The 116510-nt window shown below is 43.6% G+C and overlaps 6 protein-coding genes across 20 annotated transcripts; 3 read left to right on the forward strand and 3 right to left on the reverse strand.

Moving 5' to 3' along the window:
• The first annotated feature begins 30542 nt into the window (after positions 1-30542).
• Positions 30543-33511, forward strand: LOC103711382 (transcription factor bHLH130-like). The gene is made up of 6 exons (XM_008797503.4): positions 30543-31756; positions 32184-32527; positions 32602-32772; positions 32874-32939; positions 33040-33108; positions 33194-33511. Exons 1-6 carry the CDS (start codon positions 31120-31122, stop codon positions 33266-33268), a joined length of 1362 nt encoding a protein of 453 aa, XP_008795725.1. The 5' UTR covers positions 30543-31119; the 3' UTR covers positions 33269-33511.
• A 235-nt stretch (positions 33512-33746) lies between these two features.
• Positions 33747-44414, reverse strand: LOC120105222 (glucosamine 6-phosphate N-acetyltransferase 1-like). Of its 5 annotated transcripts, none has more exons than XR_005507608.1 (4): positions 41036-43844; positions 35420-38981; positions 35200-35261; positions 33747-34374 (listed from the first exon to the last, which is right to left on the reverse strand). XR_005507608.1 is itself a non-coding variant. In XM_039117485.1 (2 exons), the coding sequence occupies exon 1, from the start codon at positions 44341-44343 to the stop codon at positions 43846-43848; it is 498 nt and encodes a 165-aa protein (XP_038973413.1). In that variant the 5' UTR covers positions 44344-44414; the 3' UTR covers positions 37441-38981; positions 43804-43845. The 5 variants fall into 5 exon arrangements, 1 of the variants encoding a protein (XP_038973413.1); XR_005507609.1 differs by having other exon boundaries at positions 35200-35323; XR_005507607.1 differs by lacking the exon at positions 35200-35261.
• A 2552-nt stretch (positions 44415-46966) lies between these two features.
• On the forward strand, positions 46967-53177 carry LOC120105223 (extensin-like). Of its 2 annotated transcripts, none has more exons than XM_039117487.1 (3): positions 46967-47183; positions 47278-47529; positions 51973-53177. In XM_039117487.1, exons 2-3 carry the CDS (start codon positions 47284-47286, stop codon positions 52741-52743), a joined length of 1017 nt encoding a protein of 338 aa, XP_038973415.1. In that variant the 5' UTR covers positions 46967-47183; positions 47278-47283; the 3' UTR covers positions 52744-53177. The 2 variants fall into 2 exon arrangements, with proteins under 2 accessions (XP_038973415.1, XP_038973416.1); XM_039117488.1 differs by having other exon boundaries at positions 47282-47529.
• Positions 53178-56657: 3480 nt separating this feature from the next.
• LOC120105224 lies at positions 56658-60473 on the forward strand. Its single transcript, XM_039117489.1, has 4 exons — positions 56658-57483; positions 58610-58893; positions 59067-59294; positions 59487-60473. Exons 1-4 carry the CDS (start codon positions 57090-57092, stop codon positions 59961-59963), a joined length of 1383 nt encoding a protein of 460 aa, XP_038973417.1. The 5' UTR covers positions 56658-57089; the 3' UTR covers positions 59964-60473.
• A 6188-nt stretch (positions 60474-66661) lies between these two features.
• Positions 66662-90202, reverse strand: LOC103711385. 10 transcript variants are annotated; one of them, XM_039117493.1, is made up of 19 exons: positions 90009-90195; positions 89797-89893; positions 89043-89096; positions 88872-88924; positions 85865-85898; positions 84781-84871; positions 82634-82746; positions 79446-79520; positions 78979-79073; positions 75996-76125; positions 75102-75191; positions 73573-73638; positions 70956-71047; positions 70528-70590; positions 70352-70415; positions 67972-68060; positions 67570-67693; positions 67013-67137; positions 66662-66927 (listed from the first exon to the last, which is right to left on the reverse strand). In XM_039117493.1, the coding sequence occupies exons 1-18, from the start codon at positions 90062-90064 to the stop codon at positions 67087-67089; spliced, it is 1437 nt and encodes a 478-aa protein (XP_038973421.1). In that variant the 5' UTR covers positions 90065-90195; the 3' UTR covers positions 66662-66927; positions 67013-67086. The 10 variants fall into 10 exon arrangements, with proteins under 10 accessions (XP_038973421.1, XP_038973419.1, XP_038973422.1 ...); XM_039117491.1 differs by having other exon boundaries at positions 66662-66875; positions 90009-90194; XM_039117494.1 differs by having other exon boundaries at positions 66662-66875; positions 82634-82725; positions 90009-90192.
• A 3572-nt stretch (positions 90203-93774) lies between these two features.
• LOC103711387 lies at positions 93775-101349 on the reverse strand. The gene is made up of 7 exons (XM_008797510.4): positions 100913-101349; positions 99025-99198; positions 98814-98906; positions 98636-98704; positions 94842-95048; positions 94246-94371; positions 93775-94107 (listed from the first exon to the last, which is right to left on the reverse strand). The coding sequence occupies exons 1-7, from the start codon at positions 101177-101179 to the stop codon at positions 93952-93954; spliced, it is 1092 nt and encodes a 363-aa protein (XP_008795732.2). The 5' UTR covers positions 101180-101349; the 3' UTR covers positions 93775-93951.
• Positions 101350-116510: the final 15161 nt, after the last annotated feature.

The raw sequence follows: 116510 nt of genomic DNA on the forward strand, positions 1-116510 counted from the left end.
TGATAGGTGGCCATTGATTAAAAATAGAACAAGAGGCGCCAGTCACACAGCTTAGGACCCATCGGATTTAGGGCTGTCAACGAGCCGAGCCGAGCCCGAGCCACAGCAGGCTCGGCTCGGCTCGTTCCATAAAAATCTAGGCTCGGGCTCGGGCTCGGGCTCGGTACCGAGCCCTGTACTGGGCTCGGGCTCGGGCTCGCCTAGCACAGCCCCGGCTCGGGCTCGAGCTCGTGAGGCTCGTTTGCCCGAGCCCGAGCCTGCCCCGGCGGCCGGCGCCCCATCTCTCATTCATCGGAGGACGGGAGGAGAGAAGAACGAAGGAAATAAAGAAAAAAGAAAAAAGAGAAGAAAGAAGGGGGCAAATTAAATCACGGAAAACGGTGAGAAAAGCCAAGATAATCGAAATCCAACTCAAAAATTTCATAAGAAAGCAAAAGAAATCTCGAATTGGCCCTTTCGATTCAGGCCAGAAAAGGGGGGAGGAGATGGGTCACCTTGAGTACGGAAACGAAGTTCTCGGCCTGGTCGGTCTCCGAGAAATGGCTGCTCCACCGGTTCCAGTCCCAGTCTGAGCAACCGCCCCCGCCACCGCCGGGGGTGACGGCAGGGGTGCTACAGCGGCAGGGGAGGGTTGCGCCGCCCCGCTCGCCACGGAGGATGGGGCGGCTGAGGGCCCCGCCGGTGAAGCTGAGGTGGACCTCCCGCGAGCACCACCGGCACGGGCGTCATCGTCGTCGGAGGGGAGGGGGCATCGGCTTCGAGCTTGGGGGCGAGCCGGCGAGGAGAACGAAGAAGAAAGGAGGGCTAGGGCTAGGGAATGTTCTGGAGAAACCGAGAAGAAAGAAATTAAAGAAATTAAAAATGGGTTAACGGGTTGGGTTCGGTTAATGGGTTGAATCCGAATCCGAATCAATTCAATTCGATTTAAGGATTTGGGTTAGCTCGGGTTGGGTCTGATCTAAATCCAACTGGGTTCAATTAGATTGGGATTGAAATTGATTGAGCCAAATAAAATTTAATTGGGTTGAGTCCAAATTTAATTGGGACCCAATTAAATTGTTAATTGGACTGAGCCCTCATTTGGGCTTGTTTGGGCTCGTGAGCTGCTCGGGCTCGAGCTCGGGCTCGGGCTCGGATTTAAACGGGCCTCATTTTAGGCTCGGGCTCGGGCTCGTTTGACTAACGAGCCGAGCCCGAGCCGGGCTTTTACCGAGCCGGGCCCGAGCCGAGCCCGAGTAGCTCGGCCCGTTGACAGCCCTAATCGGATTCAAAGATCAGGGAATCTAAACTGCTGTAGGACAAGCTTTAGAAAATGTCATGATGCCCTGTCATCCACTTGCCGCATGCCGAGCTTTATCAGCATCATTCCTTTTTAAGCCTTTTTCTTTTCAGGAGCAAGAGTTTGAAATGTAGTGGAGGTGATGGTTGTGCTATGAAAATGTTATTCGGGCCAGAAATAGCCTACCCAAGAGAAATTATCCTGGGTACTAATGGCTGCATAAAAATGGCTTGCAAACAATGATTTTATATATATATATATATATATATATATATATATATATATATATATATATATATATATATATATATATATATATATGTTACGGGGGAACTTAGCCACCATGCCCCACGTGACCGGCACGCGCGCCCAGGAAGACTACGGCAGCCCCTTGATCCAGCAATCCGACCCCGAGTCGGACATCTTCGGCTCCGCAGCCCGACCCCGAGTCGGCAGCCCCTTGATCCAGCAATCCGACCCCGAGTCGGACATCTTCGGCTCCGCAGCCCGACCCCGAGTCGGCAGCCCCTTGATCCAGCAATCCGACCCCGAGTCGGATATCTTCGGCTCCGCAGCCCGACCCCGAGTCGGCTGCCCCTTGATCCAGCAATCCGACCCCGAGTCGGACATCTTCGTCTCCGCAGCCCGACCCCGAGCCGGACATCTCTCGACAACGACAGGCTATTCCCCAGAGGCACGCCGCAGCCTCCTGCTCCACTACTCCCTGCAACGGTTGTATCTGGCGCTGCTCCACGATCCCCTGTAACAGCCGTACAAGGCGGAGCTCCACTACGCCCTGTCATGCCGTACCCAGCGCTGCCCCACGACGCCCTGTAACGGCCGTGTCAGTGGCAGCTCCATCGTGCCCCACGATGACGAACCCCCCTGAAAGACCCCCCAGCCTGGTATATATGCGGCTGGGAGGAGGAGGGGGGGTAAGCAAGAACTTCCAGAGCATTCTCTTACTTGCTACTATTATCTCTCCTTCTCCCCCAATCTCCTCTGACTTGATCGTCGGAGGGCCCCCACCACCCCAGTGGTGGTGCGAGGCTTGCTTGCAGGTTCCCCGGTGGAAGGTGGAGCGCAATCAACACCAACCAAGGCAACTCAAACGGAACCCCGTTCACACCGCTGTGCCAATCGTTCCCGGTTTGGACCACCAGCAACAGTTGGCGCTAGAAGGAGGGCCCGAATCTCAGAGCGATCGTAATGGCACGGCGAGGTGGTCGTGGAGCTTCCAATGCCTCCGGTCGCGGGGCCTCTCGCGCCTCCGGCCGGGAGGCCGCTGCGTCTCCAACACATTCTCAGCAACACTCCACCGCTCCACCTCCCATTCAGATGGTCGAAGCCGCTCAGTTCGACCAGTTAGCCCAGCAGGTTCGCACCCTCGCGGAGGCAGTGCAGAACCTGCAGGGTGTGATGTCTCGGGCGTCGCAGCGGGCCCAGGAGCCGCTGCTCCCTGAGCGCTCACCTGTCCTCCTCAACCCGCGCTCCTTCCTCTCCCATGGGGAGGAGCGCCGGCGCGAGGAAGATTCTCGAGCACGGTCCATTCTGCCGGGACCTTCCCATCGGAGCTGCGCGGGGTACGAGAGGCGGGCCCGGGCGCGTTCCCAGATCCCCCAGTCCTCAAGGAACCCGCGCTCCAGTCGGTCCCCCTCTCGGTGCTCCTTGTCTCCCACCCATCGGTCGCGCTCCCTGGACCGGCGGGTGGACGATCTCCACCGACAACTCCAGGTCCTGAAGGGCCACTCCAAAGATCCCTTCGCCGACTTGGAGATCTCCTCCCAGCCGGCGCTTGCCTCAAGGATCCTGCGGACCCCGAATCCGCCGGGGTTTAAAATGCCGGCGATCGAGCCCTATGACGGGGCGGCGGACCCGCGGGATCACGTCGAGAGTTTCAGGACCCTTATGCTCCTCCACGGAGCATCAGATCCTCTCCTCTGCAAGGCCTTCCCGGCGACCCTCCGTGGCCCGGCAAGGGCGTGGTTCGCCGGCTTGGAGGCTAACTCAATCCAGTCCTTCGACCAGTTTACTCGCCTCTTCATCACCCATTTCGCCGTCAGTAGCCGGCGGCGACTGGTTTCCGACTCCCTCTTTGATGTCCGGCAAAACGAGGGAGAAAGCTTGCGGGATTATCTTACCCGCTTCAACAAGGCTACGCTGGAAGTCCGGAACCTGAGCCAGGAGGTGGCTCTTTCAGCCCTGAAGCGTGGCTTCCGAAAAGGCAGACTCACCTTCTCCCTGGACAAACGCCTGCCGCGGAGCTTCCCGGAGCTGTTGTCCCGGGCGAACCAGTATGCGGACGCCGAGGAGGCGGCCGCCCACCGGAGCAAGGAGGCCGCCGAGATCCCTCCAAAGCTCGAGAAGAAAAGGCGAAAAGAGGCACGCCAGAGGAGGAGCCCGACGCCTCAACGTCGGCGCAGAAGCCTGTCGCCGGCGAGGAACAACGGCGCCCTACGCCCTCGTTCTCCGCCCCGACGTTTCAACCGGTACACTCCTCTCCTGACTCCCCGGGCCCAGATCCTCATGGAAATCAAGGGGCGGGAGGACCTCCCGGTCCCGAGACAGATGAAGAAGATTCCTGGGAGGAGGCCCTCTCGGGCGTACTGTGAGTACCACCGGGACCACGGCCACGACACCGAAGACTGCTTCCAGCTTCGGGACGAGATCGAGGCTCTCATCCGCCGAGGGCGTCTCGGTCGATATGTGAACGACCGACGTCCCCCCGCAGACCCGCGTCCAGCCGACCCGGCCCCTCAGGAGCTTCGGGAGCAGAATCGACCCATCGCGGGCGTGATCCACACTATCACTGGGGGCTGCCCCCGGCCCGAGAGGAACGCAGGGGGCTCGACTGAAGCGTCAGGGGCAGCCGTCGCAAAGAGGCAGAGGGTCGGTAATGTAATCACTTTTTGTGATGAAGATGTAAAGGGGGTTCAGACCCCCCACGATGACGCCATGGTGATCTCCCTCACTATGGCAAACTATGATGTAAGGCGTGTTCTTGTGGATAGTGGAAGCTCAGCTGATATTTTGTTTTACGAGGCCTTCCAAAAGATGAGCTTGTCCAGACAATTGTTGCACAAAACATCCACCCCCCTCATAGGATTCACTGGTGACGCTATCTCGGCCGAAGGTGTCGTTGAGCTGCCTGTGACTGCGGGCGTTGCACCCGCAGAAGCCACGGTGCGGCTCGGGTTCTTGGTCGTCTGTGTTCCCTCGGCCTACAACGCTATCCTCGGACGACCCGGACTGAACGCCCTTCGCGCGGTGGTCTCTACGTACCACTTGCTCATGCGGTTCCCCACGGCGGCCGGGATTGGAGAGGTCCGAGGTGACCAACCGACCGCAAGACAATGTTTCCTAGCAACTCTCAAAGGGAAGAAGCCCGTAGAAGCCTTAAGCGTCGAGTCCCTCGACGCCAGAGACGAGGTGGCCTTGCGGCACGGGGAGCCGGCCGAGGGTGTGATCGAAGTTCCCCTCGAGGAAGGTCGCCCGGACAGGACGATCCGGGTCGGCGCCAATCTCGACCTGGGAGCTCGGGCCCGGTTGTTGGAATTCCTCCGAGCCAATGTCGATGTGTTTGCCTGGTCGGCGGCCGATGTACCTGGGATCGACCCGGAGGTCATTTCTCACGCCCTCAACGTCGACCCGACCCACCGACCGGTAAAACAGAAGAAGAGACACTGTGCCCCGGATCGGATCCGAGTGGTCGACCAGAAGGTAGACAAGCTCTTGGAGGCAGGATTCATAAGGGAGGTCAGCTACCCCGAATGGCTGGCAAATATCGTACTTGTCCGGAAGGCGAGCGGAAAGTGGAGGATGTGCGTCGACTACACCGACCTGAACAAGGCATGCCCCAAGGATAGCTTTCCGCTTCCGCGGATAGACCAACTGGTCGACGCGACTTCCGGATATCAGCTGCTGTCTTTCATGGACGCCTTCTCCGGCTACAACCAGATAATGATGGCTCCACAGGACGAGGAGAAAACTGCCTTTATAACAGACCGGGGGCTGTACTGTTACAAGGTAATGCCCTTCGGTCTGAAGAATGCTGGCGCCACTTACCAGCGCCTCGTCAACAAAATCTTCAAAGAGCAAATCGGCCGGAACATGGAGGTGTACGTGGACGATATGCTGGTGAAGAGCCGCCATGCAGACCAGCACATCGCGGATCTGGAGGAGACTTTCGCCACCTTGCGGAAGTTTCGCATGAAGCTGAACCCAGCGAAGTGCGCCTTTAGCGCTTCGGCCGGGAGGTTCCTCGGTTTCATTGTCAACCAGCGGGGGATCGAAGCCAACCCGGACAAAATCAAGGCCATCCAAGATATGTCCCCTCCGACCAAAGTGAAGGAGGTTCAGGAGCTCGCTGGGAGGGTCGTCGCGCTCGGACGATTTGTGGCAAAATCGGCCGAACGCTGCCACCCTTTCTTCAAGGTGTTGAAACGCCCGAAAGACTTCCTCTGGACGGCCGAATGTCAAGCAGCATTCGACCAGCTCAAGGAATACTTGGCGTCTCCTCCCCTGCTGTCCAAGCCGCAAGAAGGGGAGATGCTCCACCTCTATCTGGCGGTCTCCCCAACCGCAGTCAGTGCGGTACTGGTTCGGGAAGAGGCAAAGCTCCAGAAGCCTGTGTACTACATCAGCCGGGTCCTACGGGATGCCGAGACGCGGTATACGAAGGCTGAAAAGATCGCCTTCGCGCTGCTGACCGCGACCAGGAGGCTTCGCCCCTATTTCCAGGCCCATTCTGTCACCCTCTTGACCGATCAACCGCTGCGGCAGATCCTCAGCAATCCTGAGAATGCGGGACGGCTGGTGAAGTGGGCAGTAGAACTTGGTGAGTTCGACATCCGCTACCAGCCCCGACCCGCCATCAAGGCCCAGGCGCTCGCGGATTTCCTCGCTGAGTGCACGGTGCAGGAGGCGGAACCTAGGTCGCCGGAAACACCCAGCCTCGACCTCCCGATTTGGACGCTTCACATCGATGGGTCGTCGAACCCCGAAGGTGGAGGGGCCGGGCTGGTCCTTACCAGTCCTGATGGAGTGATAGCCGAGTACGCCTTGAGGTTCGGATTTCCAGTGACCAACAACGAGGCGGAGTACGAGGCCCTAGTCACGGGACTCAAACTCACCAAGGAGCTCGGCATCCGGCGCCTGAAGGTCTTCACCGACTCCCAGCTGGTGGTCGGGCAGGTCCGTGGGGAGTTCGAGGCCCGGAACCCGACCATGCAGAATTACGTCCGGAAGGTGCAAGCACTCATTCCCGACCTCGGCAGTGTCGACATCCAGCAGGTCCCAAGAAGTGAAAATGCCAGGGCCGACAGGTTGTCCCGCTTAGTGGGCGCAGACGCGCACAACTTGTCGAGGGCGATCTACCTGGAGACCCTGGATGCCCCGAGCATCGGCGAGGTTGGAGCGGTGATGGCGATTGATCCGGAGCCGTCTTGGATGGACCCGCTTGTCGCCTACCTCGCCGAAGGGATCCTCCCAGAAGACGAAGATCAAGCTCGGCGACTTGTTATGAAGTCCGCCCACTACGTACTCTATGAAGGGAGGCTGTATCGGACCTCGTTCACCGCCCCCCTCTTAAAGTGCCTCCGCCCCTCGGAAGCGGCCTACGTCCTCGGCGAAGTCCACGAAGGCGTTTGCGGATCACACTTGGGGGCTAGGTCCTTGGCGCACAAGATCATGAGGCAAGGCTATTATTGGCCTACCTTGTTGGAGGACTCAAAGGATCATGTACGGAAATGCGACGCCTGCCAGCGCCACGCCAACGTCCAGAGAGTCCTTTCTGTCCCTTTGGCACCAATCACTGCACCCTGGCCCTTCGCCCAGTGGGGAATGGATATCCTCGGACCATTCCCCGTCGCTTCAGCTCAGCGGAAATTTTTGATTGTTGCAATCGACTACTTCACCAAGTGGGTGGAGGCAGAGCCGCTGGCCACTATCACGGAGGCGCAAGTTCGGAAGTTCGTGAAGAAGAACATCATTGTCCGATTTGGGGTACCTCGGGTCCTCATCTCGGATAATGGTCGACAGTTCGACAACAAGCATTTCCGTGACTTCTGCGAGGAGTTCGGGATCGAGCATCGGTTCACATCTGTGTCGCATCCCCAAACCAACGGCGAGGCCGAGGTCACAAATCGGACAATCCTCCAAGGAATCAAAGCGCGAATCGGTCGGACGGGGCAAGCTTGGGTCGAAGAACTCGAGAATGTCCTTTGGGCGTATCGGACCACGCATCGGACCCCTACCGGGGAAACGCCTTTCAGCCTAACCTATGGCACGGAAGCCGTTGTCCCCGTGGAGCTCGGACTCCCCTCACCTCGGGTGGCCGCGCACCGACCCGAGGCCAATTCGGAGCAACTCCGAGGGAACCTGGATCTCTTGGAAGAAGCGAGGGAAATGGCGCAGGTTCGGATGGCGATGTATCAGCGGAGGGTGGTCCAATATTACAACTCTAAGGTCCGACCGAAGCTTTTCAGAATCGGAGATTTGGTGCTAAGGCGAGCTAAAGCATCTCAACCTGCGGAAGGTGGGAAGCTAGCGCCAAATTGGGAAGGCCCGTATAGGGTTCGCTGGGTAAACCGACCTGGCTCCTACCAGTTGGAGGCCCTAGATGGTCGAGAAATTCCAAGGAGCTGGAATTCCGCTAACCTGCGGATGTATTACCAGTAGAACAACAATGCCAGAAAGACAGTTCAAAAATGTATAACACTTTTCATTTCAATAATTTCTGGTTACAATGGCGTGCTCGTGTGATTACAAGGAATTCCCAGAGGGGAATTAGGGTGTAAAGAAAGTAAAGAAGAGGTGGAGACTCCGAGGAGCTGAAGATCTGGGATCCCGAAACCTCCATCCGAAGCGGCTGCAATCCCACCGGAAGTGGGTGCTTCCAACCGGAGGCGCCATCGACGTCTCACGAAAAAGACGAAGAGCCGGCGCGGATGAAGAAGAAGTGGACGAAGGAGAAGTCCACACTGCTCCTACCCAGAGGCGCCATCCACGCCTCACGAAAAAGACGAGGAGCCGCCGCAGAAGAAGCTCCCGCTGCCTCCAGGGGAACGCCACCTCCAAGGGATATTCCGGTCCTCCCCAGTGTTAGGGGAGAGAAGGGATACAAGGGAGAAGAGCATATGGAGGCGCGGTCCCGGATCAAGCGTCTGGCGCGGAGCTCAATCGGGAGGCTGAACTTCAAGGAGGGGAGATGTGATCCCGGATGAAACGCCTAGAGCGGAGTTCCGCCGGGGAGAACCTCCTTGTTGATCCCAGATGAAACGGCTAGTTGGCGGAAGTCGCGAAGGGCGCGCCTCCCGTTCCTTCGGTAGGGGTCTCTCAACCATGCGCCGGAGAGGAGGCCCACGATCCATGGCAACCTGAACAGCTCCGGCTTGGCAGGCTCCATCGCACCTGCACCTATATTTATAGCCAAACTGCGACCCCCCGGTCGTTCCGATGCGGGTGGCTCCAATAAATGCGGGCGCATTGAATCCGGAGCCGATCCGGCTCTCGAGGCGTATCTTCCCGCGATTTCCTAAGCGTTATTCTCCTTAATCGCATTCTTTGTGCAGGACACTCCGGGTGGCCTGTACCCCTAGGTCCACATATCTCCGCTCGCGCCCAGGCCGCATCCGCCTCGAAGAACGCGCGTATCGCGGCCGCTTAACTGACACTCCTCGCAAGCAGCAACTGGCGATCCGATTTTCCAGGTAACCCCTCAATTAGCATTTAATGCCCATCTGGTGTTCCCCAGGCGACGCTTGGAGAGGAGGAGAAACACGATCGCAGCTGGCCACGGAGAAATCCCGTCGGGCGGCAAGCGACAGGCGCACGACCAGCGAGCGGAATTTCCCGAGGCTCGGCCCTCGGATGCCAGGCTAACCCGATGATCATCCCGGGAGCAGACTAGCCTGAAGCCCCGACCGGTCGCCTCGGCTTGCGCCAGCCTTGGCCGACCAACGAGCGGAATTTCCCGAGGCTCGGCCCTCGGATGCCAGGCTAACCCGATGATCATCCCGGGAGCAGACTAGCCTGAAGCCCCGACCGGTCGCCTCGGCTTGCGCCAGCCTTGGCCGACCAACGAGCGGAATTTTCCGAGGCTCGGCCCTCGGATGCCAGGCTAACCCGATGATCATCCCGGGAGCAGACTAGCCTGAAGCCCCGACCGGTCGCCTCGGCTTGCGCCAGCCTTGGCCGACCAACGAGCGGAATTTCCCGAGGCTCGGCCCTCGGATGCCAGGCTAACCCGATGATCATCCCGGGAATAGACTAGCCTGAAGCCCCGACCGGTCGCCTCGGCTTGCGCCAGCCTTGGCCGACCAACGAGCGGAATTTCCCGAGGCTCGGCCCTCGGATGCCAGGCTAACCCGATGATCATCCCGGGAGCAGACTAGCCTGAAGCCCCGACCGGTCGCCTCGGCTTGCGCCAGCCTTGGCCGACCAACGAGCGGAATTTCCTGAGGCCTGACAACCCTCAGATGCCAGGCTAACCCGATGATCATCCCGGGAGCAGACTAGCCTGAAGCCCCGACCGGTCGCCTCGGCTTGCGCCAGCCTTGGCCGACCAACGAGCGGAATTTCCTGAGGCCTGACAACCCTCAGATGCCAGGCTAACCCGATGATCATCCCGGGAGCAGACTAGCCTGAAGCCCCGACCGGTCGCCTCGGCTTGCGCCAGCCTTGGCCGACCAACGAGCGGAATCTCCCGAGGCTCGGCCCTCGGATGCCAGGCTAACCCGATGATCATCCCGGGAGCAGACTAGCCTGAAGCCCCAACCGATCGCCTCGGCTTGCGCCAGCCTTGGCCGACCAACGAGCGGAATCTTCCGAGGCTTGGCCCTCGGATGCCAGGCTAACCCGATGATCATCCCGGGAGCAAACTAGCCTGAAGCCCCGACCGGTCGCCTCGGCTTGCGCCAGCCTTGGCCGACCAACGAGCGGAATTTCCTGAGGCCTAACCCTCGGATGCCTGGCCTAGCGTCGGAAGAATTTCCTGAGGCCTAACCCTCGGATGCCTGGCTTAGCGCCGGAAGAATTTCCTGAGGCCTAACCCTCGGATGCCTGGCTTAGTGCCGGAAGAATTTCCTGAGGCCTAACCCTCGGATGCCTGGCCTAGTGCCAGAAGAATTTTCTGAGGCCTAACCCTCGGATGCCTGGCTTAGCGCCGGAAGAATTTCCTGAGGCCTAACCCTCGGATGCCTGGCTTAGTGCCGGAGGAATTTCCTGAGGCCTAACCCTCGGATGCCTGGCCTAGCGCCGGAAGAATTTCCTGAGGCCTAACCCTCGGATGCCTGGCTTAGCGCCGGAAGAATTTCCTGAGGCCTAACCCTCGGATGCCTGGCTTAGTGCCGGAAGAATTTCCTGAGGCCTAACCCTCGGATGCCTGGCCTAGTGCCGGAAGAATTTCCTGAGGCCTAACCCTCGGATGCCTGGCCTAGTGCCGGAAGAATTTCCTGAGGCCCAACCCTCGGATGCCTGGCTTAGCGCCGGAAGAATTTCCCGAGGCCTAACCCTCGGATGCCTGGCTTAGTGCCGGAAGAATTTCCTGAGGCCTAACCCTCGGATGCCCGGCTTAGCGCCGGAAGAAGTTCCTGAGGCCTAACCCTCGGATGCCTGGCTTAGCGCCGGAAGAATTTCCTGAGGCCTAACCCTCAGATACCTGGCCTAGCGCCAGAAGAATTTCAAGAGTCGGGAGTCAGCGAGACGCTACCAAGAGTTAAAAAGAAGAAGGACGAAAGTGAAATGAAGAAACTCTATTTGCATTAACTTTCATTGTTTCAGGGCCGAGACCCATACAACTTGGCAAAACGCCAATACACAAAGAAAAGAACAAAAATACAGAAGGTCAGCTTGGAGGAACCCCCGGGTCGGGAACGCCGGGCACGTCCGCAGGGGGTAGGGAGGCGGTTGGAGAATCAGCAGGCAATGGCGCCGGAGAGGAGTCTAGAAGAGAGATCCCACTCAGGTCAATTTCGGGGTACTTAGCCGACACCCTTGTCAGGCCTTCCTCGAAGCCTAAGATAAAGGAGTCGGACCCCACGTCCGACATATCACGGACGAACTCGTCAGACTGACGATAGGCCTGTACTGCCTCCGACATATCACGGGTGAACTCGGCGGACTGACGATAAGCCTGTACCGCCTGACGCCCGATTTCCGCACTCTTCTCGGCCAGCGCCGCCTCTGCCCGCTCCATAATCTGAGCTTTCGCCTCCAAGACCTTCGCCACAATTCGGTCGTCCGCCTCGGAGGAGACCCTCAGCAGATCAGCCTGAGCCTCCTTGTGCTTCGCCTCGGCAGCAATGCGAGCAGCCTCAGCCTCCTCCAGGCGCGAATGAAGCTCCTGGTCGCTCGCGCGGGACTTCTCCAAGGCCGACTCCAATTCGCCCAGCTTGGCTTCAAGAGACCGGGTTCGGTTGCGGGCGTTGTCGGCTGACCGCTGGGCCTTCTCCCACCTCTCCCGGTAGTCGGCAGCCTTCCGGGACTGCTTCTCGGCCCGCTCCTCCGCCTTCTTGATCTCGCCCTCGAGACCCGAGGCAACCTTGAGTTGCTCCTGAGCCTCCAACAGTTGCTTCTCGAGGGTCACGAAGCCGAGTGCCCGCTCTTCGGCCACCTGGAGCCTCATCTCGAGGTCCCTGGTCGTCCTCCCCGCCGCAGCCTGACCTCCCTCCTCTACTGCCTTCAGTCGGCTCTCGGCCCTCGCCAGAAGCCTCGCCTGTTCCTCGTAGCACTCCTCCAGGCGGATCATGTACTGGGCGAGCTAAGAGATAGGAAAAATGAGAGCGTCAGGCGGGGATCAACAGAGCCTATAAATGATGAAAGCGACCAAAAGAACACTCACCGACATGAGACAGACGCAGCTGGCAGCCCCAATGTCAGTGACCCTCATCTCCCGGACCTGCCTGCGGTCCTTCTCCAGCAGCACCGTCTCGATGAGGTTTCGGGCGCCGGCGAAAGTGAAGGCCGACCCCGACTTCTCCCCGGAGTCGGACGGTGGTTCTGCAGCCTTACCCTTACCCATCGCTTGGGGAAGAGTCATGCTGACCATGCTCGGGGCGGGGACCGCCCCTGGAATTGACAGGGTCCCGCTCGGCCGGGGCCTCGGCGCGTCCCTCCTCGTATCATCCGGAGCCGACCGAGTCGAAGGCTGGGCTGGGGACCGATCACGTTCGACCCGTCCATCTCGGGCGCGCCCGGGTGATGCCTCCGGAAAAACGGTAGTCTCGGCATCGGAGGGCTGATACAGCATCAACTGTCGGTCCGCACCCGCGGCGTCCCCCTGATCGGTGGGTCCGGACCCGTCTGTCGGCGTCGGAGTCGCCTGCCGGCGGGACTTCTTCGCCGGTGGGGCCCCGCTCGGAGGAGCTCGTTTCTTCCTCCGGATTGCTTCCAGTAGGGACGCCCTACCAACAGCCGTTGCCTTGTCCGACCGCATGACGTCGTCGATCTCTGCAAAAAGGACGAGGTGGTCGGAGGTTGAGAAACTGAAGGAAAGAACGAGACGAAAGAGGAGAAAAGAGCTAGAAAAGGAACGGTGGCGGGCTCACGGTCAGCGGGGACCGAGCTCAGACCGACGTTCACCAAGGTATCCTCGGAAATAAGGCGAGCCACCGGGGGGAGCCGGCCCTCGGCAACCAACCCCTTCAAGACGGCGACGCCATCTGATTCCTCCCTCGACAACCTCGATAGGCCAATCGGGGACTTCATCGGCGTCTCCCAGGTTGCCCTGATTCCCCAAGAGGGATCTGCGTCAACGAAAAAAAAAAGCCCCTTCCAGCCGTGAATGGAGGTAGGAGCCTCCTTGACGAGGCCGCACCCTCGCCGCGCCGCAAAGCACCACCACCCTTTGTCCTGGGGGTGGCCGCTCAGGCCGTAGCATTCCCAAAAGACATTCAGGGTGGCGGGAACCTCGTGCATGCGGCAGAGAACCTGAAAGGCCGTCAGGGCGCGCCATGAGTTCGGCACCAGTTGCGTCGGCGCAACTCTTAAACCCCGAAGCACCTGAACGACTAAGTCCGAGGGGGGAAAGCGAAACCCGGCCTGAAGAATGCCCTCATTGATGGCAACCTTCCCTGGAGGAGGATGGGACATCCTCTCCTCAGGCCCCGGGAGCGTAACATTGCAGGCCTCGGGAAGGTGGTATCGAGCCACGAACCTATCTAGGTCTTCGGCGACCAGCTCCGACTTAATGCGGTCTGCTCTCACTTCGTCCATCCCTAATGGCCAGTGAATCTACGGTCAGGACGGGGTCAAGAAGGGGGAAAGGACCGGAACGACTGGAGTACACTAATACAAAAGGAGAAAGTATGGAGAGCCTTAAATTGAAGAATGGGGCAACTCACCGGAAGGGAAGGAAGAACGGCTCCGAGAGCGTCAAAGGAGGAGCAAGCGAACAGTCCGACGGCAATGACGGCAGCGCAATGGAGAAACTCGAAGATGTCTGTAAAGAGAGAGGCGGACGGAGGAGGGCCCCCGGTTAAATAGGCGGAAAGGTGGGTAACGCCTCGGTGACGCCAGAGGACGCCTGGCTGCCGAAGGGTCGCTCGCGCCCCAAAGGCGAATCGACGCCATTAAGGAAGGATGTCCGCCGAAATCCTCAGACTGCCAGGTCAGCAACAACCGCCATACGCCATAAAGAAGGCGGGGAGCTCGAAGCGCGCGCGCCTCTCCGAGGGATGGCGGCAATCTCGAAGCATCACTCCCTTCACCCGTTCCCCTTCTGGTTCCAGGCTTGGAAGTGGGAGGCTACTGTTACGGGGGAACTTAGCCACCATGCCCCACGTGACCGGCACGCGCGCCCAGGAAGACTACGGCAGCCCCTTGATCCAGCAATCCGACCCCGAGTCGGACATCTTCGGCTCCGCAGCCCGACCCCGAGTCGGCAGCCCCTTGATCCAGCAATCCGACCCCGAGTCGGACATCTTCGGCTCCGCAGCCCGACCCCGAGTCGGCAGCCCCTTGATCCAGCAATCCGACCCCGAGTCAGATATCTTCGGCTCCGCAGCCCGACCCCGAGTCGGCTGCCCCTTGATCCAGCAATCCAACCCCGAGTCGGACATCTTCGTCTCCGCAGCCCGACCCCGAGCCGGACATCTCTCGACAACGACAGGCTATTCCCCAGAGGCACGCCGCAGCCTCCTGCTCCACTACTCCCTGCAACGGTTGTATCTGGCGCTGCTCCACGATCCCCTGTAACAGCCGTACAAGGCGGAGCTCCACTACGCCCTGTCATGGCCGTACCCAGCGCTGCCCCACGACGCCCTGTAACGGCCGTGTCAGTGGCAGCTCCATCGTGCCCCACGATGACGAACCCCCCTGAAAGACCCCCAGCCTGGTATATATGCGGCTGGGAGGAGGAGGGGGGAATAAGCAAGAACTTCCAGAGCATTCTCTTACTTGCTACTATTATCTCTCCTTCTCCCCCAATCTCCTCTGACTTGATCGTCGGAGGGCCCCCGCCACCCCAGTGGTGGTGCGAGGCTTGCTTGCAGGTTCCCCGGTGGAAGGTGGAGCGCAATCAACACCAACCAAGGCAACTCAAACGGAACCCCGTTCACACCGCTGTGCCAATCGTTCTCGGTTTGGACCACCAGCAACAATATATATATATATATATATATAAATAAGGGAGGCCGGAAGTGTTGCCCTCATCAAGTTAAGTGTTCAAATTTATTTAAATTTAATCACAAGCGCCACGATCGGCTCACGGTTAGACTCTATGAACTCGTATTACAGTGTCTTCCTAGTACACATAAGCTATGGGCCGAGTTCGCTCTCATATTATATTTTATAATCCAAGACTTCATCCAAAAAGGCTAGTGAGAATGTATTTTTTTGATTTTTTAATTCTATATAAGTATATAAGATCTTTTCGATGAATAACCGATGTAAGACTAAATACATATCATATCCACATGAGTCCTCACATAAAAAAAAAAAAAAGGCCCAAGTAGGGGGTATGTGATCCAATCAATACCAAACACAAGTCAGCTTGTCGGCAGTTGAAGCTCCACCATCTATTCAAAGATAACGGCCAAAAGCCTCGACGACAAATGCCAGTGGAGGCGATGGTTGAAAAAAGGAGAAGGTAGAACAGAGCAAAACAAGAAATCCTTTTCCTCCGAGCGATTTCTAGCTACTTTTTTGGCCGGCAGTCGTGATTCCAAAATGTAGGAAAAAGAACAAAGAAAGGAGAAGAAGATCACAGTGCTACCTCGGCTTTGGAGGCGTCGGCAACCCCAATTTCTGGCAAGCACAATGACAGGCAACTGTGAACTCAACGAAAAAGAAAGAAGAAGAAAGAAAGGAAAAGAAAAGATAGAGCTTGAGGTGGAGGGCTAAAGGGGGTCGGGAGGTGGTTATATAGAGGAGGCAAGCCTCCCTTGACTCTCAAAAGTCGGGAGTCGGATGGAGAAGACGACTCCCACTCTGTTTTACCCTCTCTTTTTTTATGTGAGCTTGGGCTGGGCCAAGCTAGAGTCACTGGTCAAGCGGACCGGGCCTTGACTGGGCGATTACAGGAAAAGCAACCACCCGGCTTTTAAAGAGAATTTACAAAAGTTTAGGCGGATAGTTGCAAGAAAGAAGGGGGGGGGGGGGGGGGGGGGGGGGGGGGGGGGGGGGGGGTGCGGCGCCGAGATACAAAGAGCATGACAACGGGGAAAAGCAAGAAATGCTGGGAGGAAAAACACCTAGATACTCCTTAAGCAAAAGCGGTGCTAAGTCTGAAAAAGTAAGAAATCCTCTTTTCAAGTGAAGCAGATTGAAATCCCTCAGCGAGGTACGAGTAGGCTAGTATCTCAGTTGGATCTTTGAACACAAGGCGTGGACTGTGTTCCATCCACCATCAATGCACAGTTCAGCACCATACAAACAAACGCATTCATTATAAGTTGCGATTTACACTTTCCATCTTGTTATGTTGTTGGATGAGTACTTGAATACTTCTCCTAGGGAAAATGGATGGTCGGGCTGCAAGGGGGCTGGCCTCTCTTATGGAGAAGGAATTCTGGCTCCAAGCATAGTACCTTGATACCATTTCTCCGGTTGCACTTTCGATACTATTTGTGCCCCCCCACGCCTACGAAGGATAGTTGTGCGATGAATTGCAATCACCTTCTTGCAACCACCTGACCCGCGATTTCTGGCATCACAGCAGTTCTTGCCTCATTAACAAGAGACCGTAATATGCCAAGTTGTGTCTCAGTTCTTGCACCAAATTTGCTTCAAGTCCACCCTCCTCGGCCTCTTTGTATTGAGATCCATAATCTTGAGTTCCAATGCTCCAGGTTGATCAAAAAATGCCAATAATGGATCTCAACATCTGTGGGCGGCCGAGAATTTGGATTTAATACCAGAACAAATATATATGTTTAATGAAATCATTTAGTATCCTAACTTCTAATTTCCATAAAGGATCGATCCTTCAAAGTTCTCATTTCGTAGTGCAATAGCTAGATGTCGTCTCAAGCCGAATCATTCCGAATACTTTTGTCGAGCTTAGCCTGACCAGAGTTGGCCCATACACTCCTTCACCACGACCCCAATATCATCACGAACAACTTGTTCAACGAAGGTGAATGGGCTACTGTGACGGGGTCTTCGAGAGCAGGAGAGCTCCTCTAAGGGTTATGGTGGATAGAGCTATACGGTTAGCCGACAAAGTCTCCAAGGCTATTGTGACGGTTTCATCTGGGTTGGCTAAGGACATCTGAGTCTCCCCCATCGCTGTTACAGCATTTAGATATGCACTCACTTCCGGGTAGCCTACATCCTCCGGCCACCTTAAGGTGAACTTTGATGGCAACTTGTCCGCTAGTGGAGGAGGCACGGATGTTGTCTTTGTGCTTAGGGATCATGAGGCCAGGCTGATCGCGGCGGGAGGGCGGCGCATCTTCGAGTCATTTATTTTGGAGGCGGAGCTCAGGGCCGCTTGGGAGGGCATCTCCTATGCGAGGCGAGTTCTGGAGGTTCATTGCACTGTCCTGGAGGGGGATTCAGTGCAGGTGGTTGAGTGAATTCTATAGGAGGGGTCAGGGGCTCTCGATCGTCCGTTTGTCGAGGAAATCCGGCGATTACTGCAGGAGTGCGATGTATTCAGTATTGTGAATGTATTTCTGAAGACGAACAGAGCTGCAGACTGGGTCACCTCTTTTGCTGCTCATTATTCTAAAGGGATCTTTTGGACTCGGTGCGCTCCAGTACCTCCACCGTTGTGGGGTATTTTGTCTTTTAACTCAGTTGGCTATGTCATGCGAGACTAATGTGAGCTGCCGGTATATCAAAAAAAAAAAAAAAAAACTTGAGATAAGTCTTGTACATACAGTAAACAGAGAAAGTTATGAACTATATTCTATACAATATTGGATCGGATGCATGCATCTATCAATCTAAAACCGAGCCCAATCTGTTGCGGTCCAAACCAAGCCTTACTTGAAACTTAAGCCGAGTCCATTGCTTAGCGCCTTAAGCTGGGTGCATGAGTGCATTCTAGGACCGTACAAACGTCATGGTTTAAATTATATCGTACGGCATCACAGAGTGAACATTGAGTGGATGTCCATCAAAATCACTAGTGCAATTTAACACGAAATTGTAGAAAAAATTGAAACCCTGCCATCCATTTTGCTTGCATTGGATTCGGCTGCTGCTGACAATGTAGAACGCAAGCAGGCAGTCATCCATCCATCCACTTGATGATCCTGTAGAAATTAGATGTCCCTATTTTGTTTCCGTTAATTTTTCATTCTTATGAAGCCAATTTGGATGGTCTGGCCCGTTATTCTTCTTTATGGGCCTCATAGCCCATGCAAGAGGCGACCCATCCCAGTCATGTACATTTCAAAAATCCGTATGGAAACAAATGGTGGTTATGTTGTGAGAGGACTAACTCCTGTCCTACCTTCCTCTCTGCAGTTTCTCGCTTCTGCCGTTTTGGCAAAAAAAAAAACAAAGAGAAGAAAGCATCCCAGCCTCAGCATCCAATTAAGGGAACCAACCATATCAACATGGGGATCTCAGAATCCAAGCTGAAAAAGACGTCACGAGACCATATCCAATTCCTTTGGAACCAACCCATTTCCAAAGGACAAGAAGGAATAATACCCAAAAAAAAAAAAAAAAGGACAAGAAGGAATCTTACTAACATGGAAGGATGCTTTCTTTATAAGCCCACTTCTCGTCAGTTTATAGTCAGTCCTCGTTTTGATAAATACTAGAAACTAGGGTCATTCAAAAAAATATAACGACAAGAACAAAGTGACAACACGAGGGGTAAAGCAGAAATATTATACCACTCTAGTGTAAATACATCAATAAGATTCAGAGCGCAAGAGATCTCGAAGCTGTCGGAGAGCTGATGAGAGGGAGATGAAGCTTCCTATATGGTTGGCAACATGAGGAGCTATCTAGTCCATTGCACTATTAGTGAATGAGCGCCCTTTAATCTTGTCTCCTAGTTAGTAATCCATTAAACTACCATTTTAGAGTCACCCTCTAAGATAATGTGAGGTGTTCGAAGAACCAAAGTAGTATAAGTGTGTCCTTCCCAAGACCCATTGCATACTTTAAAGTTGTAAAACCTAATCTCTAATTTATATATCTTACACCACACCTTCAATTTCGCAGCTTTCCAAACTTAAATTATCGAATGCACATCGTAAGACTCAAACCTTACACCTTAAAAGAGGGTATCAAACTGCTGAGCTATGCACTGATCAATTCACATTAATAGGCCTATAGCAATTAATATTAGGAGGACCAAGATGAAATAATATGCTGACTGGATGAAGTCACGGGGCGGTCTATTGTTATAGAATCCTCGACAAATTTAAGGAAATTTTACTGCATGTTAGGTGTTTTTTGGCTTTGTAAAATGCGGGAAAGCCAAAAAACAAAAAAAAAGGTTTCCCTGCTGCTTCTAATCGCTTTTTCGAATTTTTTTTGTTCCTGCAAAAGCACTTTTCAGATCAGACTTTTATTTTTCAGAAAGTGTTCTTGTTTCCACTTTAAAGTAACAAATTACTTCCTCTAAGCAATACCAAATACTGGTTTGAACTTAAATATAGCCATTACCTTCTACAAGAAATTGAGCATTTAATAACTGAGCATAAGATATGATACTTGTTATGGTTTCAACAAATAACTCTTGGACCTATTTGTCAAGATCAATGAGTGCTATGTCATGGATTGAAGGTATTGCATGCGTCAAAACAAATGGCTAAAGAGATGCCGGAGTATGAATACTGGATGCTAGCTGGTGCTTGGAATTTAATTTCTTGCACTTTTTGGTAGAACAGCAACCATGCGTTAAGGAGTTACATTTTCTAACATTTCAACTATATATGGATGCTCAAGAAACCAAATAATTGAAAGAAGGCACGTTTCATGTAGAAGAATTCTAAAGATCGCCCATGTCGGACCCCCAAAGAATACCACTAGAATTAAAGTTGCTATCAAGACCGGCTTTGTGATTGGAATATAGGGAGCAGGATATTAATAAGACCAGGCTCTTGCGCCATTAAAGCATGGCCAGTATTCTTAATTCGATGCCATGAAATGGACATGCTATCCTCCATGGCCTTGTAAGGAATGTTTACAACCATGGGACAGGGAAAGCTATGATTTAGATATTCCACTAGATAAAATCTTTGTGGTGATAATTATGCTCTCTTATGCATAACCTCTTTGGGGATAAATGGAACATATTCTTAAGAACGCAGAAGCCTAGTATATGGGAATATGATACCAAAATCTTTTCGACAGGAGCACGAATCTTGCGGTTGCTGCCTGGGACTGATATGCATCATATTCTAATCCAAGTAGCTGTGAGATTCGTGATCCTTGTTAGCATCGGAGATGTTCCCTTACGCGATCCAAATTCTAAGGTCAACCTCTTGATGAGGACAGTTTAGGAATCAAAATGGTGATCCAAATTAAAGGTCCTAATGGCTGCTCTTTCTTGGACCTTGGAGGGGGAAGCAATGCTTAATCAACAAAAATTGGCAATAAAATACAAGGTTGGCATCTTATAATCACAAATAAGGTACTGCACTACGTGGAACCAAACAGTTCGCAGCTTCAAGTTTGACCTCCTCGTCATCAACAAAAAAAAAAACACAAAATCCCGGTTTGACCGATGAAGTGGATTGTAAGAGGAGCTATCATTAAAAACTAAGTTCATGGTTATTAAGCATTCTTTCTAGAGATCCTATGCAACCCTAACCTCGCCATTAAAATAAAGTGCTAGGGTTTAAATTAGACTGCAGCCTCAGTGGGTAGGACGGTCACAAGTTCATGGTTAGCGAGTTCCATATGCCCTAATTCTTCTCTATATTAAATTAACAAGTGAGAGTACTTCAAGGCCTTTGACAGCATCTGGTTTACAAAAGAGATTTTGATGTAGAGATATGTTAACATTGATCAAGAAACATTGGATCATCAAGAATAGAACGTATGGGAATTTAAAGCTGTCAGTTCTTGGTTTACACCTCTCGGCTGATTAAAACTGCTCATATTTTATAATTTTTTTATTTAGAATTTTTAAAAAAATCGTCGTCCTCCTCCTCTTTCCTCTTTCCTCTTTCCAAAAATACATGATCTTGAAACAAAAATACATGGAACCATTTTTTTAAAAAAAGAAACAAAACATATTGTTGAGTTCAACCAAATCCACTCTATTTAAGATTTCTTAAATATTTGAAGATTTGACGGTTCTTAATATTCATTCACCCCCATCTCTCTAGATGGATCTATTTATGATGTATGAAAAATTAGAAATCTTGTAATCTGTTTAATTACACATCGATAATTCGCTTGTTATAAGTGAATGCAACAAAAAGACTCAGAAATAACGAATAATGAGATAATTCATTTATAGACCTTTCAATTATTTTAAAAATAGGAGAGGATTAAATCTCATATTAAAGGCACCATTTCTTAATTTTTTTATAATAAATTAAAGGAATGGCTTAAAATGACAGAAATGATACATTTTAAAAGGTCCCTTTTTGCTTAAATAATGTATGGAATATTTCTATTTATACATGCAATATCAGCGAGCAAACACTTTTTTTTTTGTTCGTTTCTTGTGCCTAGAATGCTGCATTTTCATGATTAAATTGATAACAGTGACTTACATGGAAATACCATACAAACAAATATTATGTTTGCACACATCGATCGACATAATAAGTTATTTTTGTATACATCAATGGGTACTCAAACAACAATGGTTAATTATTGTAGTGCTATCTCATCAAGGAAACTACCATGCATTTCTCGATATTCTCACTGTTCAATCTTTTTGATATTGATAATTTTAAAATCAAATTGCCATGAAAGTCTCAAAATAACATCTTTGCCTATGCACAATGACACAATCATATATTTTCATGAAGATATATTCATAACTCTTTATTTTTTTTTCTTTTTCTTTAAAGACTTAAAAAATAATAATTGTTATTTTAATTGCAGAAGCAATCAACCTAATTAGAGGAGATTTATTTATTACCCAGGGAAATCAACATTGCTGAAATTTATAAGATTACCTTGTACCAGCTGCTTTGTCTTCTAGACCATGTATCCAATCTCAATCATCTCGAAGTCTGCGTATATTAAATCCAATAATTAATTATTAAATCATTATTCTCGTTTATCGAACGGTAACAGCTGGCCATCACGTTGCGGCATCGCTTCTCCCACGGGTTCGGGCCACGGGAACCCGTGAACACGCGCCAAATACGGAAGGGCGTTGGATCCGATACCTTATTAAAAAGCCCTACATATCTTAAATCTTTTAAAAAGTCCTCGAACAGAGAGAAAACTTGACAAATAATGTATAAATAAATTATTCAAATTCAAATATTTGAAGATGCACCATTAAATATTTTATATCAATTTTTTTTTGCAGGAAAGAGCATTATATTGATCACGCGAGAAATGCTTTATAATACTAAAGTCTCAAACACACAAGAGTTGCACGAATAGCTTCTTATTATTCTTCTCATTGAGCATCGCATTGTGTCAGATACAAATATTAATAAGGGAAAGAAAGCGTAGAGTTACTGTTCAGCAATGTGGCTCTCTGTTTCCAACTGGTAAGGGACCTTATTGTTTTTGTCAAACATGAATGACAAAATCGAATTCCGTCATGTAGCAAAATGAAAACTCCATCTCAACTACACATTAGAGTAAAATATTTTTTCAACTTGATATTGCCATGTAATCCACGGGAGAGAGAAAGAGAGGAGCAGTTATGTCTGAATTCTGATCATAATCATCTTGTCAATTAAAGCATGCGCTGACTCTAATTAATAGCTTGTGTTCATAAAAATTTGGCAGATGGAAGTAGTTGCGCGACAAGGTAACTTATGAGAAACGGAAGTATCTTATTCTAAACCGAGCTCAAAAGTACAATAAGTTGTTTGCAGAAGTTGGCGCATAAAGGCCGCCTCTCGGGCCGGTGTGTTTATTTTGGTGGAAGTTTGCTTAGGACGAGCTTTTGAGAGAAGAGGTCTATTGGATCAAATATTGATCGGCTGTGATATTTGTGGTGAGATTGAAGATATTGAACATATACTGTGGAAATGTCCAATTGCAAAACAATCATGGGATCTTTTGAATTGTAGAAATGGCAGGTTGTTTCGGCAGTGTAGTTCCAATCCTCGAGCTGTGGCTGCCCAATTCATTGGACAAGCATTATCCTTCCTTGAGGCTCCTTACATCCTTCTTTTTTTGCAGGTTACATATATAGGTGCCCCCTCCCTTTAGTATGGTGAAAATCAATTTCGATGGCTCTTTGAAGGATTCCCAATTAAGGTGGTTGCTGGCTTCCTTGTTGGAGCAAGGTGTCTTAAAGCCAATTTGGTACCACTTGCTGAACTTCATACAGCTTGAAAAGGAATATATGCTGCCACCAAGGAATTGGGATGCAAGAAAGGGAGACTCTCAAATAGTAATAGCAGGAATTCAAAAGATCTCTATATTGCTCATATCATCTCCACATACGATTATTTTCCAGCATAACATTTGTCTAGAAAGGCCAGTTAGGCAGCAAATTAGTCGACGTCTGGATATATGTTTTTGCAAAAAAAATTTTGGTGTCCCTAATATCTGTCCCGCTAATTTAAAGTCTATTTTCTAGCTTCACGTATTTTCATCATTTAAGATTGTTCCACTACATATTTATGATATTATATTGAGATGTCCCATATATTTATGAAGAAGATTCTTCGTAAATATGCGGTAGTTGATACGATCTTCGATTCGTGAACTCGAGTCAGAGATATGATACGTCATCTTTGAGTTGTTATGTACATCCGTTTTCCTCTTTTTTTTTTTTGGCCTTTTGTTCCCTCCAATTGAGTCTAAGAATGGAGTTAGAACAAAGATTAAATAAAAAATTTCCAGAGGGTTTTTTATTTTTCATACTAACCCTTGTGAATTGAGCCAAAAAAAAAAAAGCTTGCTCTGCCGAAACCGGCTTTGTCTTCCACATGCTGTCGGATTCTTGTGCACGTAGTAATATTCTTTGCATGGCCCGGTTCTTGTATCAAAAAATGTACACGTTTTTCCTTGGAATGCGCTGCTCCCATCGGTCGCTTTTGTCTTCTCGATGGCCACCGCGTTCGGCTGGCCGGGTACAGCAGCTCGTGGAGACCACGTGCCATCCACGTGAATATACGCAAAGAAATTTAGCCAAGTTCTCACCGTTAGGATACTATTCCTTATTATTTTATTACCGGTTTCCTAACGAAGTATGCTTTTCTTACCATCAAAAAAACCGTCAAGCTGGATCGCCAATCAACAAAAACAGGACCTTGACGCCCGTTGGAAACTTTATTTGGGACTAGAGGCTGCGGTATAATTTCAATTCATGCAGAGCACGTTATGCTGGCAAAATGTTGAACATAAAGAGTGGCAGCAGGATCCATGAATTTTTAAAAATCTCCCTTAATTTGTGCTTGTGCTAGTAAGGCAAAGCAAGTTAACTGACGAAGAGTAAACTGGTCGTGATCTTTTTGTCGCTTATTGCTACTGAAGTGACCGATAAAGCTGGTCGAAAAAACTGACTGAACCAAATCGGAGGCTTGAGCGCCAGAGCTAAGTAGCTTTTCTGATGATGGCTGGAAAAATTCGGCATATCACAACATCAATTGCTTCTTGTGATAATATGACAGCTCTTAAACTGTTAAGATGGTCTATGAAATTAGAGGTACTGTCATAATGTTCAAACTGAGGCATCTTAAATTTCTTTGATAATGGTTCTTCTGTTATTTCTTTATGGTGAAGGGAGGCACCACGCTTTTCTCCTGATACCTCGATTTTATTATTCATTTTCTTGATCTTGCAATCAAGATCGATTTCACTCCTAGAGACCCTCTCTGAGTAGCACAAGAAGTGATTGATAGAGCTAGAGACTATCTTAGAGAAAGAGTTGAGATGATCGCATCCTTAGCCTCGCTCGGAAAAAGGGTGGCCACTGTCTTATGCTAGACAGTCTTGATGGTTGGGCTTGCTTGTTGGAGGATTAGATGTTTGCTACTGTAGGTTCTGCAATGCTGCAGTGAGAGGCTACACTTGTTGGACAAGTAGGTTAAACTGTTCAATATTGATAGCTCTCAAAGTTGATTAAGGAGGACTACATAGGGATTCTTAATGATCGTTTCTCCTAAGTTTTATAGTTTCTTGTGTCTCATTTTCTACAAACGATGCCAATTTTTTGTAGCATGACCCTCAAAATATTCTAGGTTCCAAGCCTATATATCCCACCATACAAGGTGTGACAAAAGAGATTCGAAAAAGCTATTATTCTATTAAATCTTTAAACCTTAATCTCACACACTTCAAAAATAATTCTCTCTAACTTAAGCATCAGATGATCTGATCGGAGCTAACTCCGACGAGTTCTTTAATTTGTTGCCATTTTGTAGACCAATAAAGACGATCCACATTAGCAATTTAGAGATTGGTATACAACGAGCCTAAACCATGAGCATTGTTTCATGTTATAGCTCTACATACTTTTGACTGAATCTATTCAACGCGAAGAAACAACTACTTAATTTTTTTAATATTTTCTATTGCACGGTCGAGTTATTTGTACAATTTTAATTGTCTTCATGAGGCAAATCTTATTTTTGACGTGAAGAGCACAATTTGCAATGAGGAATCAAAACTTCGCATGACAGTCATGCAGGCATTTTGGCAATCAACAATGATGCAATTTTGAAATTAGGCATGACCATGAATGTTAGAGCCATGCGCATATTGCGTGCTTAAAAATTTTGCTTCACTTAAGCATGATTGATTAATAGATAACTTAGTATGTTGACAATCTACATTCAATATCTTCAAACACAGTGCAAAGTGTATATAGATCAGTGGTAGCGCACTTGTAAGGCAAACATTTCAGGGTTGAGTTCCAAGTGGCCCATATGGGGGTTAATTTGGCCTAGATAATTAAATCTTGAATTGGTTTCCCTCACTCCTCAAAAAAGAAATCTCCAAACACTTCAAGCTTATACTGGAGTAAAAGATCAAGCTCAATAGAATCACATAATGCATAATGGTTGATGATCCAATTCAATCGCCCATCTATATAATGCATAATGGTTGATGATTGTTATGAATCACATGAATAATCAGTGATGATAAACTTAAACTAGAGAGGATTCAATCCAAACTCGATATGTCGCTATTATCACAACATCAATTCCTTTTCAAGTTGTAATATATCACATATGTTGATTTTTTTTTTCCATGGTTTTTTCTTTTCATTCATATTGCATCTTCTATTATGTGATATGATTCAATTTAAGTTTGTTTTGTCGCTTGTCAACAATTTGAATGAGGTCTAACATGTTTAAAGCATCCATGCATGCACTCTTAACCTTACATCAAAATACAAAAAACATGAAATGTTATTATTATTCATATATTTTAACATGACTTTGGTCACTTTCATATTTATCCCTATGATGAATACATAGTAGAAGCAATGTATAAAAAAATAATAATAAGCTCGACATCCTTGTTCACTGAATTTATGATTAATGTACAATACCATATGTTAGAATGAAAGTATACTGGAGTTGTTTAGTATTGTTGCTCATTGATCAACCCTTGAATAAATGCAAGGACAAACTGTTCGACCCAGGCATCACTTTTATATTTAAAATTTTTATAACAAGGACTAATATCTGATTGCAGAAAATTTCTCTTTCACGGGAACGAAAGATTTTTTCCTATATCCAACTTTTTGACGGGCTTTTCTTTTCTATCTATTAAAGCATTCCGGATTGTTAGGGAATCATGAAAAGGATAGCTGAGAATATTTTTCCACCTATCTATTTTGTCTTTAAATGCCAATTGAGTTGAAAAAGTTTCTTACTGAAAATAATAAAACGCAATCACCGAGATGGTAGTACGGTTGGAACGAAGCTAAGCTTTTACTGGAGTGGTTCAGATTCGAAATGCGTGGACGTCGATTAAATACGGGGACCGGATGCTCCCCACCTGATTTGTCCGATGGAGTCGCCATCTGGTCTACCGGTACCTAGATGGTGTTGGTGTGATGTACTCATACATGGGGCAACTCACGGATGGTAAGGGTATGAGTAAAACTTGTCTATCTGCATCGACATTCTTCAGTAGAAAGAGGGCTCAGTGGGGGTTGCTATGTGGCTGAGGTCTTTTTTTTTTTTTTTTTTTTCCTAAGTAAAAAAAAAGAAGGAAGAAAGAAAAAAAAGAAAGAAGAAGAAGAAAGAATAAAACGCAAGCTCCCATCTTCTAGGATTCGGAGAGGTAGTTGTATTTTTCTTTCATATTCGACAAGGAAGGCATATTCTCGCTGGTAAAAGTTCAGAAAATCCATTATATTATAAAGGCTAAAATGTTTTAAAAAAATGACAAAAGAAAAAGGCGGAGTATTCTTATCATGAGGAAGTCTGGCTGCTGCTTTCCAGCCACGAAAAGAGGGGAACCTGCAGGGAAGTTAGTGCCTCTACATAATTACCTAAACACCCTTATCATTAGTTAACAATCACTGACTTACCCTTTCTAAAAGAACATCGCGGTATACTTAAATGAGTACCGTCTGATGTGTCTCCGGAATGACGGGACCCGCAAGTGCAACATCTAAACCTTGTCTGATTTGCTAAGCTCGCCAGAAGTCTCGGTGAAAGAAACAACGGTAAGAGGGCCCACTGTTTGGACGGCTATGATTGGGATAGATCCATATTTTGTAAGTCAATGGCATTTTGGTGGTTTTTATGGTAAAGCGATGGTTTTCTTGAGACTGAGCCCAGATGCCTTTTCGGCGCCAGGACGAGCCCGCATGAAAAGGTGGAGGTCATGACGGTAGTCGGAACGGAAAGCGACGGAATCCGGTCCTCCGTGATCGGCGGTCACGGTTGTGTCATCCCGAGACCCGACTGGTTCACGGGCAGAAGTCAGCCACACGCTTCGCTCGGGGCCGTCCCCAGACCGCCGTTAACGGCATCCGCTTGGGCGTCACCCCGACGCTACCGGTGCGATTTGGCCAGGGGGTGCCGTCACGTGGGAAAAAGGTGGCTTAATAAAAAAAAAAGAACCGGGAAAAAAACTGGCCGAACCGGGGCCTCCAGAGCTCGTTATTGGAATTCGTTTGCAAAAGGGTCATAGCTTGTCCGGAATTACCGAATCACCCTTTCATGCCGACGACCATTACATTAAATAGTGACATGGACAGCCCAATTGGTCCGCCAAGCTTAACCGCTGGGTGAGGACCAAGGGGTCTGATCCAATCCTGAAGTAGGTTTTGGAGGGATTCCGTGGCTGGTTATTGGGGATTTTAATGCAATCACAAGGCTTAATGAGAGACCGAGGAGGCTCTACTGATAAAATCCATATTGACCCTAATCCGAATAGATATAACTCTTCATAGATCCTCTCTACCCTGCTTGTCTAACTCATGAGAAAGATTGAACATACAAAATATTACATATGATGATACTTAGTTGCTCATTTTTTTAGTTAATTATTTTTTCTTAGTTTAAACGATATTTGACTTCTTAGAAAATAATATTTTTATTTATTCTGTATTTATTATTATAAAAAAATTAATTTGTTATATTTTTTATTTATTTGATTTGTATGCAAAAATTTAGTTTTACAATTTTACCTAATTCAATTCGTCTAATTCGCTTCATCTAACTCTATCTATCTTGTCCTGTCTCAAGACGCGCATGGGATTGGTATAGGTAATATTTTATCCGATTCGTATCTGATCTAGTCTCATCTCCAAAGATTATCCTTCGGTCAAAGTTTGACTAATATAATTGCAGCTCAAATATTTTTTTGCAAAATATCACATGGACCGCAAGTAATAGGTGAAGCGGAGGTTGGTCCTATTCTTGATCCATGACTGTCAAATTCTCAGACGATTATAAGATCTCTAATTGGTGACAAGGGACAGTAGATATTATGCTTTCACTAACCAACGGTCTAGGTCGTTTTAAGAAATAATTGAGCCTCAAAAATATGGTTGAAACCAATAAGATTCAATAAGGTTTTTTTAGTGGATTTATCAAAAATATAAGATTTAAACAAATAGAGGAGACATAATGTCGCAGGCATGGACGGTCGTGATCTGACGATGGATCAGGACTCCAGCTGCAGAAGAAGCATGGTCCACCGTCCATCTACCGCCGGGGCACGTTTCCGGACTAATTTAAAGTGTGGTGCTCCGAACCCCTCTCCCATCACCGCCACCTCTGCCGTAAACCACACACTACTATGATGGAGGCGCAGAACGCAAGCGTGCAGCTCCGCCCCAAGAGTCAAAACGCTCGGATCTATCCATTGATAAAGAATCAGACGGTCTGGAGAATCACTATCAAGAGTGATTCGTAGCAAACGAATATGGACAGAATACAGGTGCATTCACTCGGGGTGGGAAGCATCTCGCGATAGTTCGTGGAGCTTCTCGATAACGTCAAACTCTATCGGATAACTAAAAGTTGTTAAAAAAATCTAATCCAAAAATTAGGAAATGCAATGTTAACCTTTTTCTCCGGCGTGGGTGACTTTTCTAGCACCATCCGACGATTTGGGAACTGTGTAGGAAAGGAGAGTAGCAAATTGGTTTGTGCATCCCACTCGTGCTGTCTTAAGGGCATTCGGTCAATGAGAAGACACTTCCATTGGTTCAAAGGTTATGTTTTTAGGGCAAAATGTTAGGGCAATGTTCTCACCAAACGGCAATGGATAGGGTATTCTTTACCTAGGAGCTTCCATCCTCAAGCTTTTTCAAGATCAATTTTGATGGCTCAGTCTCGAATGGAGGTAGGAGGGGAGGGGCCAGATTTGTCATCAGGGGCTCAAACTGTAGTGCGGTGGCAGCGGGGATTGTCAGATTTTCGATACTTCGGTTTTTGGGGCAAAATTGCAGGTAGCCGGGATGGGCTTGTGTTATACGTGGCGGATGCTTCAGGCGAGTTCAATCCTATTGAAGGATGATTCGGCCACGGTGATCAGCTGGGTCCGAAAGGGCCCGAGCAGTGACAGAAGAGTTCATCCCCTGCTCCGCGATATTTGAATGATGTTGAGAAAGGGTGTTACATTTCAGACTATGCATGTATATCATGAGGCTAATGAGGGCGGCAGCATACGTAGCGAGTCATTCAGGAGGCACCCTATGGGCTGAGGAGGGAGAGATGCCCGGAGCACTTCCGAACTTTTTGTTTTCTGATTCTATTGGGTGTATTCGTACCCATGATGTATGAAATACTATTTTTAGCCAAAAAAAAAAAAAAAAGAGAGCAAAGGATAACAATGTTATTCTTCATAAACTCTTTTTCCATCAATTTTGATTGGAGTTTTTTTCTCTTCTTCTCAACAAAATTATAATTCACAATCTTTCTTTTGTTAAGGCAACTCATAAGCTTATTTGCACCAAAGCATTTTTCCTATTACTAGAGTTGATTTGAACCCATCTTGCTGTTTTTTTTTAATTATAATTTCTTGATAATGCTTGACGGATTGCACAACTATTAGTTTCAGTTATATTTATATTAAGAAAGATATACTATGCGAAATTGTTTTGCATAATCAATAAAAGTTAGCCATGGAGTGGCATTTTCGGAAGTATCGGAGAGTTGTAGGGATAGTTTTGTCATTCGTCGATATGTATCAGCCGACATGCGGGGGGAGAAGTGGGAATGCTCGCGTCTGCGACTCGCTCATTGGCGACGCTCTGGCATTTCTCTATCTCCCTTTTTTTCCTTGGATATAAAAAGCCGAAAACCGCTTCCTTGGTTTCGGTGCTTGGGGGAGACGAAGTCGGGAGAAAACAATTAAAAAGGGGGAGTTTAGAGAGGTCGAGGAGGACCGCTCGCTCGGGTCGATAGTGATGGTGAGTGGAGTAATGCAGAGGCTTGGAGGAGGGGGAGAGGCGTGAAAGAAACCACTTTCTCGGGTTCTTTTCATAGCTTTTTTAGAAGATTTCGTGCTTTTTTTTTTTTCTTTGTTTCCGATCGGTTTTTGGTGTTTGAGCGGGGAGAAACGGGCGAATTTCGGTTAAAAATCGAAGCTTGGAAGGTTTAAGCTCGGCTAATGGCGAAGAGGGTCAGTTGAACTGGAGCTTCTGCTGTTGTGTTGATCTGGTTTTGATTTCAATAGTTTGGGTTTGAAGAGCTGCAGCTCAAGATCTCTCCGGAAAACCTACAAAAATTAAAACTCTGCTTGCTTTCTGAGGCGGACGAGTTCTAGGAGGAGAAGAAGAGGATAAAAAGGGTCGGACAGGGGTCTCCCGGCCCGATCCGGTGGAGAGGAGGGGAGGCAGAGAAGGAGGAGAGCAAAGGATGATGTTCGGATCTCCTCCGACGGCGGCGGAGAAGGATCTGAAAGTTCCGTACCTAGCGGCAACGGCGCCTTTCAACCACACGAAAGAGGAATCCGATATCCTGCACGGCCAGCAGCAGCAGCAGCAGCAGATGAGTTCCGGCTTGCTCCGGTACCGATCGGCTCCGAGCTCGCTGCTTGGGGAGGTGTGCGAGGACTTCCTCCCGGCGAGACCCTCGAGCCTCCAGACGGAGGCCATGTTCGCCCGCTTCCTGGCGCCGGATCCCAGGGACGAGATCCGGAACAAACCGGCCTCCGCCGGCGGCGGACAGAGGAGCCCCCAGTTCGCCCCGCCGGCGCCTCCGGCGGCGGCATCCGCGACGATGGAGCACGGCGGGGCGGAGGAGCTCGCGGGCCAGCAGAGCGGCGGGTTCTCTGCTTCCCAGCTGCTGTATCACTCGCAGCAGCAGCAGCAATTGCCGAGCCCCAGCCCGGTCGAGAGCTCGTACCGTGTAGTGAGTTCGATGGCCATGGAGGCGGAGCAGATGAAGACCGCTGCCGGAGCCGCCGTTGGCGGCGATGGCGGGAACTGCTTCAATCTCATTCGGCACAGTAGCTCCCCCGCGGGCTTTTTCTCACGCTTCGATGTAGAAAATGGTAACTCTCTCCCTTGTTCTTCTCCATAGAACTGTTGCTTATTTATTGGACTAGCTTCTGTAACAGTGTATATATGGAAAAATTTCACATTTATCCGTGCAATTTAACCTGTGTCACAAGATGCAAAATCGGAAATTTTGGAAAAGTTTCTGCTTTTGGAATAAGTACGGTAGCTAAAATTTCATCCTGTTTTGCCTAAACAAATGACGCTAAGAAGACAAGGAGGGGAAAAGGGGCAATTTTTTTTTTTTTGGTAAATAAAGGGGCATTTTTTTAAGTTTAGCATTTCTCTTGTCCCTTTTTTTTGGTGCAGTTATGGCTTAGCTAATAAGAGTTCTGAACTCTCTTTTCTGTCTTTTGTTGTAATGATAAATTTTTGCTACGAAGTTTTCGGATGAAAGTAGGCTAAATTTCTATGGTTTTATAGGCTATGCGATGATGAGAGGCATCACGGGTTTCAGCAATGGGAATGGCTCCATGGGGGATGGCACAAATCCTCCAAAGGGTCAGATAAGCTTCTCTTCAAGGCAAAACTCCTCGGCCGGGCTCATGTCTCAGATCTCTGAGATAGGGAGCGAGTGCATGGGGGGACGTAGCCCAGAAGATGGTAACTTGGGAGTCGGCAATGGCGGCGGCCGGTGTTACATGCCGGGCTTTCCGGCTGCCTCCTGGGATGACTCCCCTCTGCTTTCCGATAACTACTCGGGGCTTAAAAGAGCCAGAGAGGCCGAGGGGAAGATGACCGCGGGTCTCAACCCATCAAACCCTCAGGTATCTCTTCTTGATCACCCCTGCCCTTTAGACCGGCTTCTTTCTCTAAGTGCATCTCTTTGCTTGCTTGGCAGAATGGAGATATCAGGAGCCATGCATCGGGTCTCACCCATCATTTTAGCTTGCCAAAGACCTCGTCGGAGATGGCTGCAATCGAAAAATTTATACAGTTCCAGGATGCTGTTCCTTGCAAGATCCGAGCCAAACGGGGTTGCGCCACTCACCCACGAAGCATTGCCGAGAGGGTAATTGCTCTCTTAATTTCTCGTTTGTTTCTCCATTAGTAAGCTTGGTGATTGAACCTAGGAGCATCTAATTACATATACTCACTCATTGGTTTTATCAGGTGAGAAGGACTAGAATTAGTGAAAGAATGAGGAAACTACAAGAGCTTGTGCCTAACATGGATAAGGTATTGCCACGCTTCCAATGAAACAGTAACACTTTCTTGAAACTATTTCTCCAAGAAAAGAAAGAAAAAGAACTCTCTAATTATTGTTTTGGATTCACAGCAAACCAACACTGCTGACATGTTAGATCTGGCTGTCGACTACATCAAAGAACTCCAGACACAAGTCAAGGTATCGATCTTTTGGAACCCGTTTAATTAACCTCAACTATAAAACATACTTATTTTTAATTTCCATGGTTCTTTGTTATTTGAAGACCCTATCGGAGACCCGTGCGAGCTGCACCTGTTCTGCGAGCAAGCAGAAGCCATGCCCGAACCCGGCTGTGTGAACCTAGCGTATAGAAAAGCGAAGATGGTGGAGGAGGTGATCTTAGAACCAGAGATGTCTCATTAGGGATGAACTTTCTACCAGTGGGAGAAGGCCCCAAATGAAGCAGACAAGGAGGAGGAGGGAAATGTATAGCTATCACTATTAGAAAGTCATATAGCTGCCGTTTTGTATGTATTTTCACTTTGCTCTAATTAATTATATCTCATCCACTCCACAAAGGAGTTTGCTAAATTTACTTCAAGGATGACCAAAGGGAACAAATCTGTAGTCTTCCTGAGAATTTAGGGCCACAGGTTTTCAAGTGCTACCTTCAGCAAATAGAGGCAGGTTTTAAACAGTGAACAGAGGGAGACATCCTTGTCATCTTGCCAAAAATGGCCTAGAATATACCAATGTCTCTAAACTCTATAATGCCTTTGAGTTACAATCCAAAAGTTGGCTATAAAAGATTAAGATAGCAGCATGACCCCTCCATGAATCATAAACAGTCATTACCATATATGAAGTGATTAACCGTTGGCTTCTCGAATTTTATAGGACATTATATTGACAACTTAAACCAATAAGTAGCCGTGTGTGACTCATGCTGCTAAAATGATCACATTCAAAACTTTTCGTGAGGCATGGTTTCCTTTTTCTTTCTCCCATCCATCTCCCAGGATGCAATTAGATGGGGGAAAAGGAGAGGACAGGAATAATGGGATGGGAGATTTGGGGATAGGAGAAGCTGTATCCAACTCACGGATCACGATACCCTTTAGAAAAGGAGGGATCCCCTCATTGGTGGACGTGACGGCCACGTTGCAGGGACGATCCCCTTCAGGTCCGCCACCCCGCCGTAGCGTGGAAGCCGGTCTTGGCGTCAACGTGCATCGTGACCGTTGGATGAGACGGGTCCGGTGGTCCCGCTCACGTTTCCTTGATCAGATATGGCTGGAGCCAGGAGTCGGTCGTGCTTGAGGATAAGACTTCTTTTTTATCCTTTTCAAGGGAGTCGGCGCGTGCCCAGAACGGGATACGGACGCACCTTTCACTCTGCTGGTTGGATTAGCAGCATCAAAACAAAAGGGTTGGAAGTCACAGATTTCATCATCTCGCATTCACCTGCACGGAGCATACATATAAAATATCAGCACTTAATTATTTTATCCAGAATAAATTAACTGATCCAGTATCACAGTATTAATTATATTTTTTTTTATTTTTAAAATTATATTGTAAATTATTTTTAAAGTTTTTTTACATAAATATCGAATTTTACATAAATATCCTGCCCAAATTGATATTTGCATATATAATACTATTCTACCATTTTTTTATTCTTATTTTTGCATATGTACCACGCCATCTAACACCGTTAAAAAATTAATTGTTTCAAATTAAAATGACCAAAATATCTTTAATGATAAATGTGTAAAAGAAAAATACATAAGATCATCGCGATGAAGGACACAAAAGTAATCTACAAATTTTATTTTATTTTTAATTAAAATATATATGATTTTTATTAACCGTTATATTAGGAGTATTTGTGCAAAAACAGTATTTTATGAGGGCACAGAAATAAATATAATTTTTAAGAGAATATTCACATAAATTTGAATTTTTAGAAGAATATTCATGCAAAAAATTCTTATTTTTATAATAGTTAACTTATTTTTACTATATAGGTTAAAATATTTTGATATCAATTATTATATATTAGCCTATATATATCAGATTATCATTCGAACACTAGAATTCCAGGTACTTGCATATCAAAGTGAGAATCACAATTCTTCTATACTTCTTTTTTTTTTTTGGGGCACTATGAGATACCTGAGACAGGCTAGAACCCGGGGGGAAGAAAGAGGGGCATTAATTTATCATTAGAATAGCTTAGCTGGGAAAGTAGGGGCATGAGGCTGTCCATTTGGGACTCAAATGTACCTGATGTAGATGTGGTTAGTAGATGCTTGTCTTTTTTATGTGTCTCGTGCCGATTTTAACACCTAACATAAAGGTTTAAGATCTTTATAACGGGGAGGAAAAAAATCTCTACCATACGTTATAACTGCATAGATGTCAGGAACGTCAGCATGCTCTAAATATCAGAATTGATTGAACGGTAGAGATTAAAAATGACATCCATCACCGTCATCTGACGCACCTGGATAAAGCTCCTGCCGTCAAGATGGTGGCCACTCGGTATCACACTTGTGGCAGATCAGAAAGAGGAAAAAGCTAACAGCAGATCGCCTTTGGGCTTGGTGCCTGCCCACCGCACCTAAAGGCAAAGCTCCCCACAACCATCACACCCCTTTTGAATATTGGCTATTTAAAAATATGGTTCCTAGAGGATGGGAAAAATATAGTAAATAAAAAAAATATTTTATATTTGCCTAGAATTTTTAAGGAAGAAAGATGGAAAAATATTTTTTTATAGAAATAATTTTTTTATATTTTATAAAAAAAATAATATGAAATATAAAAAAGTCTAATTTTATCGTCTGAAAATTAGAATAGTTTTTTCAAAAAAAAATTTAAGTTTTTAGATAGAATAAGATAAAATTTTTCTCTCTATTAAAGTATAACAGTTATTTAATCTAACTTTTCTAAAAATATAGATGTTCAATCAAACATAAGCTATTTAAAATGTGCCATTTTTTTCTGACCAACTAAATATGTAAAGATTATTTTTTCAGATATTATATACTCAAGCATGGTTTCCACAAATACTGAGAAAAAAAAATTCTCACAAACTGAACGGTCGTTGAGTAGCTCCTCTGCAGCGTGGAGTCATTGCCTCATCTTCGCTTGAGCAGGTTCACCCTTTTGAGTGCAGAAAGGCTTTTTTTTTTGGGTAGAGTGCAGAAAGGCTTTTTTTTTAATTAACAACTAGGTAAGAGAACATTATCATTTAGAAAAATAAAGGTAAAAGAAAGAAAGAAAGGAAGCTATCAGAAACCATGTTTTAAGATATAAAAGCCATCGTAATGATATAAAGATCATCATAACAGTTGCTTGGACCACTGGCGTCACATATGTGTCTATATATATACATATAGGCATTTATAACAGCATTTAAATAAAAGTTGTTATTTAGCATAAATACAAGAGCCGATCCAGATTTTTTTCCTTAAAAGGGCCAGTATAAAGACTACAAAAAATTATTAATAAAAAATATATGTTGAAATTGTGCTTGACCAATATTTGTAGAAAATATATTAGTCAAATTTATTACAATATAATCTAAATAACTAAGAACTTTAAAAAAAAAAGATCACAGAGAAAGAGAGGAGGTGATGAATCCTAGAATATTCAATCACTAACAAGAAATGAATAGTGAGAATACAAAATAAAAAAAATATAAGAAGGGTAATCTTATTGGAAAGATTTTATTTATTTTTTACTTTGCTTTCAATATCAATGACTTAGCTTTCGAAACTAAATGGTGGAACTTCCCTCCTGATTTCATTGAAGATGTTTTGGGGAAAATTAAGAGCTCAAAACCAGACATCAATGACAATAGGGAAACACTAATTCTAACTCTATTGTTCTTCTAATAAAAACTCCGATGGGATTTTTCCCCTCTTATTCCCTCAAAAAAAGGTACCTCTTTTAACTTAAAATGTACAATACAAAAAGGGTCAAAAGAGATAAAGTTACAAACAATATTAAAGAACAATAAAACATGAATTGCTGTTAAGATCTTATGGAAATGCATCATTATTGAAAGTCCAAAGAGATGATTCAAAATTAAGAGAACAATCCATGCGTGAACATTAAAGTCTCAAATCTCTTTCCAGAATAAATAGAACCTATGCTATAATAACAAATCATATAGCATTTACTAAAAGTTCAGATCCTTTTCAAATTCCTAAAAAATCCAAGTTGAAATCAGTGAGACTCATCTATTAGAGGATATGCATTGTACCAAATTAGGTAGGATTTTCAATGGAGTCCAAGGAGGGTGCACTTAAGAACCTATAAGAGGCCGTGGCCCCCCCTCCTACTTTTTTTTCTTTTTCCCTTTTTTTTTGTGGTACATCCCCCCCTCTCCTACTTGATCTGCCGCTCTGCTATAACAGCCATGTGTTATGACTAGAATGACAGCAATTATGCGGCATTTATGCGACATGTGTTATACTCATACCATATTCTTCAAGAAAATCTATTTAAACTTGAATGTATGAATAACAGCCTTTTATTTACATAATAACCGTATATAATATTTTCATAGAGAAGCATCACCAGAGTACATCAGCATAATTGAAACGTTGGCAGAAACAAAGCGGCATAAGACTTCCAGGGACTCCTTTGACCAAAATCCCCACAAATCCATCACAAAAATGATTCCCACAGAACAAAGGTTTTAATGGACTGTACCTTTTTTGGATCATCAGAAAACAGAATGCCTCGCCGATTTCACCATGGAGAACAAGTTTGTAAAGGACAACCAGTCTGATGGCTGGTCTTGGTACCTAACTCTGGAAGGTAGAAACAAAAGCACGTTTCATGCAAGCTGTTTTAACTTCTCAAGACACAATTATAAATTTCTTCTATAGTATAAATAAATAAATAAATAAAACTAGATTCAACTCTCTGAAACATTTAGATGAGAGATTGATTCAAATACTGTCAGAACAAGGGTAAATGTGATTCCAGCATTGTATAAATTTCGATGCAATGCACCTTACACAATTGATATGCCCCCACCACAATCTGGACTCACGATCTTGTGATCTCACATCTTAAGTCAATTGGAGGAAGCTATCATAGCTCTGCTAGATTAATATTCCGGAGTTCTTTAAAATGGTGAAGATCAAAGTCCAAAGGAAAAGATTTGGAGAATATACAAATAATTAGCAGGTTCCCTAGTTTGAACATTGATGAGCACATGCACTGAAAAACCAAACCAGCCAATGGCATGTCATATTAGGAAGAGCCACCTAATCTTGATATTTCAAGAAGAATAGATAAAGGAACAGTCGGTATTTGGGAAAAATGGAGTTTGATAAAAAAACCTTTTTCAAGCTGTATTGGTCCGTTGATGAGTGTACAGCCACCTCAACAAAATCTTCAGAGGTGGCCCAGAGAACTCTTGATCATGTACACCAACAAGAAGGATTTGAAGTAAAAGCTTTTCTATAAATATAACTTGTAAAAAGATATCACATACTGACTGTAGAATTTACAAATAAGTGAAAAGAAGTGAGAATTTAAGATAGGTTGGATTTCTCAGGAAAGAAAAGAAAGAAATCTCAAAGAGCACTGCACATTCAGATATCATAGTTCCTTGTATGTATAAAAAATTCAAACTGCTAACGTGAAATATAAGAACATCTAATATGGCAAAAAGAAAATTGATATGCTGGAACACAACGGGCAAGAGGGTAGTCCAGCTCAAGAGTTGGCACCATCTTTTCACCATAGACAAGAGCCATGAGTGGCCTGGGACCAGAAACACCCAAAACAGAAAGCTACAGGTAAGTGGTGAACAGCCTTATATAATGCAATCCACTAAAGGAAGCATGTAATGATCCAATTGAAACCTACACATGCAATATTTAGAAAAGCACGAGGGTTCCCAGCCTAAACGAGTCCTGGGGTGCATCAAAGAAGCTTCACAAGAGCACATTGGCAAGCACAACAACTTGTGGCATCCACGCCAGCATCAGCTTTCACTTTTGTGCTAGCAAATATCGGATATCATCCAGCACTAGCATCAGCTGCATCAGACAAAGCATCGGATTGAGAAGTGCGAAGAAAGTTTGAAGAAAGTAATTTTGAGGATAGTTGAAAGTTCGTATATAACAATGGCTATAGTGTAGATTCTTTAGTTATGATCAACTATTGTAGTTAGCACTTGAAAATATAAAGGATATGAAATCTGGCAAAATAATTTTCCATACGGATGCCATGCACGTGTCAGTTAACAGTGTCTTATGCTGCAAGGACCACAAGATGATGATGCTTGGGGCGACGCTCGATATTCAACTTCAATCTTGGTAATCAGTAGGAATACTGACCCACAAGTTTTAGAATGAGTGCGATTGAGAAAAGCTTTTGTAGACGAACCAAGTTCCAGAGACTCTGTTTATCTATTGTCATCATGGCAGTATGAAGATGCAGATAAAGTTAATAAAGTTGAGGATAATTTGTTACCTTGTACTGAATACTGAAATGTATACATTGTATCTTTCAAGGCCAGATCAGAAATTCAGGTGTAACTCAGCAGTCTAGCTATTCCATTTTTGCAAGACTCTGATAAGCAGAACCTTAGCCAATCAAGTATTTAGACGTGCAAGAGAGCCAAAAAAATGTATCACAAGAAAATTTAAGGGCTGCCCAAGCAGATCACCAAAAAGCCAAAAAGTGAAAAGAGCCATGAGGAAAATGACCCATTCCAATAACTTTCAACTAGACTAAAGGGTAGGGGGTGGTGCAAATTTTGTGATCAGAGGGCCCAGATTCTAGAGTCGTGGCAGCCGGAGGGAGCCCAATCTTCGACATCTCAGTCTCTGGGACGGAGCTGAGGGCAGCTTGGGCTGGTTTTTGTCGTGTTCGGCGTAAGCTGAGGGCCAATGCCATCCTGCTTGAGGGTGACTCGGCCACAGAAATTGGTTGGATCTCCGGGTGTCCTAGAAAAGCTGAGGGACACCACCTCCTGCTTCGGAACATCTGGGGTATGGCTAGTGGTGGCATTATCAGGAAAAGGCATGTCTACAGGGAGGCCAATAAAGCTACAGACTGAGTGGTTTTCTTTGTGACAAATCACTCTAAGGTGTTCTTTAGACTGGTGAGGGAGAGCTGCCTCCGACGCTTCATGACCTGTTGTATTTGACATTTGTGGATGTATTCATACTAGAATTGTACAAGTTGTCCGGTATAGCAAAAAAGAAAAAAGGGGGTGGGACTTAAAGAACCACGGAAAATTCTTGCCAAGACCCAATTAAAAGACCACTAATATTAACCACAGCCTAAAAGCAACAGTATGAAATTCTCTTCCCCTCTTCCCCTTGGTTGCATCCATTTGGGCATTGAAATGGGATAGTTCCTAGATAGTTTTGTACAGATTGATGATTTGCACCTTAAATTCCTTCGTTCTTTCTAAAGTACTGAATACTTCACACTCCTTAAGGAAGTCATTTTACTAGATATGTCCACAAGATTGTTGAATGTGATTGACCCATTTCCACCAGTCTGCCATATCTAATACCGCTTATGTTTTGTTTCGAAGGACAGGACAACTTTTTTAAAAAAATTTCCCCATTTTGCTCCGTGTAAACATTTATTGGCCAACCATTAGCCCTTTCCTGTTTCAAGAAAAGTGAGAATTCTGCAGTCTACTGTTCTCCACATTTTTGAAATATCCTGAAGCAGTCCCAAGTCTTTTTCTTATATGGCCTACTTGCACTATTGCCAAAATATTAGTTTAGAGCACCTTTACCACCACTTGTTCTATGCTCTATTTTGTCCCCATTTCCTAAAGCCTTTTATCTCAGCTCAAATTTTAAAATCTTTAAGACTATATTAAGGCACTATAACCAATCTTTTTCTAGTAACAACCACCACTGCATCTCTATCAGCCAATATGTATACAATAAGAAACAAATCATGGGAAAGATATATGCAATTATTTATCACTCCTGAAATACATATTACCTTTTTCAACATCAAACTAATGCCAGTTTTTAATACCCGAACATCAATCAGTATTTCTTCATTCATTTATGGAAGTGATGTAAGAAACTTATCATTAGGTTTAGCACCTAAAGCTTACCTTTTGCCACTCACTCCATCAATTGTCCTCCAAAGAGCACAACAATCAACAGCACAATTGCAAAGCACACAACTGGTCCATGTTTCATATCCTCAGGTAATCACAAACCTGACCAGATTGCTGCCGTCTTTTCTTGAAGCATACTTCAACCCAAAGGTGCATAGCCTTCCTCCAATTCATTTCCTCCCAAAATTTTGCTTATTATTTTTCAATATTTCCTTGCAACCCCTTCGGCATTCTTGATCTGTCAAAGGAGATATAAGTGCAAATTACATTGCTTAAGCTATCCTTCACCAAAAGCTCATATCATATTGTCACCACCTTTCACTTGAATATATTAATTATGGCATCGAACAAACCAAATTGATTCAATCTGATTTCAACTTTCAAAGGAAAATCCAGTGTCCAAGCAGGAAGATATCAACCTCATAAATCAGAATTTCAACATGACTTTCAAACTATCATTAGTTATCCCAATCCTCACCAGAACCTTTTAGTCAAGTTAGTTTGTCAAGAGACAAAAAAAAGAAGAAGCAAGGAGCACCATCTTTACCAGAATCTTTTGGTGTTTGACAAGTATTTTCCTGTACACTATCTTGTCATCATCAAACTGCGAATGATTAAGCAAAGCATCATCTCTAGCAACATTAGAACAAGAAAGATCAGGATGTATATTGATGATTTTGAACCTTTCATAAACATTCAAGAAAGCAGAGCCACTACAAAAATTAGAACAAGAGGGGAGCGTGAACATTCTCGTCTAAGGTCCTTCCACTTCCTGGATATCATCGTGAAGAGCGTCATTGATCACTACAGGTAACTGGGCAGACCTGAAATTTAAGATAGCCAATTAAGGGATTTTCCTTATGGCCGTTAAAAAAAGGATATTCCAGTGCATGAGGCTCCTGCTGCAAGATCTGGGAGGGTCAGATGTACGCAGCCTTATCCCTGCATGCAGAGAGTTCTTTTCCATATTTCTAACCCGTAACACCCAGATTTTAATGGAGGAATCTTACCATCGTCAAGGCCCACCCTCTTAATTCCCTTATTGCAATGTTACCTGAAATATTTTAGCATAGCCCTTCTAGCAACAAGTTCACAAAACAACTAGGATTCTTTAACCTCTATATAGAACTTTTCCATTTGTACATGGTAAGAAACCCGCCAAAGAAACCAACCAGCAAATAAGCAAAAAAATGTATAGACCCACTTATAGAGGTTGTTAGAATTGAGATCCACATTACTCTATCCTATTTCAGCAATTTCTAGGCCCTAATTGGATGCTAGTTCTGCTAGTTAGGGAATGATTAGTAGTTTAACCAGCAGGAGAAGAGCACAAAATGTCATGATAACTTCAATTTCTCAACATCCAAAAAGTAGGCTAATGTGGTTCACTTTATTTTATCAGGAGGGTGAAATAAAGTTAAATAAAGTTGACCAACGGAGCTTTCTCTTCTCTCTCCCTCTTCATTTTTTTCAATTTTTCCACAGCATACTACTAAGCCCAGGAATATCAAGGCACTAGTATAAAATAACTAGCCAATACCCTCACCACATATTTGGGCTCCTCAAAGTCAGCTTAATTTGGGGGGAAATATAATGATATTTAAAGAAACCTAATGAAACTCATCTGACTACTCTGGTTCCACATACACTGCTCATAAAACAGTGGAACTGGGCCAAAGGAGTTTGATAAAGGGGCTCTCAAGTCCTTTTTCTTCTTCTTCTTCTTGTTTTTTTTCTTTGGCATGGCACGTGCCATTTCAGCGGCAATCAGATCCTTATACAGAATTTCAACAAGCACCTCAAATGTGTGACATCAAATCTCTTATGACATTCTACAGTATTTCACGCATGTTTCTTTTATATCAACAGATGTAGTTCTACTTTCTGGCAACTTCATAAATGTAGGATTTCATGGCTAAATTGGTAAGTTTATGTTGGACTAAAGCCACAACTTCCTTTAGCCAAGCAATCTTCAACGTCTTCCCCTATCTCATCTAATTCTGTCAATAATAAAAAATTCTAACAAATAAAGCCCAAAAAAATCTTTAATCCAGTTGACAAACCTTTAAAATTGTATTTTAACTTAGAAAATAGAGTGCAAACATATCAAGATACCAACGGTAGCACCAACCAGAGCTTGACTACAAAGGTTGGTATCATGCTCTTCAGAGGAGGTCATGTGATTGAGTCACATTATGTGTGATATATCAATATTTAGAAAATGCAACTTATATATAGAGGTGCATTGCACAGATGTAGAGTGTATAGGACTTGATAGTTGTGCGTGGGCACGGTAATGTCATTGTAATAGCATGATGGACGCACGAGATTTCCTGGTACAGTTGTAGGTTGTATCCACAGCCTCCCGTTGATCATGGTTGGGAGAGGGCTACCCAACGGTTTTGTAGCCTAATTTTAGCCCTTGGGCTCATCTCTAAACATGTATCTTGATGGAAATGAACCAACGGTAACATCAAATTTCATATCTTTGAGATTAATCACAGATAGATCAACTACCTCCCTTGTTAAAACAATAATTAAGTGTAGGCTGCGCTATCAGGAGTTTTCAGTTCAGCCTGTATAGAATGAAATCATGCAACATTGATACCTATCAATATGTAAATAATTCTGCTCTAGGGCATAATCCAAGAATTTAGAATCAGAAAGACAAATCCATCCATTGGAGAAGAAAATTAACAAGATACATAGAAACAATTGCCAATCCACCAACAAAAAATTTACGAGGAAATAAAAGAAGTTACCACAGAATAAATTAAAGGAGGAAAACCCTAGGCTCCTCCGTATCAAAAGTAGAGCGCCATCTGGACGCTCTTCTCCGAGAAGCCGCACTTCTCATAGAACGCCCTCCGATCCGGATCGCAATCGAGGATGACCTTGTAGCAACCGGCGGCCCTGGCGTGCTCCACGAGGTACCGGACCACCCGCTGGCCGAGGCGGCGGCCGCGTATGGCGGCGTCGACGACGACGTCCTCGATGTGGCCGACCATACCGCAGCCCCGGAGGAACTTCCTCTCGATGAAGACGCTGCCGATGGCCACGATCCGGCCGGCGCGGAGATCCTCCACGACGCAGATGACGTGGTCGTCCCCGAGGGCGGCGATGTCAGCGAAGCGGGCGCGGAAGTCGGCGTCGGAGAGAGGGGGACAGTGGCTGAGCTGGGCGAGGAGTTCGACGAAGCCCTTGGAGTTGTCCGAGATCTCCAGCCGCCGGATGGGGAGGAGATCATCGTCTCCTCTGCCGCACCCGGCATCGGCCGCCGCCGGTGGCGTTCTGCTCTCCATTCTCCGCTGCTTCCGGGGTGCAAGTGACCCGATGACTGCTTTCAAGGCCTTGGAAGTCCCAATGGGAGGTGGAGAAGATTTATCAACCTACTTTACCTCGGTATGTCTGAGGTAAAAAAAAATGCCACGTACTTCCTTAATGAGTAATGACAGTTGAAAGATTTTTTTTTTTTTTTTTTACATCGGCCACTCTTGTGTGAGCATAACGTTGCATCACCAGCAATAAGATTATACAAAGTAGAAAGGAACGAAAGACATATGGATCCAAAAAATACCTTCCGAATGATGAGCAGCAAATGAGGCAATCTAGCCCACAATCTAGTTCACTTTCTGAAGGACATGTCTGACTGGACCACATGGCACTCTCGAAGCAAACGATGTGTGTCAACTAGAAAATGATACTTTGCCTCCTCCAACTTCTTCTCTCGTAGACGCTTAATCAACAAAGCTGAATTCCTCTACAGGATGATGTAACCTGCCTCCATAATATGTCCGTATGTGAGAGTCCCTCCTATGCAGCCCTAAACTCTGCCTCAAATGCTGATGCCTCGAAAGAACGACCCCTTCGCCGCAGTCAACCTGGAGCCAGGTCACAGAATCATAATCCCAATGGCAGTTGTACCAGCTCTGTGGCTAGAGGTGGGTTTCTGAGTCGAGATCATATGGAACACTTACTCCATGCAGATGAGGAGATTTGGCTTCATATTTTCTTTGGCTGAGTTGGCAGCTGCTTGGGAGGGAGGGTTACCTGTTGTTGAGTTTAAAGCATTTTAGGTTTGGCTAGAGGGGGATTCTACGACTGCTATCACGTGAATCAGTCATTCCTCCCACAATGCTCCTCAATTCATTCTTCTCTTACGTGATATTTTGCAACTTTATGCTAAAAGTTGGTGCTTGGTTGGTGCCTTTCCAAGCTACCTACATATTTAGGGAAGATAACCGAGCAGCAGATTAGTTGGCATCCACTGAGATTTATTTTAATATACAGTTTGAACATGAGGACACGCTGCCCACTCAGTATCTCAGTTAATGATGGCACATACTTATTGTTCCTCTTTCATTTGATTTTAGTTTTGGGTTTGCTTCCATTGTACAAAAAAAAAAAAAAAAAAAAAAAGACTGCATGGAGATACAATACAATTAAATATACATCGTATTATAAATAAATATGTTCATGTACAATGAAAGAGGCAGTGGCGATGATCAGTGGGCACTGTAAGATGGTGTTGATGATTTAAATCGGATTGCCTAGATGATCTTAGATCATTGATGATCATTATCTATAGCTATTCAAGATCACTAGCCATACAATACCAAAATTATCCCTGATATATTTCATAAAAATATACTTATTAGTCTTGTAAATTATTAATCCTATAAAGATATATTAATTGTTATTATAGAATTAATATTTTTTATTTATACCTATAATATACTATTTTTAATACTAATATTCATTTTGTTTAGGGAAAAAAGGCAAATAGAAGTAATATATTAAATAATTTTATTATATAAATATAGAGTATAATAGTATATTTCTACAATAATTTAGAATTAAAATTGAATAATAATATGATAATAATATGATTAATAATATAATATAATATATAATATATATAATATTGACATAATATAGTAATTATATATTGATATATCAGTTTTTCTTTTAGAATGAGAGTCATTTTTGTCCTCAAATTTCAGCCGAAGATTAATGTTTTAGGATGATATTGGATACTCGACCTTAAAAATAGACATCTTACCACTGGATGAGCGGTGGTTTGAGAAGTGAGGATAATTTCGGATCACTGCCGCATAGGATCACCGTTTGTGAAACCAAATGCGGCGATCCCGTCACCTCTACCCGTATTACCCTTGATCTTGAGATGATCACCCCATAACAAATGTCCCTTAAAGTTTATTTACAAGGTCATTCTATGTTCTTTGAAAAAAATTAGGTTATCTGCAATTTGTATTACAATACAGAGTTTTAAAAAAAATCAAAGAGGATTTTGTGTATTATATTTTAGATAAAAATATAAAATAATTTTGAAACAAAATAAATTTTTGTTTGAACAAAGTAATTCTAAAGGTTGCATGATCAAATTACGTAATATCAACAATACAACATATTTATCTATAAGTTTAATGTTCTACAAACTTATAAAGAACGTTACAAACAAACAATAAGATATCACAACCATCGAGGTACTACCTCCTAGCAAATTAATTAATTCTTTTCCATATATGAGACTGGATTTGATCGGAAAAAATGTTTCCAATTTTTCATTGCAATCTTTAGGAAAAAATTAAAATTTGGCGTAAATACTAAAGAGGGACGATAAGCGCCTATTGCTTGATCCCGTCGGCACTCAGCACAACTGTGCTGTCGGAACCATTTAAGATATTCCAAGAACGTGTCTCCTTCTTGGCTCCCTTCCTATGCTCAGATCCAACCACCCAATTGTCAAAGCTCGTTATCCATTGGAAAAATCCAGCCGTCGATCCTTTAAAAAAATGCCTAGCGTACAACTTATTATTTGTACCTGCGGTACAGCGGTACTGAAATTTTGAAACATGAAACTCTGCCGCACCCAATACCACGGTAACCATAACCCCAACCATCATATCGGATCTCCCTTTGCGAGTCCGGTCACCGCCCATTGCCCCCAAACTCTTTCCGCCATTCTTTAAATTCGAATTCTCCCCCCTCGGCCGCCACTCTCAGCCTCCATGCGGATCCTTAATCCAATCCCTCTTTTCCTCCTCCGTGACTAAGAAGAATTCGGAGTCTTAGAGATCAGAGAAGAAGAAGTAAGAAGAAGAATCCGAAGCTAGTTCCGGTGAGAAAGTGTTGTTTTAGGCTTTTCTTCGATTTTTTGCTCTTTTTTTGTGGCATTTTTGGTTTATTTTTTGGTCCTGGAATGGGATACGAAGGTAGGGATGCCGGAGGCGAGGGACTGGGTGCTGCAGGCAGCAGGTGCGGCGACGACGGAGCTCGCTGGCGGCTTCCTTATCCGGAGGGGGGCGTCGCCGATGCCGGCTGCGGAATCGGGTAGGGTCCTGAGCCGCAGGGTCGCGGACGGCAAGGAGAACATCCCTCCGTGGGCCGTGACGCGGAGGAGGAAGAGCCCGCTGCCGAAGTGGTATCCTCGGACTCCTCTTCGGGACATCACCTTCATCCTCAACGTAAGGGGATTTCTCTCCTCCCCCCATTTTCGTGGAGTCTTTACAGAAGTGCGTTTATGTTTTTTATGGGAACATTCGGAAACTTTTTCCCATTTTCGGAGATTTATGATCACTTTCTTGGCATTTGTTTGTTGAAACGATGGAATAGTAAGTAGATCCTCATTAGATGGGTCTTGCTTCTTTGTTTTGAAGCTAGGTTCTCCATTTCTAATTTCTTAATGATTACAGATTCTTGGAACTTGTTAGTTCTGTAGATGGTGGTGATTTGTAATGTGAATTTTTCATGCATTTTGTGGAATTTTCTCGCTTATATTTAGTTTTATTTCGTTCCGTGGGTTGTTTCTCTGACCCGATAATCAGATTATCTGGAGGGTTGTCTGTGATCGGATGATTAGATGGGAATTCCATGTTTTCTTTTGGACAGTACGCTGAATTTTAATTATCCACTCATTCGCATTTATAGCAATCAGAGAAATGATTGTTTCACCCATATATCTATTTTATTTTATTTTCTTATGCTTAATTACTTATTCTCTATGGTTTCTTATTAATTTTCTTCAGTTCATTGATTGGATTGGTCTTTGTGTTGTCTCTAACGCAGCATAGATTGGTCCTGTAGATCATGGAAATTCTTCAGATTTCCGTAGTGTCTTTTGTTGAATTTTACGCTTGTAGTTTTAATTGTTTCATACTATTGTAAATTATATGATTTATTTCTTGAGATATTGACTAAGTAAAGATGCATCAATTTGTGAATCTTTGTCACGTAAATAAGAAAAGATTGTTATCATGATAAACATATCATGATTTTGCTCGTATGGTTTTTTCTGTAATCAGAGATGTTGACTGAATAGCACCTACAAAAATGATATCGCTATAAGAAAGCTATTTTTTCTTTTTTTTTGAAGCCTGATGGAAGCACTAGTTGGAGCAATCACTTGAGTAATGCATGTGTGAGAACCAGCCTATCAGGCCTGTTATATGCCGAAGTTGGCAGGCCTAGCCGACTTCAATTCAGGACTTCAAGAGAGAGAGAGAGAGAAGAGAAGAGGGTTAGAACAAGGGATCACAATCCCCCGCTCGATTGCTCACCGTTGTGAACCACGCAGAGCCGTGGTCGGTAAGGCCTCCGCGGGGCAATTCAAATGGCTGCCGACCATCGGGTTGCGCACAACTATTGCCAGGATTGCGGGCGGATGCAACAATATCGAGCTTATCCTCCATTCAAAAATCTTTAAATCTTTTCTTTTCCTTTCCGACCATTTATCACCCTCGAGCTTCCTCCCTTCTTCTTTCTCACCTTTGGCGATCGACCTGCCCCCACAATCGAGCTCTGCCACCCTCAAATTCCCTTCTTTCTTTCTAGGTTTTTGGTTGCCCTGCTTCCACTATTCTAAGATATATCTCTTCCTATCAGGAGCTGCCATCGTTGCGAGATCCCTCGCCTCCACCACAACTCGGTGAGCTCCCATCCTTCCTCCTTTCCTCTTCCTCCTTCAAGTTGAGCCTTATTTCCTTAGTTTTAAATCCATCATGGGGCTTTGATTCGGCATGTTCATAGATTGCCACCATCTTTGGCTGTAGATGTAGTCCTTGGCCGTCACCGGTGGCGGCGGCTCTACCATGCCTGCCGTCGGATCGTGGGTGCCCACCTCCCGGCGTCTTCTCTCCTCTTCCCTCATTCCTTGTCAATTTACTTCTTCTTATCATTTCTTCTTTTCTTCCCTCATTTATTTATTAATTTGAAAAATGAAAAAAATATGATTTACTTCCTTGCTGCTATTTCCTCCTTGTCCTGTGGATTAGTTGCAGGGATGACCCGTGCCATTGACAACTAACGCCAAACCTCTAATTGAACCCATATCGAGATTCTCTTATCTCTGATTGAACCCAGATTGAGATTCTCTCTCTTTCTTTCTCTAAGCAAGACCTAGTGATCTTAGTTCAAAGCCATGATCCTCTTTTGCTCGGATCCAAGTTAACCCCAGGATGGAGGCCTAAAGCTCCTTGATATTAGGACAACATACCGACCCAATACCCCAGCCTTGTCGGGTATCTTTTGAATTTGGTGACCATTAACCTTTATTGAGCCATCTAAATCATAGCTCATCTTGATCAATTTAGTTCACTTTGTTCAGACCAACCTATGCAGTCGGGTACCGCCTCCGATCAATCTTACTTTTCCTTCACCCTAATTTGGGCATAAGGTTGTATTCTCTAATAGTGTTTTAATTTGTAACTTTGCTTGGCTGCTAATATAATGATAAAATTAATAATATTTTAATGATATTAAAATAGGCAAATCTGATCCATCTAATTGAAAAGTAGGATTTTGAAGCAAAAAGAGGTAAGTAACCTAAAGCTTCAAAGTATGTTTTTCGATTTTTGGTAAAAAAATAATTAGTTTATTATATTTGATTGTAATATTTGTTTTTATATTTAATTAAATGGGTTAGGCCTGTCATTATTACGATAATAATTGTTTTGTGTTATGTTATGAAATTTGGAAAATATAATTGGGTAGATTATGAATTTTGTTTCATATGTATGTATTCTCAGCATGATAATGTTTTGGCTTGTCAATGTAGATTATTCGTAGGCCCTGTTGACTTGTAATTTGAGAAACTAGTTACAACACCAAGCCACTGATGATTAGAATAGTAGTATTTGGTAGTTTTTGCATTCTATATCTGACCTATGCCACTGGGTTACGTGGCCATAGCTTGATGTTGGGTCTCTAGTATCAATTTATGAAAATAATAATAAATTTCAAAAGTGATATATGTATTATTCGAAATTTAATTTATTCTCAGTCCGTATCATCTATTTAATTAATTATTTATTAGCATGTTTCGACCCTATTTTATAGTGTTATGTTGCTTATTAGGCTAGTGTAGCTCATTATTCTTTTTTTCTCTATTTTTTAGATCCTGAATCATGATTGCTCAGAACTTGGGTAGATCTTTTGAAGATAATCGCAATTATTGGAGTTCTAGGTTAGATTATTTAGACTAGTTTAGTTAAAATATTTTATTTAATTTAAATAAATAATAATTAGTTAGTATATTTTGACTTATGTCACTTTGGAACCATTAATTATGAGAATGATTCGTTTTAGATCATGATTAAATTAATTTTCAAGAATCGAAGAATTATTATTGTTTTGATCATTAATTAGTGGTAATAACTAAGAAGTTTAATTCTTTGATTTATTGAATCTAATTATAAATTAACAGGAAGATCTTTGCGACATAAATGACTTAACATCATTTCTATTTATATAGTAAATTTGGATGTGGCACATCTGGATTTTTAGCTATTTGAGTTTTTTTTCTTAATAAATATTGTGGTGTACTTGATATAAAAGTGATGCTTTCTTAGAGCTTGTTGAACCTAAAGAGGAAAGTACTAAATAGACTGGCCAATTTTCTATTGCATGGTTCCTCTGCAATTTTGATTTTATTGAAATTTTCTGTCTTCAGCTTGTTATGATAATTGCATTTGCATGCATTACGAAATACCATAAGAATCAAAGTTAGTTCCGCTCCTAATCTACTTCTGTACACTTTGACAAAGGTTAACTATCCCTTTTGCTTTGACCTTCCTTTATTTTTGTTAAAGTAATTGTTTTGGTATAAATATGATGAGCGTTTCAGTCTGTGCATCAAGTGTTCTAGGTATTTTAATGAGCTGGAACGAGGGGTGGCTTTACTTATTTAATTATTATTATTATTACTCTTTTTGCTTGAATCTATGAATTGTCTTCCATTACAATTATTCTATTCTTTTTTTTCAAAAGAAGTATGTAATGTTTTATCTGACATACTAATTAGTAGTGCATTGAAACTATTCTAAATGAGCTCTTTATGCTACAGGAGCTTGAGTTGTAGAGTGGGTTTGCATACATTGATCTCTATGAAGCTTTAGACTTGCTTAATGTTACTTAACTGCAGATGTCTTTTTGCTTCTTTATCACAATTCCTCGGAATTCTAGAAGTGTACTATGGTACACTTGAAGTGAATAAGTGCATTTTGAATTTCAGAACTTTATTTTCTTTCATACATTAATTAATCAATTATTATATTGTTATCTTTTAAGTAGTTGTTGAATTAAAGTGCCCAATGTGTTAAAACGGCACATATGCTGATCATCCTCAGGAAATGAGTGTCTTATACGCAATTGGCACTATGCTTTTCTACTAGCAATTTTGATTAAGTTTATTCTGTTTCTTGTTCATCTGTATCCAAACTTTTTACTCCGCAGACTTGACTTAGATGTGGTATTATTTTTGTCGATTTCAGAGTTGAAGCAATAGAGTTATGAATAAAAATTGTTTTAATTCATGCCCCCTTTGTTATTCTTATGCTACTCTTACCAATATTTTTCTTCCGGATGAGTTTCATATAGACTGGATTATTTTATTTATTTTTGAAATTTATCAGGCCCTGGAGAGGAGAAGAAGCCATTTGCGAGCAGCACAGGCTCAACCGAGGGACCATGACCCTGAAGCAACTCCACAACCCACACTTCCCACAAATCCCTTGCCGCAGGAACCAAGCATTTCTGAACTGACTCCACAGGAACCGAATGTTTCTGAACAGACTCCAGTCAACCAATTCCTCCCATCTGATACTTCTGAACCCTCCTCAACTTCCACGGTCACGAGTTTTACCCCACCTTCTCCAATTGAGCATCCACTGCAGACATCTTCCTCCTTCAGTTCCCTTACTCCACCAGTTCAGCACCCTCCTCTGACCGTATCTATCACTACCAATCTTGCATCCAATGATTCGAAACCTACTGAGTATGAGAAGAACACATCGAGCCCAATTGAGCATCCACTGCAGAGATCTTCCTCTTACAGTACCCTTTTTCCAGCCGGGCACCCACCACTGACCGAATGTGTTTCTACCGATCTGGCACCCGATAGTTCGAAGCCGACTGAGTATGAGAAGAAGCGGTCAAGGCCAATCGAGCATCCACCGCAGCCATCTCCCTCTCCCGTTTCCCTTTCCTCAGCTGAGCATCCACTGCAGACTGTATTTGTTTCTAGCGATCATGCAGACCATGATTCAAAGCAAACTGAATATGGGAAGAAGCTGTTGAGCTCCATTGATGAGATTGAAAGGGTTGTGATGAAAAATCTGAAGAGGACCCCGAAGTTGCCAGCCAGGAAGGTGACATATAAGAGCACTCTTATGTCATTGCGATGAGTGAAACAATTTCGTTTCGCCAACTGAAGTGGAGAAAATTTTGGAGGAGGTTCATCGTCTGATGAGATTCTTTTTCTGCCCTATCTGCTGATAAGTCAGTAACTTCGCTGCCTTTTTCGCTACTTTACCACCCCGCCAACTTATCTCAATTTGGTTTGGGGATTCTGCTGCTGCTCTTCCTTCCATATCCAAGTTTCTGCAGGGACTTTGATTCCGGTTTGAGTTTGTTCAGACCTTCGTCCATGTAGGACTGTTCTCTGTTTCTGTACTAGAGAAAGACCTCCCCGTATCTTCTGTCGTTCTTCTTTGTTTTGGGTTTCTGTTAATCGATGTAGCTTGAGGACCTTCCATAATAAACTTTGGATCTTTCCCTATAGCTATATATATGTAAAGAAAACAATGATATAATTTTGATCTCTCGCTCTTTCCTCTCCCCCCTTCCTCCCAGTAGTATCGGGATTCGAAAAAAGCCAAAACAACTGGATCCAAATTTGGAAAAAAATCTTAGCATCCGTATTCATATTTGAATTAGATCAGATATAATAAACTTCTATCTAAAACTGAACTGAATGAGAACAGATTTATTCAGATAGTATCTGACTTATTTTCTGTCCTAACTAATTCGGCCTCAAAACTGAGACATCATCTTGAAGAAGGGGCCTTGGCTCGTCATAGGAGAGATTATGGTGCTGGAACCGTGGAGGCTAGATTTTATTTCGGATGCGAAAGCGTTCAAATCTGTGCAGTTGTGGGCATGACTTCCAAGACTTATTTTGGAATATCCGAAGCGATCAATCATCCTCAACGTAGCCCTCGCCCTCAGGAAATCGATGCTTATTGACGATTTTATTGGCATGCCGATCAATTAGAAGGAAGAATGAGGACTTTCGGCAGCCGTTTGTTTGCGAGAATGTTACGGTGGTTTGCTTTAAGTGCAGCCGGATTGGTCACACCGATGGCAGGTGTCGCTTCCATTCGCTGGATTAGCCCATACATGGGGCTAGCAACTGATGTAGCCCGAATATTTTGTTTTGGCGGAACACGGCGCAAAAGATCGAATCACTTCTAACTCATCACCAATGGAAACAAACACAAGAAAAAATCAAGGCATGACGGAGGCTCGAGCATCTCAAACCCTTGGGTCTACCCAATTCTGCCAATTTCTCCTCTTAACTCACAGAAGCCAGGCACGGTGGCGAGGTGCAAATTGTGTTGAATTAAATTAAATATTTTAAAATTTGAAAACCAAATATTTGACTTGGTCAACAGCTAAGTGTTACAATAGGACGTCATAAATCCGCAGAAAGAGAGTCTATTTCTTTTGACGCGCCTGAGCTTATATAAAGGGCTGTAGGAATCATTTCAAACACAATAAAAAATTTCTCTTCTCCCTATTTCAAGAACCTATATAAAAAAGGCTCTAGAGATTATTGGGGAGAAAATAAATTTTTTTTTTCTCCTCCTCTTAATTTTTCTAAGTTTCTTTTGAGCTATCTGCAAGCGTAAACGTGCTCTTCTTTCTTCCTTACGGGAAAGACATAGTTTTATACTAGATCGTCGTATCTCTAGGAGATCTGTGCCAGCAGACCCGTGCATGAGGAGCATAAATTTTTCTGAGACAACACGTCAACGTGCTTCGATCCATATACCATGCATCTTCTCTCTCTTTCTTCATTTTATTATTCTATTGTCAAATTAATTATTTGCTAGTTTATTCTTCTTATTTACTATTTTTAAATATTAAAAATATTTAATTATTAATTTATCAATTATATTTGTGCATCTAGGCTAACAAATTGTCGGTCTGAGCTTCTTTCTGAGTCTGGCCTTCTCAGACACCAAAGCGGGACTCGCTCGAATGTCACATGCCAGAGGCATAGTGTAATACCGATACTGGCCTGAGCACGACCCCATAAAGCCCAGGTATGTTCTCTTGAAGCTCAAACACTTGGGTTCGATCTGGCTCCAGCCTCCTCTTCCAGGCCCCCTGTAATACAGCCGAAGCAGTCGAACCTTCCAAGTCTAATCCGACCAAGCCCATGCTGCTTAGATTCCCAGGAGGAAATGGCTGGAAGTAGGCTCCTATCATGCTCTTGTGCTGCCCCATCATCACTGTCAGTTTACGAATTAGCAGTCCCATCAGTAAAGATGGCAGCCAGATTGGCACCCTTGGAATCGAATCAGCCAGAAGGTAGTAGAATTGCGGACGAGCATAGAGTTTTTGGTAAAACTAGAGGAACGCTGGAAAATCTCTCTCGGCGCCCCATCAATGATTTTTTTTTTTTTCCTGGAATTTTAGGCCTTCTCTTGGCTCGATGACCCTTGCCGAGTGATTGAAATTTTTTATGCTGTTAGAGTCATAGGACCTCTTTGGAGACATCACTCTTATGCTGTAGAAGAATATTATATTACCTCTATAGAAGTTCTCCACAACAGTCCCGGGCAAGAATTCATGGTCATCACAAATGCAAATCTTGAATCGTTTCTTTTGGCTGCTCTTTCTTATGCATCTTTCTTGAATGTGAACGTATGCATCTCTGTTGATGAACAAGTCTTGCTCCTTCTCGAAGAAAGAGAGTTATATCGTTTCCTGTGAGGCTCCATAATCCCTCTTTCTTTCAGGTCGGCATAATTTATACCAGCGTTAAGGACGCGGACGCTTGCTAATTTACAGCCCACAGAGATAGAATTAAAATTCTCGGGCTGCTTGGTTTGTCGTCTTTAAAAAGCGTTACGGAAAAAGGATGCCTCCTGAGAAAGATGTCCTTGTCCTCTTCTTGTTCCACGTAATCCCCTCTTGTATGTACAGTTTTTTCTCTTTTAGTAAAAGCCGGGAAGTAATTTGGAAGTGTAATATTCTTTTATGAGTGTATGAGAATTAATTTATTTTATTTATATATTATATATTGTTAATAAGTAATATGCAAAATGTTAGGAACTTAGGTTATTAGATCATATCACTGTTTTGGTTATTTCAAGTTAAAAATAAAATATAACATATTATCAGCGTTACAGTACTATTTTCTCTCGTGATTGTGAACTTGGTAGCCAACACTTCCAGACTTTATCACCCCCAAAGCTTGCTTTCTCATGGTTGCGTTTTTCAGTAACTTATCAATGCTATCCAAATTTCTCACTCTTTTTGTTGTTGAGTGATAAGTCAACACAAGTTGCTGTTCATGGGTCCAATAATTTCAAATATGATGCGAGCAAGATCAATAACCGCCTTCACATACATTAACTCTTTGGATTGAAAACCCGTCTAGATTTCTGCGCCCCGTAACAGTTTGAGACGTTAACCTTCAATTGTCGTTTTCCCTGCCATGTTTGATTTGTTTTTGATATATCTACGAGGCCCAAGTGAGGTACCAAAGAGTTTCTCGTTACGATGTTGTCACGCCGCAGTTTGGGAATATGGTTGGTAACCGTTTTTGGGCTCCGTAGTAATTGTAACCTTATACAAGCGGCTAGGTTAAATGCCGGATGCCAGCGAGACAGAGACAGCTGGGGAGGATAGGTTGCACGCGCGAGCGTCCGCATAGAAGTCATCATCTGCCATCTGGATGCTTTATATGCCTCTTCTTTCAAACCGCACTCCCTCATGATAGTTTCTATGCGACATTCCCTTTTGTCCGTCCACTTACATCACTCCCCACCAATTACTCTTCCTCCCTCTCCCAGTTTGAACGTCTTCGTTCTTCCAGCGGCCCATCACACGAGCTCCTGCTCTCCTAAGGTCCATTAATCCGACAAAAGGTCGCCATCCAACATGAACCGAGATAGAATTTTTCTCCGAAACCGCGTGCGCACTCCAAAGAGTTAATAGAGACCGCACTCTTCTTTTATTCCATTTCCATTTCCCTCGAAAACGACATCCTTCTCTTTATCTTTACAAAATAAACCTCCCTGAGCTTATCTAACGAGTTTTATATTCTTATAGGCCCCTCCCTCCCTCCTTCTCTCTCTAGAACCTAGAGCTACCGACCCACTGTTCTCCTTCTCATAGAATAATCTCCTGTGGGTTAATTTAATCTTCGACTCCTTCCTCTCAAAGTTTCCATCTTTGAAGCTTCGTCTTGCGCCTGCGCTTCCCGCGAACTTCTTTCCTCTTCGATCGCTGTGGAGGATTTTATAGCTACCTTTAAAAGAAAAAAAAAATAAGGGAATCCATCTCGGTTCCAGTGAAGCCGTCGGTCTCCACACTGGATCTCGCGGAAGTTTCCGTTTTGTTTGAATACGGGCATCACCTGTTTGACGGATCCCTCAAATCCTTCGGTTCTTTGGTTCAAATGAGAAATGTCACGCCGATGGTGAGATCCCTGTAGAAATCGGGCAAATAGGTGCGAATGGACCGATCTCAGCCGTCGGATGGGGCGGGGTTGGTGGTGGCGATCGAGTGCGTGGCGGGGAGCTCGAAGGCGGAGGAGTGGGGCGGGCAAGTGCCGCAGACCGGGGACGTGGTGGAGGAGATCGCGATCGGGGGGTCGCCGGCGGTGCGCGCGCCGTTCAAGGGCGGGAGAGGCGGGGTCCAGAAGCTCCTCCACGCCGCGTTCAAGCGCGGGAAGACCTCGATCGCCGTCCGGGTCCGCCGGGGCCAAGAGGAGGCTGTGGAGCTGCAGGCCTGCATCGTCCCCCACGAAGCCGCCGGGCGGCGCCAGTACGTGCTCCGATCCATTCACGACCCCAACTACGCCGTCGGGTTCGCGGACCGCTCCGAGAGCGAGTGCATCGCGTTGCAAGGTAAGCGCCCCGCCCCCCACTCGCTGTTCACTGACGTGGACGGAACCTCCTTTCCGGATGTTCGCATAGAAATCTCTATGCGTGCAGCCAGAGAAAGCCTTCGTTTCCCATTGGACTCAAAGTGGGAAGGCCCATGACTGTATATTTTTTTAACAATTAATAATTACGAATTTCTGTAAGATATCAGTCTTCTTGTAAAACCCCAGGCAATAATGGTGCTCAAATCCGTGGGCGGCCATCTAGTTCATAATTCAATAGGGGTTTATCTTGAATTACGAGTTTATTAATGGGACAAGTGAGGTGATGACTGTTTATTGTTAGATCGAGAATTGGATGGTTATAGCACTTCATAGTGTGAGCAAAAGCAGGTGACGAGGTTTCTAAAGGCTTTGTACATGAATTGTTAAAGTGAGGTATTTGTTATAAGATTATAAGACTTCATCTGCTTGGGGTTTTCGTTGGAGAAGATCTTAAAGACAATTTAATGATTCATTGCAATAGGCTTTTAATTACACATCATTCTTTTGTCATTTAAGAGCATTGAATTGCTCTGCCATCAATTTGACTATGTCGTGCTAATCCTTCCCATCAGTGGGTTGATGATGCTTTAGACTAGCGAGACCCTTTTTTTTTTTTTTTTTTTTTTTTTTTTTTTTTTTTTTTTTTTTTTTTTTTTTTTTTTGGTACAACATCCGTTCACATCCGCCATAGATGGGTGCAGCCAACAGAATCAAAAAAAAAAAAAAAAAAATAATACAGAATGTGAAGCACCAACACATGGTCCGAAAACTCTAGAGTGGTGGGCCGCGAAAACTTAAGTCGTCGTTGACTGTAAAATACCTCCGGTGATGCTTGAGATTCACCAGCATGCCGTATTTTTTAAGTTGATCCTTGGGCTAGTTAGACTTTGATTGGTTAGATTAAGATAAGACGAGCTGAAAACTTGGAAATTTGAGGCCTCCACTTGGGTTGACTTATTAGCCAGCGGACAATTGTTGACTATGGGAAATCACCTCCCATGATCTAACTGGCAGCAGTGCCCATTTTCTTAGAAATTGAACTTGCAGCTGATATGTTTTCTTCCTTGAGTAGGCACTGACATCTATCCATGCTTCTTCCTCTGCAGGTTCAAGGAACTCAAGGGTAGTCTGTGCATTAAACGCCGCTCAGCTCCAGGATGGATATGTATCATATCCTTGGGAGAGGAAGATGAGGGAATCACTTCCCATGTCAAACATGAGCTGCTTCCTCTCTATGCTTGTCCTTCCCAAGGCACTGGATCCAGTTGCCTCTCGATACGACTCCATTGAGGAAACCTTGGCCCGAGCAAATGCTTGGTTCAACTCCTCTCGGGCCTCAGGGGTCCCAATTGTGTTCATGAGTGTCCAGACAGAGGCTCTACTTACCAAGGTAATCCAAGGAAATGATCCTCCTCGGACATAAAAAGGTCTGGAAGTTTTGAAAGTTTTCCAGCACGGCCAGTTAAAGAATCAACACTATTTGCATGTCCTTTTTTCAGAAGAAAGTAAACTATTTTCCTTGTCTATTTCTGGTGACTGCAAATACCTGTTTTTGTGATACAGATATCTGGAGAGACAGCATCATCAACTGTGAATACAGGATCGCTGTCCGACCTTTCACATCTTGCGAATGCTAGCCTTTATGGGTTCGAGGACTACCATGGGGTGGATATTGGAGTGGTGAAGGCAGTTCGGCTTTGGTACACCCCGGCTGCCGGAGAAATGGCAGTAGAGATCAAACTTCGAGAAGGCGACACCAAGCTGGGTTTCGCAATTAGTCGCACTGAAGAAGTATTCTCTGTTTCCTCTCGACGTTTGTGTTAATTTCTATCGTGCTTGCTACCTTTACTAATAGAGCTTTATTACATTATTAAGGTTTAGCGACATCAAAAATCAATGAATTTCCTAGTGTGCAAGCCAAGTCTGTACTGATGCCTGGTAAATATGACACCTTACTCATCTCCATTCCTCCTTTGTTCGCAGGGTTTTATCTACATATCTTCTGTAATTGACGACGAAAACGACAATGGTGTGGCTTCGACACGATCAGGGCTCAGGCATCTGTACAGAGAGGCAACAAAAGCATCAAAGCTACTGGTGATCTCGAGGGTAGCCAATGAGAAAGTTCTCCCTTGGATGGTGTCTTCCTTGGGAGCCATTCGGTGTTTCGACACCGTCTCGCTCAGCCAGAAATTCTCACTTCATCGCCATGCATTGCGGCCCATTCTAATCCATGTGCTTATGTGGGAGCGACCTTCGAGCAGCGCTGTTGCTCGGTATAAGTTTATAACGCGATCTTCTGTGCCGCCGCTGCCACTGCAGCCGCCGCCGCCAGCAGCTCAACTTCCAGCAGAGAACCTAGCTTTTGGTGATGCATCAGAGATGAGGCTAGAGAGAGACACTGCAGGGAACGTGTCATTCAGATTTCATGATTTCTTCCTACCAAATAACTGGGTGTGACTTTTGTGGTTTTGCGTCTGTGTGAAACTGTATATATGTTTGTGATTACGTGAGCTGTGAGCAGGTCCATGTCAACGTGTTGCGTTCAGAAGGAGCTTCATTGGATGAAACCTCAGCTGAAGGAATGCGAAGATATATAGCTGTCACCGTGGACTGAAGGTGTTTGCTTAAGTTGCCTTATGACAAAGATTCAAGCTTTAGCTGTCAACTAGTTTGTGCGGTTGCCCACAGTGCTTATGCGTGTGTTATCTTTTCGGGTTACTAATTCCGCCCTCTCATGGAGCACAGTTTCACAATGTTTTACTTGTACATGTGCGTAATTTGGGTCAAGCTGGGGTTAGTCTCAAAATGACTGGGCTACTCATAATGGTAAACGAGACTTGACACTTCAACCTGGAACATCTGCTGTCTCAAGTTCTGGTCGTGAGGGTTTTGTTTTGAATTTAGGTTAAATTATGTTTGTGGTTGTATTGTTCGCATGAGAAAAAGATCCATCTTCTTTCGTGCCAATCCACCATCTAATTATCTGATGCGATCTGTGCATGTAGATGAATGAAGGAGTTCAAAGCACTTTGATATATGTGGTGGATGATTCGACAGTCATTTCATGTGAAGGAAGGTGAATACTTCTTTTGCTTGAAAGATATAACTATTTATTATTATCAAAATAAAAATTATATTATTAAATACCATAATATAGATATAAACTATTTTATTTTTATAACAATATTTAAAATCACGATATTTTTATTACTACATGCATATAGAATCAAAATTAAGATATTTCTAATATATTAGTCATATTTCCTATAATAAGCTATATTATGATTGCAATATTCGCGATCACATTATTTAGTATTTATATAAACTTATTGAAAATATAAAATTGAAAAAAATACAAACATATGATATAATAAATAGGTTAGATTAATAATTTTTTATATATAATAAGATTATGTTATTTAATATTACTATGTTTTTGATGGGTAATGATTATATTGTATTTTATTGTGTAATGCTACTATATTTCACATGAATTACAGTAGTCATTAGTATCATTAAAATGTACTAGAAATATTAATATAATATGAATAATATTAATATTAATATAATATTAATTTAAAATTTATATAATATATATCATGCTAATATAATAAAATAATATAATTTTATACCATAACTATTTAGTATTAATGTAGCATTTAAAATATTAATGTTATAATACAACATATCACTATTATGTTTATTGAATAATTTAATATAATATAGCATTATAATATTAAATATAGAATATTACTATGACATTTTAGCTAAAAAAAATTATAATATAAAGTATACCATAATATTTTTCTGTTATAATATATAATATATGATATAAATATAATATTAGTTTTTATTATTAATTTTAATTTTAACATATAAATTAAATTATGACTTGCGAAGGAGAGTTTTGTCATTTCAAGAAAATTGGATAGCTTACTCCAATTTTCAGCTTATTTGAATAATTCTGACAGTTAAATAGAATTTCACATAAACATCTACCATAGCTTCGCTTTCTAGCACAGCTTTCTTTATTCCTATTTTCTTTATGCCTCTGCGAAATGTCACCTAGATAAGCAAAATCGGTTGGCTCCATTTAATGGCACCTCTCCTGGAAGGGTAGGAGTTGTATCTTTCGTGCAAAAGGAATGATCGATTTTTTTTACGATGTTAATCACTGGATTGCACCATGGCTACTTTAAGAATTATGCATACCTATGAAAAAAAAAATGGCCGCTGCATGATCCAACATCACGAAAGATGATGAATTGGGGGGGCTGGTCCAAGAGGTGTTTGGGGAGCAGCTGGCAGAGATGATCCTAACTCTTTCGGTGCCCACCAGGGGGAGTCTGACAGGCTGATCTGGATGCCATCGGGACAGTCGCAGGTGCGAGCTAGGGATCTCCTGACTCTTTTCAGTAGGGAGCCAGTCAGGCAAATTGAGGGAGGGTGGATTTGGAGGATGCAGATTCATCCGTGAGTGGCACTCTTCATCTAAAAGGTAGCCTGGGGCTGCCTACCTACCAGAAGTGTGCTAGTCAGGCGGGGTGTGCGGATCCCTTAGTATTGCGAGATGTGTTCAAGCATTGTGGAGACCATCGAGCATGTCCTGTTGCAGTGTCCCAGGGCTAGAAAGATATGGAGGAGATCACTTGCCCCTCTTTCTTATTCAGTGGAGTCGGCACAGGATTTGTTACATCTGCTAAGAGTATCTGGCTTAGCACATTTGGTTGGACCGGAATGCGCTATTGTTTGAGGGCAGGAGGTTCTCGACGAGGATGGTGGTGGATAGAGCTATGCTTCAGGCCGGGGAGGTTTCCTCCGATCTCGACTTGTGTTCTCTTGGGATGGCCAGAGACATCCGGGGTACTCGTCGTGCTGTTTCAGAGCCCAGGTTTGTCGTTGCTTTTTGGGTGCCCCCACTCCTTGGTCATCTCAAGGTGAGCTTTGATGGTAGCGTGGTGTTGGAGGGGAGGTTCGGAGGGGTTGGATTTGTCATCAGAGATCACCTTGGGCGCCTGGTTGCTGTGGGTGGCCGATGTACGCTAGGGCTCACAGTAGTGGGAGCTGAGCTGCAAGCAGCTTGGGAGGGCATATTCTATGCGAGACGGGTGCTCGGTGCTAGGTGGGTGCACCTTGAGGGGGATACATCTATAGTTATCGATTAGATTCGGAGTGCGAATAGGTATGGTGATGGTCATCCTCTTATTTGTGAGACCCACAGACTGACTTTGGAGATGGACGATTTTGAGGCAGTACATGTATTCTGAGAGGCGAACAGAGCAGCAGATTGGGGCGCCTCTTACGTTGCACGGTATTCAGAGGAGATCTATTGGACTTCCACTGTAAAGCTTCCGCCCCCACCGTATTTTTTGCTTTCTTCTGATCTGGCATGATGTACTCAAGTTAGAGTTATATGAAATTGCCGTTTTCACCCAAAAAAGAAAAGAAAAGAAAAAAAAAGATGATGAATCATTCTTTTTATTCTTTTTTGTGCAAAAGATACAACGAGAACCCTTTGTGGAAGCGCTTGTTTCTGCGAGTGGTCCAAGTTTAAATTGTTGGTATTGCTTGAATAGAGAAAATTTGATTAAGTGGACTTCAAGGTCAAGTACCTTCGTCCAGGACATCTTCTAAACAAACAGGCCTCGCATCCGGAAGGTCTGAAAACTAGAAACCTAGAGACGTGAACAGCATGAACCTACCAACCGCGTCCTCGTAAAAGTAGAAATGTTTACATGGGACTGAATGAGACCACGAAAGCGGCACTCCCTTGTCACCATCACCGACTGGAAGTTTGGACGGGTGCCACTGCCACCGATCCCTCCCTTCTGAACTGCCACGGAGAAATGGTGCCGACTCGACCATCACAGGTCCGAGCCACCAATCCAGCAGGAGCCAGGAGGTACCGGCATCAAGCGGCTTCCTTTGTCAGATCTAACCCACACACTAAATTTGCACCCCATTTATTACTTCATTTTTGTCTACTGATTTTGATGGGCAATATGGGTAAACGGACAAACAGCTCTCATGTAATGTCAATTTGCGATGTCATAAAATATGTCTCATAAACGAGGAAATTACATAGACGCACCTTTTAATTTGGGCAAGTTACACTTAAAACCCAAATGTTTTAAAAGTTCTAATTATCAAAATCTTAATATATATTGCAATGTGGCCCAATTGTCTATTTAGTTCTAACACTATTAATGAAGTAAAAAAAAAAAAAGATAAAAATACTTTTTGATTCAGAGGGATCAAATCTTGGCTTTCGTGCAAAAAAAAAAAAGAATCATTTTTTTTTCGCAAAACCATCATTAGTACAGACCTCAAAGCACTCAGGACTCCATCATTTTTCCACCAACATAGATCTCAAAGTGAAGGGTGGCACTGCTTTCAAAGCAACTACTGGGCGATCTCTTTTGCTTGCTCCCGCTCACCGGTAACCCTTGTTTGTCGGTTATGAAGGTGGCGATGGAGGGGTGGCGCATGTTGTTGTTTGACAATGACACAATGGTAGTGTTCATGAACTCGCAGGATGCCTTCGTCTCCTACACCAAGGATAGTTCCCTCCTCATCGATTGCTACGACGTCGACCTCCTCCTCAATCGAATCTCTTCTTGCTATGCTCACAGGAGGCACCTCCATCACGAAGACCCTAGCAGCAATGTCTCCCTCTCTGACCTAGACCACAAGTGGTACCTCGATCTCACTCCTTGTCATCAGCTCTACCATCCTTCTTTGCTCTTGGATCCTCCTCCGCCATGACCTCTTCATCCTCGCCCCGCCTCAACTTCAAGCACGACCTCACCTGGCCAGCACTCGCCCTCAACCTCCCCTACAGCCTTTGACAGAATTTCTTTCCCCACCACTTATGAATCATCCATTGCAAAAATCTCAAAGCACGCCATCCTCTATAATTCATTCGCTTGCATAGATCTCAAAGCAACCAATGGGCAATCCAACCCACCTTCACATATCTCAAAGCAACTAGTAGATGATCCAACTGTTGGGAATAAAACTGTCCCAGAAAATTTTAAATCTATAATACTCTACTTCAATAAATAATAGGCAGAAATAGGCTTAGAGAAAATAAATAGAGAAAGTGGAAAAATGGAACCCGATATGCTGAGGCGTGGTATGTTGGTCACTTTTCTTGAAGTAGATTTCGCCGCCTTACAGTGCACTAGGCTTAGATGGCGTTCTACTCCTGAGATACAACAGCCTCTCGCACTGTTCCTTCTGCCTCAATGATTTGCACGGATCAAAGAAGCCTTCGAACCCAGAATCAGTATGCAGCAAGCCCGTTGATTGAAAGAAAAACAGCAAAACCGGGAGAATAGAAGTTCTCTGATTTCAATTTTATATATATCCTGTCTAATCCGAAGAGGTCTATTTATAGACTTCTTCGGGACAGACGCGACCCAAAACCGATCCAACGGTCAAAACCGGTAAGAAAGTTTGAAAAAACACTGGGAGTATGGCCAGCGGATGCGAGGTTGGTTGCGAAGAGGTGCTAACGAGGAAGCGACGTGGCTCCTCGTGCTATGGGTGCGAGGCACGGCCCACGCACCTCTTGGCTCATCGTACCCGTTGTCCGACCTCGGCTCCTCTGGGCTCATTACACCTGTGGTCCGACCTCGGCCTCGGCTCTTCGCGCTTCAGTTGAGGTGGGTCAGACGAGCACAGGCACACAGAACCTCGGACGAGCAGGGGCAGGGCCCAGCGAGCACTAGCACATGCGCAAAGAACCTTCGCTCGGACAAGCACAAGCACAGCTCGGCTGCAGAGAACCTCGGCTCGGACAAGCACATGCCCAGCTCGGCTGCAGAGAACCTCGGCTCGGACAAGCACAGGCCCAACGGGCACAAGAGAACCGAGCTCGGCTCGGACAAGGAGGGAACATCCCAACGAGCACAAGAAAACCAAGCTTTACGTAATAGAAATAAAAAGGAGGGAATGGGAATCGAACCTGTTATCTCATCCCCACCCAAACAACACACCAACCACCAAGACAAACTCCCTTATTAACATATATATATATAATATATATATTTTAAGTATGAAAACTTTTAATCATTATTTAATAAAAATCTAACACCAACATGGCTGCATAGATCACAAAGTAACTAATAAGTATATGACTTTCCTTTCTACAAAGTTAATGGGAAGGGCATTTTGAAATTTTGTAATAAAAAAATAGACGGTTAGGCAACATTACAACAACTAAAACTGATTATAGCCTAGATTTGGGCACAAAAAATGTCAAATTTTACATAGATCAATTTTAATTGCAACGAGTTTCAAAACTTGAAGAAGTACCTCTATAATTTTTTCTCTTATAAACTGTTTATAAGTTACTGACGCAAACACTTCTACGTGACGCAAATGCTTGACGTGCCTGATGTTAAAGAAAGTCAACAACTTAAATTCTATCGAAACATACGCGCACACAGAGAACCATTAAAGGGACTAATTTATGAAAGTTTCTTATCAGCTTAACTTCTAAAGGTGCAGCAAACATAGAAAACTCCATCATGAGTAGCGAGTGCTAAACGAGACAAGCCTGTCAACGCTGGAAAAACTACAGACAGTTGGGCAACATTACAACAGCTTTACTAAAGCTGATTATAGCCTAGACTTGGGCCCAAAAAATGTCAAATTTTACATAGATCAATTTTAATTGCAACGAATTTCAAAACTTGAAGAAGTATCTCTATAGTTTTTTCTCTTATAAACTGTTTATAAGTTACCAACGCAAACACTTCTACGTGACACAAATGCTTGACGTGCCCGATGTTAAAGAAAGTCAACAACTAAAGTTCTATCGAAACATACGCGCACACAGAGAACCATTAAAGGGACTAATTTATGAAAGTTTCTTACCAGCTTAACTTCTAAAGGTGCAGCAAACATAGAAAACTCCACCATGAGTAGCGAGTGCTAAACGAGACAAGTCTGTCAACGCTGGAAATGCCAATAAAATGTTCGTCCTATGTGTTGACTTTTTTAATCTCGCTGCAATGACGAGTCTTTTTCTCCATGGAAAAAGTGAAGCCTTTCCCCCGTTCCTACTCTTTTCCAACGATTCCGTCAGCAAAAGCCCTGTTTGGTTGGAAGCCACCGACCATACGACATTCCAACCTCAAAAGCGGGACTTTAGGCATGCATCGTCACATTATTGCTAGAAAAAAACCATCTTAATTTATTGCTATTCCCACAGCGAAATGCAATTACATGTTTGGATCCTAAAAAAAAATTGATAAAAAACATCACCGTCCATCACCGTCCATTTGTTCCTTGCTGCCAACCAGACTCGACGATGTAGCAGCTCATCCAGTCAAGACAGACAGGTTGCATATTTATTGGTACCTGCAAGAGTTTGCGTGCTCATCATCCTTCCATGTAGCAATTTTCTTGGTGCCTACAAGGGGATACGTCTTCATAATCCCCCCATGTTCGTTTACATGGGTAGTCTTTTAAACGTGAATGTGCGTGCTCTCGCTTACCCAACATGACGCTGACGCAGTGTCTCAGTTCAACTACAATGAACAATGTTGACCAGCCTTCACATAGTACAGTCCTAGTCTTCCAGAGTGTGGGACTTTTGAGAGATCACCAGTAAAGAACATTGCTGAAATCAAGCATTAGATCCATATAAAAAGCTGATTTGACAAGAAACAATCATCAAAGAAATAGCACCCTACCATTCCCACCATCCCCACCCCCAAAAGGAGAGAGACACAAGAAACAAAAAAAAAGAAGAAAGTGATGTTCACGCCAAATCCAGACTAATATGGGCTTTATGGGAAAATACTATCATTAATCTTTTATTCACTTAGAAATCTTTTGTACCAGCTCATGATAACAGTAAAGATTATGAAGGAGCACGTAAATGAGAAATCCTTGAGTACATAAATAAGCATAGTTTTGAATAACACATGTTCAGCGATTTGGTGAATCAAAAAATTTCAGCAGCTAGAAAATTATGTGAATGTCATGAATTTCATTTATTTCAATGTCTTTCCACAAAAGGAAAAAAAATAATCATGTTGTCGAACCTAACCTTAGTTCCTGCTATGATGGTACCATTGCAGGGATGAGCAGCACAAGACAAAACATTTTGTGATAGAGGAACAAATTTGTTTTGGACGGTTCCTCTACTTTCTCCAGAAATGCATTGTACGTCCCTGACAAGTAGAAGGAATAAGTATCTGGAGTCTAGACACACACAAATGATGATGATGGTGATGAAAAAAGAAAAAAAACAACAATAGCAAATTCACTTTTCATATTAAAACACACACATGCACCTAAGCTAAATCTCTTGCTAGTATAAATAAATCATTTGCAGTGGCAAATCGATAACTACTTGCAGATGTTGAGCAATTGATAGGGACGTCCTCCAGCTCAATCTGCCTCTTCGAACAAAATTTCACAGAAGGGAGTAAGATTTAATTGTACTCACTCAAAATCTACATGGCATGCGGAGCTTGTGTCTGGATAGAAATCAAGCAGATAAATCCCATGACCAGAGGAAGATCCTACCGCATAGATCTGGACATAGAAGATATATTGAGCTTTTGAGGTAGCATATTCCTACAAAATACTGTGTGCATGCATGGTGACAGCTGAGCAGACATGAGACTGTAACACATCAGATATCAGTTTACCCTATGGATTTTCCATGTTGAGTTCTCCAAAATAGTATGATCTGCACAAATCATTAGCTGCGTTTCCCATAATAGTTGTCCTCTTCAAGATATAAATGCTCTCTTCAGTCACAAAGCGCTGATTGTTGTTACTTGTCACCTTTACTAGAAGTTGGAAAATTGTTGTATTAACTATTTAATTTTTTTGAAGTTGTTTAGTACTGTTGTTAAGCATGCTGCCCAAGCACAAAAAACAAACAGCATCAACTATAGAGCAAAACTCAGTTTTTGCATGAAAGAATTTAGCAGATTTTATGAGTAGTTGTCAAGCCAACATCAACCCTATAAATATCAGCACCAGATTCCTTTGCATTAGCAATTTAGTATTTAATACTCCAACTCTGGTTTGTTGGAACTTCAGATTATATGCTCCAAATAAAATTTTGGATCATTGGAACTACAGTGCATATAATCTAAAAGATCTCTCCATGCTAATGATGAATAATTACAAGCATATCCCAGATGCTGCATCTTAAAGTTGACACCAGCTACCCAGCCCATCCGATAATAGCATGGACCGATTAGTGATCCCACGACAAGCATCACAATTGGTTTACAAAGCATGATTCTAAGCCATATACATATACCCACAAAACACCAGAGCAGCGGCCTGTAGATTATCAATTTCTTGAGTGACAGCAAATTTAGAGATTTTCTTAGGGCTTGTTTTAAACTGAATATAGAGCTCTGATTGCCTTTTGTTATATGTAGATGGTTCCTGGTATATGACGACAATATATTGCACATAGCGTGAAAAAAGTTTTGCAAGACTTCCTTTTTCAGATTAAGAAAGGATTTTAATGTTAGTGTACTCTATACACTTTCTGGCTCTGTTATGTAGTTGAATTAAACAGATCACAAATTTTAGTTTATTCTGGCTGGAAGTGCATATTCATGCAGAAGTTCTGCAAGGCGACATGAATCAGCACAAGGCTTGATAGATTTTTTGAGAAATAGGAGCAAGAGCTAGGTGCTCTTTATTACACTGCCAAACCAAAAAGAGTTGTCTCGATTCTACAAGATTCCTAGGACACCTTTCTGAAGTTACTTTTACATTTTAACAATGCTCTGCAGTTCAGGATGTCTCCTGAAACATAACATGCCAATATCTAAGCATTCACTAGCCTTAAGAATGTCAAAACAGGTTGATTCAAACACCAAGGGAAGAAATATCTTGAAGATTGTAGAGATAATCTTGTTAGCTTCAGTCACTAAGACATCAAACCAAGATACGTCATCTCGGTACTGGGCCCATCTCCGTACCAAATGTTGGTACGCCCTCGTACCATGTACTAGTACTGAACCGGTACGGTACATCCCATACCACCCGGTTCAATATGGTATGGCATACCATACACCAAACTAGTATGCCGTGTTTTTTTAATAAAAGAAAAGAAAGCTTAAAAAGATGAAATACTACTAGATTTAGGGTATGTTTGCTTAGAAAGGAAGAAAACCAATTTTCCATTGAAAATCTAGCTTTCCTTTGTATAGTTCATTAAAAAGTTTACAAATTTGGAAAGCTTATAACTGATTTTCTGAAACATTTTCACTTCTCCATCTGTGGATTTCCTTGCAACCAAACATACCCTAAATAGAAGTCCAAGACTAACTTAATAATGACTTAAAGAAGCAAGCTTGATTGATATACTTATTTCGTTCTAATATAACATACAACAAGTTAAACACAGTTACAACACAAAGTAATCCACCTTTCGAGAATCATTCTAAGAATCACTAGCCACTTTTATTATGCCAATAATTTTTTCACTGGGGAATTGGCACTTTGACATTCATATTAACTAAGCTTCTAACATACCTTCTCAATGGGTGCTTCTATTGCATGATTCATCTCTAGTTTGAAAAGAAGAGGGAGCTGGGGAAAGCTTGCTCATTCATGAGCTAGTGTATTATACTACTTAAGCAGTTTCAAAGCATGAAGTGGTGGTGGGTGAAAGAGAGAGAGAGAGAGAGAGAGAGAGAGAGAGAGAGAGAGATTCTACAAGTGACTACAACATTACATCATGGAAGACTATTATAAAACACTAGATTTATACTAGCAAGACTAAGTTGAAATCTGTTTCAGCACAATTTGGAATGGTAGTTGAACCTATACATTATATTGGCAGATCTTACCGAACATGCTGGCAGCCAAGACGGTCTTCTCAAATTTGGACTGGTGGACATGCCCACGCCATCCCTAATTCCACAACAAAAGAAAACAAAAACATAGTAATTGATAACTTGTATTATATTCATATGACCTCCAAAATATCACTTGATATGAAAGAACAGATTCAAACTTCACTTACAACCAAGCAGGAGGACAATGCACATGTGTCACACTAAGGCTCCCAATATTCAAGACCCCGGACCTGCAAAAACCATGCAATGCTAAATAAAAAAGTTCAATCAAACATAATAGTGCAGGAACACCTTGTGTCATGTATTGGCAAAAGCAGAAGCTTGTAGACCTAACTAGGATCACCAAAGCAGTTTGCTGTTTGAGAACTATCAACATGACTCCACTGGTGGAGAGAACAAAAATATCAGTTGGCTTGACGAAATGAGATTGTCTTTTTTTCTTTGGAGAAAGAGGGAGAGGGGGGGGGGAAGGTGTGGGTGTTGAAACATTGTAGTGTATGTAATAAGTAACCCACAAAAATAAGTATCATCATAAAGACTAGAATAATTCCAAAGGAAAAAGTAAATTGAAGATGAAGAACCACCAAGAACCTACCAACCATCATCTAGATGGAATGCTAACTGATAGGAGCAAGATGGATTGAAGCTGATCGAGTGAATTTCCTTTGGCGTGATGTTTGATTGTGCCTGAAAAGTGATGAGGGTATAAAATGTACATTTTGTACAAACTATAACACATCTAAATAGAGAATGCAAAAAAAAAATCATTAATTATGGAAAAGGGAAAAAAGTGCATATATGCTTTGTTTTCCATCAAAATATATGCTGATAAAGAGTAAAATGTGCATGTCTAAAGCCCACACCATGCCATTTTACCGCATAGATGAGAACAAATTATAATTGGACCTGCTCAGAGCAACATTACACCATTAAAATCAGGATCCATCCATAACATGGTTCCAAACATAATTTCAAGTAGCCACAAAGTCCAACTCGGTGTGCCAGGTGGATCTAGTAACCTGCTTCAAGAATATCAAGGCATGTACCCAAGGAGTAAATGCTAGAATAGGTTGACAAGATGTAATATCATGACCTTGGGATGATAGGCTAGTAAACACAATTTTAATAGTTTAGTGAGGCCATTATCCAAGGAATGTTCATATAGCGACCCTGATGTATGTCATGTATTCTCAACTATTTTACAGTTTGTTAGCTCAAGAATAAATTTGCTATTTGTATTGAAATGTAACTTTTAAATAATGTTTGGGCCAGCAGTTGATATGCCAATTTTAGAGCTCTCTGCAACTGGTTTACTCCGATGCTTTGCAGGCAAAATGGTTACATAGCGAGGTGATGTCGTGATTCACTTTGACAAACTTCTAGTGGGTGCCAAGCACTCTGGGAGAACGCACCATAAAATGCTTGTGTCATATATTCTGCTAACAGGATGCACAGTACCACAAAATGTTTGCATCATATATTCTGCTAACGTGATGCAGGGTGCTACTTGGTGAATACATGGTACCCAGCACCTGCCCGGGCCAATTTTTGAGGTAAAGCTATATAATGACGAATTCACCAGTCCAAGATTCCCTCTTCCCATAATCGCCCAGATTGCATGCAAGCTAATTAACGATAGCTTTCATGTTTTTTTGCAGCAGGATTCACAGAAAATCTTTACCAAATGGCCCATATGCCGAAACAAGATTTTGCATTGCCAAGGCTTGTTAATTTGGTGCAAATTCTAAAACATGATGTTTCGCAGCTGCCACTAAAACACTTCAATTAAGATTTTTAAGTGAGTCAACCTCAATGATTAGCATCATCTTCCCCAGCTACCTTTGATGTTATTCCAAGTTTCTCCATATCCTTCCTCACAACCTCCATCCATGTTACCATCGATCTTCTCAACCCTCTTTTCTTACAACCTTCAATACAAACCAACATGCCTCTCCTTTTTGGAACCTCATTAGATCTTTGTTGTACATATCCATACAATCTCAATCGATTTTCCATCACAGTCTTTAATTTATGCAACTCCTAAAGCTCCTTTAATATAGTCATTTTTTATTTTATCCTTTCTAGTTTTATCACATATCCATCTTAACATTCTCAGTCATAATCAACTTGTTTTCATGTACTTTCTTTATTGCTAGCACCCTAAACCATACAATTGGCAGGCCTTATTGTCCTAAAAATTTTCACTCAAGTCTCCAAAGTATGCACCTATCACAAAATATTCTAAATGCACCTCGCCACTTCATCCCAGCAGCTCTAATATTATTACATATATCTTCAAGACTTCAACTATCTCCTCATTATTTTTGTATAATAGAGCCCAAATAATGAAATCGAACACTTTGTTCGATCTCTTGGTCACCAGTCTTCACATTTTCATTTCCATTCACCAAAATTACATTCCATGTATTCTTAATTAATAAAATAGAGGATACTTCTCCAAAATATGCATCAATGCTTTTTATCAGCACCAACAAAAGTACAATTACACCAACTAACAAATCCAAGCTTTAGTAGCATATTCTACTACTTGTTAATACCTCTCCGATCATTTGCCACTTTTTCACTAGAGTTACATTCCAATGTTTATCATGGGTTGTTCAAACCTTTTTAAAATATATTTTACACTTTAGTATCCTTCTATTTCCTAGACCAAATGAAAATTTTACCAACTACAAAACAAATTAACTAAGGACTCTTTTAAGAGCAAATAGCAATTTTAAAAAAAAACAGAGCTACAACCTTAACTAACAAACTGCTATTATAATGTCTGTTTAAGTGTGCACAAGTTGAATTTTGATTCTTACCTTCCATTTAAGAAAAGAAAAACCCAAATTCATGCAATAAAAAATTTACACCCTACAATTTCATAAATTCACATGGTAAAATTACATAAAATATATATTTGTGTGACTTATAATTTCGTTATTGAAATCTGGAATTAGTTGGTTGGTTTTATACGTATTGCAGCAAGCAGGTGGTGCAAATGTAGACATGCACACGCATGTTTTTAAATTCTAATGACAACATGAAAACATATATTATATGCTGAGTTACCAAAATTGACAATTTTTAAAGGTCTGGATGTGTGTTGGATAGATGAAACAAAGTAACAAACACTCAGCATAGAATCAAATTACTCAACAAGCTATGAGAGAGACATACAATTACAAGTTGATATTTCTTTCACATACCTTTAAAGATGTGATTTTCCCCAACAGTGACGGTAACTTCACAGATGTCAAAAGGGGATAATACACCTAGTGGAAAATTTTGATGAAAAATTTAGAATGTTTTAAAAATTACAAAACATATAATGCTGAAGACAATCTTTACTTATCAAAATAAAGTGAATAAGAAAAGGAAAAAGCTCAAAAGAGTCGTAGTAGAGAGCCGACTAATATAATCAACACTTGCCCATGTGTAATAACATTTTACCCTACATGACATTGTTCTATTTCTAAGATGGACTTTTTATGGGTGGTACAGCATTATTCATGGGAATATTTACACTTTTAGTAGTGAAGTCCACTACTCAAGGTTTTAAATTCTAGTGGTTGAATAGAATGTTAGCTATTTTAAGGTTTTGGGTTACAAAGCATCTTACCCTTTCAAAAGTATACCACTATTGCAGAAAAGAGTTATATAATTAATGTTCACCTAAAAAAATTATCAAGTAATATAAAATCATTATTGCTTTAGTATGCAAGCACCAAACAACATATCGTTGCAATTTGAAAGTTGCATGCAAAATCACTATGTTTCATGAATGAGGTAGCCCTCCATAGGAATGCTTGGGTAACTCACAGAGCCAACTAAAACAATTGGAACAAGCATTGATCACTATAGTTTAATAATTTATAGTATTCAGTACATGGAATGCCCATGGAGAAAAAACAGTGTTTGACAACGATCTCCATGCATGTGAAACCAATCCCAAATTCAGAAGTATGGACATTTACCATAGTTTTAATCTTGAAAAGATACTTTTTGCCTACTGGGGCTCTAAATATTAAACAAAACCCAACTCTACCACTTCTGTTCCTTTTCACCTCTGATTCCTAAAAATCCGCCAAGGCTTCACTACTTTCGAGTTGGCCACAGATGGCCGCCCGACTCCAAACCTTTGATTTAAATAATGCAGATGACAATCCATATCATCCTTTTTTGATTTTGCAACACGCCAATATAGTATTGGAATGATCGAATGTGGACTATGTGGGAAATTCAATTTTTGTGACATTACATTCTTACATTTCCAGTAAAATCAGCATTTCCCATATGCAGCTAACATTTGCATTAAATGCCGACAATACTAACTTATGGCTTGGACACCTACAAGCAAGGATTCAAGTCCCGACAGGATATCCCGTGGAACACTGAGACGTGGTACCATCCCATGTGTCGACACAAGACTACCCAGCCATCATCCCAGCACCCCAATCAGCACGTCTTGGGACATCTCCCATCCCAAGTGTCGAGACGGGGCGAGACGGCGGTGCATCACGTTCTATGGAAAAACCGAGATAGCCCCGTCCCACGGAATTTAAAACCTTGCCTACAAGTACATGCAAAGGCTCAAGACCCTTTATACAAGCAGGCTGTCAACTATCATGTGTTAAAGAATGAATACAAGGGTAATATAATGAAGACCATATTGAAACATTGAAGACCATATTGAAATACTAAAGACATCGATGTTATAGTTATATGAGCTGTGTACCTCATTATGACTTTGAAAAGCAAATGATGCTCTTCCTCCACGAAGATCCCAAGCATAAATGGTCCCATGTTTGCTTGCCCCAAATACAATCTACAGTTCTCAATGACAACATATAAGGATCTTCACAAACATTAAAAATACTTGTGTATGAAGGAATTCTACAAATCCTAGGCTTGACACACATAATACAAAAGCACATGGGTATTAATTCAAGTGTCTACAAGATCAAACCACTTCAGGTCTTCAAGACATTCCAAATATTTTTCTAGTATAATATAATACTCAAGTAGATATCAAGAGCATTGTACTCCTACAAATTTAAATGATGAGGAATTTAAGTGTCTATCCATTATGTCTATCACAATGTTAAGACTATGAAGATGTTCCACCATATACAAGAAGATATGATCATTCTCATTTAAGCAAACATTTTCGAGATTGATCATAGGCATATAATCATAAGTATGGTAACAGGATTCAACTATAAAGTTTCTCTATTAGTCCATAAATAGTCATGCCCATAAAAAGCCATTGGCTTGTGTAAGATCAAAATATGAACCTTCTGTTAATATGCTAAGTGATGAATAATACTAGGTGATGTATCTTAGAGAGCCTAATTGATAAGACCTTTTCAATGACAATTTTGAATTTTAGAAATATCTTAGCATATTCAGAATGAGTGTTTAAAAAAGTCGAGAACAATTTTGGATAATATCAAGCAAATTGAAGAAATTTCTAGCTAATAATTATAATCATACAAAGGAAGTTGTCAAACAAAATATGAAAAGAAAGGATATAAGTAACCCAACAAACTCCTCATCAAACCATTTTAAGGAAAATGCATATAGTAAATCTATGACAGAGAAAACAAAGGCTGCAATCAGCACTACTAACCCGGTCTTCCAAGTCCAAAACAATACTATTAATTTGGCTTTGTGAATTAGTTGTAAGCTCAAGACATGGAAGATTACTTAGCCGCCTATCCCATATGTAGATGGCACCATCTAAGCCAGATGCAAGCAACCTATGAAACAGATAAAAGAAAATCAAAGACAATCATATAGAAATTTATTCGCATAACATTAACCAGATTATAATGATTGCTCCCCTCTTTGTAAATCTTAATATGCTGTAAGCTGTTGGAAGCTATTGTTTTGTTTCTTTCCCTGGTCCTTTTTCTCTCCTATCCCTCTGCTTTTCTTTCGTTTTGCTAGGCACTCGTCTGGCTTTTTGTCCCTTTCATTCTCTTAAAGAAAGCTAGTTGGGTAAGAGGTCAAAATATTTGTCCCAAGGGTAAGAGGTCAAAATATTTCATGTCACGTTTCCTATAAGGTTTGATTTAACACCATTTAAAATAGATAAAATTCATCCCCATAAGATGGTGAGCCTCGGTGCAAGGAAAGGTTGCTCCATTATGACCTAAAGGTCATATGTTTGAAGCATTGGAACAACCTCTTTGCACATAGGTGTAAGGTTGTATACATCCGGCCCTCCCCAAAGCCTACAATGATGGGAGCCTCGTGCTCTGGGCCACCATTTTTTATCTAGTTTGCCCAAAGCAAAAATCCACTTATAGTTAAGGAATAGGAGAAGGAGGAGGAGAAGAAACGAGTAAGGAATAGGAGAAGGAGGAGGAGAAGAAGGAGAAGGAGAAGAAGAAGCAGAAGAAGAAGAAGAAGAAGAAGAAGGAAAAGAAGAAGGAGAAGAAGAAGAAGAAGAAGAAGAAGAAGAAGAAGAAGCAGTAGAAGGAGAAGAAGAGAAGGAGAAGAAGAAGCAGCAGTAAGTTTTGGCTAGAGAGTTGCTAGAGAGTTGCATTGATAAAATTTTGAGTCATTTTCATGTGTTGGAGGTTCTAGCTAGAGAGTTGCTAGAGAGTTGCATTGAAAAGATTTCTACTCGTTTTCAAGTGTTGGAGGCCAAACCCAAGCTATCACCAGATTTGTGTCTTAAGACTAAGAAGTAAGGTGTAAAAGGAGTGCATTATCAAAGTTCATTATGTTAATATTGTTGGTACTATTATTCAACAATAATAGACATCCTAGTGTATTTAGTACTTTTTTGACACTATCTTGGTCTACAAGGATCAAAATAAACTTGGCACCTACAACTTTATCTTTATTAGGGAAAGTTGCCCTGCTGATCGAAGAAACCTATGTGCATTTAAGCATATTTTCTTAAGAATGGTATGATCAATTGACATGGGATCCTAATGCTTAAACTTTGTCCAACATACATTGCAGAATAAGAAGAGGCAAGAAAGTAGGAGGAGGAGGAGAAGAAGAAGAAGAAGAAGAAGAAGAAAAAGCAAAAGAAGAAAACGGAGAAACAAGAAGAAGAAGATGGAGGACATGCAGAAGCAGGAGGAGGAGGAGGAGGAGAAAAAGAAACAAGTTGTGGTTCTCTCTAGAGAGTTGCATTGAAACGATTTCGACCCATTTTCACGTGTTGGAGGCCAAACTTAAGCTATCACTAGATTTGCGTCTGAAGACCAAGGAGTAAGGAGTAAAAGGAGGGCATTATCAAAGTTAATTATGTTAATATTGTTGGTACCATTGTTCAACAATAATAGACATCCTAGTGTATTTAGTACTTTTTTGACACTATCTTGGTCTACAAGGATCAAAATAATCTTGGCACCTACAACTTTATCTTTATTAGGGAAAGCTACTCTGCTGGTCAAAAACCTATACGCATTTAATTATATTTTCTTAAGAATGGTATAATCAATTGACATGGGCTCCTAATGCTTAAGCTTTATCTAGTATACACTGCAGAACTACTTTTTTGAATGGACATGATAATTTTGTTTTGGCTTTGGAAAATCTAGTCTATTTGCTGGAACAGTAGGCAAAAGTCTCAAAATTGGTCTTGCATAACTACCATTATTGACCAAAAAAATATTAAATTGTCCATTGTTACAAAATGTGGTAAGCTACTTGTCAGTCTGGACTCTTCTGCATTGGTTTATTAAACCTATTAATCTTCATCCATTTTCATATATTTTTATGTGATACAATACAAAATTATGGAGTTGTTAAAGGGTCTCTTCAGAAATTTACCATGCCAGCAAAAGACCCAATACCAGTATGTTGCTGAAAAAGCAAATGCTGCAGATCTAAACCCACCAATGAAAGTAATAATGATATTAGGAAAGGAAACATTGGTGAATAGTGGGGAAATGAAAATAAAATATAACCGTGTTATCAAAATTTGTATCAAATAAGGAACTTTACAGATCTTTAAAGCAGAGAAGAATATAAGCCATATTGAATTACCTGTTAATGCATGACAATCTATAATGTGCTCATATATATTCACTGAAATAAAAACGACAGTTGATACATGACCATGGAAGCCATGACTGAATCAATATTAGCAAGGAAACTTGATTTTTCAGAGCAATAGGTTCCTTAGGAAATAATAAAGAGCATAGAGACTCTTGAACTTAAGGACAATGGTCATGATTATGTGTGGACATAGATATATAGAGAAGGGAAAAAAAATCAGTTTCAAACTAACCAAACTAAGAACATGCATAGAATATGTTCAAATATTGAGTTGAACATGCATAGAATGAACAAAAATATATCCCTTTTAAAATATGTTCAAATATTGAAGAATGAAGTTCAATCCCATTAGAGATATGTTCAAATATGAAAATATATCCTTCTAAAAAATTAAAAAAATAAGAACTCTCATGATTCGGAGATGCACATAGGAGTAAATTAATTAGCAAAAAAATGCAAAAAAGGAATGTGAGAACCAGCTGCTAGTCTCATAGTTCAGAGATGATCTTTGAATGAACTTCAAAATTAAGTAGAATCAGTTATAGTAAACCTCTATACAGAAGTTTAATATGATAGAAGATGTTACCAACCTTGACTTGTCAGCAGAGGCAAAAGCTATATCAGATAAACCATTGTACAGTTCACAGCTGTGTCGAGAAAACTTAGATTTCCCTTTCTCAAACACCTATATTGGTTGCCAATACAAAGAAAACATCACATTATAGCCATGCATCAAATGCATGATAACAAAACGGATAATTATGAACCCTTTGAGATACAATTATAGGGAGTAAAAAAAAGGTAGAAATACTGTGATGAGAAAAATGAATAAAATTTGAAGGTTTATAATGCTAATTTCTTCCATTAATTTGGTAGCCTAAGGAGTTCGGCATCATTAACAGACAAGGGAAAATGGACAGGGTTGAATATCCAGAATAAGAAGACTGAAATTTAGAATGAGACGAGATAGAACAAATTAGAAGGTAAAGCATGAACTGAACACGTCGGCCAAAGATTTTTTTTTTAGCAATAACCAAAGGTAATTAATATCACTTACTTCAACAGGTTCAGATGAAATATAACCGATATCAAAAAGCATAATTTTATCATCTTGTCTAGATGCACAAGCAACCTGCAGAAATGTGATAAGCAAATTAGTCTCCTGATCTTACAAAGCATGTAGTACACCATGCCAGTCCATGATTGCTTACATAAACTTGCAAATATGTTAGGGTTCAACCTTGTTGCAATTGTTAATTGAGAATAGATAAACCAAAACCAAAGACAATTAACTGACGGGCAGAAACACCAATATTGATGCGTACATAGAAGTACATGTGCAACCTTTCGATGGATAGACATGCCAACTGACATCCACACATACACTACATATACGGCTGAAGGTGTGCAAGTATGTTCCCATGAAGATGTCTTTATTCATTGCAAGTTCACAAAACACAGACAAGTATCCTTAAAAACAAATGGACAGAAGAACACAGGACTAACAAATGGATAGCTGCGAATATATGTACATTGACCACTAATGAACAAATTTGTCCATGGTATATATTACATATGAACATAAACATACCAATCCTATATTATGAGAATATCAATGCAAATGTAAATTCACCTTAATCAATTCACGAAAAAATTATCATGCTAGGTATGTCCATTTTTACTATAGAATATTGTTCTGCGCTTTTGACATAATATCTAATATGAATTTAACTAAAAATAAGAAATAGAATCTATAAGATGACCATTCACTCCTTGTAGAACAAGTTTGAAAACTATGCTAATACTCCACCCCCCAAACTGAACACCCAGCATTGGGCAAAGAAGCTAAGAGAGGAAACCGCAAAATGTTAGCTCAGTATGTGCCTACTCAAAATCCTACACATAACAGGACCTTGTTCCATAACTCTTTAAACCATGGTACGCTATACCGGCCCGAACCGAGCGGTATGGAGTTTACTATACCGTACCGATATCCACTACGGGTGGCATATCGATACTCAATACGCCAAAAAAACTCCACACCTTACCGTACCGATACTGTGCTAGTGTGGCACCAGTACCGAGACGGCGAATCTTGCTTTAAACCTTATTTATGATTTCTACTTGCAGCAAAATATCATTCCTCAGATTTTAAATCAAAGGAAAAAACTTAAGTTTCCAGAACAAATGCTGCATAGAGAAGCATTGATAGAATATAAAAAGCAAACTCTATGGAGGCAACCATCAGTTGCTCAATGGACTATCTCATGGACAGCTGGATGAAAAGGGAAGCCATGCAGTGCAAACGTAGAAAGTATAAGAATATGTACGCATTCTGGCAAAGAAATAGGGATTTCATCGGTCCCTTTCTCATTCAAGTACTAAATAACATCTAATCAAATGGACGAACCACAGCCATCCATTTCTCTCATAAATGATATCTGATTAAACAAAGAAATCAAAGCTGTCATTTCTCCTCTTACATGACCTCAACAGGGAAATCGAAGAAGGGGGGAGCGTGGAACTTGCACACCTCTAGATAATTGGAAAGGAGAAGAGGGGGCATAATTGGAAATTATTTGGGAATCTCAATCTAGCCACTTCTCTATCAACACCTGAAGTACTAGATGCATTTTTGGTTATGTTATATTTGCTCTCTTTTAGGAGAGAAAAATAGCATAGGTTTAATAACCAAAACTGGAGTCTTATTATCAAGTGTCATAAACAAGAGAAGAAGAGGGTGTTTTGGTGGGGGGGGGGGGGGACTTCGATCATGGAAGCTCAAAGCCATCCATGCTTTTCCTTGAGCATCACACATGCATGAGACTATCATAGTAAACATTCATAAAAAATGTTTAGATAAGGAGATCACAACCATCCTTCCTTATTATCATGAGCACCATATGCACCCAAGGCCATCACAACATCCAAGATTCTACTCAAAAGTATCAAGCTATATAAAAAATCTCAGCCACTAATTGTTCCCAGGAAGCAACTATGAAAAAGGAGGGAAAGAATGAAATATTTATGTAAATGCCTCGGTTTTATAATAGTCATGTTCTAAAATATGATAAGCTATTATTGTTTTACTATAGACCATGATTAGAGAAAAGCTATAAAAGTAATATGTTATTAGCTCTGTTGTCAGAACATAATGGTTTCCTTCTCAAATGCTTGAATGACTGTCATTATTAAATAATGTTCATAATGGTGATTACCATTGTGATATAACAATTAAAAACTTATTGTTTGTTGTATATGCATTTAGCATCATAAAAAGTCCTAAAATTGTAGTAATGGTTATTATTTGGACCATATACGTATAACAAACTTACATGTAATTAAAAATATTTAGAACTTTATTAACAATCAACTAAACAAAAGATTGTTGGAGTTCATTAAAGATCTAAATTTATATGATGGTATATTTCTTCTAAATCATGTAAATCATAATTGATCTAAACTACTATACCATAATACTAAGCATTTAGTTAATCTAAACAAACAAAATCACAGAAGCTCATCTCTTAGTGCCATAATGATCAAAATCAGATATATGTGTTAGAGGAACTACAATAGCTAATCTTTAACAATACAGTTTTCACAAGCCAAGAAATATTTATTATTCTAAAAAGTATGCAATTCAGATTGAATTTTAACTTCCATATGGAATTTAAATTCTAATAAACAAGAAAATCAAGGAACAAATCCAATTGATCCACCATTGATTCTTTTGCCATTATAAAAAATCTTAAGGAATGCACAAATATGTGGAGGTTTAGAGAGGGAAAGGGGCCCACCTAAGTTTTAATAGATGTGTGGTAGGGGTGCCTAACTCAAGGGGACAGGGAGCTGCGCCAAGGTGAATACTAGGATTTTGGGGAACCTTAAGGATTGTGCCCCCATAAATGGGGAGCCCCATTGCTCTGTCCCTGATAGTTGCTCTCTCGTACATTGCATGTGCCCTACACTAGTAATCATGAAATAGGTCTTTCTATCAAGATTTGTGCGACTTGCAAATATGCATATAATACATCTAAACGATTTTCCACTAGCATTCAACTGACGAATATATAAGGTCAAAAAAAAATGAAAGGTCAATTTAACCATTTGATGTCACAAAAGTTTTTTTCTCTTTTTTTTTTTTTTGGATACCAATAGCAGGCACCAAACAGATTCTTAAGTTAGATAACTGAAAGATGCAATAACATGCATCAGGGATAAGATGAACCATCTCACTCAGACCTCGTCTTGATTTGCTGGGTTCCATCGAACAACATTTAATGGCAGACATGTAGAAATATGTAGCAAAGGCTTCACTTCATCCGCTAATAAACCTGTCAAGAACCAATAGAAACCTAGCCCATAATGTTCAACCTCAAATATGTCTAATGGTTACTGAATTAACATAAAATATGCATATTTCCAGCAAACTGTTGTACCATAAGTACAGGTAAAATTTTCACATAAAATCATATATGAGAAAACATACAGCTAATATTAATTGTTGAAAAACAATTATTACACAAAGTGAAGCTAGACTGATATCAGTCCTGGTGAGAGTTTTGACTTTCACAAACCACATCATAAGTACCATTATTGAGCTGTACTACTACATATATATATCTAAGGCATGGAATATGTAGCCTATCTTTTAGCAAATTCTTTGAAAATATGATTATAAGCAGCTATCTTGTTAAGGATCAAGTGTGAGATTTAGTCCAATATGAAATAATTAGTGGGAGGGAGAATGATTTATATAGATGATCGGGCCCAAAATGTAACAGCTTTAGCCTTTAAATTGAGTTGGATTCCAACATGTATATCAGGTTCTGTTGGTTTTAGGACTCTGCCAAATGTACAATATTTACTCTTTCTGAATGTATCCCAGTATAAAATTCAAAATCATAATAGGCCTAAATATCTGAATTTGCAAGAAGATGAAAAACTCAATGAACATATACCTCATTACCCCATATCAGGAGGCCTGATTCGAAGAAAAGTTGCATCCATTCAAATTTCTTGGGCTTCACTCTATAAGGATTTCTAGTTCTATGTTGTCTGACATATGATGATTCTGACTGGCACAAAATTCTTTCTTCAGTTTAGGTTTGTATGGCACAAAGGCAGTGTCACTGTGACCAAATTCATTTTATTCCAGCCATTTTAAAGTTTCAGACATGGAGTCACTTAGTTTTCTCAGGATGTTTCAATGCTATCCTGTGTTTTCACATTTCTGCAGCATAGCTTAATCCTTGACTAATTAAGCTAAATACCTTCTGTATATATTTTCTATCACAGAAGATGACACTTAAAAGTTTTGTTATGATGCAATCTACAGGTTTGACTAAATCAGATGAACATTTCTGTGCCTTCTATAATATCTTCTTACCATGTTACCTGATCCTTAAACATAAATCATGAGTCAATGAAGAGATATAATCGATAAAAAAAAAGGTCCAAAAGTTCAAAAAGGGCTTGGAGATTGGAAGCAAGAAGGGCATAGGCTGAAATGTATTTGAGCCTGAAATGAGATTGTAAAAGGATTAATTTCTGAAAGGCTTCAACAGATAGTGGAGAACTGAATAATATCCAGAACAAGATTTCTAGAATTCAATGATTTGAATTTAGAGACCTTTTTATTTTGATGATTATTAGATATACAGCATCAAGATAATGGAAGCATAATGTTAATACCACACAAGCATGTATCTGTATTTAGGTTTGAAGTTGTATTAATTGCATATTTCCTACATGACATAAGTTATTTCACACTACTATGACAATAGAATTCAAAAAAAAACAAGGAATTGGAGATTATAATACTAGCTAATTCAAAGTGCAATCTCTGCTAATATTTGTAATTGCTGGTTTTAAGCCTCATACATCATTGACCCTTTCCCTAACAGCTTAAGATTTTGGAATCAAATAGTCAATTAATATGGTATGGAAGCTATGATTACACGAAATTTTTGGTTCAAGTCCCCTCCAAGTCAATTAATTAATCCAGTTGTCCTTTCAACCTGTCTCGTGCCTCTACTCATTTCTATCTCCAAATGTGTAGTCCAGCCTGCACATGAGAAGGGGACCTAATGTACATTGTTGACCCACTCCCTAACAGCTTAAGCATTGGGGATCAAGCGGTTAATCAACAAGTATATAGTTACTTCTTGCAGTCTTAGATAATCAAAGTACTTTAGGCAAAAAAAAAATAAAGAAGAAACCAACTTGTCAATCTGAGATTTAGTCCTGAATATTACATGATTAAGAAATATTTGAAGATAACTTTCATAAAAATATAAGCATATCGAACATCATCTCGTCATAAAACTAAATAATTAAAAAGATTGCATCAAACAGCTGATTATGTCCATCATAATATGGAAACTTACTTGATGCTGGACCATATGCTAGACAATAGAGAGTTTCAAAGTCATGCACTGTTAAACATCCTGATCTTGTTACTGATGCAAGATAGATTCCCTACAGAGTTCAAACACAATTAATCAAAAACCTCAATCTTTCTGAATACAAGGTAAAATAAGTGTGAGATCATAAGAGATTTATAAAACATTATATGCACAAAAAAATGATCAAGGTAACAAAAGTTAATGCTCTTGACAATTCTGCAACCGTGCTGGAAAATTGAATGCACGGAACATTGAACTACATTTAGTTTTCCTGATGCATTCTGTACTTCTGTCTAAGCTTGTCACTATTAACTCAACAGCTACGGAATAGTTACATTTTGCATGAGCTATCAAGCCAATAATAATCCACACCCACTATAACTATTCTCAGGTTAGTCAGAGAGAAAGCATGAATTTTAATACTCATCCAGATGATTCAATATTTAGTAAGAAAAAGAATTGCAGGCTTAAGCATTAGAATAGAATAATGGTGGTAGTGATTTATGCCTTCACTGATAAACCGCAACATGGACATGATTATCCATAGTTAATATTAGCAACTTGAATGGGCTATAACTCTAAATAATCTTTCTCGAGAGTTGAAGAGGGCTCAAAAACTCTGACGCATGCTAACGAACCAATTTAGCAACTACTGCCAGTTAGCACCAACTCAATCTTGCAGTCTAGCTCTTCTATTAAATAGCATGAATTGGCATCCGGAACTTGAAATGTCAGTTATGGAATCCTGGATTTGTTATTAGATACAGTATATATTCAGCGCCAGACTTAGATGGACAATTATAACATTCATGAATCGATAATTCAATACCCAGAAATTTTACAAAACAGGCAAAAATAAGAATTTGAGACTTTGGCTTGGAGATTGTTTCACAGCCAACACCAAAAACCAGCCCCAATTTACCCATAAATAGTAACATGCTTGATCATGTTGAGCTATATAAGACTTGGAAGCAGAACTGGCAACAGCAAAACATATACATTAGAAAAGAAAAGGCCTTCCATTTTAATATATCCAACATAAAGTTCAAAAATACCAAAGGTCAACCTTCATGTCAAATTCCAGTCCTAAAACTCCTTCCCTGCAAAAAAGTTAATAGCAAAAGGTTAATAGTATCCTGTAGAACACAGGAAAAAGTCCTTGGCAAGTGAAAATACAGCTGAAGTGCCATCAGCATGCAAATAAAATCATTGGACAAGATATAAATAACATGGTACAGAAGACAATTGGAGACAGGAGATACAATGCTATGGCAGACTAATTTTTGGTTTTATTATTTTTTTTAAAAAAAGGAAAATATATCAGCTATAACTTGGCTGGATAACATAAATGTCAGCATCAGTGAGTGCAGCTTTAAAAGATCACTGAAGATGATTTGGAATACTACATAGTGTATACATATTGTTCCGGTTGACACTCAATATTAAAGAAAAAGATAATATTTTGAAATGAATGTATACTAATAATAATTTGAAATGAATGTAAAGTGTAGTTCAAATTATTTATTGCATAACTTGCTCTTGCATGGTGTTAAGACTTATAACATAAAGTAGAAGATCATGATAATTTTTAAATCTTTAAATATTAAGATTGAACTGAGATAATTTGGAATACAACTTCAAAAAGGAGAAACATATGTACAGAGATAAGTTAATATGCTCCGGAGCAAGGTCTGCCGTACCGACTATATCGACGTACCGGTGGGTACCAGTACCGTACCGAATCGAACCAGTACCGTACCGGTTTGGCTGGTTTGGGGCATCAGTTTTTTTTTTTGGGGGGGGGGAGTTCTCTCACTTTTGGACTTTTTTTGATGTTTCTATATTTAGGTTAAAGGTTTAAACTAGATAATGCAACTTATTACTTCCAAATAATTCAAATTATGAGATGAAGAACATAAAATTTCTTTAAATTAAGATACAATCAATTACATATATTTAAAGCACTCTCGAATATCTAAAATCGGATCGAGTGGCGATGCTTCTTGTCGATATCCAGATCATCAGCATAATAAAGAGGCAAACAATCCATCCCTCTAACCAAGCGGTGTTATAGTCTTGTATGCTCAATCTCCGAGGAATGTGCGTCGAGTCATAAGAACTTTTGGATCTCTCGCTGAAACTCTGGCTCTGAAAGGTATCCTGTTGATAAAATCGTTGTGGAGGACATTAATTTATTTTTTAATTTTAAATTATTTTTTTAATTTTTTAATTATTTTAAATTTACCAAAAAATTCTGCCTCTAAAATGACTTCTAAATTATGTACAACGTACTACTATTTTATAAAAAAATTATTTTTATTAAAAATTAATTTTTAATTATTTTTTATTAAAATATAAACTATATATATTCTGAAAAAAATAATGTCACCATGCACATCGTCCATAAATCTATGACATATAAAAAATTCAAAATGAAATGAAAACACTGGGCATCATTTTCTATTTTTTGGCAATTTTTGACATTTTTTTAAGCACATTAAAAGATATATTAAAAAAATATAGGAAAAAGATTTTAATTAGCCTTTGCTGGATTTTTTTGGAAGGAAAACGACGCTCTCTCACCTCCTCAATATTTTTCACGCGGCCTCTGCAGAATCCCTACTCGATCCACCTTTCCTTCCTCTGTTGGATGTCTTCCTTTCCCTTCCCTTCCTTCGTCTTTTTTTGGCTAATCCATACCCTTCCCTTCCTCAATATTTTTTGGGCTAATCCTTACCCTTTTCTTTCCTTCCTCAATATTTTTTGGCTAATTCCTTCCCTTTCCTTCCCTTGCCTCACCTCTGAAATGTGTTCCTCGTTCGGCTTTTATAGCCGAGCGGGAAGAGGCCAACCTCAATTTGAATGGACAACCACGCGTTGTCGGAAAAATGCATGGCGATGTGGTTGAAAGGAAGACAGGCCACGCGCTGTCGGTCGCGGAGAAAAAAGGTCGTGCGTTGTGGTCAAAGGCCACAGCGCGCAGCAAAGTCGGTTCCACCGACGTACCGGTGCGAACCGAGTACGAGTATGGAACCGATCGGTTCCAACCCAGATAGGATCGAAACCGATTTTATATGCTGTACTGGAACGGGCTGAACGGACCGATTCCAGTCGGTTCAGCATAACTTGCTCCAGAGTGTAGTGTGAAAGCTTGTTAGTTCAAGTTTTGTTGTTTTATGGACCTCCTCTTCTGAACACATGCAACAGGTATCCATGCACTTCTTGCTCTTTTTTCTTCTATTGCAAAGTTGGTTGAAGCTGTAGTATCCTTATCTAAGTGAGAAGTAGTTTTGTCCTGGCATTAGCAATAAGGACAAAGAAAAAGATGGAGACTTGTTATTCGAGATTTTGTATACTAATATGGTTAGTGCAGAAAAAATCCATCTTTCTTATTGCATTGGAAAGCTAAATGGCACTACTTTGTATCGTAAAAGATTCCATGAACTTTCATCTTCTTTCTGGAATTAAACAAATATAAGTGTAAGACCTTGCTTTGTGGCTTAGATACATTGTTCAACCAAAAAGTTTTTTGACATTTTGCTACTTAATGTCGTGGTTTCCTTTTAAGTTTCCTGGTATGTTCCCAGTGCAACCCTCAGAATTCAAGATAACATAGACAAATAATCTTCAAAATAGCCTCAAGAGATTTATCTTACCCTAATCCTAGGATGTCTGATTTTATTCAGAAGGAACAAAACAATTGCAACAATGAAGCGCCAAATTCCTATAAGGCCTAATTTGCGGAGCAAAATACTATATCAGAGGACAGCACAATTTATCATGATTATATCCATTAACATTCATGAAATATGCCCATTACCATTCATAAAATAACTAAAGATGTCGATCAACACACCCAAGCTAAAATACAAGAAACATACGAAAACAAATATGTGCTCATAGGTTATCCACAAACATCTACAAGAAGCAGATCTTCAATAAATCCTAAAAACTGCAAAGATGGACAAGACAAAAAAATTCGAGTTCAATTTCTAATGTCATTTTCCCTTAAAAAAAAATTTAAAAAAGGACATGAAACTTTATTAATTAAAAAAAGAGAGAGAGACACTGACCTCGCATAAGATATTGACGTTTCTTGGTTGAAAGCATTAGCCATTCGAGCCATCTGAAAGGCAAAATTTTGTGACTAACTTATAAATAAAATAATTGCAGAGAAATCCTCAACTAGAAGCAAAAAAATTCAAAGAGTACTGCTAGAAAATAAGACAAGGTAGGACCCTTACATGAGTCGGACAGCTATCAGACCCATTACTGTAATTATGATCAAAAGCCCTAATCTATGTCAACATAAAGAAAACCAGTCAAATTCAAGAAACAATGAACCAACTGAATGCAAGCAAAAATTATCCTAAAAGCAAATTACAAACAGGAAAAGAACAATATCAAGATTGGGTCAAGCACCAGAGTTCAGGATCTCCATAAAGTGAGAGCAGACAGAGTCAAGAACACAGAACCAATTCAATGCAAGAAAACATCAAACTAAAACGAATTAAAAACAGAAAGGAAGCAATTCAATGCAACAAAATCAAAATCCAGTCAAATCCTAGATTTCAGAATCTCGCATAAACTGAAACCAACCAGCTCTAGAAATAAAGAACCAATTCATGGCAAACAAACGTTGTATTAGAAAGAACTACAAACAGGAAGGAAACAATATCAAGATCCTGTCAAACGTCAAACCCTAGATTTCAGAATCTCGGATTAAAAGAGACCAGTCAAATTCAAGAAAGAAAGAATCAACATTTAAGCAAATACTGTACTGCAACAACTTACAAACTGAAAAAGAATTAGCTCGAGATCCAGCGGTCAGATTCAAGAAAAAAAGAACCAATTCGATGCAACCAAACATTACACCAAAACGAATTGCAAATGGGAAAAGAACAATATCAAGATCCAGTAGAAACCCTAGATTCCAAACCTAAAGAAAATGAACGGATCAATATGGAACTCGAAGCTGAGCTGGAAATTGAAACCCACCTCGGCGTACGAATCAAGAAGAAGCTGAGAAGCTTCGTGGCGGTACCTGGAAGAGATCCTTCCATCCAGTTCTGGAGCACTTCGCTTCCATCCAGGCCTTCCACCGCAAGAAAACCAAATCGATTCGAACGAGTACGTTTCCATCAAGATTTCAGAGAGATTTCTTCACGAGAAAGCAAGGAATTGGGAAAAGAAAGAGGTGAGGGAAGTGCCTGGGAAGAGGTCTAGAGTTTTCCCGAGGGGGGACCGGGACGACGTAATTGTCCATGGACCGGGCTCTCGTCTCTCTGGACACCGGCGGAAAAGAGCCCTCCGAAAGCTTTTACTCGCCGGAGAAGGTGGTTCTCGCCCCAAACTCGGCGCCTGTTGGGGTGGGAGCGAGTCAACTCCGCTCCGAATCCAAGTTGAACGCCGAGTCGAGTGGAGCCTTGGGCCGGGCCCAAAGGAGCGCCGGGCTCGAGCTAGTGGGCCGCGTATTGTGGACGTTGACATGGCTAAGACGGGCTCCGGAGCGGGCCTTCTCAAGCGGGCCAGAAGCCCACCCTTGGACCGAGATAAGGCGATCCGGGAGGAGCCCAACCCGACTCGGGGTAGGGCCATGCTTCCTCCCCGGAGCCCGCGTCTTCTTCCTCTTGCCTCAAGTGCGATGGTCACCACCGCGCTCCGCTGGCGCTAGCAGCCACTCCCTTGCCGAAAATGCAAGGCGCCACTGTGGCGGGTGGCGAAGTGGACCCTACGATCGAGCCGGCTAGGAGGACCGGTGACTTGGAGCACAAGGGACGGCGGCGGTTGGGTACTGATGCAATGGCTGCTGGGGCGGCGACTGGTTCTGGATGTTGACGGCAACTGGTGAAGCAGTGGGGATGGAGCCGACAGGACCTGAATTGCCTGACAGGTGGAGTGGGCCATCGGACATGACTGTGTTGACCGGCAGCGCGAGGAGTTTGTGGAGGACGGGATGCAGAATCCCCGGCATTGGGGGCACTGTTGTGGCTGGGCCGTACTCGAAGATCCAGGAAGAGGCGGTTGGTGGTCATGCCCGAGCTGTCCAGTGGCTCTCAAGGCAGCCTTGGCGATCAAGGCAGAGAACCCAGGCTGTGGTGAGGGGGTAGTGGGAGAGGTGAGCAAGACGGGGGCCGGTGAGGGGACCGTGGACAACAGTCAGCTCGAGCCTCGAGGATTCCTCCTCATCAGCATGAAGCTGCTGCTCTGGAACTGCAGAGGGGCGGGAAGCCTTCCTTCCTATCCAGATTTAGTAGGTTAGTATACTTGTATGATCCAGGTGTGTGTACCCTCTTGGAGACAAGATTATTAGGTATTAGCTCGAGGATCCTTCCTCATCAGCATAAAGCTGCTGCTTTGCAATTGCAGAGGGGTCGGAAGCCTTCCTTCCTAGCCACCTTTAGAAGGTTAGTATACTTATACGTGACAATTTTGGAGATTGTCAGGTCAAAGCCTCCAGCGAGCCAGACGGCGCTTTCCTCCATTCTAAGGCTTCTATGCAATTGAGTCATTGGGCTTATCTGGGGGTGTAGTGGTGGTGTGGAAACTAGGCTTTGCCAATTTTGACATCTTTCATAGATGTAATCAACAAGCCATTATGGTGACTTCAACTGTATTGACGGCCTGCAAATGAAATGGAGGGTTAGGGCATTCTCTAGCAAGGCTGAGGTTATGGAGTTTCAAGATTTCATTGTTGCTAATGGCTTGGTGGACGTTGGTTTCATTAGGCTAAGGTTTACTTGGTGCAACAACAGCCACGATAGAACAAGGTTCTAGGAGAGGAATGATAGGGCCTCTGCCACGGCATGATGGATTTAGCAGTTTCTAGATTACCACATGTATCATCTGCCTCATATTCCGGTCCTTATCTACACGCAGTCCACCATTCCATATCGGTTTGAGAAAATCTAGCTTTCGTACCCGAGATCTTGGGACATTGTTAGGAAGGTGTACAGTATGGCGATGCGATGTGTGTGATGTACCATACGACCTGCAAGCTCCAATTACTCAAATGCCAGCTTTGGAGGTGGAACAAAGAGAAAGTGGGTAACATTTTCAGGAGACCAGAAGAGGTCGAAGACTCGGTTGTCTCTCTCCTGTGAAAGGAGGAATGGGACAGGGGTTTGTCTTCGGAGGATTTGGCTGAGTTGAGATCTAAATTGTCTATGCATCATTGTCTCCTGCATCAACATGGGACCTTCTAGCGGCAAAATCTAGAGTCTAGTGGATCATGGAGGGCGACCGAAACACTAGATTCTTTCATTGATCGATAGTGATTAGAAGATAAAGGAACAAGATCCAGAACCTTAGAGACAGAAATGGAGTGATGACGAAGGATGTGGAGGTCATTAGTTGGAAGCTCTTGTAGTTTTTTAATCAAAGGTGGTCCTAAGCATGGATGTCGGCCCTGTTCTTAAGGCGAGAGTTTCGGAGGCTGAGAAGAGGGCTCTCTCTATGCCAGTCACAGCTTTGGAGGTCCAGGCAGCATTGTGGTCATTGGCAAAGGACAAAGCTTCAGGCCCCAATCATTTTTCCCCCTTCTTCTACAGAAGGTACTGGACTATTATTCATCATGAGGAGGTAGCTTCTATCCAGCATTTCTTTGACACGGCATCGATATCGAGGGAATAGAAGGAGATTTTCATTACTATGTTTCCCAAGTGGTAGGGTGCCACTAAGCCTGGCCATTATAGGCCTATTAGTATTTGCTCTACTCTTTATAGGGCTACTGTGAAAATCTTGGTTGCAAGACTCAGAGGATCCTTTCTAGACTCATTAGCTCTGAGCAGGTGCCTTTATTGGTGGTCGTAGCATCTCTAACAACATTCTCATTGCCCAAAAATTCATACATGACCTACGGAGAGCCCCTTGTAGACCGAGCCTCATGGTCGTTAAGCTGAATATGGAGGGAGCCTACGACCAAATGAGCCGGCGCTTTCCCTCCTATTCCTTGGAGAGTTTCGAGATTGGTGAGGACTTGATCTAGTGGGTTATGGGATGTGTTCAGTTTCCATCCTTCGCCATTCTAGGGAATGACATGCCTGCTCCTTTCTTCGACCCCACCATTGGCCTTCGGCGAGGTTGTCCTCTTTCTCCCTACTTGTTCATCATTTGTGTCGATGCTTTGTCTAAAACCCTTCGGGTTGCTTCTTTGACGCGAGTCATCAAGTCCTATAGGCCTACTCCGAAGGCCAAACCGATCTCCCGCCTCCTTTTTGTGGACGACTGCATGCTCCTAGGTTGAGCCACGAGATAGGGTGTCATGAGAATTAAAGGCATATTGGAAGACTATTGTGCTGCATCAGGCCAACGAGTCAACTTTGCAAAGTCAACAGTCCACTTTAGCCCGAAGACTAAGCCATCACTCAAAGGCTGCATCAGGGAGATCTTGGGGGTTGGAGAGCAAGTTGGCTGCTACATGTATCTGGTGATACCCATCAATGGGAGACTTCTATGGAGGGCTAATTGTGGCGAGGTTGAGAGAGCATCAGTAAGAGGCTGAAGAAGTGGCAGGTGAGTGCCCTCTCTATGATAGGCAGAGTAACACTGGTGAGATCAGTCCTTAGTTCTGTTCTGATGTATCTCTTGTCCAACACCCTTTTGCCCAAGATGTTGTTGCTGAGATTGGAGCAGATGTTTAGAAACTTTCTTTGGAGAATGCAAGATAGAAGAAGAGGTGTTCATCTACTAGTAGATTTCTTCAGATTCCATAATGCTGTTTCAGTGCTTTTTTGAGGATTTAAACACACTTCACTTTTGTATGCACAATTCTGCTTCCATGGGTTCACAATGGTACGAGATAAGGCACCACTAGTAAGCCTATATAGGGGAAGTGCTTAAATTAAGATTGACTATGATCACTCTTCCAGCATAGATGTGGTGGAATTTAGTTTGTACCGAACACTGATAAAGACAGAAGAGAAAGCATAAGCTTAGCCTGCAACATCTGAAGCGCAGCCATTCAAATACACGACATATAATAAGAAGTATTTCCATGCACAGATATGCCAAAGAGTATCACAACTTCTGTAAGTGATTATTGGATAAATAACCGGTTAGGATACACAAACCAAGACCAGCCTCCTACCTGGATTACCCTTAAACAAAGCTTATAAGAAACATGAATCAAACTTTATTTCCTCCAGGCTTGGCCTACGAGTATCCTTTCTTTCCTTTGAGATTGATCACTGCAAGCTCTTGTTCGACAAAATCTCCAGCACAGATGGGAGGGTACTTGCCTGCATGGGGTGCCTCAGCAAAATGGCCTAGTGGCTGTAGTGTTGCATCAGAAGCAATATGTGCGAAGAGCTAAGCAAGGACCAATACGAGAGAACAAGGTGATTAATCAAGCAACTCAGGAGCAACAGAAGGGAAGTGGGGAAGCGAGTGAAAGTTGAATTCTCATATAAAATTAAGTCAGCTTAACAGGCAGTTTGTAGTACTTACTGTTGATGAGACCCTCCACAGGCTGCGGTTTTGCTGGCGAGCCAGTTCAATAGCTTCGAGAGTCCTCTTAGTCACAACAACCTCATGCATTCCAGCTAAACACTCACCCCCAGTCAGCCACTCTAGCTGTATACAAGCACAACCATCAACTGAGCTATTACCATGATATTGTTCTATTTATGTTCTTTTGACAGGAAATTTTTATGCTATCAAGGACAATTAGCCAGCCTCATTGACTATAGTGAGTATTATGCTGTCATGCAGCAAGCAGATCCAGCATTACTGTTGTCATAGTCCAGCCATATACTAGCATATTTTGAAACTTAAAGAATGACAAAATGAAAAGGATAAATAATAAAGTAATCAGAGATGAAATAATCAGAGATCACAAAATACTGATAGAATACTGTCACTTTGTTGGCTCATGCTGGCATATATGGTTGTCTCTGTTTGTACATCTCATGGTATTACAGATATTTCAGTGTATTACTAATATGAAATTTGCTTCCTAACAATCAGTTGAAATTTGAACTCGAGATACTATAGTTGCGATGCTTTTGAATGTGGCATTATCAAAGAGCAAAACCATAGTTTACCTGTTTTCCTGTTTGAATGAGAAGGCACCCGACAGGGACCTTCACTTCCACTTTCTGTCCACTTCGCAACCAGATATTAAGGCCAGGAAACCTGCTCCTGCCATGTATAGTCAAGAAATTGAGGTCATAATGATATCCTGCAAATACTGTGCCCTTGGTTCCATGATGCTGAAGGTCGCTTCCTGTTGGAGCAAGGAGGTGAGGTCCCTAGTTTCAAAGAAAAGGTAGAACTTTGTAAGAGACGGAACATAGATATGATAGTGAGAGGAATACTTTTGGTAAAAAAAATGATATGGTTGGTAAGATGCAATCGAAAACTTTAAGAACAATTATCAGCAATTAAGTGCAATACTTTACTAATAATGCATGAAAAGATTCAGTCTAAATACTCCATCAAAAGTGTTCGCTTTATTTAAACCACTTCCATATGGAACAAATATTCATAACTAAACACACTGATTAAACTCATTACCATCAACTTTCAGCTTTTTTGACAGTTAAAAGTCAAAAACTGTAGTTTTTCTTGAAATAAGAAATGGTGATGTCATCATAAAAAGTTTGATTGTACCACTAAACACTCAATAAAGCAAAGAGTTGGCTTCTTCAATCTTGAACAAGATTTACGCATGAAACATAAACAAAAATGGTGAGTGTTAAAAGGCTGCCAGAAAAGATAGTATGAGCAAAGCTGTAATTTCAGATTATCATATTCCACCTCAAAATGATAATCAAGCTGGAAAAGTAAATAAATCCCAATCCTGAATATTTTAAAAACAAGCAGAGTGGAATATGCAATCATAACATATTCTCATAACCATTAGATTAACTGAATTTAGTAAAATATCACCAAGAAGCACATGATGTTACCAAGATCATATTGGTAAACACCTTGATTCCACAAGATAATGCCTATGAAAATTTTAACATAAATACATAAGAAATCCATGGTCTTCAGTCTGTGAAGTTTGTCTTACAAGCTGAGAGGAAAAACCAATCTGTCCCTCTTCCCTTTCAACTACCAACCAGCAACCACCAACTTCAGAAAGACACAAGAAAGGGAGCGCCCTTTATTTCTCTTTCTTTGCCATATGTACTTCATGACTCTATTTTGTGATGCAACACAAACTACTGCAAATAAAGTTGAAGTGGGAATAAAAGATATACCAAAGTAGGCAACAATGAAGTGAAAAAATGTTAGATTATCAAGATTCAGTGGAGAAATGTTTATAAAACATGAAGTTAGAAATGCCATATGGGCTGGTATCTTAGCCAATAAAGAGAGTAAGCTTAAAAAAGGTGAGACCGTCTTTTTTTCAAAAAAAATGAGGTAAGTGGTGAATTTGCATGAAGGATGGATACTTCAGAGAAAAAAGAACAAAAACCATTAGACAGACCAAAAAAAAAAAAGAATTAAGAATTCCTTGGAGCGAGTTTATTTCATTATAATGTGACTATAACATAACCGAACAGGGGACAGACGCAGATTTTATATGTAGGTGGTAACATATTGGCTAAGACATACACTAAAGCAGCTTTTTACATTTTTACGTAGATAAATGGAGAGAGAGATGAAGGATCTCCAAGATATAATAAGCTATTGACACAAAATTATGAAAGGCACATCTGAAGCTGATATGATAGACCTAAAGGAGTCAAAGGAAATTTTGCCCAAAAGAAAGGAGAACAAAAGATGTAGCCAAGAATATTGTGTGGATTAGTTCGTTAAAATGAAAGAAAATACACATAAGAAGAGTATGAAATAGATCAATACATTGAGATGGGTTATGGAGGAATTAAGACCTTAGGAAAGATTCGAACCATGCGAAAACAAAGAAGTCAAGCGAATAGGTTAATAAGCACCATGAATTCCTAATTCCTATGCGTCATGACTCAATCAATGAATTAAATTTGTACACATTGTCTTGGATGTTCTGCACTTTGTATCACTATGGGATGCATCAGCATGTAATAACAGGTTCATTGATGCTTCGCATACGCTTATCAAATTCCAAGTTCTCAAGGCCTAAGAATTAATATGTTCTACATTCACTTGGACATCCAGAATTATGAAAGTCAAGATTTTCTATATTTGCTACTTGTAATATACCAGATTGCAAGACTACTTTAAAGCATATTGTAATAGATAATTTGTGTTAAAAATAAAAAGTCGAGGATTTTCTGCGTAACATCATTACATAGCTAAGTACTATTGTTGCCTCTTAAAATTCACAAGGAGAAGAAATGAGCATAAACATGGGAAGTTGAACAATTTCATCTTCATTTTTATACCACAAAAGGTGGAGAAAATCTTTTTTGCTGAGGAATTACAAAGGCTCCTGGCATAATCCCTAGGCTAGATCAGATCTGGAGCTAGGATGTTTAAGGTCTTATAGGACAGTGGGTTGATGAAAATGTTGATGTCTTAGAATTCTTCTCGTGTCTCAAAAACAGTATTTAGGAGCACAAGTGGAATATCAACTTGATATGAAGAAGCATGGAGAGGGTTAAGGGAGGAGGCACTAAATTGGAGAAGGTAGGACTTGTTTTTAAAAGATCTACAAGAGATTGGATGTTTAATGCTTGATTAGTGTCAAATTCCTGTATATATTTGAACTGCCGGGGCGAGACTTGGCACAACACTAAGGTTGTTCCATTATAACCTAGAGGTCATGAGTTTGAAACAAGGAAGCAGCCTCTCCGCATGCGTGGGTAAGCTACATATATCTAACCCTCCCCAGACCTCACAATTGGATGAGCCTCATGCACTTTTTTTCCTGTATATATGAATTGCGAAGTTCCATGATACAAGGACTTTGGATTCTCTAGAGACTTCGACCCATTTCACAAAGAACTAATGGAACCAAAGTTAAGGCACTAACTAAGCATTCTACAAAGGTGGCAATGTTTAAAATCATGATGCATGTTTAACCTATCTGAGTTCTCTTCAATAGCTGCTGTATTTAGTCTAACAATTAATACTTAAAGTCCTAAATGGTGCACTGGTTTCCATTAATACGAAGTAGGAACATTGTCACATGATTAATTGCTATTTTGATCAATTCTAACATTTAGCTTCCAAGAACTATCTAGGCCTGTAGCATGTCACCATGCCATGTCAGTTTGAATGCCATCAAAGTAAATGATTGCCTGAGATCTTGTCTTGGGGATACAGAAAATCTGTCAAAATCAAGGCTCCACCACCATGTGCCCATATGGGGCTAAAAACAAATTCTCTACACATTGATAAGGTAAGTAGTCAACCAAGAAAAGAGTAAAAATCAGCAAATTGAGCTGAGAAGATTCTCTTGCTCTATAGCAAAATATACTGAGCTCAACTAGCCCCATCCTGCCTACAATGAATATTATAATTCTCACACATTCATACATATCAAGTGCTACACATCCTTAAGTTGATTTTCCTGCTATTATATCTACCATTTAAATACTTATAGGCCCTTAATCCATTCAACACATTTCTTTGTTCCTCTCCTTACTAGTTCCTCCCATGATATTTGGATGTGGCTGTACCATGCAGATTCGTCAAGCCACCTAAGCAATGAAGCTCTAGACAGCCTATACTGCCTAGCAAGTGCAACTGAAGTTGAAAATCTGAACAACTTATCAGGATATTCAACAAATGTAAGACTACTTGGCACTACATATAGTATTATTAATTAGTTTGCACTAGTAAACTAAATAAGCTTGTAACATGATGAGAAATTTGCATTGCAAGCTCGGTTTTGGTTGATTAGAAAGCATAAGTGACAATATCTGCAACAATATGTCACCGGTACCTGTTTCATCAAAGAAGTGAATGCATCCTGCGACAAGCCAAAACCAATTGCAGCCATCTCAGCAACAGCCTGCACCAGAATATGCATCATATAAATTTATAATCTGGAGTTTATAACCTGTCACCTCAGAGGGCAACAAAAAAAATTGCCTTCGTAGAAAAGGACACTAGTGTTGTACCTCAATTGCGGCTATCATCTTGAATCCCCATAGGTCCATGGTTTCTTTCCACTCAGGAAACCCTTCTGGTATGACAGGTTCAGAATTCAGTTCCTGCATGAAAGAAAACAATAGTTCCACAGTGCCCTAACCATGTAGAGAAGAATATTTTGTTTTAAAATAAATGTACACAGAAAGATCTTGCTAGAAAGAAATTCGCAATGCTTGATACCTGAAAGCAGGTATTTGCTGGTCGAGGACCTATCCTCCACATGTATCGCCATTTAGGATCTGGTCCTGTAGGAGTGAATGGCCGAAACTCCTCTGGCATCATTTTTATTTTTTCTTGCATGTCCTTATCCACTAGACTGCGTGGTATCTCCACCCCTTCAGGTGTTACACCAACCTGTTTCCACTCAACAAAAACTTTCCAGGTAAATATGCTAATGAACAGTGAAGAATAAGAATGGTCCTTATCTCTAACAACAGTTCAGAGCTAATATTTTTCTTTATTTTTTCTGGCTGAAAATGAGTCATAATAAAACTAAAACGATACACCAAAATATCATGGTCTGTACATATATACTATGATTATGGATTAAATTGCTCATTTCTTAGGCTATATCAGTTTTTCCATTTGAGATAGTCTTGCAGATCTCCATACGCTTGTAGTGACCACAAGAAAGTTGTCATAAATTATTTCATTCTGAGGGCTCATTTTCGCAATGATGATCAACAAAAGGCAAGGACAAAGAGAAATTGCAAAAATATTGTGAGATGGGAGTAAAAACTTTTAGCTTTGACAAAGAAGGTGATCGTGGTAGGAATGGATGGTGGAGAAGATTCACAAGGCCAAGCCTAAACATTAGGGATAAGGAGATGAGATATGATAAGAAATCTAAGCTTCAGACAGAGACTGAACAAAATGAGGCGGAGAAGGAACCTAACTCAATAATATTGTGATGACTATAGTCTCAGAATTCTGAAGAGTTTTTCCTTGTACCACAAATATATTAAAGGAGCATTCCTACATCAGCAACACTAATCCTAGTATCTGCTTCATAGATAAGAGGGTCAGAAGTTTGCTCGTGATGCGTAACAAGAAATGTCACAACCTCAGTTTGTACCGGGAGTAAACATGAATTAATTGTTTTAATATAATTTGTGTTTGCACTAAGATGGCACTTATCTGATCTTTGTTTTTCTGCAAATCACTAATCTTTTTTGATGTAAAGGGGAGGCAAAAAAAGCCACCCAGTCTGCAAATCATTAATCATTAGCATGTCCCTTGTATGTTCTGTATTCAGAACATATGAAAATTCTCAGAGTGCTTTAGCAGTCACCTTATAATTTCTTTTACTACCAAAAACCAAACTTGGTAGTTACTTACCCAGGATCATTTAATTTATAAAGAAAAGTCAATACCTTAAATCATGTAACTAGGTGGGGAAAGTGCGAGGGATATAACCCAATCTCAACCAACCATTAAATAGAAAGCCTAATGCTATCCATATCAAGTCTATATCACTAATCAAAGTTTGGGAAAGCTCTTCATGGCCAATTTTCAATCTGACTTCAACCCTCAAATTAGTCTCCAGAGATCAGAGTACGGCCTCGGCAACTTCAGGACAGAGAATGACATGCTATAAGATCTAGAGGGCTAGTCGGCGCGTAGGAAGATGACATGTTTTTGCTTACGCAATGTAACAAGTACCCTCCGGAACTTCCTGAGACTTGAAGAGCTTCAAAATTTAATTTAGAAAATTACATTCGACTCCGAGGCCCAAGTTACAGGCTAACGAGCCAGAAATAACACATGATGCACAGGATGGCACGACCACTAGATCAAGTTTATATACATACTGGAGAAAATGATCCTTTTTTCAACAATTGCACATAAAATCTTTCCAATGCCCCCCTCCCCAAAGAAAAAAAAAATAAACCCAACCCCATCAAATTTCAACCAATCCTAAACTTCGATTCCATCTTTAAATTACAATGTCAAACATCAAAATAAATAAATAAATAAAACTCAAAAACAATGAATCGGCGACTTTTCCCTTAAGATGCTACCAAAAATTTCTTTTAGAAAAGGGGGAAAAGAAGAAGAAAAATGGGACCTGGTAATGGAGGTGGGGGCGCTCTTGGAGCCGCTTGAATTCCTCGGATCGCTCGAAGTACCTCTCCATCATATCCAGGAACCGATCGTTGTCCTCGGCGGAACACCGGGGGTCCTTCACCAAGAGCGCCCCAGTGTCCCTCAGGCTTCTACTCACCACCGCGCATAGCTCCCTCAGCTCCTCATCCGCCGCCGCCGCCGCCGCCGCCGGATAGGGGGATCCGGCGATTGCCAGGTACGGGGCAAGGTCCACGACGGGCAGGTCCATCGCCCTAGGTTGCGGGTCCTCGGAGGCGGCGATCACTGCGCTGCTGAATTGGCGATGTCCTCGAGTGGCGGGAGAATAAATTTACGAAGAAGGAAAGCGTGGGGAGTCCAACTGGAATGACGAGGGTGAGACGTATCCGACTCATGATGTGAAACCAGGGGCGCACAAAATCCGGGATCGGGTGGGGAAGTTGGAGTAGGGCACTGCAACACCTGCACGTTTCCAGGGCTGGAAGTAGCTCATGGGCCATGGCCAGCCCGACGTTCGACGGGCAGGGTCGGCCTGCGGTTGGGCCCTGGGTTCGGTCTACGATAATTTGTCACGAGCTTGAACGTACATATAAAATCCGATGCTAGGCCCAGTCCGGGCCTCACCTGAAGCCCAAGCCAGGACCAGGCCTGAAAACCCAGCCTGGAATCAAGTCCCAATCTAGCGCTGAACTAGGCCCAGAAATCTACTCCCCAATTCTCCAAAACCGTAGGCTTATCAGAGAAACCGAAATGGGTCCGGGGCGCCGGGGCTCATCTTTTTTTTTTTTTTTTTTTTTTTTTTTTTTTTTTTTTTTTTTTTTTTTTTTTTTTTTTTTTTTTTTTTTTTTTGTCAAAACGGCAAATTATATAGCTCTAAAGTGAGTACATCCTGCCAGATCACGATAAAGTAAAGAGTACAAATCTGAAGAAATCTCTCCTACAGATGTCCAAAGGAACTCCCCAGAGTGTCGTGCGACGAAGGAGGCGACCCAGTCTGCTGCCCTGTTCGCCTCCCGATATACGTGGGCTACCTGGAAGCCACCGAACTCCTGAGCCAGTCTCCGAATCTCTCTAATGAGGGGATGACCATCCCCATATCTATCCACACCTCGGATCCAATCAACCACCACAGAGGAATCCCCCTCCAGTAGCACCCACTCGGCACCAAGGACTCTCTTCGCAAAAGACAAACCCTCCCATGCAGCTCGAAGCTCAGCCCCAACAACTGAGAGACCCATCGTGCGCTGACCCCCTGCTGCCACCATCCTACCCCAGGAGTCCCTGATCACAAATCCAACCCCTCCAAATACACCATCCATCATCATGCTCCCATCGAAATTCACTTTGAGATGACCAAGGGGTGGGGGCACCCAAGAGACGAGGGCGAACCTGGGCGCTGTAAAAGCGGGTGAAGTGCCCCAGATGTCCCTAGCCATCTCACTAGTGAATACCGCTGAGGCTGCCGTGACCTCCCCAACCTGTAATAGAGCTCTATCAACCACCATCCTCGATGAAATCCTCCGACCCTCAAAAATGCCAGCATTCCTGTCCAACCAGATATGGTAAGCCAGATATGCTCTAAGAATACCCTCCTCCCACAAGCTGGGGCTCCGCATAGATCCTCTCAATAAAGAAATCAAGGCCTGAGCCGACTCCACCGACTGGGGCAGGGGAACCGGCGATCTACTCCAGATCTCTCTTGCCCTCGGGCACTGCACAAGAACATGATCAATAGTCTCCTCCGCCTCCGTACACACCATGCACCACTGCGAGATCCGTACTCCTCTTCGAACAAGTACGCTTCTGGAAGGTAGGCAACCCCACGCCACCTTCCAGATGAACAAAGCCACACGCGGGTGAACCCGCAACCTCCAAATCCAACCTCCCTCTATCTGCCGACCGGACTCCCTCCTGAATAGGGGAAGAAGATCTCTAGCTCGGACCCGCGTCCGTCCCGACGGCCTCCACACTAGCCTATCTGACTCCTCCCGCAAAAGAGCCGGTAAAGCCAGAATCGCCTCTGCCAGCTGCTCTCCAAAAGTCTCCCGAACCAGCCCCTCCCTCCACTGACCCCCAGCCTGGTCATATAAGTCACAAACTCTGCATCCAACCAATCTCGCCGAGTCCACCAGAGTCGGCAGAAGACTAATCGGCTGCTCAGTCACCCATCTGTCCGCCAGAACATCTATCGACCGACCATCCCCAATAGACCATGTAATCTCCGGAAGCACCTGCACAGCTCTGGCACACATCTCCCTCCAGACCGGCGAATGGTGTCGTCCTGCCCGAATCCCCGGAACTAGGGCCCCATATTTGGCCCTCATCAATGAAGACCACAAACTGTCAGGCTCTAGGGCTCATCTTCTTCGTCCCCGCGCCCCTTCCTTTGTCACTCCCAAAGAGCCGGGGGAGTTGGAGGTCTCGAATCCACTAACGAGGAAGAAGGCTACGAAGAAAAAGATCAGGGTGAAGGAAAAAAAAAAAAGAAGCTTTGATGACAATGACGTTGTTGTACATGCCACACTCTGAGGGCATAACAAATGCCACATATCTACATAGTGGATCATATAAGTATTTAAAACTACAGATCATATCAAAGTAATAATAATTTTTTAAAATATATTTAATCAAAAATTTATTCAAATAATTTTTATAATAATTCCAACGAGTCAATATATGTTAACTATTTATTTAAATTAAATTAAATATTCTAACTAGTTTAAATAGTCTCACTAGAATTCTAATAAGTGAAAGTATCTTCAGAAGATGCAGCGCACTCCTCCAAATCTTGAGCAATCATGCATTTAGATCTGAAAAATAGAAAAAGTATAATAATAAATTATACTAGCCCAATAAGCAACATAATACCCCAAAGTGGATCTAAGCATGTCAAATAAATAAGTAATTAAAGAGGATGATACTAACCGAGAATAAATCAATTTTCAAATAATACATATATCTCTTTTGAAATTTATTATTATTTTTATAAGCTGATACTAGAAACCCAACATTAGACTATGGCCATGTAACTCAGCGGCATGAGTCAGAATGCACAAAGTGCCAAACACCACTATTATTAATCACCGGTGGTACAGTATCCAAATATCATTATTTTAATTACTAGTGGTGCAGTGTCGAAAGTAATTTCTCATATTACAAGTCGACAAGTTCAACAAATAATCTCTATTGGCGGAGCCAGATCATAATCGTGTTGAGAATACATATATATATATATATATGTTGCTGGTGGTCCAAACCGAGAACGATTGGCACAGCGGTGTGAACGGGGTTCCGTTTGGGTTGCCTTGGTTGGTGTTGATTGCGCTCCACTTTCCACCGGGAAACCTGCAAGCAAGCCTCGCACCACCACTGGGGTAGTGGGGGCCCTCCGACGATCAAGTCAGAGGAGATTGGAGGAGAAGGAAAGATAATAGTAGCAAGTAGGAGAATGCTCTGGAAGTTCTTGCTTACCCTCCCCCTTCTCCCCCCAGCCGCATATATACCAGGCTGGGGGGTCCTTTTGGGGGGTTGGTCATCGTGTAGCACGATGGAGCTGCCACTGACATGGCCGTTACAGGGCGTCGTGGGGCAGCGCTGGGTACGGCCATGACAGGGCGTAGTGGAGCTCCGCTTTGTACGGCTGTTACAGGAGATCGTGGAGCAGCGCCGGATACGACCGTTGCTGGGTGTAGTGGAGCAGAGGGCCGCGGCGTGCCTCTGGGGAATAGCCTGTCGTTGTCGAGAGATGTCCGACTCGGGGTCGGGCTGCGGAGACGAAGATGTCCGACTCGGGGTCGGATTGCTGGATCAAGGGGCTGCCGTAGTCTTCCTGGGCGCGCGTGCCGGTCACGTGGGGCATGGTGGCTAAGTTCCCCCGTAACAGTAGCCCCCCACTTCCGAGCCTGGAACCAGAAGGAGAACGGGTGAAGGGAGTGATGCTTCGAGATTGCCGCCATCCCTCGGAGAGGCGCGCGCGCTTCGAGCTCCCCGCCTTCTTTATGGCGTATGGCGGTTGTTGCTGACCTGGCAGTCTGAGGATTTCGGCGGACATCCTTCCTTAATGGCGTCGATTCGCCTTTGGGGCGCGAGCGACCCTTCGGCAGCCAGGCGTCCTCTGGCGTCACCGAGGCGTCACCCACCTTTCCGCCTATTTAACCGGGGGCCCTCCTCCGTCCGCCTTTCTCTTTACAGACATCTTCGTGTTTCTCCTTTGCGCTGCCGTCATTGCCGTCGGACCGTTCGCTTGCTCCTCCTTTGACGCTCTCGGAGCCGTTCTTCCTTCTCTTCCGGTGAGTTGCCCCATTCTTCAATTTAAGGCTCTCCATACTTTCTCCTTTTGTATTAGGGTACTCCAGTCGTTCCGGTCCTTTCTCCCTTCCTGACCCCGTCCTGACCGTAGATTCACTGGCCATTAGGGATGGGCGAAGTGAGAGCAGACCGCATTAAGTCGGAGCTGGTCGCTGAAGACCTAGATAGGTTCGTGGCTCGATACCACCTTCCCGAGGCCTGCAATGTTACGCTCCCGGGGCCTGAGGAGAGGATGTCCCATCCTCCTCCAGGGAAGGTTGCCATCAATGAGGGCATTCTTCAGGCTGGGTTTCGCTTTCCCCCCTCGGACTTAGTTGTGCAGGTGCTTCGGGGTTTAAGAGTGGCGCCGACGCAGCTGGTGCCGAACTCATGGCGCGCCCTGACGGCCTTCCAGGTTCTCTGCCGCATGCACGAGGTTCCCGCCACTCTGAATGTCTTTTGGGAATGCTACGGCCTGAGCGGCCACCCCCAGGACAAAGGGTGGTGGTGCTTTGCGGCGCGGCGAGGGTGCGGCCTCGTCAAGGAGGCTCCTTCCTCCATTCACGGCTGGAAGGAGCGTTTCTTTTTCGTTGACGCAGATCCCTCTTGGGGAATCAGGGCTACCTGGGAGACGCCGATGAAGTCCCCGATTGGCCTATCGAGGTTGTCGAGGGAGGAATCCGATGGCGTCGCCGTCTTGAAGGGGTTGGTTGCCGAGGGCCGGCTCCCCCCGGTGGCTTGCCTTATTTCCGAGGATACCTTGGTGAACGTTGGTCTGAGCTCGGTCCCCACTGACCGTGAGCCCGCCACCATTTCTTTTTTAGCTCTTTTCTCCTCTTTCGTCTCGTTCTTTCCTTCAGTTTCTCAACCTCCGACCACCTCATCCTTTTTGCAGAGATCGACGACGTCATGCAGTCGGACAAGGCAACGGCTGTTGGTAGGACGTCCCTACTGGAAGCAGTCCGGAGGAAGAAACGAGCTCCTCCGAGCGGGGCCCCACCGGCGAAGAAGTCCCGCCGGCAGGCGACTCCGACTCCGACAGACGGGTCCGGACCCACCGATCAGGGGGACGCCACGGGCGCGGACCGGGAGTTGACGCTGTATCAGCCCTCCGATGCCGAGACTACCGTTTCTCCGGAGGCATCACCCGGGCGTGCCCGAGATGGACGGGTCGGACGTAATCGGTCCCCAGCCCAGCCTTCGACTCGGTCGGCTCCGGATGATACGAGGAGGGACGCGCCGAGGCCCCGTCCGAGCGGGACCCTGTCAATTCCAGGGGCGGTCCCCGCCCCGAGCATGGTCAGCATGACTCTTCCCCAAGCGATGGGTAAGGGTAAGGCTGCAGAACCACCGTCCGACTCCGGGGAGAAGTCGGGGTCGGCCTTCACTTTCGCCGGCGCCCGAAACCTCATCGAGACGGTACTGCTGGAGAAGGACCGCAGGCAGGTCCGGGAGATGAGGGTCCCTGACGTTGGGGCTGCCAGCTGCGTCTGTCTCATGTCGGTGAGTGTTCTTTTGGTCGCTTTCATCATTTATAGGCTCTGTTGATCCCCGCCTGACGCCCTCGTTTTTCCTATCTCTTAGCTCGCCCAGTACATGATCCGCCTGGAGGAGTGCTACGAGGAACAGGCGAGGCTTCTGGCGAGGGCCGAGAGCCAACTGAAGGCAGTAGAGGAGGGAGGTCAGGCTGCGGCGGGGAGGACGACCAGGGACCTCGAGATGAGGCTCCGGGTGGCCGAAGAGCGGGCACTCGGCTTCGTCACCCTCGAGAAGCAACTGTTGGAGGCTCAGGAGCAACTCAAGGTTGCCTCGGGTCTCGAGGGCGAGATCAAGAAGGCGGAGGAGCGGGCCGAGAAGCAGTCCCGGAAGGCTGCCGACTACCGGGAGAGGTGGGAGAAGGCCTAGCGGTCAGCCGACAACGCCCGCAACCGAACCCGGTCTCTTGAAGCCAAGCTGGGCGAATTGGAGTCGGCCTTGGAGAAGTCCCGCGCGAGCGACCGGGAGCTTCATTCGCGCCTGGAGGAGGCTGAGGCTGCTCGCATTGCTGCCGAGGCGAAGCACAAGGAGGCTCAGGCTGATCTGCTGAGGGTCTCCTCCGAGGCGGACGACCGGATTGTGGCGAAGGTCTTGGAGGCGAAGGCTCAGATTATGGAGCGGGCAGAGGCGGCGCTGGCCGAGAAGAGTGCGGAGATCGGGCGTCAGGCGGTACAGGCTTATCGTCAGTCCGCCGAGTTCACCCGTGATATGTCGGAGGCGGTACAGGCCTATCGTCAGTCTGACGAGTTCGTCCGTGACATGTCGGACGCGGGGTCCGACTCCTTTGTCTTAGGCTTCGAGGAAGGCCTGGCAAGGGTGTCGGCTAAGTACCCCGAAATTGACCTGAGTGGGATCTCCCTTCTCGACTCCCCTCCGGCGCCATTGCCTGCTGCTTCTCCAACCGTCTCCCTACCCCCTGCGGACGTGGCCGGCGTTCCCGACCCGGGGGTTCCTCCAAGCTGACCTTCTGTATTTTCATTCTTTTCTTTGTGTGTTGGCGTTTTGCCAAGTTGTATGGGTCTCGGCCCTGAAACAATGAAAGTTAATGCAAATAGAGTTTCTTCATTTCACTTTCGTCCTTCTTCTTTTTAACTCTTGGTAGCGTCTCGCTGACTCCCGACTCTTGAAATTCTTCTGGCGCTAGGCCAGGTATCTGAGGGTTAGGCCTCAGGGAATTCTTCCGGCGCTAAGCCAGGCATCCGAGGGTTAGGCCTCAGGAACTTCTTCCGGCGCTAAGCCAGGCATCCGAGGGTTTGGCCTCAGGAACTTCTTCCGGCGCTAAGCCAGGCGTCCGAGGGTTAGGCCTCAGGAACTTCTTCTGGCGCTAAGCCAGGCGTCCGAGGGTTAGGCCTCAGGAACTTCTTCCGGCGCTAAGCCAGGCTTCCGAGGGTTAGGCCTCAGGAACTTCTTCCGGCGCTAAGCCAGGCATCCGAGGGTTAGGCCTCAGGAACTTCTTCCGGCGCTAAGCCAGGCGTCCGAGGGTTAGGCCTCAGGAACTTCTTCCGGCGCTAAGCCAGGCATCCGAGGGTTTGGCCTCAGGAACTTCTTCCGGCGCTAAGCCAGGCATCCGAGGGTTAGGCCTCAGGAACTTCTTCCGGCGCTAAGCCAGGCATCCGAGGGTCAGGCCTCAGGAACTTCTTCCGGCGCTAAGCCAGGCATCCGAGGGTCAGGCCTCAGGAACTTCTAACTTCTTCCGGCGCTAAGCCAGGCATCCGAGGGTTAGGCCTCAGGAACTTCTTCCGGCGCTAAGCCAGGCATCCGAGGGTTAGGCCTCAGGAACTTCTTCCGGCGCTAAGCCAGGCATCCGAGGGTTAGGCCTCAGGAAATTCTTCCGGCGCTAAGCCAGGCATCCGAGGGTTAGGCCTCAGGAACTTCTTCCGGCGCTAAGCCAGGCATCCGAGGGTTAGGCCTCAGAAAATTCCGCTCGTTGGTCGGCCAAGGCTGGCGCAAGCCGAGGCGACCGGTCGGGGCTTCAGGCTAGTCTGCTCCCGGGATGATCATCGGGTTAGCCTGGCATCCGAGGGCCGAGCCTCGGAAGATTCCGCTCGTTGGTCGGCCAAGGCTGGCGCAAGCCGAGGCGACCGGTCGGGGCTTCAGGCTAGTCTGCTCCCGGGATGACCATCGGATTAGCCTGGCATCCGAGGGCCGAGCCTCGGGAAATTCCGCTCGTTGGTCGGCCAAGGCTGGCGCAAGCCGAGGCGACCGGTCGGGGCTTCAGGCTAGTCTGCTCCCGGGATGATCATCGGGTTAGCCTGGCATCTGAGGGTTGTCAGGCCTCAGGAAATTCCGCTCGTTGGTCGGCCAAGGCTGGCGCAAGCCGAGGCGACCGGTCGGGGCTTCAGGCTAGTCTGCTCCCGGGATGATCATCGGGTTAGCCTGGCATCCGAGGGCCGAGCCTCGGAAAATTCCGCTCGTTGGTCGGCCAAGGCTGGCGCAAGCCGAGGCGACCGGTCGGGGCTTCAGGCTAGTCTGCTCCCGGGATGATCATCGGGTTAGCCTGGCATCTGAGGGTTGTCAGGCCTCAGGAAATTCCGCTCGTTGGTCGGCCAAGGCTGGCGCAAGCCGAGGCGACCGGTCGGGGCTTCAGGCTAGTCTGCTCCCGGGATGATCATCGGGTTAGCCTGGCATCCGAGGGCCGAGCCTCGGAAAATTCCGCTCGTTGGTCGGCCAAGGCTGGCGCAAGCCGAGGCGACCGGTCGGGGCTTCAGGCTAGTCTGCTCCCGGGATGATCATCGGGTTAGCCTGGCATCCGAGGGCCGAGCCTCGGAAAATTCCGTTCGCTGGTCGTGCGCCTGTCGCTTGCCGCCCGACGGGATTTCTCCGTGGCCAGCTGCGATCGTATTTCTCCTCCTCTCCAAGCGTCGCCTGGGGAACACCAGATGGGCATTAAATGCTAATTGAGGGGTTACCTGGGAAATCGGATCGCCAGTTGCTGCTTGCGAGGAGTGTCAGTTAAGCGGCCGCGATACGCGCGTTCTTCGAGGCGGATGCGGCCTGGGCGCGAGCGGAGATATGTGGACCTAGGGGTACAGGCCACCCGGAGTGTCCTGCACAAAGAATGCGATTAAGGAGAATAACGCTTAGGAAATCGCGGGAAGATACGCCTCGAGAGCCGGATCGGCTCCGGATTCAATGCGCCCGCATTTATTGGAGCCACCCGCAGCGGAACGACCGGGGGCCGCAGTTTGGCTATAAATATAGGTGCAGGTGCGATGGAGCCTGCCAAGCCGGAGCTGTTCAGGTTGCCATGGATCGTGGGCCTCCTCTCCGGCGCATGGTTGAGAGACCCCTATCGAAGGAACGGGAGGCGCGCCCTTCGCGACTTCCGCCAACTAGCCGTTTCATCTGGGATCAACAAGAAGGTTCTCCCCGGCGGAACTCCGCTCTAGGCGTTTCATCCGGGATCACGTCTCCCCTCCTTGAAGTTCGGCCTCCCGATTGAGCTCCGCACCAGGCGCTTGATCCGGGACCGCGCCTCCATATGCTCTTCTCCCTTGTATTCCTTCTCTCCCCTAACACTGGGGAGGACCGGAATATCCCTTGGAGGTGGCGTTCCCCTAGAGGCAGCGGGAGCTTCGTCTGCGGCGGCTCCTCGTCTTTTTCGTGAGGCGTGGATGGCGCCTCTGGGTAGGAGCAGTGTGGACTTCTCCTTCGTCCAGTTCTTCTTCATCCGCGCCGGCTCTTCGTCTTCTTCGTGAGACGCCGATGGCGCCTCCGGTTGGAAGCACCCACTCCCGGCGGGATTGCAGCCGCTTCGGATGGAGGTTTCGGGATCCCAGATCTTCAGCTCCTCGGAGTCTCCACCTCTTCTTTACTTTCTTTACACCCTAATTCCCCTCTGGGAATTCCTTGTAATCACACGAGCACGCCATTGTAACCAGAAATTATTGAAATGAAAAGTGTTATACATTTTTGAACTGTCTTTCTGGCATTGTCGTTCTACTGGTAATACATCCGCAGGTTAGTGGAATTCCAGCTCCTTGGAATTTCTCGACCATCTAGGGCCTCCAACTGGTAGGAGCCAGGTCGGTTTACCCAGCGAACCCTATACGGGCCTTCCCAATTTGGCGCTAGCTTCCCACCTTCCGCAGGTTGAGATGCTTTAGCTCGCCTTAGCACCAGATCTCCGATTCTGAAAAGCTTCGGTCGGACCTTGGAGTTGTAATATCGGGCCACCCTCCGCTGATACATCGCCATCCGAACCTGCGCCATTTCCCTTGCTTCTTCCAAGAGATCCAGGTTCCCTCGGAGTTGCTCCGAATTGGCCTCGGGTCGGTGCGCGGCCACCCGAGGTGAGGGGAGTCCGAGCTCCACGGGGACAACGGCTTCCGTGCCATAGGTTAGGCTGAAAGGCGTCTCCCCGGTAGGGGTCCGATGCGTGGTCCGATACGCCCAAAGGACATTCTCGAGTTCTTCGACCCAAGCTTGCCCCGTCTGACCGATTCGCGCTTTGATTCCTTGGAGGATTGTCCGATTTGTGACCTCGGCCTCGCCGTTGGTTTGGGGATGCGACACAGATGTGAACCGATGCTCGATCCCGAACTCCTCGCAGAAGTCACGGAAATGCTTGTTGTCGAACTGTCGGCCATTATCCGAGATGAGGACCCGAGGTACCCCAAATCGGACAATGATGTTCTTCTTCACGAACTTCCGGACTTGCGCCTCCGTGATAGCGGCCAGCGGCTCTGCCTCCACCCACTTGGTGAAGTAGTCGATTGCAACAATCAAAAATTTCCGCTGAGCTGAAGCGACGGGGAATGGTCCGAGGATATCCATTCCCCACTGGGCGAAGGGCCAGGGTGCAGTGATTGGTGCCAAGGGGACAGAAGGGACTCTCTGGACGTTGGCGTGGCGCTGGCAGGCGTCGCATTTCCGTACATGATCCTTTGAGTCCTCCAACAAGGTAGGCCAATAATAGCCTTGCCTCATGATCTTGTGCGCCAAGGACCTAGCCCCCAAGTGTGATCCGCAAACGCCTTCGTGGACTTCGCCGAGGACGTAGGTCGCTTCCGAGGGGCGGAGGCACTTTAAGAGGGGGGCGGTGAACGAGGTCCGATACAGCCTCCCTTCATAGAGTACGTAGTGGGCGGACTTCATAACAAGTCGCCGAGCTTGATCTTCGTCTTCAGGGAGGATCCCTTCGGCGAGGTAGGCGACAAGCGGGTCCATCCAAGATGGCTCCGGATCAATCGCCATCACCGCTCCAGCCTCGCCGATGCTCGGGGCATCCAGGGTCTCCAGGTAGATCGCCCTCGACAAGTTGTGCGCGTCTGCGCCCACTAAGCGGGACAACCTGTCGGCCCTGGCATTTTCACTTCTTGGGACCTGCTGGATGTCGACACTGCCGAGGTCGGGAATGAGTGCTTGCACCTTCCGGACGTAATTCTGCATGGTCGGGTTCCGGGCCTCGAACTCCCCACGGACCTGCCCGACCACCAGCTGGGAGTCGGTAAAGACCTTCAGGCGCCGGATGCCGAGCTCCTTGGTGAGTTTGAGTCCCGTGACTAGGGCCTCGTACTCCGCCTCGTTGTTGGTCACTGGAAATCCGAACCTCAAGGCATACTCGGCTATCACTCCATCTGGACTGGTAAGGACCAGCCCGGCCCCTCCACCTTCGGGGTTCGACGACCCATCGATGTGAAGCGTCCAAATCGGGAGTCGAGGCTGGGTGTTTCCGGCGACCTAGGTTCCGCCTCCTGCCACCGTGCACTCAGCGAGGAAATCCGCGAGCGCCTGGGCCTTGATGGCGGGTCGGGGCTGGTAGCGGATGTCGAACTCACCAAGTTCTATTGCCCACTTCACCAGCCGTCCCGCATTCTCTGGATTGCTGAGGATCTGCCGCAGCGGTTGATCGGTCAAGAGGGTGACAGAATGGGCCTGGAAATAGGGGCGAAGCCTCCTGGTCGCGGTCAGCAGCGCGAAGGCGATCTTTTCAGCCTTCGTATACCGCGTCTCGGCATCCCGTAGGACCCGGCTGATGTAGTACACAGGCTTCTGGACTTTGCCTCTTTCCGAACCAGTACCGCACTGACTGCGGTTGGGGAGACCGCCAGATAGAGGTAGAGCATCTCCCCTTCTTGCGGCTTGGACAGCAGGGGAGGAGACGCCAAGTATTCCTTGAGCTGGTCGAATGCTGCTTGACATTCGGCCGTCCAGAGGAGTCTTTCGGGCGTTTCAACACCTTGAAGAAAGGTTGGCAGCGTTCGGCCGACTTTTGCCACAAATCGTCCGAGCGCGGCGACCCTCCCAGCGAGCTCCTGAACCTCCTTCACTTTGGTCGGAGGGGACATATCTTGGATGGCCCTTGATTTTGTCAGGGTTGGCTTCGATCCCCCGCTGGTTGACAATGAAACCGAGGAACCTCCCGGCCGAAGCGCCAAAGGCGCACTTCGCTGGGTTCAGCTTCATGCGAAACTTCCGCAGGGTGGCGAAAGTCTCCTCCAGATCCGCGATGTGCTGGTCTGCATGGCGGCTCTTCACCAGCATATCGTCCACGTATACCTCCATGTTCCGGCCGATTTGCTCTTTGAAGATTTGTTGACGAGGCGCTGGTAAGTGGCGCCAGCATTCTTCAGACCGAAGGGCATTACCTTGTAACAGTACAGCCTCCGGTCTGTTATAAAGGCAGTTTTCTCCTCGTCCTGTGGAGCCATCATTATCTGGTTGTAGCCGGAGAAGGCGTCCATGAAAGACAGCAGCTGATATCCGGAAGTCGCGTCGACCAGTTGGTCTATCCGCGGAAGCGGAAAGCTATCCTTGGGGCATGCCTTGTTCAGGTCGGTGTAGTCGACGCACATCCTCCACTTTCCGCTCGCCATCCGGACAAGTACGACATTTGCCAGCCATTCGGGGTAGCTGACCTCCCTTATGAATCCTGCCTCCAAGAGCTTGTCTACCTCCTGGTCGACCACTCGGATCTGATCCGGGGCACAGTGTCTCTTCTTCTGCTTTACTGGTCGGTGGGTTGGGTCGACGTTGAGGGCGTGAGAAATGACCTCCGGGTCGATCCCAGGTACATCGGCCGCCGACCAGGCAAATACATCGGCGTTGGCTCGGAGGAATTCCACCAACCGAGCCCGAGCTCCCGGGTCGAGAGATTGCCGACTCGGGGTCGGATTGCTGGATCAAGGGGCAGCCGACTCGGGGTCGGGCTGCGAAGCCGAAGATATCCGACTCGGGGTCGGACTGCTGGATCAAGGGGCAGCCGACTCGGGGTCGGGCTGCGAAGCCGAAGATATCCGACTCGGGGTCGGACTGCTGGATCAAGGGGCAGCTGTAGTCTTCTAGGGCGCGCGTGCCGGTCACGTGGGGCATGGTGGCTGAGTTCCCCCGTAACAGGTTGATTGGTGAACCCGTAAAACCAATTGTAAAGGTTCGTTGGTGAGCCCGAAAAACCAACATAGGTTCGTTGGTGAGCCCGTAAAACCAACATAGGTTTTTGGTGAACCCGGAAAACCAAAGTGTAAAGGTTTTTGGATTGTGAGCCCGGAAAACAATCCAACTGTAATCCGCGGGATTATAGTGAATTCCCAAGGGGTCGCTTGGGGAGTGGATGTAGGTGCTAAGGAGAGCACCGAACCACTATACTTCTTGTTGTTTGCATTGTGATTTGTTTAAGTTCACTAACACATCATTTAACACAAGTAAGATAGTTAAAATTAAAAGAAACCAATTCACCCCCCCTCTTGGCTTGTCACCTTGGGCAACATAACATATTAATGTATTATGATGTAATATAATATAATATTATATTTATAGTATAATACAATAATAAAGGTATAAAATATTTTAATTATTAGTGTAAATTAATTTTTTATCCTCCGAATGACCATTTATCTCTCTAACAATTTTTCTTGTGGAAGGAGGTCTGACGAGTAGGATTTTTGGCTCCAGCAGATTTTTAGGTTTATAAAGGAACAAATTATGTAATTATTATATTTTAATATGGGCATTTTTGTCAAAAATACAGCTTTTCAACAAAGCTGAAAATAGCATTTTCGGAAAGCTTCAAATTGGAGTTTCCCCCAAAAGCTGTTTTCAACTTCTGCGGAAAACTGAAAACAGTTTTTCAAAAATTTTACCAAACACCATTTTTTATCTAAAAATACTTTTAGAGGACAAGAAAGTACTTTTTGGCCCTCCAAAAGCTCTCCTAAACAGGATCTTAGACTTATACATGGAATCATATTCTAACAAGTCAATAGCATACTTAGCTTGATGAAGCACAATACCATCGGAGACATGTGAAACTTGAATTCCTAAAAAATAATGGAGAGGACCGAGGTCTTTTATTGCAAACTCTGAATTTAAAGTGGCAATAAACTCATTGAGAAGAGCATCAGATGAGCCTGTGAGAATTATATCATCCATGTACAGAAGTAGAATTAATATACATGTCACTAAGTGAAGGATAAATAAACTAGGATCAGCTGAGCAATAGAAAAAACCAGTGTCAAGTAAGAAGGAGCTAAAACGATCAAACCAAGCTCGAGGAGCTTGTTTTAGTCCATAGATGGCTTTATGCAGCAAGCGGACATAGTCAAGATGTTCAGAACTTTGAAAGCTAGGAGGTTGCTCCATGAAAACTTGTTCAGATAATACACCATGAAGGAATGCATTCTTTACATCTAATTGATGAATGCTCCACTTGCGAACAATAGCAATGGAGAGAACTAATTTGATAGTTTCTGGTTTGACAACAGGTGAAAAAGTTTTAGAGAAATCAAGTCCTTCAAGTTGATGATACCCTTTTGTGACCAATTGAGCTTTGAGCCGTTGTAAAGACCCATTAGCGTTGAGTTTAGTTTTAAACACCCAGCATGAACCAACAACATTCACTGACGGATCTCTAGGAACAAGAGTCTATGTTTCATTGTGAGACAAGGCAGCAAGTTCTTCTTCCATAGCCTTGGTCCAACCAGGATGTTTAAGAGCAGCTCGGACAATGTTGGGTTCTTTTGGAATAGGACCGTAGTCATGTAGCAAGGCATAGTGAGGATTGGGCTTGCGAATACCTAATTTAGCACGAGTTATCATATGATGAGAGACAAATATTTGAGAAGAAGATATACCACTAGCAGATTCGTGAGGTGGGGCATCATTCATAGGCTCATGAATTTCATTTGCTGCCGTTGGTTCAAGAGGTGCATTGGTCAGAGGCAAAATAGATGCATTAGGAACAGAGTGTGAAGCATCAACGAGTAAATCAAAGATGACTATGGTCTTTGCCAATGGAGCATCAGTTGGTGGAGGTTCATATGAGGGCATTTGTTGAGTGGAGTCTGTTGGAATTGAAGGATCAGATGTGGAGGTTAAATTCGAAGGAAGCCATTGTTTAAAGGTAGTGACAATTAACTCAGGAGCACCACGTTGAAGAGAGGCTGGTTCTTTAATTAGAAGTGTTGCCTCATTAAATATCACATGGCAAGAGATAATGGTCCGCCGAGTAGGAGGGTAGTAGCATCGATACCCCTTGTGTCTACCACTGTAACCCAAGAATACACAGGGTAAAGACTTAGTATCAAACTCACTTGTTTTAGTATCCCATGTGTAAGGAAAGCACCGTGAACCCAAAACCTGAAAGGAACCATAATCTGGTTGTTGATTGTGAAGCAAATAAAATTGTGACCGCCATTGAAGAGTTGCTGAAGGAGTTCTGTTAATTAGAAAAATAGCAGTGGTAAAAGCTTCAACCCAGAATTTCTTAGAAATATTTGCATGAAGCATCATAGTAAGTCCAAGTTCTCTTATTACTCGAT

Source organism: Phoenix dactylifera, unplaced genomic scaffold, assembly GCF_009389715.1.
Source record: "Phoenix dactylifera cultivar Barhee BC4 unplaced genomic scaffold, palm_55x_up_171113_PBpolish2nd_filt_p 000237F, whole genome shotgun sequence".
NCBI classification, from domain to species: domain Eukaryota; kingdom Viridiplantae; phylum Streptophyta; class Magnoliopsida; order Arecales; family Arecaceae; genus Phoenix; species Phoenix dactylifera.

What these genes read in the sequence shown, in the direction of transcription:
- LOC103711382 (XM_008797503.4), top strand. Translation starts at nt 31,120, where the DNA reads ATGATGTTCGGATCTCCTCCGACGGCGGCGGAGAAGGATCTGAAAGTT. An exon ending in CACGAAGCATTGCCGAGAGG is followed by an intron (nt 32,773 to 32,873) that starts GTAATTGCTCTC and finishes TGGTTTTATCAG; the next exon opens with GTGAGAAGGACTAGAATTAG. An exon ending in AACTCCAGACACAAGTCAAG is followed by an intron (nt 33,109 to 33,193) that starts GTATCGATCTTT and finishes TGTTATTTGAAG; the next exon opens with ACCCTATCGGAGACCCGTGC.
- LOC120105222 (XM_039117485.1), bottom strand. Translation starts at nt 44,343, where the DNA reads ATGGAGAGCAGAACGCCACCGGCGGCGGCCGATGCCGGGTGCGGCAGA.
- LOC120105223 (XM_039117487.1), top strand. Translation starts at nt 47,284, where the DNA reads ATGCCGGAGGCGAGGGACTGGGTGCTGCAGGCAGCAGGTGCGGCGACG. An exon ending in ACATCACCTTCATCCTCAAC is followed by an intron (nt 47,530 to 51,972) that starts GTAAGGGGATTT and finishes GAAATTTATCAG; the next exon opens with GCCCTGGAGAGGAGAAGAAG.
- LOC120105224 (XM_039117489.1), top strand. Translation starts at nt 57,090, where the DNA reads ATGGACCGATCTCAGCCGTCGGATGGGGCGGGGTTGGTGGTGGCGATC. An exon ending in CGAGTGCATCGCGTTGCAAG is followed by an intron (nt 57,484 to 58,609) that starts GTAAGCGCCCCG and finishes CTTCCTCTGCAG; the next exon opens with GTTCAAGGAACTCAAGGGTA. An exon ending in CAATTAGTCGCACTGAAGAA is followed by an intron (nt 59,295 to 59,486) that starts GTATTCTCTGTT and finishes CTTTGTTCGCAG; the next exon opens with GGTTTTATCTACATATCTTC.
- LOC103711385 (XM_039117493.1), bottom strand. Translation starts at nt 90,064, where the DNA reads ATGGACAATTACGTCGTCCCGGTCCCCCCTCGGGAAAACTCTAGACCT. An exon ending in GACTGGAATTTGACATGAAG is followed by an intron (nt 84,872 to 85,864) that starts GTTGACCTTTGG and finishes TGAACTCTGTAG; the next exon opens with GGAATCTATCTTGCATCAGT. An exon ending in CATTGTCCTCCTGCTTGGTT is followed by an intron (nt 70,416 to 70,527) that starts GTAAGTGAAGTT and finishes TTGTGGAATTAG; the next exon opens with GGATGGCGTGGGCATGTCCA.
- LOC103711387 (XM_008797510.4), bottom strand. Translation starts at nt 101,179, where the DNA reads ATGGACCTGCCCGTCGTGGACCTTGCCCCGTACCTGGCAATCGCCGGA. An exon ending in CAGCAAATACCTGCTTTCAG is followed by an intron (nt 98,907 to 99,024) that starts GTATCAAGCATT and finishes TCTTTCATGCAG; the next exon opens with GAACTGAATTCTGAACCTGT. An exon ending in AGATGATAGCCGCAATTGAG is followed by an intron (nt 98,705 to 98,813) that starts GTACAACACTAG and finishes ATTCTGGTGCAG; the next exon opens with GCTGTTGCTGAGATGGCTGC.